At 40.9% G+C, this 102,849-nt stretch overlaps 7 protein-coding genes across 11 annotated transcripts; 2 read left to right on the top strand and 5 right to left on the bottom strand.

Annotated features, from left to right (window-relative positions):
• Positions 1-398: 398 nt before the first annotated feature.
• On the bottom strand, positions 399-24,325 carry LOC115376858 (adenylate cyclase type 4). The gene is made up of 25 exons (XM_030076667.1): positions 22,936-24,325; positions 19,598-19,795; positions 18,565-18,726; positions 17,447-17,596; positions 16,517-16,665; positions 15,695-15,806; positions 14,680-14,807; positions 12,872-13,030; positions 11,886-12,045; positions 11,592-11,768; positions 10,735-10,766; positions 10,043-10,096; positions 9,326-9,389; positions 8,972-9,069; positions 8,351-8,435; positions 6,851-6,988; positions 6,559-6,639; positions 6,206-6,381; positions 5,463-5,547; positions 4,866-5,024; positions 3,770-3,916; positions 3,156-3,263; positions 2,397-2,511; positions 1,910-2,034; positions 399-1,248 (listed from the first exon to the last, which is right to left on the bottom strand). Exons 1-25 carry the CDS (start codon positions 23,950-23,952, stop codon positions 1,114-1,116), a joined length of 4,014 nt encoding a protein of 1,337 aa, XP_029932527.1. The 5' UTR covers positions 23,953-24,325; the 3' UTR covers positions 399-1,113.
• A 1,615-nt stretch (positions 24,326-25,940) lies between these two features.
• LOC115376209 (macrophage mannose receptor 1-like) lies at positions 25,941-37,445 on the top strand. The gene is made up of 5 exons (XM_030075700.1): positions 25,941-25,989; positions 34,298-34,693; positions 35,092-35,451; positions 35,592-35,689; positions 37,293-37,445. The coding sequence occupies exons 1-5, from the start codon at positions 25,941-25,943 to the stop codon at positions 37,443-37,445; spliced, it is 1,056 nt and encodes a 351-aa protein (XP_029931560.1).
• Positions 37,446-39,307: 1,862 nt separating this feature from the next.
• Positions 39,308-53,751, bottom strand: khnyn (KH and NYN domain containing). Of its 5 annotated transcripts, none has more exons than XM_030076199.1 (11): positions 53,540-53,751; positions 53,185-53,305; positions 52,403-52,474; positions 49,601-49,862; positions 48,918-49,052; positions 45,686-47,553; positions 44,813-44,943; positions 44,098-44,194; positions 42,547-42,654; positions 41,844-41,945; positions 39,308-41,182 (listed from the first exon to the last, which is right to left on the bottom strand). In XM_030076199.1, the coding sequence occupies exons 4-11, from the start codon at positions 49,823-49,825 to the stop codon at positions 40,801-40,803; spliced, it is 3,048 nt and encodes a 1,015-aa protein (XP_029932059.1). In that variant the 5' UTR covers positions 49,826-49,862; positions 52,403-52,474; positions 53,185-53,305; positions 53,540-53,751; the 3' UTR covers positions 39,308-40,800. The 5 variants fall into 5 exon arrangements, with proteins under 5 accessions (XP_029932059.1, XP_029932060.1, XP_029932061.1 ...); XM_030076200.1 differs by having other exon boundaries at positions 53,185-53,276; XM_030076201.1 differs by lacking the exon at positions 53,540-53,751 and having other exon boundaries at positions 53,121-53,190.
• A 496-nt stretch (positions 53,752-54,247) lies between these two features.
• Positions 54,248-64,870, top strand: ripk3 (receptor-interacting serine-threonine kinase 3). Its single transcript, XM_030076203.1, has 13 exons — positions 54,248-54,416; positions 56,102-56,265; positions 56,384-56,567; positions 58,075-58,230; positions 58,701-58,849; positions 59,243-59,292; positions 59,978-60,133; positions 60,471-60,553; positions 60,742-60,808; positions 61,443-61,507; positions 63,043-63,100; positions 63,199-63,392; positions 64,320-64,870. Exons 2-13 carry the CDS (start codon positions 56,108-56,110, stop codon positions 64,542-64,544), a joined length of 1,545 nt encoding a protein of 514 aa, XP_029932063.1. The 5' UTR covers positions 54,248-54,416; positions 56,102-56,107; the 3' UTR covers positions 64,545-64,870.
• A 3,551-nt stretch (positions 64,871-68,421) lies between these two features.
• Positions 68,422-73,282, bottom strand: LOC115376596 (cerebellin-1). The gene is made up of 3 exons (XM_030076288.1): positions 73,028-73,282; positions 69,308-69,427; positions 68,422-68,619 (listed from the first exon to the last, which is right to left on the bottom strand). Exons 1-3 carry the CDS (start codon positions 73,280-73,282, stop codon positions 68,422-68,424), a joined length of 573 nt encoding a protein of 190 aa, XP_029932148.1.
• A 3,492-nt stretch (positions 73,283-76,774) lies between these two features.
• Positions 76,775-82,505, bottom strand: LOC115376208 (E3 ubiquitin-protein ligase TRIM39-like). The gene is made up of 8 exons (XM_030075699.1): positions 81,883-82,505; positions 81,319-81,414; positions 80,941-81,174; positions 80,238-80,385; positions 79,493-79,519; positions 79,304-79,368; positions 78,017-78,139; positions 76,775-77,233 (listed from the first exon to the last, which is right to left on the bottom strand). The coding sequence occupies exons 1-8, from the start codon at positions 82,501-82,503 to the stop codon at positions 76,775-76,777; spliced, it is 1,773 nt and encodes a 590-aa protein (XP_029931559.1). The 5' UTR covers positions 82,504-82,505.
• Positions 82,506-86,655: 4,150 nt separating this feature from the next.
• On the bottom strand, positions 86,656-94,820 carry LOC115377072 (E3 ubiquitin-protein ligase TRIM39-like). The gene is made up of 10 exons (XM_030076938.1): positions 94,702-94,820; positions 92,433-92,667; positions 92,129-92,318; positions 91,760-91,855; positions 91,039-91,272; positions 90,683-90,830; positions 89,548-89,574; positions 89,387-89,451; positions 88,643-88,771; positions 86,656-87,843 (listed from the first exon to the last, which is right to left on the bottom strand). Exons 2-10 carry the CDS (start codon positions 92,657-92,659, stop codon positions 87,430-87,432), a joined length of 1,530 nt encoding a protein of 509 aa, XP_029932798.1. The 5' UTR covers positions 92,660-92,667; positions 94,702-94,820; the 3' UTR covers positions 86,656-87,429.
• Between the last annotated feature and the right edge of the window lie 8,029 nt (positions 94,821-102,849).

The raw sequence follows: 102,849 nt of genomic DNA, 5'->3' as shown, positions 1-102,849 counted from the left end.
TAACAATCAGCACAAATGTAACAAATTAACCTCTGCTTGCAGCAGTGGTTTCTTTTTTGTATTATTTTCAGTGGAAATAATAATAATTCAAACAAAATATTAATACTCAGTTCCACTACAAGATTACCAAATGTTTTATGGAAACCATGTTAAAGGAATACTCCAACATTTGGGGAAAAATACCCTTTTTCTGACAGACTGAGACAATATGTGTATTTCAAATACACACAATACATTGTGCAAATAAAACAGCTTCAGAGTTGCTGTAACATTTATTTTTTCACTTTGATGGAGCCAGGTAAACAACTCCCATAGACTTTAAGTCTTTATGCAAAGCTAACAGGAAATGCTAACCACAGGAACTGAACCACTGGACGTACAGAGGTGAAAATGGTTTCCAACATCTTGTCTCAGTCTGGGTAAGTCAGAAAAGGGGTATTTTGCCCAAAATGGTGGACTATTCCTTCATGAGTACCAGCAAACTGACTACCAAAAAATGTATTTTTCAGTGGCAATGTCCTGTCCATTCAGTACAGATGAAGAGGATTCCTCAAGATACAGTACATGGAAAGATGTCAAACACACATAAATACATGACATAACGCAGATACAGTAGGCGACATGGTTTGCCATTAAATGGCCCAAGAGCTGAAAGCTTTTTCAACATGCTTCCAGCTGCCAAAGTCTCAGGCCTTCATTTGACCAGTCAGGATCTGGTTTAGTGTCTCATCCAAAAGACAAAGGCAGCTCCTCGACGGATTCAAGAGCCGAACAGGCATTAACCCGGTTCTATCAGTCTCCTCAATATTGAGTCAGTGCAGATGCAAAAGATGGGAGACCTGGATCAGACAGTGTCTGCAAATGATTCTTAGTGTTTGTTTTTATCTCCGTGGACCAGATGAGTGGGTTTTATCACATCAGGACAACTCATATAAGTTGTCGCCTTTGCTCATTTAAGTTCCACATAACTGGCCATGATTGCCCAAACTGCTGTATTTTGTTTCACACAGAAACAATAGCAATTATTTGCAACTACTACTGAACGCTAGTCTAGGTTTATGGGTAAAAATGCCCGTCATTCAGTGTGGGTGGACACATGTTGGACAAAGGAGGTCAGAACTGGGGAGCTGTGTGGTCTGTGTTGATGAAGTAGGTGGTGAGCTCCCCTTTGCCCTTGACGGTGATCACTCCTCGGACAGTGACGCTGTACCCCAGGCTCTCCACCACCCGGGCCGTTTCCTCCGTCACCTGGGAGCACACGGAGAGAGAGACAGAGAGAGAGAGAGAATTTTTTTTTCTCCATTCATTTATTTATTTATTCACTAGTATTTTCAGTGGAAGAAAAATCATTGGTGTGCATGCACCCCAAAATGAATACTAATGGATTTACTGCCTAAAAGCAGCAGCAAAGGAACAAATAAAAAACGTCTCAGAGCACACGCTTTTTTCAATACTCACAGAGATATGTATATTTTTTTTTATAGAGAATACAACATATTTGTGTGTTCTTTCCAAATCATATTTCCAAGTGATTTCCAGCAACATGCACCAAATTAGTTATGATTCAAGACCTCGACACTTCCACCCATCAGTCAATCCAGCTGTGTGTTGACGTCACACAACATTATATTATGTATTATGCGAATACACCATACCAATATACTATGTTTTTGTTTAGTTGTCCCTTCACACAGATGCTCATATTGCTTGTCTTTCTGAGGAAGCTTGTTTTGTATTTTTAAGTGTAAAATCAATAAACCCAAACTAAACATTCCTCTCCTCTGCTTCAGTCTTGTAAACGGCTTTTACATTAACATTCATCGCTTTAAGCCATCGAACCATTTATTTAGAAATGCTTCAACCCTGGCAGCTCCCATTATATGTTGCACTTCTGCCTCGCTCCTCTCACCTGTATCTTGTCCAGGACTCCCGTGCTGTCCATCCTGCTGGCCACGTTAACCGAGTTACCCCAGATGTCATACTGGGGTTTATGAGCGCCGATCACACCTGCGATCACTGGCCCATGGTTTATTCCTGCAGAGGGGACATATAACAAGTGGTATCAGCCCAAAAGTGCCCTGCGATACCTTATGACACATAACTGAGCATGGGAATGGCCATCATGTGCCCCAATGATAATGTTCTACCCTTTATACACTGTTAAAAAAAAAATAATTAAAAAAAAGGGAGTTCCTCAAATATCATTGCTTTTAACTCAGTTGTTTGGTCAGAGACAGTGATTTAAAAGAAAAAGTGAAAATGTGTCTCATCTCATTTTGTTAAAAAAAAAAAAAAAAAAAAACACAACATATGCATAGACAGCATAGGCTTAAATAGGTATTGTTGTTTTGATAATTTTTCACCATCTTGTCAGTGTTCATCTGGCTCAGACTCACCGATCCTCAGTTTGAAGCTGTTGAAGGAGTGTGTGTTGATCAGTTCCAGTTTGCCCATCAGGGCGATGGCAAACTCCACCATGGAGCGCACGTGACTGTAGGATGTCTCACATTTCTGTAGGGGGAGCCAGAGGCCGCGTTTAGGCTCATTTGTCAAATAATCTGTCCTTCAATCAGCTTTCATCAAGTATGATCTTTAAGCAAAACTGTTTTTAAAGTACTACACACATTAAGTTTTTGGTTTGTTTATTTGTCTGCTTATGTTCCACATCCCCACATTAACATTCATTAAGGTGTGGACCACAATTTGAAGTGATTTTATAGGGACGCTGACATAAAAAGAACAATTACGTGTAACAATTACTAGTGAATAAAATCATAGCAATTTAAGTACAGTAACCATTGTACACTTAATTGTTATGGTACCTCAATATCCCCTAAGGAATCAATTAAGTGCAATTTTATCTTATCTTAAACTTCTCCTCATTTTGCTGAGGAACCCCTGGAAGCCCCTCAAGGACCCGTGGCTGTCCCCAGACCCCACTTTGAAAACGTCGCCTTCATCTAGGCTTATATGACTACATTACAGCTGACTATTCTCCCATGTATTTTACACTCTGTGCTATCGAGACAAAATTAGTAAACAACTTTACTGATGAAGGGTTTGAGCCACTAACCTATAAGATCATTTAATACTTTAATTTATGATGAATTTTTTAGCGTAGATCAGTGGCTGAAACAGGATGAAAGGAGGCAAACCTTTCTCTCCTCGCCTGTGGCCGTGTTGGTCAACCCTGCGGCGGCCATGTAGGTGCTGCCGATGGTCTTTATCTTCTCCACTGAGCAGAACTTGGGCTTGGAGAGGAGCTGCACCACGAGGAGGATGAGAGAGTGAGGTATAGAGAGAAAGAGGGGAAAAAAGAAGAAGAGAGAGTCACTTTGAATCCCTCAATCTTGGCAGACAGGAATCTTAAACTTTCCCAGGATTAATAAAGGCCGAATGTCACATATGAATCATAAGATAATATTCTGCATGAGGGTCTTCTATGAGTCATGCACTGAAAAATGGGAGAAGTAAAAAAAAAGAAAGTAGGGAAAGCTAGAAGTAAAGTTAGCATGTGATTAAGGCAAAAAATCACTGAATGTAATAGAGATTTTTAAGTCTTTATTTTTCTTTGAAAAACAGAAAAGGAGTAACTGCCTCATCTATAATTTCACTTGTTAGCAGTGCAACTGAACTAGATCCAAGATTTTCTTTGGCACTGGCTTTTTTAAATTTTAAACCTTAATACAGGATAAAATCACTTGTCTTGATGAGTAATTAAATCGCAAGTTGTGACTTCTGCTAACTCTTTTTTTTCCTGCCCTCGTACCTCATCGAAGTCCGCTATGATCTCGTTGAGGAAGCGCAGACACTCCAGTCCGTCCCTGTTGGCGCTGCTTTCGCTGTAAAACTCTTTGAACTGAGGAACCGAGGCGAACATGACGCACACACACTCACACGACTGGCTGTAAAGGTCCTGCAAACAAAGAAATTGGAAACATGAAAAATACATACAGTGCATTTTGGCAAACTCCGCCGCCAAAAAGTAATTATTGTTCATCATGTAATAATAGCGTTGTCCACTGTGGCATCTATTTTGTGGCATGATGTCTTAAGATGCCCCATGCATGTAATGTGTTTCATGTTCATGCCAACATTTATTGTGTAGGTGTCAGTTTTTCCAAATGATGGATATATCGTTTTGTAATGAAACTCTTTCATGGGATGTAATGATCCATTGACTGAATTGATGCATCGATTATAAATTATGACGATTCAACTGAGTTCATCTGCTGAAAGGAATAGAGCGAATGAATTGCTTTGACTTCACCCTGAATTGCCATGATTTTAATGATTTTAAAGATGATCTAACATTGTGGTGATGTAACAGAAGAACATGCGTTGCAGCTTTTTCATCAATTAGTAATTCTGTTGTCTGTTTTTTTCCCATTTGAGAAGAAAAGGGATATTCTTATATTACTGCATGTTCATAAATAATCGTAATATTTGGAATAAAAGTACTGAATTGTCTCACTGATGCAAATCCTAGTTGACACACACACACACATCAAATGTAACTGTAACAAAACAACCCAAATTGGACTGAATTGCTGATAAACCAAAGATGCACATGCTGAATTTCTTTTTCTTTTTTTTTTCCAGTGACTTCTGTTACTATGAATATGACAACACCAACTTGAAATGTAGGCTACAACAGCAGCAGCTACGACAGCAGACGTGATTAGATATATAAAAGTAAACATAAGAAGACAACAACAAAAGGTTAACCAAGTCACAAAATTGATGTTTACATGGTTATGGTTTACAGGAAATCCAAAAATATGTAGCATGGATGGTGCTCAGTAGATGGGGGATGACTGTGACCCTGCCCCGCTGTTGTTGTTGTTGTTGCTGTTGTTTGTTACCTGGTTGCGAATGGTTTTGCCCATGAATAAAGAGGCGACGTGGAGCGGCAGGACGTTCTGGAGGAGGAGCTTGTTGACGTTCTCCATGGTCTCCATCTCCTCTCTCTCCGACTGGAAACAACGCTCCAACAGGAAGTCGACGCGGCAACCGAGCTCGTCCTGAGAGAGAGAGAGAGAGGGAAAGAGAGAGAGAGAGAGGGAGAGGGAGAGAGAAAGAGAGAGAGAGAGGGAGAGAGAGATTAAAACAAACATGCTTGTACATATTTGGGTCAAAGGGTAGCTTGTTGTTGTTTCAGACTTTGGGTACAAATGTGTTGAACCTAACCTACCACATCCGCATCTGCATTGGAGGACAAACACACACAAACACACACACACACACACACACACACACACACACACACACACACACACACATGCACAAGCAAGGCTAAGAGAGACATAAGCATATACACACTTCCTGTTTTTCTCCTTCGAAAACCACAGAAACAAACAATTGTGAGCACTCCTACACAAACCGGCATTTAACCCACTTACACACAAACACAAACACACACACACACACACACACACACACACACACACACACACACACACCTGTCTAGCCAGTTTGAGGCATGTGAAATAGAAGATGAACAGCCAAACCCCGGCCATGATCGTAGGTTCCTTCAGGACACCGGGCCTGTAAGAAAATGACAACACACAAACAAACACACACACACACAGACACACACACATTTACTTAGGTGGCTTTGGGGGACATTTCATAGACTAACATTCATTTCCTGGAGACTTTCCCTGACCCCAGCCATAACAACTGTGTACCTAACCTGAACCCTAACCACTAACCCCAAAAAGCAGCTTCTTTCCAAATGGGGACATGACTTTCGACCCAATTAGACAAGCCGTCCCCGATCAGCTGGTCTTATGCCTGGTGTGTGTGTGTCCGCAAAAGGAGAACAAAAGCCGACCCACACACAGTCAGAGCCATACTGTCGTCAGAGTCTCTCTTTCCGCCGTTACGTAATTCCTCAGACAAGAGGATCCTGTATCTTGGAGTCAGTGGGTCCGCTCCCTGTTCAAACCTCCTAAATAAATGATGGTGAGCCGATCCTGCAGACCAGGTTCTCCGTCTGCACTGATCGACACACAAAAGGCAGCGAAATGCAGCCGTGTAATGACCGTAGATAACAGCGAGTGAATGTGGACGGGCGGAAAGTTAGAGAGGGAAAATGCTGAGGTGGGTTTATTACTCAGCGAGTGTGCTCTGTCTGTTCAACTGAACTGATTGGCTAAAAATAAATAAGCGACACATGATATGAGGTGCTTTGTCACTTTACTTGGTGTCGTTGTAGAGCAGATCGATGAGGCAGTCGGACCTCGGGGCGTAAACGTGCAGGAAAAGGGCGAGGTAAACCACCACGGCCAGCGTGAGCAGCAGCACCTTCAGCGATAAACACGTCTTGATGAACACGACCACGCCCAGCATGGCCAGCAGGCAGCAGTACAGGTAGTACTGGAGAGAGAGAGAGAGAGAGAGAGAGAGAGAGAGAAGAAGAGGATATACAAATGTGGGCGAGATGTGTGTTGCACAAAGTTCATTCAAGGTCACATCTCATGAATGGGCTTGATTTCCTGCGATGTATTTATACATAACATGGTGAAATGCCCCTTTAAAAAAAAATGGACTCACGGGCACAGTGTAGAGTTTGAGAGCTTCCAACTCGGTCCTGTTGGTGGCGATAGAGGTACAGTTGTTTCCTGGGATGAAGAACTGAGAGCCACAAAGATATGATGAGAAGAAAGAAAGAAAGAATGACAAAACACAGAATAAATAAATAAATATCAATAAATCGCTGAAAAGATAGGTGGATGAACAGACAAATGGATTGAGGGATTTCCACATTTAACAACGTATGGAACCGAGGCGAGAAAAATATAAATAGCGGGAAAATAACTTGTAAAGGCCAAAATAAACAACGCACGTAGTTGAGGATGGCCATGAGCAGAGTGATGAGCACACAGAGAGTGATCATGAGGATCCGCAGCACCGCCCGGGTGGTGAGACCGCACGACAGGCCCGATATCCACTGCAGGTTCAGCGGCATCTTCGAGCGCCACTTCTGAAACACACACACACACACACACACACTTATTCACCTGTGCAGAGGGTAATCTACACTAAAATGAGTTTGAAGGCAAGCCAGAAGAGAGACGGTGAGACGTGAGCGTTTGATGGGTGAAGACACTTGATTTATTTTGCGTTCGCTGCATGTCAAGACAAGACTTTTACTGTGAAAAGAAAATAATTACAGACACGTTCAGTAGTTTATTTTTTTCCAATAATCTCTTCAGCTCAGCTACAAGTATGTTTGTCAGCGCTTCGTTTGGATTCAAAGAACCTCATTTGAAATTAAAGTGGAGATCCCAAGATTTCCAAAGATCCCACATCTGTCCTGCTGAATTACAGGGAAATGGGTAACATCTACATATTTTCTATTTGCTGCAATGCTGCAGCCATAAAATATCTTGGGTGTGAACATTTCACTCAGTGTAAGTGTGGCATGGTTTGAATGAATGAATGAATGAATGAATGAGGATACAAAATATGTCAATGACCTATCACAGATACTGCATATCGGTGTCATATGTTGACTGATATGTGCCAGTATAAAAACCTTTCTTTGCAGACATGCCCACCTTATGTTAATCCCATGCAGATGTTTGCATTCAGTACAAATTTGTTATTTCGCCTATTATAAAATGGCATATTTGTGCAGACTGGGGCCTAAACAGTCTTGGAGCCAGCTAAATTGGGTTTCAATGGAAAGTTGAGACTCTTGCGAATTCAATGAGCCACATTTGCTTCATGTGTGATGATGTTAGCCCCCATAGCAGCCATTTCATTGTAGTGAGACCATTTTTTCCAAACGCATTCTTTATTTAAATGGTCATCGACTGACTGATATTGAGCAGTAATGATGTATATTTAGCTTTGTAGTCATTATTTATATTCTCAGGGTTCATTTCTAGAATTGGTTGACAATGTATAATAATGGTGAATACTCTTTAAAGTTATTTGCTTAAAAAGCAGCCGACTGAGTGCCTTTGCATACTCATACCGGTGCAAAATCGGTGCATGATCCCCATAGAAAAGGTCTTTTTTCATGCAAGTTTGAAATTCACTATATCAGCTGCCATATCGGTAATTTGTGAATTTTTCCCCTCTAAAAGTTTGTCACTGTTTATTTGTCTTTACCGCTGACCTTTTCTAATTATTCATGTGGCACATCAGAGGCTCCACATGCAAAAACATATTTCTGCATATTTTTTTTCCCGCATTTTGCTTCTAAGTGTGCACTGCTGCTGTTCATTGTGACACACACATAGACACAAAAATACACACATCATGAAAGCGTGAACATCCCTTCCTCCCTCTAATATCTCATGGTATCATCATAAATCCCCTTGAGGGTCTCTTTTACCTCCAAGTATCCTGTGAAGGCAACGGACAGAAACAGCACCAGTGCGGGGAAGGTCGCACCGTAAGACACAGCCATTTCAAAGTTCCTAGGCGGGGAGAAAGGGAAGAATTACACACTTTTTTATTGCCTGTATGAGTGAGTAAGCAAACAAAGTGTGTGAGAGAGTGCGAGTAAGAAACCGGATGAGAGAGCAGGCTTGCAGCGAGTGAGAGTTTTAGTGAGTGAGTGTTTTATTTCACTTGTTTTTTGAGTTTGGGGATTCAAGGCGTCCAAGCAAAACTGGTTCATAAAGGCTGCTATCATTCCTACAACAAAGATCTTATTAATCAACCTGATAACTCATTTTTAGGTCTCAAATCAGGTCAGAGAACAATACAATTAAAAAGGATCTTGATGGATTAGTCTTAAAGTTGAAAGGCGAATAAGACAAAACCTCAATGAAATTACATGCATAAAATATGTCCAAGTTGGACTCACATTGCGGTCTCTGTGAATCGGGACCTGACCTGCACAGTAACAGACTGAGCGGGTGGAAAAGTGAAAAACAGAGAGAGAGAGAGAGAGAGAGAGAGAAAACGGGCGTTTGCATGTGTGTAAAATAATGTCAGGTGGTACTCTCACTTTTCAGAGACGAGCATCTGGACGATGAAAAGAGTCACGAAGATCAGAACGAGGCAGCTCATTGACTGGTGTAGACCTGTCACCTCTGAAATGCGGAACTGACACACACACACACACACACACACACACACAGAGTTATCGTTACATAGATTCCAACATTAAATAACACAAACGTTCATTCCAACTATGGTTAGAGAAAGCACCGTTACATGTGACATTACTGCAGCGTCTGAGCACAACACACACACACACACACATGCACACACACAATATATTCACACACACAAACGTCCTGCTGTGTGTGTGTGTGACCCTGGTTAAATCTTTGGACATCAGACCAGAGGGTGCAGCTACCTGTTTCTCCAGGCTCCAGTCATTGAACAGCAGAGTCAGCCAGTTAAGCCTTTTTCCTCTTCTCCTGATTGTCAGACAACACACACACACACACACACACACACACACACACACACACGAGGGATGGTTAGAGGATATTCAATTTCATGATAAAATCCAATAAATGAAACCTTATATTCCGAAAAGTTACTTAATTGTTTTTCTTATGATGAATACGGCTGGCGGATGTTTCATATCTCACAGATAAACAATTAATTACATTTGGAGAACAATTAATTGCACATTAGTGGATAGTAGCTGCAATTAATGATTAATGACAAATTAATTGGGATTTTATTCACAGGGAGACATTGTGCTGTGGTAACAGTGCAGCTGGTAATATTTAGGGAAGGAACAATGTTTTATGTTTTCATTACTGATGCTGATACCGGTGAGATTTTTTTTGGAACAATCATACTCCTACAACTGCAGGGGCAAAACAGGTCCAGCTTTTCATAAAGGCTTGTCTTAAGATAGTCAAGTATTTTGCTCAGTTTGAGATACCAATATTGCTTTTTAAAACTGACATTAGCCCGCTGATATATCAGGCCATCCCTAATAAATGTATGATTGTAATTGTGCTTCATAAACTTCGACGCTTGTCTTGTACGTCATGAAAAGAAACCGTGAAAATAACGCATTAAAACAAATAGCGGCAGAATTATGATGACGGCTTACCCCGCGGCATCAATTGTGTCCAGTGATCCCCGAACGTCATTATCCACAACCAAACTGGGACAAAACAACGACACGTTAGACACAGCTTCACAGAACGAGTACAAACTTTACCTGTGGGGCTTTAATTCAGGATGAATAAAGTAGGATATTATTACTAAAAGAACCAAGTCGATCCTGTATGGACGAACAGATGCAGCTCGGCCTTAATACTGCAGAGTTTGGGGTTTGATTTCAGCTACCTGAGCACATGCACGTGTGATACTGACATCACACTTAATACCTTAATCAAAAGTGTGAAAGAATCCATCATTGCTGCGCTCCTGCAAGTCATGCAAGTCCTGATTTATTCTACAGGAATGTTGTGGTAGACTAATCAAAACGTTTTTTTTTTTTTTTTTTACAAATTGTCTGACTTTTTGGGGATGCATACATTTGACTGGTGGATCAAAGCTGCAATACAATTTTGAAGGTGTAATACTGCATTCATTTCCATCAGACTCATAAATTACACCAAAACAACAAGGGGGGGATATTGAGATAAACCAACAGAGAGAATTTCTATGAGGCTACAATATGTAATGGCACTGGTTAGAAAAACAATTTTAACACAGGAGAAGGCTCACACCGAAACTCATTTAAAGAAAAAGAGAGAATAGTTTAACGACTGGAGTTGAGAATTGAAAGGGTCTCACCAGTTGGGGCTGCTCTGAGCGGGCAGTTTCTCCTGCAAGCAAACACACATACGTGTACCCATATCGTCAACAAAGCCAAGATCGCTCTTAAATACACACACAACACAGAGATGATGATGAAACTGAAGCATCCCGGAGGTCGGAGACAAACAAAATCCCCAAATTTCATCCCTGAAAAAGTCTGGGTTAAAGTTTGCAGTGTGAATAGAGATTAAAACTGCACTTCATGTTAACCTCGCGCTTTGACTACCAAGTGTGAAGATTAGTTGTGATAGTTGCAAAAATTATGCCGTAGTTGATAATCTAACCATGAAAAAAATATTGTATTACACTAAAATTGTTCATGTGATGCAGCCATTTTGAGTTGGTCTTGCTTTTTTTTTTTTTTTTTTTTTTTTTTAAATAAAGCACTCAAGTGATCGGTAGGGCTGCTGCTAATGATATGCAAATCACCAACTCATGAACTGACGGGATTGGCTGTCGGATTTGCGACGTACCAAATCCAGCTGGCCTGGGTTACATCTGAATCTCAGATTTTAGGGGCGGGCACACACACCTCCACCTTCACTAGAAGAGTGTGAAAACACCTCTTGAGTGATTTTGCACAGATTCAAGTCAGTACAGTCAAGGTCAGAAAATATAATATCAAAAATATAAGAAAAACACATTTATGAGTGGAGGGAGTCTTTGATCTTGGGCTTACTGCAAGGCCTGGGGATAATAAATTCAAATGTGAATCGAGCCCTGAGTTTATTGTAAACCAGGGATTGGACGAGCCTAAAATGCAGGAGTGAAAAGGGCTAAAGAATCAGAGATGGCTTGCAAGGTTTGCTGAGGGACTAATCAATCATACGTACTGCGGACAGCTGTGATTGGTTCACTGCAGCATGGGCAGACATGATTGGCTGCTTGGAGGGCGTGGCCCCCGGGTTGCTCAGGTCAGCAAAGGGGTTGATGGTCTGCCAGGACTGGAGGTACTGCGACATCCGGACCGACGCTCGCTGTCTGCCCGCGCTTGATGCCAGAGTGTTTATCTGAAATTGAGATGATTGAGATTTTTTTTTTTTACTATTACTGACTACTCAGCTTAATTTTTCGTGGTAACTAGTACACAAACACACACACACAAACACAGACACAGACACACGGACCTCTTTGGGCCTCCTGGTGAGGCTGTCTGTCTTGTGCGGATCGATCACCAGGTAGGTTTTCCTGCCTTTCAGGAGGGGATCCCTGCTCCCCCCGTCTCCCTCCTCCACTTGGTACGCTCCATCCAGGTGCTGCAGTGTCTCCTCTGTGATGTGGACTCGCCTGGAAATGATGCAATATTATCAACACAAGGAGTTTACATTTTTAGTATAGCATTTATCAGTAAGAAGAATAAGAATGAACTTTTTATATCACTTTTCGAAACACAGCTACAAACAATGGAACCATAATTTGAAAAGGCTAATAATGTAAAAGGTGAAAATAACATGGATTTGCAATAAACAGACAAGCACGATAATAAAACAGGTAAAAGGAATTCTATGAAAAGGTCTCTAAAATGTGTTTCGAGGCATCCTGCTAAAACAGCAGCACTGTCACCTTGCTATAATTTTTACATAGGTAGCACTAACACCTGAATTAAAATCTACATAAGTAACAGTTACTGAGTTACTTTTGAGAACAGAGAACATTGTGAAATGTGTGATCGATCACATGCAATTCAAGAATGACAAATGTTTAAACCAGATTCTTCTAGTTTCTGGTATTTGAGATTGAAAAAAAAAAATAGATATTTGGTGAGTTTATGTGGCCAAAGCTAACGGAGAGCATCCAAACTTTGTGAAGGATGTGATTTAAAATGCAGGAACTACTTCAACAAAAAATGTACTTAAACAGAAACAAAATTAGTAACAAATAAAGTACAAAGTCCAATAAAAGCTATTCAATTACAGTAACTGGAGTGCATTAATTAGCTATTTCCACTGCTACTGCAAGAAGACACATGTTGATATAATCTACTGCTTTATTTTCAAAAATGCAAACTGAAAGGACACCAATCTCACATCTCCAACACCCCATCATCATCATCATCATCATTATCACCACATTTTTTTCTGCTCCAGTTCATATGCCAGAGATGTATTCTCACCCAGGAAGGCCTCCAGACTCCATGTGATTGGCTAACGTCACGTCATGTGACCACACGTCGTACTGCCACTTCTGCAGGCCGATCACGCCGCAGAGCACGTTGCCCGTGTGAACGCCCACCCGCATGCTGATCTCGACCCCCGTTGCCTCACGCAGTTTACTACAGGGAGACACAGTTTGAGCAGAATTAGCATTATTAGAGTTAAATTTACATCACATATTAACAAATTACAAAGTTGTTGTAATTTGTGCTTTGTAAAAATATTCAGACCACTTGACTTTGGTGTCCCATTGTGTATCCCAAAATGCTCCATCATCTATAATGCCATCCATAAATGAACAATTTATTCCTAGATTTCCAACAGAGTTTCCATTCCACTCAGTGAAGAGACTTACTTTGTTAGCAAGAAAGCTAATAAGTTAATAAATATAAAAGAACAAAATTCAAAGGAAATCATTGTTCACCACCGCTAAACACAATCTAAAAATTACATCTGAGCTACAGATGATAAGAAATGTTGGACAAATTTCTGTGTGCAACATTTTAGCTCAAATGAGGGGTTGCAAAGCAGATTTTTAATCATTTGTTTTCACTTTGATAGAGGAGTTTTCGTGACTAAACTGCTTTTTGAAAAAACAAAATATGGAGAAGGTCAAGAGGTTTGAACACTTTGGAAGGACGTTTTCTGTTTTGTAGTTTTTATCTCAACAGCACACAAATTCTGTCCTATTTGTATATCACTTTAAGAGTTTGTGTCATGGGAACTGTAAAAGTTTCCTTTTTGTTTACAACTGGTTGATGAAAAACTAGAAGACAGATGCTCAATTTGCAGCCTTTGAAGTTACACGTCAGATCAGTGACGCTGCGTCGATTAGCAAATGAGTAAAAAAATACCAGAACATCAGCAAAAAATTGCAAAAAACAGAAAAACTGCACAAAAACATACCAAAGAAACCCCTGAAAATAAGCAAAAATTATTTCAAACATTTACAAGAAAGCTATATGCATAATTATTAGACTTGCATATTTAAACGTCAGGTAAGTGAAGCTGGATCGACCTCAGTTGCAGTTAAATAGTTGTGAAAGTGAAAGTGAAAGGCTTGTGAAATGATTCTGGAATATGTTTGTCGTGTTTAATATTTGTCAGCAAACGTCCCCGAATTCAACGGTGCAGTGCACAGCGCACAGAGCCATAACATTACCGACATTTTCCATGTTACACTTCTTCCACGTTGTGCAGCTGTGTGCGCTCAACCAGCATTACAGGGAAGAGAAGTGAGTGTGCAAAAGCGCGTTAGTCCACTGCACCATGAGGAAGTGATACTGAGTGAAAAGACATGCAAATAAGTGAGCATACAGCCTGTATCCATTTACCTTATTTTACTTTAAAATAACTTATCGCCAAGTTGACAAAAAGAGAACGGCGTAATGCAGATCACAGCAAAAACAAGTGGAGAGGACTTTGGCTTATTATTGGTTGATTTATCATTTATATTTTATTATGTTTAGACATTTAATTCAGCACGTATGCACTTATTGCATTTACTCTTTTATACATGGACCTGTGGAATTTCAATTTAAATGAAAAATCGCATAATATCAGTGATTTTAGATGGTGGTGACGTCATTTCTCACCAGATCTTAGAGAGGAACATTTGGAAAATTTAATGTAGGAAGAAGAAGGAGAAGCAGAAGAAGGAGACAACAGATCCAGTTAGGGAAACCAGAAGAGTCCGGAGCAGAATTAATGTCACTGATTCAAATGTTAACGATCAATATAAGGAAAAATGTGCGTCAGAGAAACTGACTTGATGGCGGTGCACATGTCCAGCCCCATCTGAACACAGTTCCTGGCGTGGGTCGGGATGGGGTCGGGCAGGCCGGACACACAGTAGTAGCAGTCGCCCAGGATTTTGATGCGAAGACACTCGTTCTTCTGCGGGGAGATTTCAAAACAATGACGAGGTGTAAGCTGAGGTTTAAGAGGAGGAGCTGCTTTGAAGGCATAAATAATCCCAGCGGTTGAATTCATCCTGCCTCCGAGTGCCAATCGGAAACACTGCATTTACCGTATTAACAAGTTAAGCACAAGCACATGAACGCCCCCTCAAACCAAGCAAGGACGTGCCAAACCATAAAATATCCCTGCTTTATATTATATCATTGACTTTGAGATAAATAATAATCATTAAAATCATTAAATCATTAAAAAAGACCCCATGTTTTTTAACAGCATCTTTAAAGAGATGCAGCATATTCTTATGGGACATTTTTTTTTTCGATGAGTAAAATGATTTGTCATATGCTTGCTTTTTATTATACAATGGGCCTTAAATAAAAAAAAAAAAATGAGTCACTGGGAGCCAAACATGTGACATCATCAGTTATGGACATCTGTGCCTGTTTAAATTTTCTTTGTTATGACACCCTGATGAAGGCAAACTGCCAAAACATGGTGATATAAATAAAGACGTGTGCAGCCCTTCTAAATATAACTATTTGGATCAATAACTATAATCTGCTGAGGAGATGCCTCCTAATCTAAAAAAACAAGACTTAACACTCTTTTCATGGATGTTTGAAATTAAGATAAAAAAAAAATTAACTAGGTTTGTCCACTGAAATGTTCCTTTTTATCTCTATTAATCATTGGTCAACCTCAAAGGTGAAAGATTATCATCAGCATTATTTTCTTCTCACATCTTAAGGTCAAGTGCATCGCTCTATCACTTAAAGCTATTTTCGTCGCTGTGTTTGAGAGTCTTTGCCAAACTCAACGTGAAAAACAGCTTCATCTGGGGCTGAATGTGACGAGGCGCTCACCTTGGCGATGTCATCGAACCTGCCAAAGAGCTTGTTGAGCACAGCGACCAGCTCCTCCGGTGAGCAGGTGCTTGCCAGCTTGGTGAAGCCCACAATGTCTGCATACAGGATACTACACACACACACACACACACACACACACACACACCAACATGTTCGACAGTATTAGTTCAGCAGCATATTAAGCATTAACACCTAGGATCGATGTGCCAATCAGTGAGGAGTCAGCAGTGTAGATTAAAAATACCACAACTTTTGGTATTCATTGTCATTGCTTCATCATCACCTTTTATGCACATAATCAATATTTATCTGGCATGACAGACACACACACACACACACACATCAATGACGCAGCCAAGGAGTGTGTAGGTGGGTGGGGGGCACGGCCACCCTGATACAATACACATTCATTCCCAGAGTGTCAAATACCAACTTTTAATCACAGCCCTTCGCGTCTTTCGTGCTTTTAGTGTCACGTGGTGAGGTTTAGGTATAAAAAACATCTTGTTAAGGTTAGGATACGGTTCCTGGTCCCAGTCTGGGTCACGTGCAAAGGCGAGACGTATCCTCTTGGAAATCAATCTTGCAGCCCCTGCTTTGGGATCCTGTGGCAAATGTCTCCCTAGCCCGACTTTCTCGCTCTTGATACTGCGTCACCACCCACTGTGTCTCTATACTGGCGCCAAAAGGTGTTTCTGGCTGCTAATGAGCGCCTTTTGCATCAGTATCAGATGCAGAAGGACATGACCAAACATTGGTATCTGATGCCCAAGGGCTGCCCAAGCTTGGAAGACATTACAACACACATCAAAACTTCACCTGACGTCTTTGTGCTGCCGTATGTAGAGGCTGTGGAAGTTGTGGAAGCTGTGTCCTTTCTCCTCTTGGCCCTTGGACAGCCTGTTTACCACTTCCGTTTTCAGCTCCATGGCGATGTACCGTGGCAACACTGACAGGAGGAGGTGCTCCTGTCACCGTGGGAACAGAGAGGACAGGCGTATTGCCGCAGAAAGTTCAAGCACTCGTGCACTGGGTCATCGCACCGCTGACCCACACAATCTGTTTTCACAAAGGTTGTAACGGAAACGGGCGGCCATCAAAAGCCCCCCTCGAAACAAAGCCGTATTTACCCATCGGATCACGTTTCATCTTGTTTACTTACAGTGAACTGTGTCCATTTTGATTTGCCTGGTCTATTGCTGCTGGGTTTCAGACCAGTGAATGATTAATCTGTTGACCTAATAGCTAGTAAAGCATACAGTAACCAAAACCCCAATCTACACACAAAGGGCCCTGAGAATAAAGAGACATTTCACTGATTTGTAAAAACCCAGCAGGGTGAGATAACTGCACTTCTTTTCCGATGCAAATCTCCAATAAACTGTTGACGCAAGTTTAGTGATCCAGCTTGTTAAGCTTTGTTTCTTTGTTTTTTTTCATTTAATTCCTGGAAAACGCCATAATAACATTGAAAACCAGCTAAATTAAGTCATAACATTGCTAAAAAAAAAAATAAGATGGCTTATTTAGAAAGGGATTTTGATTCAAATCGTTTTTTTTTTTTTTTTTATTATTATTATTATTATTATTATTATTATTATTATTGTTATATTTGTTTGAGCTCTCAGCTGAACTGCAATGACCCAGGATGAGCTGAGCAAATAAAGCCTAAGCTCAAATCAGCGTGACCTCTGTCCTCTATTGAAGCTCAGTGTCATCCCGCTATTGAGCCCAAGTGAGTGTTGAAACCTGTTGGTATTTCTTTATCTCCTTTTTGGAGCGTATGTCGCTGAACTCCTCTTTCTTCTGGTTGGATATCCTGAGAGCGTGCTCGGTCATCCACAGGTGGAAAATCCCAACGCAGTTCACACACAAAAACAGCACGGCGTTGGCCACCAGCTGAGGGCGAAGGCGGGGAGAGGGAGGGAGTGTAATGTTTACAAATAAGAAGAAAAGAGAGGAGAGAAGAGGAGAGGAGGAGATTCTTGGTTACTCACACTTAAAAATACGAAAAAACAGACATGGAAAGTTAAATAATGCAAAGAGTATCATCCTTAATCACAGAAAGCTGTAGGCCTGAGCATCTAAATACAGTGTTTCCCCTATTCACACTAGAGAAATTGCAAATTGTATTTATTTTATTGACATGCAAATGAACGGGTTTTTTCCACTGAAGCTCTGAATGGCACAACTATTTTTTTTTTAGTGATCAGTGGTATTTTTCATTAGAAGAACAATACACAAGGGTTACTGTTGGTGTGGTGGGGGTGGTCAGCGGTAACACACAGGTATCTCTTGTGAACACGATTTGTTTAAATGTTTTCTGTATCTCTACACCGCTTCTGTAATACCGGAAACCAGACGGTGGTGCTTATGATAACACCAGATGTGGTAATTTTCCACAAACCGGCGAAGAGTAACGAACATTATTTGCATTTTTTCAGTGGAACATCAAAACCCTGCTGCGCAAAAAAACCCACAAAACACTATTGTGCTGGCCGCCCTAAAGTGCACACCTCATATTTGAATAAGGCCGTTTTTTTTTTTTGACACATGCAAAAGTGTATGTGTGCTCCTCTTTATAAAGCTGCTGCTCTTTTGCAAGACTTTGCCTACGACATTTCCATTCACAATGTTGCTGGTATTTGTGTTGCAGTTGTGTTGTAAAACGATCCAGCACGGCTATATTTATAAATTACAGGAGGGACATTCATAAATGGCAAGAACTTGGACATCTGGAGTGTGAAAGTGTGTGCTCTGCAAAGTTTAATGGCTTTATCAGTGTTGTCTGGTTGCATGTGTGCATACAAGTGCTGACAAAATTTAATGGTGTTTTGCTGGGAGCTAAATCTACACTTTGTCCCTACCTGCACGGCCAGGTCTGGTGTCTCCGGGCTCGTGACGGCCACGTAGACACTGATGATGATGATGTGAGAGACGCTGGTCCCTATCCCCACCATGAGGGCCCAGGCCAGGGAGAGAGGCAGCACCGTGTACACACTAAGAGAGAGGAAGAGGAAGAACGCAACCTGGGACGGGAGGAGAGCGAGGGTGAAAAGGAGACAAGGCACAAAGAAAGTCATTACACTGGTAAAAATATAAATAACACCATAAATCACTATAATAACCATAACTCACTACATGGCAGCAGTTGATGCAAATAACTGATAAAGAAACCAGAAGGAAGTTCCTTCATGCGTATAATGGAAACGACAACAACAACAATAATGATAACAAATTAAACTTTCAAACTTAAAATGCAGCTCAACGTGCCTCACAAAAAATTATAAAAACATTCGTAGGGATGTGCAATGGAAGCTTATAAACAAAAACACAAAAATAAAACTGAAACATAAAATAAACTAAAATTCAGCAACAGGGGAACGATTCATTTAAAAGTGACAATAAAGGGATGAGACAGTAAAGAAGAAAAAAGACAGAAAACAATAATAGCAATAGTGTATAGTTTTCAAAGTGCATAATGGGAGATTTACAATGCAGGTACGACATAGCAGTTTCAAATCAAACACATTTTCAGTGCAGTAAATACAACTTTAACTTAATTCTGAATCCTAAGTGACTTTTTTTTTTTTTGACTCACTCACAGCACGAAAAATAAGACGAGATTTGAATAACAATTATTGACATTATCATGTTGACAAACTGAAAGTCTGGCAAAATCTGTAGAAAACATCCCTAATGGTTTATGAATGCGGACAGCAAATTTGAAAAGATGTGAATGAACAGTATTTGAGTTATCTCGTTCACAACCAGGATCTGAGATGGTAGACGTGGTGGTGATTGAAGTCTGTGATGTATGCATTTCATATTTATGGTCAAATTTGTTTTGAAACCCATGTTGCCTTGGTAAAAACAGACCCTCAGCGCCTCGTTTCTCACCTGCTCCCAGGCAGACACAGGCCCTCCGGTGAAGATGAAGACTATAGCGGTGATGTACAGCGTCACCCAGACGAACAGGGCCAGGGCGCCGCCACAGCGCCTCACCGTGGCGAGCCACGGCAGGCAGACGAGCAGGACAGTGCTCAGGCAGAGCACCACACACACCACCGACAGAGCACCTACATGGACGTCGATGTTCTGCAGGTAACAAGACACAGCAATAGATCAGTGCAGGGACCCCCGTGTGAAGTGATTTTGCTCCACTGGTTTGGTTTGGTTTCTTTATTTACACATATAAAAAAAACTTTGCAAAAGATAGAAAAATAAAATTAGCAGGGAAATGTGAGGGAGAATTGCCTAGAAACCCTCAAGAGGCTTGAAAAGTGACATAATCTATTCTCCATACAGCCACAGCTAGATCTTAAAGCTAAAGCTTAATAGGAGAAAGAAGTGAGCTTTCCCTCTTCTATGCTGGATTTGTACATGTATGTTTGTTTGACATCGCTGCAAATCACTAAGTCTACAAAGAATGCCCAGGTCTTTTGTTTTTAGAGGGTGCTGCTGAAACCTGAGAGCTAATGTTTCTGTTTTAGATCATGGATTATTTCCCCCTGTTTACCAAAATTGTAGCTGTACTAAGAAAGTCCATCAGTGACAACAGAGTATTAACTTTTGGCTTTCAACTGCTTCCCATAAGCAGGAGTATATCTCCCCGGTACAAGATAGTCCCTCGGGCCAGCTGAGACAAAAAAGAGCCATGTGTAAATGTGTACTCTCAGATTAGGAATCTGTGCCCACAGATCTGCCTGTAATTCACAAATCTGTGAGCATGGATTCATAATCTGAGGGCATAGATTATGAATGTGAGACCATGGTTTGTAAACTGTGTGCACTGATTTCTAAGCCAAGAGTTTAGATTCTCCCTTTTTTTCTTCTCTGTATCTCACCGTCCTTCCGTGACTTTCTGTCAGTTTTAGATGTCATTTTAAAGTCTTATCATCTGTTTTTAAAGCACTTCATGAATTGTCTCTGAACATTGCCCCATCAAGCTCACTCAGGTGCTCAGACCAGTCACATAATCTCACCTACACCTACACCTCCAGTGACTCTTTAAAGCACATCTCAAACCCATTTCTTCTTCCTGCCTTTTGTCTGCACTTAAATTATCTTTGACAGCTGTGTTTTGCCTGTTTTTTTCCATGTTATCTTCCCTCTTCTGTACTCTACTGATCTTTGTGAACTCCTTACACCTTGTTTGACTTCCATTATGTTGTCTGTTCTTTATTTATTCTAGAAAAGTTTAGATGGCACTTTAGTCAGATAAATAAAGCTGACTTGGTTGGAGTGAATCATCCACAACGTATCGACACATTCTCTGAGAGAGGCAGGAAGCACAGGACGCTCTCTGACGACTCCTGAGAACTGGATTTCATCTCAAAGAGACTAAATGATCTGACACACCATGGGGGACGACCAGTGTGACGGGACGTACATGCACATACACAAAAAGGGATAATCATTTTCACCCCAGGATGGCAGCTGTCACCCCGGGGTGACTTCAGCTCTGCTTGGGTTGAGTGCTGGTGGCCTTAAGAGGAGCGACTCACAACAGCTGATGTTACCGTGACAACAAATAAACCGGTATTATACTAGTATTAGCTGGCTAAATAAATTAATTAATCGCTACGATGTGCTGGGTTGCTATGGTTACGCTGTTCTCAGTAGCCTAGACGTTAAATTTGAGAAAGTGCAAATTGATTATACTGGAATAAACAACAGGGACTGGATTGAATTTGACTTCAGTGGATGTGGTGGTGGTGGTGGGGTGTTATTATCATTGCATATGGCTAAAAATATCACAGCATTACAAATGATATATCGGCCAAAGCCTAGTATTTTTACCATCAGTAGCATCAACACAAGTTGGGTTTTTATTCTACTGTAGCCTTAACCTGTATGTTTAAATAATTTAAACTCTTCAAAGCCAGATCACATTATCATACCCTTGGGTTTACTGTAAGAGCAAGACCGTTCATACCAGTCCTCTAATTTGATAGCTGACACAGACAAACTCTGATTTCAGTTCCATCGTTCATTTCACCAAACAGAGTCGGGGTCGCTGGGCTCAAACCAGGTGTTTAAAAAATGAGCATTTAAAAAAAAAAAAAAAAAAAAAAAAAAAAAAAAAAATTGTATACTGTTATTGTGCTTTGTTTTCTGCTTGAAGGCTACAGGATGATGTTCAGTGGTGGAAAAAGTGCTACAAGTACTTTGCTGAGGCTTTGCAGTTTCTTTGCTGATATTTTACTGCAGTAGAATTACTGCTGTAAAAGTAAAAGTAAAAAGTTGTTCATTTAAAATGTACTCAGTAAAAGTGACTGAGGTCCTTTTTCAAAACAGTAACTAGGTGATCTTTTCGATGCAGTTATAAATGGATGAGAGAACATATTTCAAACTACATTCTTTTAAAGGGGCATTACGCTAAAAATGAAGTGAGGACCCTGTAGACTCAACTGACAAATGTGGAATAAGCATGTCATTATGATAGTTGAGTCTACATGGTTCTCCTCATCAGGCCAACTCACTGATATTTTTCCCCTTTTTATCCACACTTATTAATTTTTTTTTTTTTTTTTGGCCAGCTGACTCTAAATGGTCCTCGCTTCCATCGACCATGTGCAGTTTTTCGTCGCGCAGCTTTTTTTGTGAAATTTAGAAATGACAAAGCGCAGAACCAACAAAGCAGAGGCAGGTTCCTCTTCTCATCTTTGCTGAGCTTTTATTGTGAAAGGTCCCACATTCTGTCACTGGCCATTTGTTCTCATTGATGGGTCTGATTCAAAATACAGTGAAATACAATAGTCAAGCAAAAATGTACTTAAGTAAAAGTTACTGACATAAAAAAAAAAAAACACTCAAAAAAGTAAAGTACACAAAAACGCTACTCATTTACAGTGATGTGAGCAGACGTAGTTACTTTGATCTTTGCCGATGATGCAGTCAGTGATCTTACTCTGATGTAGCCTAAACACACAGTTTCTATTTACTTACTGATGTTTACACAGGGTTTTTAAATAAATCAGTGTGTGCTGAGCAGTGGTTCTGTGTCGAGAATCTCTGATTTTTACAGGTACTAGTACTCAGTAGTCGAGTTGTGAAAAAAAAATTCAGGGGGATGTTCAATTTTTTTCACTTGATGAAAAGTGAGGATGGCAGTTTTACAGGGGGGATGATTCTGACCGTTTTTATTTCAGGGGGGATGCCATCCACCCTCATCCCCCCTCAACTCGAGTACTGCTAGTACTGACTAACAAAGTTTTGGTGTTGTGAAATCTCACCCTTCCAGTGGTGGGGATGAGGATGATGATGGCCACACAGAAGGCCATGGACAGCAGCAGCCCGGGCAGCATCGCCGGCGTTTCCTCCACACACTGCAGAAACGCCCGGTGAACCGCCCGGTAGCAGCAGCACGCGCCTTCGCTCACGCTCCGCCTGGACCTGGTGCTTCGCCCGTCCTCATCGCCGACCCCCTCGTCCAATGTGAAGCGGCTGCTGTCCCCCATCTGGGTGAGGGGCACGCTGCAGTGGGACGAAACATCTGGGTGTGTGCCTCTCTGGTCGCAGAGGTGGTCTTTTTCTTTCGATTTATCAGCGTCGGCCTCTGTCATGTCTGCTCTGAAATCGGCTCTGCTATTGTCCGAGCTCGGTTTGGCGCTGCTTTGAGACTGCCTGTAAGCATCCATGGTCAAGTCAGAGCTGCTGACAGGAGAGGGGGGGTTGCTCTTTTCAACAAAGCCTTCATCGAGTTTTAAACAGTCATCATCGCAGAGGTCAGAGCTGAAACTGGTGCAGCAGTAGTCGGGGCTGGACTTGGTGCTGCTGTAGTCCGAGTCTTTGGAGTCGCTGCTTTCCGATGAGGTAGCGTTCTCCTGCCGTAGCCTATCAGAGGCTGTGTTGCCCGGAGCGTCATCCATAGCGGGCGGGGTCACACATGTTCCCCTGAGAGGCGACTGGAGCTTGAGAGGCTCCGGGGCGAGCGCTGTTTTAGCCACGCCTACCTCTACGCAAACCACGGGCTGGTCGAGTCCTGATTGTTTTTTTGGCGCGGCGACATCACAGACGTCAACGGTGATGTCACTGCTTTTCGTGGTGTTGTCATTTCCCTGGAAGATGTTGACATCACGGTTTTGTGTGTCCTTTGTGAGGGCGGTGTCAGTCAGATCCTTGAAGTTGCCCCCGGCGCTGCTGCTCTGCCCTTCACCCGGGCCAAACACTGTATCCGGCTTCACCGAGGCTTGCGTCGCCTCACCCTCGGCCTTTTCCTTCTCCAGAACACCTCGAGAGTCGCCCTGCATTTTGTGACTTTAACAGGTTTGGAGGATGTCCCTGTTATTTCTGCCCGTCTTTCTCTGTCAGATTTCCAGTCAGGCGCTCTAGTCGTCTGTCTGTCTCTGCATCAGGTTCTCCAGGGCAGCTCATTACCTGCCTGGCTTTGAATTTTCACTCTCTCTCAAAAACTGAACACACACCTTACTGAATGCTTGTGTTTTTGTTTCTGTGCAAGAGAAAAAAATCTACCTCTACACACAAACAAGATTCAAATTGATTCAAATAAATAAAAATCTACAAAACCTGATGAAGTGAGACCACTGTAGAGAGAGTCCAGCTCCTCAACAACGAAAAAGATATCCAAAATAAAACACAAACAACAAAGATCCTAGAAAAAATAATGCCAGCGCTGACAAAAATGATGATGACGACTCTTTTGATTGTCCCTGTAGTCACACAGATCCGTTATGGGCCCAAGGATTGCTGATAAGAAATCTTAAATCACTGCAAGTTCCCCTTTGACAAGCGTTACTCCATATCGTAAAGGTCTCTGTGAAAACACACAGATAAACAATTAGATAATTCAGAAACCAACGCAATCAACTCAAAACAGAGAGGAAAAATGAAAGAAAAGAAGGAAAACACACACATTCACTGAACACTGACTGTCTCAGCTTGTGTTCCTGGTACAGGCACAACAATAAATCACATGGTTTTAATACCATTTTAATGACAAACTTCTCCCAGCCATTTCCCCATTGCGTAAAAACTTGTTAGTCTGGATGAAGCCTCCTCCCCAGTGAGACACACACACACACACACTCATGCACACACACACACACACACACACACCTATAGCCAGAAAAAGACACACACACACACACACACACACAGTGCATGTCAGCACACACTGTTCAGATGTTCGCTGGAATGACAGGACAGCGACGCACCCAAAAAATTTTGTCCTGCATGTCTCCACTCCCTTAGTGCTTTGCTCCTCTCACTCTCTCTATGGCTCACTTTTCGCTTTTGCTTTTTCCTCTCTCCACTTATGGTCACCTGATTTGCTTAATTTCGAGGATTTAGCCGGTCAACCTTACACCACACTGTAAAAGTCTTCTGCAAAGTACTACAACATTCTGGTTTCTTTTCTACACCCTAAAAAAAAGAAAAAAAAGAAAGGGTTTGTTTTCAACACTGCATTATTAGAGTCAACACACATTTGTGACTCAGCATGTGTAAACGACACCACATTAACCCAACACAGTAAAATATCATCAACAACAGTGACTTGAACTGTACTATTTTACACTACTGTTTTTTTTTTTTTGTATTCTTGTGAAAACTTCTCTTATAATGTTTTTCACAGTTTCCCCTCTTCCCTATTTGTGCTATTGGCAAGAAAGCACATTGAAAATCACTTTATAACAGTCCTATATACATTTTATTTTGATTAGGATTAATATTATAAGGCCTGTTATCCTGTAAGGAAAAATAACACAAATGTCCCACAGAGGAAATGCAGCTGTTTTAAAAATGACCCACTTTAAGAGTACAGACACACAATGCATCATTTATTATTCTCATTATTAGTATTATTCTGTATATTGGCATTACATTCCCGGTTTAATCAACTCCCATAGTTTGAGGCTTAAGTTAGTACACAGAGGTTAAAATATAGTATTGACAAAAAGTAGAAAAATTAGGTTTCTCTTGGCGAAAAAATTGCAAAATGTTCTTGCTAGCCTACTGAAATTTTTACAGTAACCTGCCATACTTTCAGTTTTTTGCTGTTGTTTTTTCAACCTGCTAATTTTGCCCAAAGGACTTAGGATTATACTGTGATATTTTGTATAAAATCCTTCCAAAGTTTCCTAAAGGATAAGTAAAGTCGGTTTAAGTTATTTTTCGCACGGATAACACATTAGCTTTGGGTATTAATATGGAAAATTCAGTGAGTAAGTTAGACAGAGTGATGGAAATCTGTGAGTTTGAACGCCTTCGCCCTGTCGACATGCCCGCCTACCTCGCCGCTCTGTCGGTGCGCTTTGCTCCCACTCCCGGTAATTTCCCTCCGTGTTTATCCCTCTTCCTCCTCCATCCTCCTCTCTGCCGTCAAAAGCACGTCTACTGTTACACTTTTACCAAAGTGACACACTTTAACCAAAATGTAACCACGTCAGAATATGTTTCACTGTTCAAAGCGGCTCGGCTCTACCTTCAAACGGGGAGGGAGGGAGAGGAGCGCGCGCCACAGAGCGAGAGCGAGAGAGAGAGAGATGCAGCAGCTATGCAAATAACCTGAGGTAAATAGAGATAGAGACACGGGCGGATGAAGAGAGAACAGGGCCCCGGGTAAGGCTGTGGAATAGCCCCGACCCCCCCTGACCACCCAGCGCCACCTACAGGGCAGGTACAGGTACTTGTAGCCAACTGCACCATGGCTAAATTCACCTAAACATTAACAAAACTGCACCATGGCTAAATTCACCTAAACATTAACAAAAACAAAGCCGATAACACAAATGACAGCAGCCCCTTAGACGGAGCTCCTCATGTTGTTTTAGCATTATAATAATAGCTTAATAATAATAATAATAATCATAATAATCATAATAATCATAATAATCATAACAACAATGATATTATGACCTTTATTCATGAAGCAGACAATTTAAACGACTCAGAGAGGGTCAGGAGGTCAGCGCTTCCTTTATTTATATATATTTACTAGATATCTCTGTACAGCCACTGGTTATTGTTCAATAACCTCCTAGGGAATTCAGTAAAAGTATATTTGACAGGGTTTTATGATTTTCTGGTAAATGAGAGAAAAGTAAAGGAGTGCTCTTTTCCTATCACCACAAAAGGACAATTTTCGCCAAAAAAAAAAAAAAACAACAACTTTGTTTTCAGTGCTATATTTCAGTATTGTTTTCATTTAAATTACATTCTGACTCTTTGGTGATGTAGAACAGACCAGCAAACTTGATGAAGGAAAGTGGTGTTTTTTTTTTTTGTTTGTTTTTTTGTCACTTTTCCCCTATTCAGAATGGCCCAATTTGGCTCTTTTTCAAATACTAGGGTAGCTGTAAAAAATAGCCCCCAATTTTTTTTGCCCAAAAATAGAAATCCACAACAATCCATTACATGAATGGGAGATCTTGAAGATTTGGTGTGTTTTCTTCCACCTCAGATAGGGGCATCTGGAAAAGTAAAACCTTCTTTGGGGTCTTGCTGCTAGACTGCTAATGGATATCTCCCCACAGAATTGAAGGGCTAAAGTCCTATAGATAAACTGAGGGGATTAAAATGTATCCTGATGGTTTCTTTCATGTGACTTCAAAGCGAGTGTTTAGGCTTTTCCTTCAGTTTTTCAGCAGCACTTTTGAGGCTCTGTTATTGACATGACATGACTAAGCACTTTGATGATGTGGCAAGAAATGAAAAGTTAATGACAGTGACTTCATGCAGAGGCTCTGCATTAGGGACCCCCCGGAGCTCTTGGGCCCCTGGGCCTGAGCCTGGGCCTGGTAGGTCCATTCAATAATTCGCCCATGCATAGACAGGAAGACAGGTCAAAGGTCAGACGCCATGAAATTCCATTGGATAAGCATCCTGAATGCTCTTTCTCTCTCTCTCTTCAATGAGGATTCTGTGTTTAATGGTCACAAGATAAGTCAACACTGATCACAGTGAGCATACAGCAATCAATACAGAAAAGGAAGATTTACTCCACAAGTGTTAGTGACAGTGGTTAATCCCCTGTGTGTGTGAATATGTCCTCTGTCTCTTTCTGAATTTCTGTCTCTATCTCATTTTTTTTTTCAATCTGAAGAGCTGAAGAGCCATCATCAAAATGTCAGCCGTTCAGACGTAGTCGGCTAATAATTCAACGTTTACGATCTCGCAAACATGCAAACAAACAAAGCGATGGCATCATCAGCCAGTCGGGAATAGAACAGGGTCACAACCACTAACCTCAAAATGCGCAGGATACATAACAAATCAAATATATTTGGTTGGCCTTTCCCTTTCACTTTTGTGGGTTCAGTGAATGCAGGATAACCAATGCTGTCAAACCATTTCATTACATAACAAGCAATTTTAGCTTCAGAGCGCATCAGTGAGACATGAAAATTAAATCAATAAATATTAAACTATATCAGCGTTTAATCGATAGAGATCAAAGAATTGAAAATGAAGAATACAGGTCATACTTTCTTAGTTTGTAGCATGTTGAAGCAATCAGACACTTTTGCAATTTCCACAACAGAATAATAGAAAATCAAAATCTAGAGCATATTCGTGTATGTTATTGTATTTTTCTCACTGGGCATTCAGGAGTTTCAATGCACTCGCGATGCATTCACTTCCTTATCACGGTATGCAAAAGTGTTATCAGCCCGATGTCAGAAATAACGAACGTCCAACGCCTCTCACCTTAAACTTCTGATGCAGGCGAGTACGGCCTTGTTCCAATATGTTGATCACTGGAAATACTGTGTAAAAAGACTCCGCTGGGAATTTTTCATTTACTCCTCTATGATTAATCCTCTCTGAAAGTTAACCACTCATGTAGATACACACCAGAAACAAACCACTGAAAGCTCTGTCATCTCTCTCTCTCTCTCTCTCTTTCTCAGGATGTTCCAAAATAGTTATGCAGTCTATTTTCTTTGTTCAAAACCCACCGAACCGGTTTCAATATGCATCTATTCTCAGCAGCTATTCAAGCCTCCTCTGTGAAGTGTAAATGGCAAAAAGCTTCTTTTCATGTCAGTGAAAATATGTGTAAACATGTGTCTATCTCTCTTTCGCTCTCTGATGTTTAATGCAGTTCTAATGCAGTGAGCATGTGTTGTTTACAAATAGTAATGGAAGCAAAGATAATAATAGTAATGATTACAGTATGACACAAAAACAAAGGACTCCTTATCTCAGTTACCTGCTTTAAACTGACCTCATTTTTTACACACACCGTGCTGTTAACTTCCTATAGTGTCAATCAGGGCCAGCTTAAAAGTCTCATTGTCATCAGTATATCACCAACCTGTACACTGTTCAATTAAAATGACATTCATACACAGCAGTTGTTGTTTATGTGATTATACTTTAAAAAAAAAAATGCTGTTTTTTCCTTTTCTTCATTTACAGTCATTTCTGTGTGTGTGTGAGTGAGCCAAGCAAAAGTATCAGAAATTGATTTTTTTGATTCTACATTTACACATTGGCTATTCAGAATTTTACCAAACTTGATAACAAATCCCATCTCTGCAGAGTGGTCTCTCCTTCCTGGGTTGAAACAGACAAACATGCAAGATGGGTAGGAGAAGCAACTCCCTCTAATGTTATATTAGACATCCATTAAATAATCGCTATTGCAAATCTGTTTGTCTATATTTCAAAACCACAGATGGATCTGTTATCTAAAACGGCAACTGGTAGGCAAGCTCCTCTGAGTATTCAGTAACTTTAATTCTGGGTGAGTACATGAAGGTATTCTGCCTGTGATACTAAGTCATGCACTATTTACTAAGAGTTAAATTGGGAGTTAAATTATGACATTTTATTGATCCGTGCACAGTGGCTCCTCCTTCCACATTTGCAGCTCGGTAAAAGCTGCCATGGTGAAGTGCTACCTCTGCAGGACGTTGAGATAAATGACATGCTGTTAAAAACACCATGTAATGCCAATTAGTCTATGTTGTATTGGTGTCTTGTGTAAGTGACAAGGTGTGACAAACTGATATGTTTAGTGAAGTGTGTGCAGGGAACATAATCATGGTTTCCATTGCTACTTTGAACATCCGCATTTATTATGATCAGACGACTGCTTTAACATAAGGACATAAGGAAGTTTATTGTCTCTCAGCAGCAATTAAAAACAAGTCTGCAAGCTCTGGGAAAGAAGCTGTTCCTCAGCCTGGTGGTGCGACATCTTAGAGTGCGGTATCTTTTACCAGATGGTAGGGGAACAAATAGGTGCTGCCCCAGGTGGTTTTTATCAGAGGTGATGGCTCTTGCTTTCCTCTGCATGTGGTCGGAATACACTCCTGATCAAAATCTTAAGACCAGTTGAGAAATTGCAAGAATTTACATTTTGCACTGTTGGATCTTAAGAAGGTTCTAAGTAGAGCTTCAAAATGCAAAAAGAAGAAATGGGAGTGAGACAATAAAAAAAAAAAAAAAAAAAGAGTAAGCAATTTATTGCAAACAACCATTAAACTGAAATAGGCTGTTCATCAGCTGATCAAAAATTTAAGACCACTGCCTTTAAAAGCCCAAATCTTGGCAAAAATGGGGATTCAGTATCATTTTCTGTCAGGTATCCACTAGGGATGAGCCGGATACTCGGCTGAAACGAGTATCCAGTATGGTTGAGTGATACATTCTCTAAATCTGTGAAACTAAAAGATCCTGTACAGAGAGAGGGATACTATAATAGGGCTGACGTGCATAAACCCCTCATTTGAGAGTTCAGAGGTGTAACAACCTTTGGCAGTGGTCTACCAAGATGTGGAAAAAAACATGATGTGGTCAGATGAGTCATCCTGCACTGTATTCTGGACAAGAGGGCCAGTGAAAGTGTGGCGTCCTCATAAGAGAGTGGTGGAACTCTACAGTTTTCCTGACATGGTTTGGCTCCACTTGTCCCCATGGAGGGAAGACTCACTGCAAAGCAATACAAAGTTATTCTGAGGGATCATCTTTATCCTGTGATGAAACATTTCCATCCTGTGGGAGCGGCCTCGTCCAGGATGACAACACCCCCCATCCACAGGGTATGAGGCCTCACTGAATGGTCTGATGAGGATGAAAAATATGTAAATCATTTGCTACAGCCTTCACAGTCACCACATCAGACCAGCTGAACACCTATACAGTGAGTTTCTGGACTGATGTGTTAACACTTTATGTTGCTTTTACCCATCTGTAAACACTGGGAATATTAGGTATTAGGGGGTGTAGTATATTGTCATAGTGGTGGTAGTGGTATTTAAAGGCTTTTAAGACATAATTATGGTAAAGGGCTATATAAATAGACTTAATCGTTTAATATAGTTTTACTTGCACCTTTGGATCTACATTTAAATGTTCACATTGTGGACAATTTAGCTGCTGTCCCTTAGATGAGGAATAAAGTTTTTTGTTTTCACATTCTGTTAGGAACACACTTTCATGTGTCCACAAGGTGACCTTTCCAGTTCAATCAAGTTTTCCTTATAATTTGCATGAGGCAAATTGGGTACAGACAGGCACTGGCACACTGACACAAAGGGATATCAGCTTTTTTTTTTTTTATTTTTTTATCTGTGGGTCAGGATATTGTTTGAACTCCTGTGTGTGTGTGCATGTGTGTGTGTGTGTGTGTGTGTGTCCAGGGCTGATCTCACACTTATGTCTGTACCATGAAGAACCTCTTGTGGTTGCTGTGAGTCAAAAACTCTGTTAAATGCTTGCTCTGGGTACTTCCGCTCTCTCTCCATTCACTGTCTACCTTGCTTGACCCTCCCTCCCTCTCTCTCTCTCTTTCTCTCTCTCTCTGTCTTCCCTTTACTGTATACCTCGCTCTACCATATACAGCTCTCTTGCTATCCCTCTCTGCTCATAATACTGGGTCGCTATGTCTATTTCTTACCTGATTCACTGTCTGGCTCTTTTTTTATTTTATATATATTATGATTATATATATTATATATATCCAGCACATGCAGTCTTTGTTTTTGTTTTTTTGGAAGGTGAATAAGATGCAGGACTGAAGTTCAGGTGCAATTTCAGATTTTTTATTTTCTAAAACAGAGAAAGGAGAGCAACAGTCAGGGGGAGAGAGAGAGAGAGAGAGAGAGAGAGAGAGAGAGAGAGAGAGAGAGAGAGAGAGAGAGAGAGAGAGAGAGAGAGACAATACTGACCTTCAAGTGTGTAACTCAACAAATATTTGATTACCTTCACAGAGATTAATTGTTTTTGCCTATGCATATGTATACAAAGCACTAAAAAGGGGGTCATCATACAAATGAAAGGCAATATGCCTGTAAGTCTGAATCATCAAGTTCCCCCAAATTCAAATTTCATTAAGTGCATTACATTCAAGTGCCTACCTAAGGTTACCGTCACAGAGATTAATTATTTTTGCCTATGCATATGTGTACTAAATACAAAAAGAGAGATCGGGACACAAAGGGAAGGAAATGTGCATTGAGGACAGAAGCACCAACTCAAATTCTGGTGAGTAGCTTTCATTTTTTTTTTAGCAGGATTTTCAGTTGTTGGCAATTGTAATAAATAAATAAATAAATCCTGTAACTGAAAAGTTCTATAAAAAATTATTAACCTCATTATCTCTTCTACCATTAGGCACTAAAAGATTTACTCTTGTCTATGTCAAGGTGATTATCTCCCTTTCACGTTATCATTTTTGAAGATTTCCTGAAAGAAGAATATTTTGTATTCTCATGGAAAACAGTTAATTCCCAGTGCACTTTATGGAAAACCAAGGACTCTAGATCAGATTAAGAAACTTCACTAAAAATCCCAGATGCACGTGCTGTGGTACACTCTCTAAAATTTGATCTTTTCCCACAGCAATTTGAGACCATGCAGACCATGCTTTTCCTCCTGCTGTTCTCAGGTCAGTATCACCGTGTGAATGTGTATCCAATGATGCACATTGTGACTGCATAAAGGCAAACATCTAAAGCTCACTCTCAAACAAAATGTGTGTGTTGTGTGTGTGCACATGGTCTAGCTATCCTAATTTGTACTTTGCCAGCCATCAGCGTGGTGGAGGATCTTGAAAAAGCTGGAAATTCAGTTCCTTGACTGTCTTATAAAACTGTTAAATGGTGCATTTTGTTTTTGCATTTCTTAGATGCTAAGTGTAAAGTATGTATGGTTACATCTATCAGCAAATCTATCAGCTATCACGGTTGAAACTCCCACCAGAAGTTTGAATTCTGGTGTTATTTTTACTCTTTTTAAACACAAAAACAAAAGAGCAATATAAATCAAGGTTTAAGAAATATGAGGTACCTTTTTTTAGTGCTGCTCAGGGAAGCTGCCTGGTTATGCCAATGTATCCTGCTTTTGTGATATAAATGCTTCCTTAAGATGATTTTAACAGAGAATACAAGCTTAATTTCCACAGCTATGCTGATGACACACAGCTGTATATTTCACTGGACCCAAGTAATGATCCTTTGCTATTTAACACGTGATTTGGCTGTAGTAAACGAGTGGATGCAGAATAACTTCATTAATTTAAAGGGTGAGAAAACTGAAATTGTATTAGTTGGTCCACAAGCCAACAGAGAGCTAGGTCAATCCAAACCTGGCAGTTTGACCCCACAGATTAAATCAGAGGTCATGGGGATTATCCAAAACCAGGGGGGCAACCAGTCCAGCATACTTCTTTTAACTAGAACAAGAAAGAGAGATCAGCCAACCAGTATATTTTAGGATTGATTTTAAAGTTCTTTTACTTGTTTATAAGGTTCTTAATGGTTTAAGACCGGCATACATTACTGATTCTCTTTTGTTTAATAATCCCTCATGATCCTCTGCTGCATTTTTTTTCCCAATACAAACTATCACACAAATAAGAAAATTGCCTTTTTTAAAACTATGCACCAAAATTAGCCCTAAATTCTGCCACTTTTGTGGCAGATTCAACCTCCGACTTCCTGTTGACATACATGGCAAAACATGACCAGCTGTTGCAGAATTTGTTTTTAACTTTGATTTTGTTTGTTCCCCAACAAACACTCCTGCATCAACAAGACAAGCAATATTAAAACAGGAAACTTATTATTATAGTACAGCATGTGTGTTTTAAGGTCCACACAAATCTAGCAATCACTACATAAATTTATTGCAGTACAGCCTCAATAAACCAAAGCTTACTCAGGTTAGAAATTACAGTGGATGCTTCATCATCTTCCATCTCTGTTGACTGTGTTGACTGGCGTGTGATCCTGTGAATGATTTGTGTCACAGTGCCCTCTCAGTTAAGACTCGCTTATGGGCTTGCACATAAATTTGCTCCGTATCAAGGGCTCAATCAGAGGGCGCGAACCACGATTAGTCCTTGCCTGGTTTGGTAACATGCACAATCTAGGGTTACCTTTGCCTCAAACAATGATCTTGGTTGAGAACTGATCAAGCCTTCACCAAAGTCAAAGGTCATATACATAAGTTTCATCCCAAAAGACAGGAGATAGGAAAATTAAATGTTACATTGGCTTTTGAAATCTCGTACTTCATCAGATAATAGCATTTGAGAGTACATAATGATTTGATATTAAATATTCAGCAATGAACATCGAGTTAGATGTGGTGCTTATTATTTTGTTTGTGTGCCCTCGCTCACAGGGCTCTGTTCAGGCCTCCAACGTGTGTACCACCATGTTCAGGAGCCAAAGACCTGGAGTGAAGCCCAAAGCTACTGCAGAGAGAAGTACACTGACCTGGCCACCATCAACGACATGGAGGACATGAACAAGCTGATTGATGCTACAGGCAGTGGTTATGAGGGGTCAGTCTGGATTGGCCTCTATGACAACCTGTATTACAGCTGGAGGTGGTCTTTGTCAGATGAGGCTGTCTATAGGGAAGGAGGACAAAACTTCACCAGCTGGAACACAGGACAGCCTAATAACTATGGCAACTTGGAGGCCTGCGGTACTATGGCGAGCTCGAGTGGAGATTGGATGGACAGCAAATGCAAAGACCCAGCTCGCTTTGTCTGTTACCACACGATCACCAAAGGTGAGTCTCCTACATAGAAAAGTAAAAAGTAAATTTTATATATATATATATATATATATATATATATATTAAGAACACTTGAATTCCTGCTCCCTTTATCAATAGAAGGTATTTCATTTTGTTTCATTTAATTGACATTCTTATGTATTTTAATTTTTCTTGCTCAGTTTTTATCTTGTTCAGCCAATTTCTTTTGTCTATGATATGAACACACACACACACACACACACACACACATAAATACATACATACGTATATCTATCTATCTATATCTATATCTATATCTATATCTATATATATAGATATATCTATCTATCTATCTATCTATCTATCTATATATATATATATATATATATATATATATTAAATCTAACCTTTGCATTACTTGCATTTTCAAGGTATGGAAAACAGTACCTCTGGTAGTTACATCTATGTAAATGAGAGAAAAAACTGGACAGATGCTCAGCGCTACTGCAGGCAGCACTACACAGACCTGGCCAGTGCGAGGAGCCAGACTGAGAACGAGAAGATCAGGGAGGTGGCTCCAGGACATACGATTTTTTGGATCGGTCTGTTCAGACGCCCTTGGAGCTCGTGGTCAGGAGGGAGTAACTCCTCATTCAGATTCTGGATACATGGACAACCAGATAATAAGTATTCTGACGAGCTCTGCGCAATGAGTGAGCTTCGCCCTATGTATTCTGGAAGATGGACTGATAAAGATTGTTCAGTCAGAGGTCATTTCATTTGCCATGAATGTGAGTCATTTACTGCTTCACAAAAATAATCAAATGAACATTCACAAGGTAGCATTACTAAACATAGATGAAAAAGCAAAAAGTTGATGGGAAAGTGCATGTCTGATGAAAACCAATATAAAACCTGCTTTGTTTTACAGATCAAATGAAGAAGCACTTTTTCAAAATCAAGTTAACATCAGTGGACTCTGCGGTCGACCTGAATAGCCCTGCGGTGACAGAGGCCATCTTGAAACAGGTTAATGATTGGCACGTTGTTCCTTTTTTGGCGTTTCTGCTTTATTCAGTTTTGTAGAAAAAGACAGGTAAGATAGGGCAAAGAAAAGAGGGAACTTTATCTTGATAGCCTTCATGGTATGAGCTCCACAAGCTGAGCCACCTCCTTTGTGTTATCAAATAAAACTTAATCAAGTGCATTTTGTCACCACAGAAATCCTCTCCCTTGATACCTTTAATTAAGTACCCCACATCACAAAACAAATTTAATTTCACCTTAGATGTGAAGAGTGACACTGCACTTTTAACTACAAATATCACATGACACACAAAGCTCTAACACATAGCTAAAGAATACCAAATTTCTACTAATATTTGTGGAGCCCTGGAAGTGCAACGAGAGGGAAACAAGCATGCCATTTCTGATGCAGGTGTCCTGCCAGGCCAGCTGGTGGCACCAGAGAGAAGGTCATGCAGCTCCCAAAATTGCCAGGTTTCATCCTGTAGGCAACATAAATGTTGTCAACAAATTTCATGGCAATCAGAAAAATATTTTGAGATGTTAGACTGCAATATTAACAATTTGTCCTACTGGTTGAACCAGAACAATTGGACCTTTTGGTGGCGCCACAGGGAAGATCATAGAATATCAGAATCAGAAAGACTTTATTGATCCGTGATTGGAAATTTTCATCAGTTGCAGTTGAGAATCTGAGTAACTGCAAATGACCCAATTTCCCCTTGGGAATCAATAAAGTGTTTCTGATTCTGATTCTAATTCTAATAAGGCCAATATGATGTGATGCCAATATAATGTTTTAATAAATGAAAATGGTAAATTTCATTAAGAAAAAAAAAAAAAAAAAAAAAACTATCACGTGCCAGATGTGTCCATAATGCAAGATATTTCAAACATCAACAATGGTTATTTTTGTTCACAACTTGGAAGTCACAGCGCTGTGGGCAGGTATCACCAGATAGCTGTCAGTGAGTCTAATAGGTAAGAGTTAAGGTTAGCAAGTAGGGAATAGGGTTTAAGTTTAAGAGTAAGAGGTAAAAGTGATGGCTGATAAGGTAAAAAGTTTTTTTTTTTGTTTTTTTTAAATCCTTTAATATGTTTTATAAAGGATACAGTTACCTCATGGTTGTATGGTGGAGTGTACACCAAACATACAAATGTAATGACAGACAGGGCCTCATTTATATGATATGACTAGTTTTAATTTGCCTTCGTGCCACCACAAGGTGACTTTTGTTAGCTGAGCATGGCACCTTCGTGTTGCCTAGTTTGCATGATGCAAAGTGGGGATGCGCAGGCATTCACATATGCTCACCAACAAACACAAAGGGCCGAAAACTCAGTAGAGAGCAGATCTCCCCTTTTCTGAATGAGAATGCATGCTACCCTATGTGCTGACCACAACTCAGGAGCAACTCAACAGCCAAAGTGCATTGCCAAACGCTTTTCAAATTACAAAATTAAATCAATGTATGATTCAAATACAGTGCAGTGCAGTCGCTTGCCAGCCATTTGTGGCTCTTTTCCAGAGGTCATATGGCTTTTAACAGAAACTAGTTTCAAAAAGAGCACAAAAACACATCTTAAGTCTCCTCTTGTTGTCCAGATGGAGAGGAAGATGCAAGACGCTGGGCTGAGTGAAGATCTCCAACTTGAATGGGTAAAGGGGCCCGACAGAAAAGTCTTCCACACAGAGGAAAACGAGACGACTGATTTGGCAGACAGGGAACTTGTTTGTCAAACTAAACTGATTCAGTAGCACAACCACCGTTGCGTGACTGATATATCATTTATTTAGGACAACAACTAAATTACATTTGAATAAAAGTTAATTTGAATAAAGTTAATTTGTACCAGACTGTGCTAACGAATAATAACTCTGAAGTGAGTAAAAGATATTGCTAGAGGCCAAAATAATAATAATAAAAAAAATGTCTCTTAGAAAAATATATTGTTTTTCACATCTCCATATTTATAAATTCTTAACAATCACAAATCCAGAGTTTTGTGTCATATCAACATTTATAGTAACATCTTGCTGTATATGTGAATATATACTGAAAACTACAGACATTTTACTTCAAAACAGTCTTTTAAAAAGTTTGCCTAATATCAGTGGCTAGAATACCAGTGCCTAATGAGAGGAACATAAAATATATATTAAATGTCATCAAAGCGTTTATAGATAGTTATTTAGCGTGCTTATTTCTGCCTCGAGAGTGTAGGTCTGCATTAAACAAATTGTGTTTGTTCTGTTGGACTGGAAGAATAGAGAAACATGGGTGAACTATGTTTCTTCTTGTTTGTGTATCGGTATTTATACTGATGAACATATGACCATATTAAATGCTTTTGACAGATGAGAAGCACTTAATGAAGACTTCTGATTAAATTACTTACTGTATCTATGGTACTTGTAAAAATCTAAATCAATATATCAATTAATTTTAATTTTAGTTGAAATCGTTAAAAGGTCATTTGCCACGCTGTGTGTCACAATGGAGATGGCGGAGAAAACAGATTTGTACAGGAGAGCGATTAGCTGAAAAACTGTCAATTTAATGCATCGAATTATAATTTTAAATTTCACAGAGTCGTTTGTGCATTTTATGAGAATTCAGGCATAAGGATGGGGAAACCTTCAATATTTGTGCAACGCCTATTTTTTAAATTAATTTTTTTTTGTGACCAAATTTGTATTGTTTCTTCTCTTTCCCTATTTGCTTCCATTATGGAGGAGACATCACTTAACAAAATCAAGCAATTGAAATATTGTGTAGGCACTGCATAACACAACTGCATCTGAACTGTCTATATACATATATATGTTTGTTTTTGACTTAATAACTTAATCTAAATGAACTTAATAACTTCTTACAATCTTACTAATTTTGTGTTGCTATGTTTAGAGAGCATGTTTCATCAAATACCAAGATACTGTAAACAACACTAGGATTCTCTCTTTTTTTGGAATAAAAATGTTGAATCCAAACTTCTTGACTGCTTTTTATTTCTTTATAGATGTACTAATGAAATAAAACATTATCATATAAATATTAAATAGTGTTTCAATACAGTTTCAAACCCCGAACTTTAATTTCCTTATTGTGAATTGATCATTTGAATCTTGCCCTGCTCAGTATGTCAGGTGATGAACTGCTGGTTTTCTTGCTGTCCTTTGTATTCAGCTCAGTGTTTTTTTCCACACAGACAATAAAAATACACATCTCCTTAACACCTTCCTTTGCACTTCCATTGATCCTGTTTATATTTAAAGACACAATACAAATAGCCTTTACCTCACTATAATGGATTAACCCTGTCTTTGCTGGGTTAGCAACAGAATTCAAGAACTGAAACCCGACGTGGGAAATTGTTGAATGAACCCAGAGGGAACTGGGAAGGACAGTTTTGATAATGACGCTGGTGTATAGCATCTTGAAATCAAACTTTTTCCTGACTTTTGCGTTTTTTTGTTTTTAAAACTTTTACTGGTTTGCGAACTGTCTGTTCCATGATTTGCAGACAGGCACCATGTAGCGAACCTGTGTGTACATGTGACTGGTAAACAGTGTAGAGAGGGTGCATTTCTGCCTCTTCAGTCAAGGAGGACAAATGGACCACACCGAAAACACAACTCCTTTATTTCCAGATCTGTCTATTTACAATTCTGGCTGATGCCGACAGCATGTTAAGCCCGTACAGCCAGCTGACACTGCAATAAGTGGCCGACCAAAGTGTCACTAGAAGCTTCAAAATGACCACACCAATCAGTGTCCTTTGAGGAAGGTGAGAAGCTGCAGTGCACATCAACATGGGTTTTCCTTAAGCTTTCCTGAAAATCTGTTCAGCTCGCTAAAAACAGGAATCATAACCTAAACAGAAACAGAGAGACAACCTGCTTCAAGGGACAATAATCCAGATTTGGCACAAAATGACCAAAATATGTCTGCGGAGGGTTGACAGGATTGCTGGTCAACTGTTAAAAAGTCAGTGGTCTCTTAGTAGCTGCTAGATTTCTGGTTTTCAAAAGTCCCTTTCAGGCACAAAGTTTGGCATAAAAACGGTAGTCTCAGATCTGTACACAAACAAATGTCCTTGCAACACAATTCAGCTATGACTGTTAAATACATTGCCCAGCATGATGACCTCAGGGTTGCACCTTTGCAGATGATGTGGTCCTGCAGGCTTCATGGAAGTGGGACCTCAAGCAGCTGAGTGTGAGACCGTCCCGGTGAGGTTGAGCAATGTCTAGTCTGAGATTTATTAACCTCGCACAGCTAGCTGATCTCGCGAGTTCATTTTCGTTTGACTCATGAAACCATCTGGCCACGCTCCAACTGAGGCGTTAGATTAGAGGCAACAAGATGGGCGAACCGGTCGCGGTTCTTTGAGGAATTACAGGCGTGGCTTAGGTGATGATGACAGTGAGAAGCTACAGTCTCACATCTCACCTCTCATACTACACCATATGGTTATAATTTGTGGGACTGGACAAGTCAGCTAATGATGGGCAGATGGTTGATCCAATCACCTGCTTCATTTTTTCTAAATGGTTTGAACCCAAAAAGCCCAGACTCAGTTTCATGGAGTGAAAAACAAAACCATCAGCATCTTGTTGTGAAGCCTTGTGGGAAACTGCAGGCACTGCATGTACAGTTTTCACAGCATCTTGCTTGTTTTGTTCAAACTGAGCTGATGAACATTTGCTTGCTGTACTGAGGATAACAGACATAAATAACCTGGAAGGGAGGACAACACCACTTTCCCACTGATCTGTAACATTAAACACTTTGATGAGCTCTGACTATATGACATTGCAATAATTAATCAACTGATTAAAAAAGGAATTTGAAAATACACTGGTATAGAGACCTTAATTACAAACTCTCTATTTGGCCCTTGAACCAATAAGATTGCCCACCTCTGCTGTAGTCTGGCGTTACACATGGTGCATCACATTATGAATGCATAGAAAAATTTAAACACAGGACAGATCAGGTAATGAAGTAAGGCTGTTCCTTTGATGTCTGAATGCAGACCCCGTTTTTATTTGATTCTCTGGGAGCCAAAACAACCTTTCTCTGTTTGTTTCCCACCAAGAAAAGGTCATTCTAGTTCCTCTGCTCCTCCAGCATGAGGTCGGACAGCGCGTTGATGTCCCTCTCCGTGGCGTAGCTCTGCAGCACCAGCGTCACCATGCTCTCCTGACCTGGAAAAACCTGACAGAGCGCCTCCCTGAGCCTGGCGGTTTCCTCCGGGCTCCTCACTGCGTCGAGCTCCATCCCGGCACCTCCACCGCCCCGCTGCCTCTGCTGGTGACCCCCCCTGCCCTGCCCTCTGCCTTTCCCCCGTCGCCCTGCAGGCTCTGGCTCTGGAGCCCCCACCGGTGTTCGGTCGCGGAAGTGCAGCAGCTCCGTTTGGGAACGCGGAGATTTGGAGGGAGGGAAGTTGGAGGCCGTGCCGGCAAAAGAATGGTTTCCTGGGTCAGGAGGCCTGAGTACAAGACAAGAATGACAAAGTATAAAGCTGAGGCAGTAAATCTAAATGAGAAAGCAAAGACAAGACAGTTATTGCTACTTCTTGAGTAGGCTTACTGAAGAATGTGTGAGCTCTTTGATCTTTATTTTAAGTTAAAAGAAAACAAAGTCTTTATTTATGGCAATGACTAGTCAGTGGGTAAAATGCCTCTAAATGGAACAGTTGCTGGGATCAATATAAAACTGAACAAACTAGGAAGCACTTGGAGAGCGTCATTCTTTACTTATGACTGAACAATTTTCCACCTTGCCTGTGGAGGTTCTCAGGTAACTAGGTCATGGTTATCCACAAAGAATTGAATTAAGGACAACTGGACTTGTTTGTAGATTCTCAAAGACGCTTCGCTTCCCAACCAAGAAGCTTCCTAAGTTCTGGCAGCCTGGTGGGGAGTCCCAGGTATTTCATCTGTGTTAAATAGCTGGGTGTTAACCGGGCCGTTGGCTCATTAGTGCACCTCCCTGTCTTAAGTGACGTTTGTGACCGAAATGACCATCACTCACTTCTTCTTCCTCTTCTGATTCTCATTGTTGTTATTCTTTTTGCAGCACATCTTTGCTAATATTATATATAATAAGGCAACAACTGTTGTGTATATGTTTGTTTGTCTTCACAACACCTGTGCTTTGAGCGGAGGAAGTCATCCAGGTGTGGCCCTCCCCTGCCCAGGGGGTCGTCTGGCACCATGAAGTGATCCCCAACAAAAGTGTACTGAAGAAGTCTGGGAAAGCGAGAGCACATTGTGAAGGAATTTATCATTAAAATCATGTATTGCGTTAGCCTTTGTATGACCTCAGAGTTAAACCGGTGGTATGTGCAATGGAGCATACCCTCTACCCACTTATCTCATTTAGAGGTGATCAGTTACTTGTCTGGAATTTAGACCTGTTCATTTAGAATATAGACCTGTTCATTAGCTAGGTTTGTTTCTGGAAAGTTTTTATTGCTTTATTACCTAATTGACTATGTAAGACATGCAAAGTATATGTAAAATCTGAAGACCTTAAAAACCTTCTGTCACCTCTGTCACATTGACAATCTACCTCCAAGCTTTGGTGCGTATGATTCTCCTGCTGTCACAGCATTAAAAGCCTGAAGACCATCTGACTGTTCGTTTTTGCTGTAGACTTCCATGACAACATCATGCCACCGTTATTTACGGAATTGCCCTTTAAGCAGTTTTTATATAAAGGAATGGGTGACCTTAGACTCCTGGGCTCACTTTAATACATTTGCAATGTGATCAGCGCTTCTCTTTCTTTTATCCTTTATCCTGAGACAGTTTGTTGAGCACGTTTGCTGTTTGTCTTGCCTTGCCCTACCTTTTTTTGATGATATCCTTCCACACGAGAGACTCAACCAAGAGGTCTCTCAGGTTGTCGTTTGTTACAATCACTCCACCTGACTGCTGTGCAAGCTGCAGCATAAATCTGTGGAATTACACAAGATGGGATTACCTATGCATATGTTCCAAAGAGCAGTTTTGAACATGAAAGGAAAAGTTAGCCTTGATCCTAAACTAGGATATTCTTTACACATTCTTACAGCTGATATTTATGACACACAATCATGACTGCTGGCGAGAAGTCAAAAGAGGACCATTACTGTCCTTTAAAATAACCATGAAAATACCACTAATTTGCAGCATAATCCGTTCTTAATAGCAGATCTGTTGCCATTTGACTTAGTTACATGTTACAGCTCTGCATTCATTCATAGAAACCAGACGGCATTTCAACGTTTATTCCCAGATGAATCAGCGTCATGAGTCGCGTTGAATCACTGTGGAATTCGGTTTTGATTTTGCAAACCGAGTCAACACTGAAACCACAATGTAGTTTCAGCGTCTCATTTTTCAACACTACTGAGCACAGGTTAACCTTGCTTTTCATTCCGCAGTGTATACCATAGGGCATTCAAAATAATAACAGTGTTAACATTAATGATAATGATTATTCAAAAGAGATTACATTTTGTAGACATTACGCACAACTCGAGTTAAAATTTCAATGTCAGAATATGTAGGGAGAAGGATGTTGCTGAAAGTTGGGTTGTTGTGTAGTGAACCAGTAATGAATCAGGGGAGCTGTGATATGAATGATAGACATTTGTACTTATGATTTGTTTTTGTTTTCTTTATGCTACCTCTGTTCATCTACTACTTTTGCACATTATACATTTGCTACACTTTGAGTTTATTTAATTTTATTTAACTGTGCAGAGGCTGTTTCATTGTTCCTCCCATAAGCCCCCCCTCTGAGGGTCGGGTTTTGTTTTGGGAGTTGGGGGGACAAAAAAAGTGGAAAATGTATATGTGTAACCTCATTTCCCTGTATCCATTATTGTATTTCAATAAAAAGATTAATAATAAAAAAAAATTGAAGTTCACATGATCGAAAAAAGCCAGGTCCATCGTGAGATTCTGAGGGGTGTGTGAACAGTTTTGACTTGTAGTGTTTAGTTATGTTCTAATTATGATGATTGAGTTAACAATATTGACTACCAGTACTTTCTCAATGAGCACACGGTGCAGCCGGTGATAAATGAAGGGATTTGTATGTAGAGCTTTCCACAAAAAGTCCAAAAAATCTGTTGCGTGTGTGTGAAAACAGGGAAACAGCGGTTGTAGTTTTGGGAAATGTGTCTGTCTTTTGGTAGATTAAGGTTTGGGATGTCTAGGATGTTTCTCATCCATTTTCCTGACACTGATTTTCACAGTCAGTGAGGGAGCTGAAAGCAATGACCTCTCTATTACACCCCTGCCTCTCCAGCTTCTGGGGCCTCCACCGCCATCTGCTGTAAGAGCACAGTAACAGCATCCTGGCTTTCATAATATGTTTCTATGCAGCAACAAAGACGGATGAGTTTGTAACCTGTCGTCGTAGGCGTTGATCCTCTTGCCCTCGACTTCTCTGGAGGGGGTGTAGGACAGCAGGCCCAGCTCATGCAGCTCATTCAAATAGTGCTGTTCTGACAGGAGAAATAAACAGCAGTACAGCTGGATGCACAATAGGAAAACACACACACACATCCATCCATCCATCTGATTTTTCTGTCATCGTGAATGGTAAAAACCTAAATGGAGTCACATTTTTTCATTTCTGATCTGGACCATTGCTGTCAGTTATGTCCAGACTTCAGCAAAGAAGGTGTTGCAATGAAACAAAAATGGCATCCTAGGATAAGGTAATTTGACTTTCAATGATTTTTATCTTTTTTTAATGACATTTGTTGGCATTGCAACATGTGGCTGCCCAGCTCATGCATGTCCTCCCAAGACATAAATTACATTGAAATAAATTATAAGTATTATTATAGTTAGCATATAGGGACTGTTTTCATAAATTTCTAACCATAGTAACACTGCCAGGTAGCACAGTGTAACCTGACTCCACAATCCAGATGAGTTAAGTAGGCTAATTATTGTATTTATTACTTCAGAAAGGCTGTGTTTTTACCAAATACTGCCCTTTAGTAATGTTAACCCAGATGGGCATTTTGAATGTGCTGATAGTCTGACACATATGAGCCAACAGCTGGTGAGATCATAAAACGTCCTGGTACAAGAAATGGCTAGTCCTGGGTTACCTTTGATCTTGGGGTCCCTCTTCTGTCTCCACTGTGGCAGCAAGACGCTGATGCGGCGGTGCCCTCGGTTCCAGAAGTGCTGGACAGCCAGAGCGATTCCTCGGCACGAGAAGAAATGGCCCAACCCGTGACTGTGGAAAACAACGGAATGCCATTTGAATGGCGTTTTTTTTTTTATGTTAAAAACCGATTAGTCCATTATTAACTTGCAAAATGATGGACAACAGAAGACAAAACTTTAAAGAATGGCAGCTGATGTTACTCCTTAGTGTCACTTCTAAAGATGCAGATGCTGAATGAGGCGCATGCAACTTACAAGTGAGTCACATCAATGCTAAAAAAAAATAATGATATCTTATTTCTGGGCAATTTCGCATAGATCACCTTTAAAGACCGGGATCGAGATACAGAATAATGAACGTGAATGTAAATAAGAAGCAAATAATTTCTTTAGTATTCTGTATCTATGACTGATATAGTACCATAGTATTTTCCACGCCCTATATCCAGTTCATGCTAATAATGTATTAATTTGGGGGAACTGTAAAAATAAAAGCATCTACCAAACACCATCTAACAGTCGCAATAATACAAAAATAACCAATAAAAGTTCCCTACATAAAAGGATGACATATAAAGAATCCCACTGGGCTCATATGGGAGAAAAACTAAATCCACGTGCAAACTGGTGCTGTTTTTAAATCTGTATACTGATTTACAAACCAATATGTAGACTGATCTGAGGGTACAGTTTACAAATTTTAGGGTAAGTTTGGAAATCTAAGGGTACAGATTCGTACTAAATCCACGAGTAGAGTTCAAAACATTATAAATGCAAAACACATTGTTACTCCCTGTTTCTGTAGTTCCCACCTCATGGCCACGTTGCTCCCATCAATGATGATCATCGTCAGTTCTGGGTCTTCTGGCCCGTCGGTGAGTTTAAGCTTAAAGGGCGTCTGCAGGCCCTCCAGGAAACGCTGTTCCCCTGTCACCACCACCCCTGAGGCATTGGCTGGGAAACTCCATTTTCTTGTCACTGCCGCAGAAGACGAGTCGTCCCCAGACATGTTAGGGCGTCGAGGAGGGTCAAAGCTTACAGCAGGAGGAAAAGGAGCGACGTAAGGAGGTGGTACAACCTGTAATTGGGCCTTGGGCTGTTTTGGGAAGTGGGCAGGTTGGGGATTGGGATCAAGACTTGGGGGATAAGTTGGAAGGGGAGGCCCTCTGACTTCAGGTGGGATGGTTTGGTGGGGAGTTTCTGGCTTGGAGAGCTGGTGTTGGTTTGTCCGTGAGGTGGACTCATTAGTTGAGAGCTGTTGGGCATGGGGCTGCCATGGGAAAAGATCTCGCTCTGGATCAGTGATGGTTATGTTTTCTACCCTTCCTCTATCATCTGCCCAGTTTTCTGCAGATGTGAAAGGCCGGGCCGTCACGTCATTTGCAGCTCTTCTTCCCACTCTCTCCAGCACCACATCGTCTACCTCTCTTGGTCCCTCTCTCACCAGATCAGTCCTCTGGAGTTCAGCCTCTCTGGCGCCCTCTCTCTGCAGCTGCAGGAGGAGCTGGTGAGTGGAGGCAGCATCCGGTAACATGCCATAAACCTCAGCTACCTTCTCCTCCGTGTACCCACAGCTTGCTGCAGCTCTCTTTAACACTCCCAGGACAAAGTCTTCCTCATTTCTTCCCTCCCTCATTTCTTTCGTTTCTGCACCCTCCTCTTCCTCTCGAACTTGTTCGATCTCTTTTCTTGCTTCTGCTCCCATCCCTCCATTGCTGCTCATTGCACTGGCTCCTTTACCCGCACCCCCGACTGCTCTGTCCCGCTCTCTGTGCTCTGTCTCACAGGGTCGGTTCCTCTCGCTCTGATTCTGTGCAGTCCTGGCCTGCTGCCGCTTCTGATCCTGGTCATTGTGGTCCTGTTCCTGCTGAACCAGGTCCAGAATCTGCGAGGCCTCTTTGGGTCCTGTTCGGGCGAGGACTCGTCTCACCACGTTCTCCGTATACCCCATGGCTGTGAAGAACTTCAACAGGAGCCCGAACTCCTTCTTGCTTCCCACAGACAGCAGCAGCTCCCCTTCTTCCTCACTCACGTCCTCTTTCTTTTCATGCTCCATCTTCCACTGATCTGCCTCGTCTGGCTGTCCCTCCTCTCCCACCTCCTGTGGGGAACGCACCTGTCTTTCCTCAACACCCGCTGCCCTCCTCTGGGTACCCACATAGGAGGAGAAAGAAAGTAAATGTGGGTCTCTGCCTGCCGCATGTGCCCCCAAAACTCCGGTCATCGCATCACCCAAATTATCGATATAACTCCCAGGAATTGTGTGTGCTGTGGAGGAGGGATTGTCCCACATAGCTCCTGATTCCCCACTTAATCTAGTGCCTGGACTCCCATGTATCAGTGTTTTGGATATTCTCTGGCTGTGTCCTGCTCCATTTGAAGCAAAGTCTTCCAGACCCTGGCTAGAATCAAGTCCAGATTCCCTCACCAAATCCAGCAGGATTTCCTTCACCGACCCTGGTAACACCAGAAGATCCAGCGTGTGCCTGTCCTCCCATTTCTCCACCAGAGACTTGAAGGCCCGTCGTGACTCCAGGGATTCACCAAAGCCTCTGTCCCCAGTCTCACTGCGCCGGCTCTGGGTGCTTTCATACCTCTCCACCAGGTCTGTGATAAGGGAGTAAGCTTGCACTACAGGCTCCATCAGACCTGAAATAAGCAGGAATCCTGGCGAGCCGACCTGTTTTGTTGAGAGGAAAACAGTGTGACATGCTTGTGATTAAATATAATGCCATAAACTAAAAATGCAATAGTTGAAAACAGTGTTTGAAAATTTCCCCCTCTATTTTAATGTAGTTTTTGAAGAGAATTCCCTTATTGATTTCTCCCTTCCTCATGCAGGCCAGCATAAGATTGATTTTACTCCACCAGATAACTAACCAAACATTTCTGTTGACTCTCGCCTCTGCTTAGTTACTGTTGCTATGTCTGACAAATTTTCAAGGTGAACGCCTCCGCAGATACTACTATCTGCTCAGGCAGTTCAACAACATCTTTCTGACATCTTACATTCTCGTCAAGCGTCAAACCACTGCAACAAAAGCCATGATCCAATACTCTCCGCACATCAATGACTATTTCACAAATGACAGATGTGATAATAATGTTGACTAATAATGTAATTTCTTCGAAGAATAAGAGGAATGCAGTAAGAAGATTCGTTCTTAGCCAATGAGATTATTACATCATCAGTTAAAAATGTTGTAATTCTTGTAACAAGTAATGTAAGTAACAAGTTGTGTTTTCTAGGTACCTTGGCGGGTGTACATGACTGGAGTGAAATCATGTTGACTAAAACAACTCCACCTACGTTGACGCCTAAGTGCTGTGATAAAACAACATTATAACTGCTCAACAAAATGTGTTGACTTAGCCGTGTCTGAAAATCACAGAGTATCTGGACGCACGAGGCCACAGCCTTGATTTAGCTAATATTTGTGTGCCTTCTGCCGTACCGCCTGGTGTCCAAGTGCACGCTGGATTTCCTTAAGGCCTTATAGGGCTCTGCATAACCTAAACATGCAGACCGTGCTTCCTCTAGGCAGTGCACATGACGGAAAGTGTTACACATGAATAAATTAATGCACACGCAGAGCCCGGATCTTATAGAAGCGCTACTCCCACGCGCCTAACAGTTTCTAGTGAACACGAGAAATAATTTCCCAGATAATGTAATAAGACCACATTATTACATTAACCAGAAATTTCATAAGGGGTGCTATCCTTTCAATTGGTGATTTATTTATTGTAGTATTGCCTAATAATGTAATATCCCCTAAGAATCAAGAATAGCACATTTCAAGCAGCAACTGCTTTACATAAGAAATGAAAACAAACAACAAAAAGCAACCATATAGGCCTACAGTATAATAAATAAATGGGTAATGATAAACACTTTCTGAATAAACCAGTCCTGTGAGATTGCTGACATTATCTAAGGAAAAAAATAGTCATAATAATACATATTCTCTTTGACTGAGTTGACCTCCTTTTGTTAGACGTTATCTGTACGATTTCAAGCGAAGCATCCACCCCAGCACTCACCACAATATGTGCTGACGTGTTTTTGATCAGGCAGTCCATGAACAGCCCTCTGGCTCCACAGAAGACACAGTGAAGGGACCCGGGATAGGAAACCTCCTGCTGCCGCTCCTGGTTAACCAGTCCTTTCACAAACGACTGACAGAGAGAAATTTGCGGTTTAATTTTTATTATTATTATTATTGTTCTTCCACTCATTGATAGCTGCAGTAGTACTTGTTGTAGCAATAAAGTAGAAATAAGGGCAGAGTTTGCATTAATGTCCTTGTTTTGGTGGGTGCTGATTTTATGGCTACGAAGAGATCAGAAAACAGGTGCCGTTTTTTATATTTATGACACACTGACAAGGCTGGCCACTTCATCAGAAGTTTGGGCTTTCAACTCTGACGAGAACAGTGAGAAAATGAAACTCGGTGAGTGGGCGAGAGTTACTCACCCAGTCAGCCCTGAGTGATGCAACTAAAGGCTCCTAATCAAAATGACGGAGCGGAGAGACACAGTTTTGTGCGATATGGGACCTTTAAAACACATTATGTAATTTTTAATAATGTTCTTCATGGTGCTGAGGGTTAAAGAACATGCACTGGATTACAACACTTGGGGCAGAATTGTTGGGAAACCTCGCTCGAGGAGATGACTCAGCACAAACTTGTGTCTTGAGAGATAAGGAAATAAAAAGATCTTACTTTGGCAGCTGACACATCTTTGTTCAGTCCTCTCAGTTTCAGCCATATCTGCCCGTTGCTCCCATGGGGCAAATCGTCCGTCTCAATCCCAAAGGACACCCTGAATATCCTCTCCACGGAGCTATGAAGGGACGTCAGAGAGCCTCGCAGCATCCCAGCACACGCAAACTCATCCTCCACCACCAGTTCTCCAACTTCACCTCCATGACTTGTGTCGTTGTCCATCCCTTGTTTTCAGTGTTGCAGCAGAGAGTCACCCATACTGCAAAAAAAAAGAAAAAACAATTCCCAAAGCTTCAGCACATGCTTTTAAAATGCTCACAATGTCAAATGTCATACATAATATGAACGTGTTTGCAGTGATGCATGTGGACAATGCCATGGTTTCCTAGATCAATTAGATTAGGTCACACACATTGGAAAGTAATACAGGGGCTCTTAAAGGAGCTGTTAATATGAAAAGTATCCCATGTGATATAACTCCACACTCCACAAGAAAGGACAAAGTTGACCTCTTGGGTGAGCCAGCCTCATGGCTCTTTGCAGGGAAGTGATATTATGGCCGAGGGGGTAAAACGGGCTAACACTGTCACAGACAAACACCCTGGAGGCAGCGACAGAGTGCAAGATCCAAACTGAACTCCATCTTTGTCATTCCCACTTGTGAGTGTACAACCAGCAGGGCCAGACTTGGTGACTCGAGAGCTGTAAGCAAAAGCAAGCACAGCCTCCCCTGAGTCCTAACACCCTCCTTTTTCAGTCCATCCATCCACTCAGGATCCATTCATTCATTGGAGTGCTGGAGCCAATCCCAGCGCTCATAGGGCGAAGGCAGTGAAACACCCTGGACAGGTCGCCAGTCCATCGCAGGGCCCACTCAGGATCCACTCAGAATAAAAAACACCCCATGTAACCACCTTAATCAGAAGAGACTGGCTTGATCAGGATTCATTTCAGATCAGATTGAAAGGGATGGTGCAAACCTGTGATAATCCGTTCAGTAGGAAAATATAAGCACCCAAAAATGATGTCAATACTTAATCGGATCTTAATCATTTCTCTCTGATTGGAATAAATATATTCTTTCTATGCATGTTTGCCCTTTGTGGAGGTAACATCAGGTGACGTGTTGAGCTTTCCACGAGGGCCAGAAACATAACCAGTCTGTGGCTGATAACAACTTTTTTTTTTTGTATGAAGATTAAATCCTTAAAGAATTGTTGAACGCCTCCATGGCCCGAAACCCTCAAAACCACAAGTTGTTCTAACAAGTGTTTGAAAAGATGAAGGAAGCCGGAATCCGCCAAACCATCGATTGCATGAAAAAACGCTGGAAACATTTAAAGGCTGTCTGTTACACGGGCTAAAAGTCAAATTTGCAAAAGTGGTTCCAACCCAGCCAGTTTTCCCAGCAGGCAGAAACACTTTGTGTATGTTAAAAAAATCTTATTCTAATAAATGAAATGCTTTGAGGCATGTAAACACACATCTTACAGGATCACTTTATTTGGTGCATCTACTGTCTACATACTGGCTTTAACGTATCTTAGTTACTCACCAAAGTAAAGATGAGTTTTGAGTCATGAAAGAATTTTCTCCATTGTGGTCTTCATCGTCAGAGTTTTGTTTAAAAAGCAAAGATCAACTCAGATCATATCATTTCCACTTTCAGAGCCAACATTGCCAATCTGAGCCATGAGCCATATTCTTCTTCTCCTTCTCTTTCTGGTTTTCGTGAGCTGTTTTCCACTCGCCTTTACTTCGCTGTGTAAAGTATATTAAAGCCAGTCATGAAGGTGTAACCACATGGGGTCACGTCAGGTTAAAGAAATATTTGCGTCCCATTCACACCCATTCAAAACCCTCCGAGGCATGAAAAAAGATGGCTACCTAGGATACATACCAAGTCAGTCCGCCTGAACTTTGACCTGTGACTCATGGATGCTCCACAAATGACAGATTACGCCTCTAACACCCACCACATTCAGAAGGATGGAGGCTCTACGAGTCGATTTTCGATGTACTGTGTGGTGTAAGCTGACACACTACTCATACACATTGCATCCCTTTGTGAAAATGCGAATCCCCAGCCAAGAAGCATAAGTTAACTTTCCAGTCTTGGCTCTTTCAAACAACACTCATGTCAGCGTGTGACAACATTTCAATCCCAGTCTGACAGTCAAGCCACTGCACCTACAGCTACCCTCCCCACCACTGCCAAGAACTGTTCCTTTTTAATCATTTACCAAAAACTAAGGCTGGGCAATATATCAATATTACATCAATATTGTGGTATGAGACTAGAAAAACTTAAGGGAACAGTGTACATGAGAGAATGCAAAACTTTTGCCCTCACTTGCCTAACTTTTGTGTTCTCCTGAGAAACATTTAAAGTGATTTTTTTTTTTTTTTTTTTTTTACGTTGTGTGTGGAAATGTCAAAGTAAGTCTGGGTCACTGCACTCAGAGCGGTGGAGCGGGTTGTAAAGTTTTACTTTGTATGTAAAGACATTGAGACTGTGATGTTTGACTCCCCACATACACACACACACACACTCACACACACACCACCTTCCTCAAACACTTTTCAGAAACATACAAAACATTCTCATCAGAGCACTATGTTTCTCAGGATAATGCAAAATATTTTCTAGAGAATGCAAAAGTACTTCTTCATTTTTTTGCTTTACTTCTTATTCATACACATGCCATTTTTTCCTATCCCGTGTCCCTTTGGGTGCTCCGCAGTTTTTCAACAATACAACCTGACAAGTGAAAAACCTGAAAAATGTCTGAATATTACCATTGGGTATGTTTTTCTCAAGTCTCTGTCACGCCACAGACCCTGCTGTATGTGGGCACATCTCTGCAAGCTCTGTAAATGGAAAAAAAAAAAAAAAAGTCTGTGCATAGGTTACTTTTGCAGGCTGTGCTGCCTAATTCACATCTGCACACTACCATCATTATTTTAAGTCTGTTAATAATGCATCCATTTTTTTGTATGCACCCATGTACATTAACTGCACACGTTCCCATAGTCTACACATATCATATATTTAATCTCTTAACAATGTGCATTGTGCATGATCTGCACATTTCTCTCCCATCTATCATGTGCATGGCTTTGCACACTTCTACATCAACTTCAACCTGTGCATATGCCATTGATGGAGGATGCTGTGTGTGTGTGTGTGTGTGTGTGTCCATGTGTTGTGCTCAGTGTGTTTTTATTTTTAATTTTTGCTCTAAAAGTTCCCCTCTGCTACGACTCGGTTTAAACCACAGAGATCAACTGATGTGTAATCTATACCAAGCCGACATGCAAAAGAAAAAAAAAAACAAAAAAACAATGAACATCCTGTGCCAAGTGCCAAAACATTCGTGAATACTATTTTTGGGGGGCATTTTTTCAGTGTTTGAGGTGTAAAGTGAGAGGTTATCTCTTGACAGTATAGTGAGCAGAGTGACAAAAAGCCAGCGCAGGAAGCAGAGTCGCTACGTCGTGTTGCGGAAGTATTCACCTTAATTTATCACTTTTAAAGCCAACACAAAGTACAGAGTGATCGCTCTGTGGCGTGCTCTTACGTCTGATGGCGATCGGTCGGAGCCTTTTTAGGGTTTTCGATCCCAGCAGCGCCTGGTTGGGTTACATGCCCCTGCTTCAGCTCCCCTCACGTCTTCCACAGGCATAGGAAAAACATACAGGCTGTCCAAAGTTCAACACATGCCATAAAAAAATAAAAAAATAAAACACACGCGCCGATCAATCTTTAGGGTGGCTTTAAAAAAATAATAATAATTAAAAATACGACAAACAAGACATCAAAAGGCCGCGTGGCCACTGGAATTTGGAAACCTGTGTTGTAGTCATAACTCCTGGAAAGGAAGACAAAACCGAAACTAAACGAAAACACAGCTTATCTGAGAGAGGGGCGGATACCTCCGGCGCTGGACGGTCAATAGTAGTCGCTGTACAGCCCTGATAAGTGAATTAATAACACTTCACGGCATTTGTTTTATGATATCCAGCGCCGTCACCAAGCATTCCGATGATATTCCTATAGAGGCATATTTTCAATGGTTGAAAATTTCTATGGTGAAAGTAATGATAAAATAAGTAACTTTTTTCCGCTGTGTGCTGGTTTTCTTATACTTCCCCTGACAAATATCTATCAGTAGATGATCTGTAGCCTCTTGCACTGTCAGAGTAAACCTTGTGGGGAATTCCGCTGACGTCAGAGGGGATGTTGCTCCCCCCTCCCACTCCTCCTGCTTTTTTTTTTTTTTTTTTTTTTTTTAATGTCTTTAAAAGCGGACTGTAGGCTATGCGGTGCTGAATCACTGACAGCTGGAGTTTTTTTTCTGAACGCACAGTGACAGTAAATATTTTATGTGATCACCCCAGTTTCCGCTTAAAGAAAAAAAAAAAAAATTGTACACCTACCCAGTCGGTCAGACAGGTGGGGTGCGTCTGATGAGGAGGGCGGTGCAGAAAGGTTAGGTTTCCTGTTGACACCGCGCGCGCGCGCGCGCGCGCGCACACACACACACACACACACACACACACACACACACACACACACACACACACACACACACACACACACACACACACACACACACACCGCTCGAGAAGCAGAAGTGGGACTTGGTGCGTCTGTGGGACTGGCTCAGGAACGGGCCGGTTTCACTTCTGCTTCTCTCCGCTTATGTGGAACAAATCAGCTTTGGCGAAAAAGTCACTGACGACACGTGAGCTGACGGGTTTTTAGAGTCTTTTACCTTGGATGATGCGGAAGATGAGTATGTCTCTGCGGGTGAGTACTTTCCCCATTGAATAGAAAAAAAATTACAATAAGGTTAATTACACCTTGGGGGGTTTTATTTATGTACTACCATCTAATTACAATGGGTTAACTGTAATGAATGAGCTGGAAATTTGAAGTAGGTGGGGGGATTTAATTTAATGTTTGATTGTGTACTCCCTGTTACATTCCTGACAGTGAGAAAATACGTGTATTATTGTTTTTCAACGATTCTTAGATCTTCAGAGCACAATGTGTCCTCTTTATGGCAACTGAAGTGCCAGCGGGATGCAGGAAGCGTGGTCATCTTCTTAGCAGACTTGAACTGTTGACTACAAGGGTATAGATAATCAGTGTATTCCAATCAATCAGTCGACCAGTTAATCGATCAGTCATTCAGTTAGTCTAATAATCTCTTTATCATACTCTGTGTGTGTGTGTGTCTGTGTAGCATACAGTGCAGTATTTCCTGAGCAAAATGTTATAATTTGCTGTGTGTGAGCTGCAAAGTGGTGATTCTGCTCTATCTATCTATCTATCTATCTATCTATCTATCTATCTATCTATCTATCTATCTATCTATCTATCTGTTAGTGTTCATGTACATAGGTTGGTAGTACTAGGAGGCAAGAGAGGGAAAAAAAAGGTGTGAAAATGGCTCTCATGTTGGACTTGAGCATTTTTTGAGGATATGAAAGCATAAACATAAACTCTCCAGGATCTACAGAGGTCTGTTTGTCCGTTTCCAATGAGTGGTACTGGATAAAAAAAAAATCCATATAAAGCAGGAACTTTAATAAATCACTCTGATGGACTTGTCATTGACTATTAATCCACTTTGGTCAAGGAGATTCAGGGGTTATCAAAAAGAAATTTTTAACTCCCAAATAATGGAAACAGTTATGAAAAATTCACACAACATAATGTTAGGAAGGAAGGAGTACTCCAATATTTGGGGCAAAATACCCATAATTCTGACTCACCCAGACTGAGACAAGGTGTTTGATACCATTTTCACCTCTGGGTGTCCATTGGCTCAGTTCCCATGGGCACTATTTTGTGTTAACTTAGCATAAAGACTTGAAGACTATGGGAGTCATTGGCCTGGCTCTGTCAAAGTGAAAAACAAAATCAACTTTACAGTGACCCCAAAGCTGCTAAAATCAGTTGCTTTAAGGTTTATTTTTTTTACTTTGTCAGAGTCAGGCTAATGACTCCCATAGACTTCAAGTCTTTATGCTAAGCTAACACAAAATGGTACCCACAGGAACTGAACCACTGGACGTACAGAGGAGAAAATGGTATCAAACATCTTATCTCAGTCTGGGGAATTAATTAAAAAAGCCCAAAACGTTGGAATATTCCTTTAAGGGCAGGTCAAAATAGAGGAATCATTATCATACAGATGTGATATCGGTCCTTCAGCAGGCTTGTGCAAACACATGGGGGTTATAGTCAAGTTTCTTTGCAGGTACTTTGACAATACAACCAGAGCCGGGGATTCAACCAGCAACCTGTTGACTATAATGTATCATAATAGAAAAGCTATGGGTTCTTAGATGAAATAAAAAAAAGATTACAGTGTTACAAATCTGTATATTTTTAGAGATACTGAGCATCAAAGTGTTTCAGTAAAGAAATAAGCTCTACAGCATGCATTTTTGTTGTGAATAACCTACTGTAATTCCCTCCTCTAGTGAACCATGTCACGGCTCAGTTGCAAATCTCCAGAGCTGATTGTTGACTCCTGCCTGCAGAGTTGGCATGTTATCGGCTCGGGGGGGTTTGGTCAAATCTATAAAGCCCGGCACTGTAAGTGGGGCTGCGACGTGGCGGTAAAACTGCTTCACTATGATGACGGGTAAAGATTTCCAGTTTACTGCAGATAAAAGAAAACGCATGCTTGTATGATTACTCCCAGTGCGTCTAATGGTTGTGTTTGTTTTTCCGTATCCTCGCACACACTCACACGTACGCAGGTCCAGCTCGTCCCTGCTGCATGAGGTGGACATGATGTGTCAGGGGAGCAGCCCGTTCATTCTGCAGGTCCTCGGAGTCTTCCAGGGTCGACTGCCCCCCTCTGTCCTGCCCTCTCCTTCTCTGTCCTCACAGCTTGGTCTGGTCATGGAGTTCATGGAGAGAGGATCGCTGGCCTCCCTGCAGGTAACCTACAGTACCTACAGTGCCGACTTCACTTTTTATCTACCACCCTCCCTCCCTAAGCACCTATCTAACTTTTTCCATATCTACCTCATTTTTTGTCTACCATTTTTTTAAACTAACTACCTACCTACCTTTGTCCCTTCCTGCTTACATACATACTGTTCCTTTCTATAGGGCTGTGATGCTATGTTAACCCCCAAGTCGATACAATCATGATACTTAAATGCCAATTTGATATGTATTGTGATTCTTTAGTACTATGATTTATTGCGAGTTTTTGTTTTTTGAATTATCCTCTAGTTTGTGGATGCAACGTTCCACAAAGCTGCGATTATCCTATAGGCCACAATGGGTTTATACAATGACGTCAAGTTTCAAAAGATGGTCTCACGACAATGAAATGGCTCCTATGGGGGCTAACATCATCACCCATGAATCAAATGTGGCTCACTGAATCCACAAGAGTCTCAACTTTCCAGTGAAACCCAATTGATGCAACTCCAAGACTGTTTAGGCCACAGTCTGCACAGATACACCATTTTACAACAGGCCAAAAGAACACATTTGGATTGCAGGGTTTGTGGCCCAAAATACCAAAATGTATTTAAACTCGATTAACTCGTTCAGTAATAAAAAATGATTTAAAAATTGTAAGAAAAAAGAATCATAATGCTTAAGTGAAGTGTTTTTTTTCATCACACATACCTCTCTGTCCTGTCTTCCTACCTTTTAACTTTATCTGCCTTTGTAGATATCAATCTACCTATCAATCAACCGAACTTTCTCCCTAACCTTTCCACCATCCTGCCTGTCAAATAACAACATATGTGGTTATTTACCTGCCATCTTACCTCTTATTTTCCTACTTTCATACCTACTGCCCTTCTAACCTACATGCTCCACCCGCTTATCTGTTACTGTCCCTCCTACTTACCTACTTATCAACCTACTTTTACGATATGATACGATACAATTTTATTGTCAGCTTACACTGAAATTTGTTTTGCCTCCATGGCATCAGCATTTACAATACAATACAAACAGGTCAAAACCGGTTACAGACAAAACATTGCAGTACATTACAAGACAGAACGATGGACAGGACAGGACACTAGAGCAGAAAGAGCAAAACACCAAACATCTCCTCTGAATCATCGATGTTGGTTTAAAAGCAGGACAGACTGATATACAAAAGAGTTCTTTAGTCTGTTTTTCTTAAATTTAGGGACTCTGAACCGCCTTTTGTACTTTTGCTTTGTATGTTAGTTTGTCACCTGTGATGAGGCTGATATAGTCCTAAGTAGAAAGGTAGGTTGCTGAAGAGGAAGTGGGACAACTGTGATGTTTTTAAATGGCCATTAGGCTGTTAGGAGGGGATGTAAATTTCCAGAAAAAGAGGTGGATGTACTATATACACCTGTGTATACCTTCCATCACACCATTGCCTTCTCCACAAATCATTTGACAGAAACTTCCTTTCAAATGACTTGCAAAATTAAACTTCCAGGAAGCCTTGTGTGGAGCGCCGCCCTGGCCGCTGGCCTTCAGACTGGCTCACCAAGTGGCTCTGGGCATGAATTTCCTCCACAGCCGATCCCCTGCCATCCTCCACCTGGACCTGAAGCCCAGCAACGTGCTGCTGGACTCCAGCCTCAATGCCAAGGTGTGTCCCAAGACTGCTGCTCATTCTGCTGAGGTTTAGACTGTGCTCACTGCAAGAAAGATTTGAATCCATGCTCTTCTTGTGTTTCTGTGGGTTTGCTGCAGGTTAGTTGGGGGATTAGAGAATCATCTAGTATAGACATGAGTATGAGTCTGATTCAAATGTTTCCCAACTTTCTGTCCTAATTTATATAGGCAGTCACCTATATAAATTTTTATATATTATAATTACGTATTTATATATTACAATTATTATATAAATCATTGTATTTTTATACAATGAAGCAAACTGCTCCACTGCCTTCACATGCCAAATATCCCAAATCAAAAGTAATGGTGTATCCATGCACATTAGGGGTTTGTAAAATGTTTGTTTTTGATCATTTTGTTGCGCCATGATTGACTCTTACCCGCCTTTCTCTGCTTCCTTCCTCTTTATTCCCCCTTTCTTCTGCTTTTCTCTATCTCCAGCTCACTGATTTTGGCCTCGCCAGGTATTCCCACAGTGTCACGCGGGCATCCAAGAGGAAAAATGACGATGAAGGGGGAACAATTAGCTACATGCCACCGGAGGCCTTCAACATTTCGTACAGCCCCACCCGGGCTTCGGACATCTATAGGTAAGGGGAGGATAATTATACAGATTTGTGTAAGCCTGTTTGAATGAATGGGATGTCGTGGTTCAAGGCAAGTTCCTGCGCACAGAAGTGTTTTATAAAGAGGTAAATGACTAAACCTCTTGGCGCACATTGTGCTCTCTTACATGAAAAACCACACCCAAACAGTGAACACATTCCTGTGGTTGTCTAAATATTCTGGCACTCATTGTACTGACTTTGATATATCAAAACAAAACCCACCCATCAAGTAAACCAGCCAGATAAAAACAAATGCTGAGAATCTTGTGCAGATGGTATTTGCCTCAGGTATGATACTCGGTTATGTAGAAGATGATTGTTGTGGTATAACTCCTGATTGTTGCTCTCTCTCTCTCTCTTTTTTTTTTTTTTTAGCTATGGCATACTTCTGTGGTCCATTGTCACGGGTAAACAACCATATGCAAGTGAGTGACTATTGGTGCAGAGATTTGCTCATTTTATTTCTTCCTCTTTCTCTTCATGCATCAGGTCTACTCGTCCTTCATGCCTGTTCATGCCAAATAAAACCTCACGTCCTCAGTCCTTTATGTTTTGTCTATTCAACTTGAAATGTTAAAAAAAAGAAACAGTTTTGTTTCATCTGTACCATAGTGTATTTTGTATTTGCTTTTTTGGGGGGGTTCACATTGCCCATTTACAAGCGTGGTTTAAAAGGGCTCGCAAACATCAGGCACATCAAATCACAAATAGCACAAAAAAGTTTTTGTAACCTTTGCTGTGAGGGAAGTGATAATAAATAAAATTATGGTCCTAATAACTTAGGGTAAGCATGATGGATTTGTCTATTGTCTTTGTTGTTGTTTACCTTTAAGAGTACATAAAGAAATAACCAATTATGAGCATGAGTCCAGACTGACTGTCAACATCCATCTTCTTATCCCCACTAACTTTACATTGACTGCCATTTACTGTATATTCTAATAAAACAAGCTTCAGAATTGTACCTTTTCCCAGTCCAAATGTGCTTTGTGTGCATGCACCTTCCATCGACCAAATTTGTGGCCTTGCTCTTAAAGGGACAGTCTGTCTACCTGCAAGACCACCCTGTCACCCTTCTTAATCCTCACTCCTGACTTCATCCCCCTCTAGATGCCATCTCCAGCGTAGTGCGGTTGCGTATCTCTGAGGGAGACAGGCCACCGCTGCACGTGATCGACCGAGGTCAGGCAGCGGGACTGTCGAACCTGATGCAACTCATGGAGAGCTGCTGGGACCCAACAGCCAGCCAAAGGCCCTCGGCCCTCGGTGAGAAAGTTACAGTACTCACCACGGTGGGAGGTAGAAGTCAGATTAGAAATACAGAATTAAACAGAGTGTAGGTGTATATGGACATGGAGATGTAGAGACAGAACAGGCCCGGTTATTTTTTCAGGATAAACGTGGATGAAAAGTAGCACAAATTGAGAGTTATCATGGGAAAAAATACAAAATGCATTTGTTTTTTAATACCCACTAATACATACAGACGTCTTACAATCAGAAATGATGCCAAAAATCAACAGCGCAGGGGTGAGTGAGATTTATTTTTGTGATACACAGCCTTATTGTTGGTATTTTCTCTCTTGGCCTGTGTCGTTTACAGAGTGCATCACTGTGACAGAGGGGCTGTTTGACATACACAAGCATGCCATTAACGGCGCCGTCCATCGGGTGGTGCTACAGCTGGTAATGATGGAGCTGCCTGACACACGCTGAATCAAATCAAAGTGCTGCTTTAAAAAACAAAAATCTGAAAACAGTGGCATGACACAGCAAGTCATTCTTTTTTCCATTCTCTCTGTCTGTCACTGACTGACTGTCGTACGCTCTCCCTCTCTCTGTCTCTCTCTCTCACTTCCTCTTCCTCTTTCCAGGACCAAAAGGAAGAAGAAAGAAGATTGCTAGACAAGGTCGCTAAGGTTCATATCACTCGGCCTTTAGGTTAGTTCATAATTTAAATTATTATCATTCCACCACATTATCCCCACACCACTAATACCACCACCCCATAAAAAACAACATAAAGTTAATGTATAATAGAGTTATGTGTAACTCTTATAACTCTTGATTTAAATGAAATTTGAGAATAAATAAATGTGTAATGTGTAAAATATTGTCCTATTTGATCAGTTTGCCCATTATTACCTGTTATATTTCATACATTTTTTCAACCTCCTTCACAAAACCAGATGTATGACCAGATTATTCAACATTACTCACATTTTAGCTTTGGAGCTGAGGTTCTCATTTTCTTACATTTGAGATGAGATCAGCTGATGGGGCCAGTGATGTGCTGGTGATACATGAGTGATTTTGGTTGCTATTTTCCCATCATCTAAAGGTTGAATTTACCAGCAGACAAATCTCCCCCCAAAAAACCCAAATCTCTGCCCAAAATGCCCAAAGTAGGCACTGTGGTTGCCATATAGTGGAAATCTCATTTTGGAATACTTTATTTCCACATTAAGTTTTTCATTTTTTCATTTTTTCATTTTTTCTTTTTTCTTTTTCTTTTCTTTTCTTTTCTTTTTTTTTTTTTTTTGTTTTTACCTTTTTTTTTTTTTTTTTTTTTTAGGAAGTTCCAGCGTAGAACCAGTGGAAGTGTGTCATAACGTGCTGACAGGACCACCTCCGGTTCAGGTAAGAGTCTTCAAATCCGGTTAAGAGACCGCATGTGCCGATGCCTGCAACCCGCTGAGACTCTAACTCATGGGATGGTACACCCAGTTAAAAACGTCAATGTTCTCATTTAGGATTTCCCTGTCTTCATCGTCCTTGATTTGAGAGTTCGTAAAAGACAGTAACTGCAATACCGAATGAATGAATACATTTATTTTATGATTCATTAACACATATAACACTGCAGTCATTACATGCATAAAATAAGAGTTTCAGGGGGTGCATTTTCTTCACAATACTTCCCAACAGGGCTTGCCAGATTTTAGTTCGCCAGCCAAATGTCCAGTAAAGAGGAAAATATCCCACTCGTTGCAAATGACATAGTGGTATTCTTCATAGAGTCGATCTAAAAATCAGTTTCTATGCTGATGACTTCCAAATCTACATCCCTGTTATTCCAGATGCGCCGTCACACTTCTCTAAACTTCAAAGCTGCCTATCTGTCGTTTTTAATCATCAGCGTCAAGAAGCACACATCTGAGCTGCTAAATTCCACCCCCTCCATCGCCCATAATCAGACAGTTAAAAATCAAGGTGTCGTTTTTGATTGCTCGCTCACTTTTGATTCCTCCCCACTCACTTTTGAAGAACAAATAATTTTTTCCACCTCTGCTTTATCACATCAAGATTAGACTCCTGCAATATGTTTTTCTCTGGCCTACCACATCGCTCCATCAATAAACTCTGATTAGTTCAAAATGCTGCAGCTTAGTCACACAAAGAAATGTAGTGACACGGACTGCACTGGCCCCCCATTTGTGCAAGAACAGATTTTGAAGTTGATACACAGAATTTGATGGATTGGCACCGTCTTACACTGCTGGTCCCTTACAATCCATTGCATAGGATCTGGTTATGTTCTTGTCTCTGGGGTTAACAAGAAATCTGTAGGCGGCACAGCATTTTCTCACTGTGCGCCACAACTGCAGGACCAATCACATCGCTCAACCAGAAAAGCAGGCAGGCTAGAAAGTCTTAAATAACTTTTGAAAATATGTACTTTTAAACTCCTGGTATGTGCACTGCCTATATTGCATATTAATTGATTATGTACCAACTGTATAAGTGAATTATATGTAGGCATGTATATGTTTAGCCATGTCCCTTTTTTCTCTCATGGCCTTAAAAAAGTGTAAATGTGTCGAGACAACTGTGATTATACATTTTAAATAAACCTGGTTTATTTAGTTTCCGGATTTCAGGTGCAACATTGAGTCTGTGGTTCATGATTCTTCGTGTTCTTCGTCTTCGATTCTTACCTTGTGAAAAGTGTTAACACCAGTAATCATGGTGTCTTTATGTGATCTGTTAAATTAAATATTCATGTATTTATCGGTATGTTCGTATACAGTACATCAGCATGTTTTTCAGATGTAATGCTTTGTATAGATTGCTTTAAATCCTTTCATACTGAATTTAGAAGTTGACAAAGCCATGTAACTCACATTGGCGACACTTATCACACAGACAGAGCTTGACTTCCTTTTTTCTTGCAGGAAACAGCTGGTGGTTTGACAGCGAGTCAACGGGACAGTGCCAGTGCCAGTGCTAAAGGTAAAAAGGAAGCCGGGTGCGGATACATTATGGAAAGTACTGAAAAAAGATGATGTTTGATGTTTTGAGATCGATTTGTTATTCTTGTTCCCACCCAGGTCAGGCTTCACCTCGACCAGCAAGAGGAGCTCACGCTGAATCCGACCACCCGACCAGTCTTAAAGCAAAAGGGTCCTCTGTTTTACCCAATCCAGCATCACCTCCATCTCCTTTGCTGTGGAGGTCACAGAAGGACCGAGCACAAAATATTGCCCAATCACGTATCGGGCCAAACCTGCCTGGACCTTACCAGGTATCTGTTTTTTTTTTTTTTTTTTTTTTTTTTTTTTTAATTTACTGTGCATCATTGCATAAGAGTTTTATACCACAATAAGAGATCCAAAAAAAAGAAAAAAAAAATGATGTCACATTCCTGAAGGATAATAATGACAAATTGGTAAAGCTGTTTTCTGTCTTAGAGAAATATAATAACAGACTGCAGGTAAGGGCAGGTAAGTTGCTCTGCATCATATTCAACATTTCTGATCAAAAGTCTCAGCCCACTGATGCTAATCCTGCCTTTATGCTGACCTGAGAGAGATCTAACTAATACGAAAATGTTCACAGTTCATAGATAAGCTCATATAGTTTATTTTAGTTTACACTTACCCGCTATACTGATGTAGATAATTTCTTCAAAAATCAGTCTTCAGTCAGGAAGGACATCACATTCTTATCTCTCTCTCTCTCTCTCTCTCTCTCTCTCTCTGTCCATAATTATTCCGAAATAATTATGGACAGAAACAATGAGACACAGAACATGAACACAGTATAATAATATTTTAACCTTGGCTTTTAATTACTATTATTATTATCATTATCATCATCATCATCATCATCATCATTATTATTATTATTATTATTATTATTATTATCATTATTATCATCAGGGTGATGTGTAAGCCATTTAATGGCAGGAGGGGATTATTTTTCATGGAAAAAACTTCTTAATATGTAATTTTGTTGAACAGAGGTGAGTTTTTAAGGGTTTAATCAATGCCAGGAATGGATCTTTGAAGTGGTAATTTTTCTCTATTTCTCTCTCTCTGTGATGCAGTAGCACATTACTGGCTACTTTTCAAAGAACTGTCTTAATGTATTTATTCTTTTGATCAATTATACATAAGCATCTATCTATCTATCTGTACGTTTATATCATGTTTCTTTTTGTAACCTGCAGCGTCAGTTTTCAAGCCCGGAGACCCTCGCCTGCTCTCCCAGCTCTGCACCAGGAATTTCCATCCACATGAGCCACGTCACTGGACTTCAGAACGGCAACAACAACTACATGTGCATCCACACAGACATCTCCGAGAGAAGACGCCACCCCACGGCGCCATCTACTGTGACTCTTTTACCACAGCAATCAGGAAGACACCAGGCGAAGACAGGCGGCGCTGGCTAAGTTTACATGGAATTATCTCGTGTTAAGTTCTCTAATTCCCTATTGATTGTTCTCCCTGGTTGGTTTTGCCTTCACTCCACAACTGGAAAATCATGTTTTGCAAGAGTAGCGTTGTATAAAGGCTTAGCTGTTTTTTTTTTGGACAACAAGCCCTTATGATTCAGAAGCTGGTAGAATCCATTGTGTTGGCATTTTAAATGCTTTGTTTATATGACTCTTTGCTTACAAAAATAGATGAACGAGCAAAACTTCACTATTGCTATGTCAGCAGTGTAAATATGAGACATGTGTGATCTTTTTTTTTTTTTTTTTTTAACCAACTGTGGTCAACACATATTTATAGTCATGATGCCAGCTCATGAAACAGGAGCCAGAAACTGCTTGAACACCAGCCTGACTATTAATCAGACCTGAACCTGATTCTGAATACTTCTTGTGGTTTGTTTTAGCCTCCTGAAGTGCCAGATGGGTGTATAATGAATGAGGGAAAAAAAAAAGTTATGGCAATCATTGGGAAATATTGGAAAGTCAATGCAGTTATAATATTCCTAGTATCCTGAAACCTCCACCCATCTGGTTTCCCACAGAAAGCAAAACAGAGCATTTATTTGCAAGTTGTGTTTTTATGTGGGCCTGGAGTCCTTACATCTGCACTGAACTGTATGATAAAAACATGTATTTTTCTGCTCTGAAGTTGTGAACCTACTTTGTCTGTATTTTGTGGATTTGATGCTTTTCTAAAAGGATGTTAAATATTTTTTTACTTCCACTCAGGGAGGCATTTTTGTACTCCTCTGCTGTCCCTGTTACTAGACTTATCAGGCATTTGTTGTTTTTTGTTTGTTTTTCAGTAAAGATGTAAATACAAAGCAACATTTAAGTACAATTTTTCAATGGTTATCAGTGTGTTATGCGTAAAATATTTTATTTGGAGTGTCTTCGGTTAATATTCAACGTAGTATCACCGTAAATATCTAATATCGATATAAAGTAAATATCAATATCGAGTTAGGTATCAACACTGACTCAGCTGTGAAAATCAACTGATACAAAGTTGATTTAAATCCCATCAAATGTGCTTTGTTTCCTTTTAACTAGTATTTATCAAGGAAAAGGTCTGTCCGTTTTGGGAAAAGTTTCATTCTCTATCTCTAAAATACAGACTCAGCCAGGGAAAAAAGTGGCGGTGGTGGTATTTTGTCAAATACTGACTAAAGTTACCTATTGCTTTCAGTCATTTTGTAAAAGTCAATTTCACTTTTCTGAGGGAGGGAGTCTAATTTTGGAGCAAACCCTTTCAAATAATTGCAGAGGCTGTTATTTGCATGCTTATCCAAAATATATGTGTATGGGTGTGTGTCTATGTATGTGTGTGTAGCGGGTTAAATAGAGGTGGGGACTATTTACACATCCATAAATACATGCATACTAAATGAAGGCAAAGGTGTTGAGTTATGCCTAACCCATTATAAGGCATGAGGGCATTATTTTTGATGGAAAAAAAATGTCTTAATATGTAATTTTATTAAATAGAAATTTTTTAAGGCTTTAATCAACAAGTGGTAACATTTTCCCCCTTTCTTTCTCTCTCTGATGCAGCAGCACCAAATAAATGTGAGGTGAATATATATTACAGATTATGACCTGAAGTTACTGATCACTTTTTAAAGAACTGAATTAATTTGCTTTCATGTTTTTTCGAATCAATTATTCGACACCTCAGTTTTTCTGCATCAGTCATCTCCTTTTGTAACTAAACTCTTTTCATGCTTTTGTACTCCAGACACGAATCTCTAAAGTGCTAACACAGGCCTCTGCTGTGCACTGGGGCATTGAGACTAATCGGTTGTGACGGTCCAGTGTGATCCCGGCAGGCTCCTGGCACCGGATCCCTTCCGTCATCGCCAATGCTCCATCTGCCACCGGATCCACTGCAGAGAGCCACCAGCGAGTCACGGAGCAGCCACGCATCACGATGTAGTTTTAATTAAAGCCTCAAAACGGCATGCACTAGAGACGTTTTCACAAGACGGCGTGTGAAAGGTAGCGGTCCTGGTGTGTGTGGGTGGTGTCGTGGTTTAGTTGGGTCAAAAACTTAGCATACACCCACCTTTACTCAGAATACACCTCTCAGGGCGCAGCAGGGATGCTCACTATTTACAGAGCAGCCAGCTGTCTGCAATAGCAGGATGGAGTCATTTATAAACTGTATGTGCGTTGTGGTAAAGGTGGTTTGGAGGCCATAATAGTCTCAGTATGATCTGAGGATGGGATATTATAGGCTAAAGTGCTTCATAGAAAGATACAAAGATTAAAAATTAGACTGCATTAATTACAGAGGCCAATTTTGTAGGATTTCCATAGGCTTTGCATTACACACTGCATCAAACCTGTGCATGCATGTGAAGGAAACATTAACTCATAGCTGTAACCTTAAATGCTCAAATGCATTTATACCTGAGGAATAAATGATCAGATATAGAGATTTTAACATATTTTAGGCTGGAACAGATGCATTTTACTCTGTAAGCACCAGTATCCATAGTAATCTTTATTGCCACAAATGTTTATTACTTATGCATTTCATGCATAAATGAAAAATCACAGACATCGGACTGGCCAACACATGGAGTACGCAAGCAGAGAATTACACTTTACAGTCTACTAGTCAAAGGATAGTGTAGGACTGAAAATGGAAATTACATTCAGGATTATTCGGTGCAAAGTAAAACCTACATTCACCCATTCATCTGAAGCATATAAAGCACATACATACTTTCTGGTTTTCTATTGTTTCTCCCTGTTAGACAAGAGGCTTGCTTTATCTTTTGAATTCCTAGAGATGAATAGCGAGAACCATGAAGATTTCCATTTTCTTCATGTTTTCTTCCAAACTTTGCATACCAGTATCACCTTAAAAATGCAATTGCTACACTTGTTCTTCAGTTTTTGAGCTCCTTACCTCCTTATTTGATGGTACAAAGGTACACCAAGAAGAAGTAGAGTACTTTACCCCTAACATCTGGTCATCATCGATGTCCTCCCTCCTATCCCTCACCTCCATCCTTCATCTTTTAGCCCCATTCCACCCTTACCCTTTCTATCTCCCCCTGCTGGACACTATACACCCCCGATGGCTTGCCACTCTCCCTCTCTCTTTCAAATCCATTTCTCAATCTTGCAACAGGGACCCCGAGATCCAGAAAAAGCTGGAATATTTTCATCTTCTCTTCACCCCTCCATTTCCCACACGCCTAACCTCGCACAACCTGTTTCTGTTCACTTCCTGGCACAAAGTCTGGGCTGTTGGGCTCGAACCATTTGCAACAGGCCAGAGCTGCCAACAACAGGCGTTTGCAAAAATATGTAGCAGCTGATCGGATTGACCACTAGCTGACTCGTCCAATCAGACAAACGAACCATATGACGTAGTATGACACCGCTGAAGCTAAGCAAGCAAGCAGCCATGATGGTAAAAAGTCAGCAAGCATATTGTTAAGCATACTGCTAGCTTGTTAGCATGCTGGTACACGATTTGGAAACATTTTTGTCAGGAGAGTCTACACTGCTGTCGTTTTGTTTCGCTTTTCCAGCTCAGTGTGCTGTAGCTTCTTGCTGTTGTCATTCCTGTGTTTCTCAAAGGACGCTGATTGGTCCGGCCATTTGGTTGGTATGGTTGGAGCGTGCCCAGATGGTTTTTGCGAGTCAAAAGTAAATGAGGAAATGATTTATTTTTTCATTTTAGCCACACCTATCTCGTCCTTTCTTCCCTGCCTTACAAAGGGAGCGCCAGAAGCCCAGAGAATCTGAAGATCTTCCCCCCTTTCCCATCAAGTTGCCCCTGCTGCCCTCCCTCCCTTCCATCCATCCCTGCACCCTACAAGGGGAACACCAGAAACCCAGAGAAAGTGGAGTACTTCCACCCTCCCATCAGGTTCCCCCGCTCCAGTTTGAGGTAAGCCTTGTCCCCTCTCTCCATCATGACCAGCCCGGCGTTGGTGGCCGCTTCCCTGGTCACGTCCTGATCGCCCGCAAAGGCCGAGATCACTGGCCAGCCGTTGAGGACCAAACTCACCTGAGAGATTTGTGAGAGTAAGACAAGTTAGCAGGTGACAAGCAGGATGAAATATGCAACAAGGAAGTATGAATACCATGGGAAAGGTAAAGGGTGACAGAGACGGGGAATAGAGCCTTTTGAATGAAACTGTGGACGCATAGCTCCAAACTGCCAACTTATCAGGAAATAAGAAAACCAGCATTCATTACAATTGATTCTCATGCATTTTACAGTTTTGAAAAGTTTTTGCAAATGCAAATGCAGAGATTGTGGAATTTTCTTGTCCTACAAAGGATTGTCCTTTATTGGAATTTAAAACATGAAAATGACCAAAATTTGGAGATACAAGTTTCATACTACGACAAAATGTTTTCTGGTGAGAGTTTTGATCTATTCTTAGTTTTGGCTGATGTGTGTTCAGCTGTTTCTCAGACAGGGAGCTTTTGGGTGCCCTGAGGTTTGGGTCTAAGCAAAAGACCAAAAATCACTGAGATTTCGCTACTCAGGCCTGCTGGCTTTGGAACGGTCTGCCTGCGGAGCTTAGATTGGCAAAATCAACAAATCACTTCAAAGCTGAATAACACCAGGATTTAAATGGTGTTGAGAAGCAGTCCAAGAGGCATAATTTGATCAGTTTTCCAGTCAGCAGCTCCTTTGAAAGATGCCATACAAATAAGGTTTAATCACATTTGACTGTTGCGCTTACTTGTATTGTCTGTCGGTTGTAGACTTTGACCACATGGAAGCTGAAACTGTAGACTCCTTTTCTGGGGGCCACAAAGATACTCCTCGCTGGATCAAAATGACTACCCACGTTCACGAGAATCTGAGGCGAAGAGAGAAGAAGAGAAAGAAAAAGCAATAGAAGTATTACTGCCTTACTGCCTATGGAGGTCATACATCCTCTGAACGCCCTGAGTCCCTAGTTTGTGGTTGTAAAATTTCATGAGGTTGTGATTATCCTAAAGGTCACTATACATCATTTTGTACAGTGACGTCCAGTTTCAAAAAATGGTCTCACTACAACGAAATGGCTACAAACATCACACATGAATCAAATGTGGCTCATTGAATCCACAAGAGTCTCAGCTTTCCAGTCACACCCAACTGATACAACTCCAAGACTGCTTAGGCTCCAGTCTGCACAAATACACCATTTTAGATACATTTGTACTGCATGCAAAAAACTGGATACTCTTTGCTCCAGACTGCATGGGATTAGCATAAAGTGGGCATGTCTGCAAAAGAGAGACTGGTGGGTGCCCACGGAGCCCATTTTCATTCATGTATCTTGAGGTGAGAAAATGAGCGTGCCCAGTTTTTCCCATGACAAAATTTAGCCTAACTTTGCATATTTTAGTGCAGTAGATTGGCAAAGACACTCTCACCATGTTAATTTTTATAAGTTACAGGCATTGCAGGTAACAGTATCAGCTACCAGCTCACCTTTCAGGACTTTTCAGCTTGTGACAGAGTTGATAAAGATGACCAATACAAGTGACACAGCTAAGTCGCAAGCGATGTCTGCATCCTTGTCTGCACCTGCATGCACACTTTATCTTGTGCCTCCTTTTTAATACATATGCTTTAATCTTTCTTGGAAATCATCATAGGGTAATAGGTGAACAGTTTTTACTCATTTTTTATTATTTGGTCTGCTGAGTATGCGATAACAAAGAGATACAACTATTCTGTATCTGTATTCTATTCTTTTTGGGTTTTTTTTTTCGAGTTATACTGCAAAAAAAATCTCCATCTTAACAAGTCAGTTGGTCACATCTTCATCTTCAGTGTTAAAATCTTGTTTTTCTTTAAACAAGTGAAAAAAAATGGGATATGTAGGATGATGTAATCCCACTTGTTTTCAATGCTAATCAAATTGTTGGTGTCATTTTCTTTCATTTTCCTGATCCTAGTGGGCTGATCTGCCTTATTCTGCCTGAACGAAAATCCTGAACCAAGTGACACTGCATTGGAAAAAAGAAAAATGGGATTATCTCACTGGCAGATTTTTTCCCCCCCGTTTGAAGATAAACAAGACTTGTTGTTGAAATGAGATGGCTTGTTATGCCATCTAGTGTTTTTTCACTGCAGTCAATTAAAATTCAAAGGCCCATCCAAGTCAGGAGAAGAGGGAAAACAAAAGCTGCAGTGCCAGGGATTTTACCATTTTGGACCGTGCACCAACAACAAGCCACAAACAAGACATGGGGAGTGTGTCATAATTTTATTGGACTGTTTTTACAGCTTCTGGGATTGCAGCCATGGTGCGACCTGCATGTTCAGTAACAGGTTTGCTCATTTTTATGCACAGCAGCGTAAGAGAGTTTAACGTTCAATCGGTAAAAAGACAAATTAACCTAATGAGTGCAGTGGTTGATAATGTCTACTATGCATGGTAACTGTTTTCGATGCTTGGCTGCCGCTGTACAGAGAGGACAGCTCTTGCCTCTGGGGTGTAAATTGTACACCTTCTGTGTTGTAATATGACCACTGACATTTATGTGGGACAGTCGTTGAGATGTTGGGTCCTGGGATGAGACGAGATGAGGGAGAGGAGACCTGCAAACATCATTTTGTACCTGGCTGTGGAAGAAATGTACCTATTGTGATTTGTTCAGTATTATCTCTAGCTTATAGGCTACTAGGTCCTCAGCAGGGTCCTGTTCGGAGTGATTTATCTTAAGAAAGAAGGCTTCCTCTGACCTTCCACCAAACCGGAGACTGTGCCGTTCGTTGTCAGCCCCCCTCTCCCTTCTCTTATCTAATAATAACAAAAAAATTTGCATGAATAAACTGTTTCGCTTGTTCTAAGTGCGGACATTAGAGTTTGATTCAGTGCTTGCTTAGGAATCAGAGCTCAGTGGTTGGAGTGGCAGCAGGACCTGTGGTGTTTTAGAGATCGTACAGCGGGAAATTTCTCCACCACTGACGCGCCACAGGTGATAAAATCCACAGAACAAAGAAAGGCAGCATCGATTCGTCAGCAGTGCGCGGTTGGAGAGAGAGGGGGAGGGAGAGAGAGAGAGAGAGAGAGAGAGAGAGAGAGAGAGAATATAAGGACAAAGATTTGCTCATTTTTGAACATTTTTGCAGATAGTTTGGAGAAACGACTGCAACCTGTCTGCGCAGACTCTGAAACACATTATGTCAAGATGACGTTCCACCACTACAAATTAGATTACATTGCAATAGCATGGATAGTACATTAGTTAAGTTTAGGAAACTGTATATGCCCATTTGCTCCTTTTAATTCTGCACCATTACTTTTCACTGTGATTTGATTTGTTGGCTATAAGGTTCTCCCTTACATTTCCCTTTAAGTTTTACAAATTTTTTTCCTCCATATTGTATGAAAAATGTTAACCTGATGCACCAGCTGGTTTGTTGCACAGAACCGTCTGAGAGGCCGTCACTGGAAACTGTTTAGAAAAGGGCAAGAGCTTTGAAAAAATACTTAGCGACTGACTGGATGAGCCATCTGTCGATCAACAAAGCATATGATGTTGGAGAGAGACAGCTGGCGAGCAAGTCAGCGAGGCTGCATTGCTCGCCTATGAATTCAAAAAATATTCAGTGAAGAAATACTTTCCAGTTCTGATATGACTGACCCCACTAACCTCCACTAACCTCTTTAAGAGCTGCCACTGTTGTTGCTTCTCGCCGTCATCACACATAAACCAGGCCTGTAGCTGCCAGTGGGACGCTGATTGGTCTGAATCACTGTGGTTTGTCCACAAGCACATCACTCGAAGCATAGAAAGATGGATTCTCATGTGATCTTGCGAATCCAGCTGCCTCACAAGGTGACGACTATATCACAGTGCTGCTCGTTTGCAACATTTCATTGAAGCCCTGTCACGCTTGTATTGAGTGAAATAGTCAAATCCAAGACACCATTGTTTTATGGCTGCATCATTACACCAGACATACCTAGACATCTTGTGCATCACTTAATTGACATTTTCCTGGAATTCAGCAGGACATATTTGGTATCTTTGGAAACCTCCACTGGGGTTTCAAATAAATTTCTGTGGGTTTAAACACAACATCACCAGTAGATGCATTCATGCCTGTTATGAAGGCTCAGGTCAGGGGGCGCTGTTTTGTTTTTTGTAAACCATGGGCCTGTAAAGCATTTTGAGACTCAAACAGTGATTAAGGACTCTAAATAAACTTGAACTTGAATTTAGACCTCAACCCAGTCCTCAAGAACTCCCTTGTCCTGCAAATTTTTGTTCCAGCTCAGTTGATCCAGTTAAGGTCCACACACTTTCAAGTGCACTGTGTTCATGTAGATGTGTTTCAGCCAAACAGCTCTGGATCATGTGTGCATGTAGAGTTGGAACAGAAACTTGCAGGACTGGGCTCTTGAAGCCTGGGGACATGTACACACACACACACAGGCTCTGCTGCTGGAACCCACCTGATCAAAGTAGATGGTCATGGTGCGGTTGCTCATCTCAGAGGGTTCATGGTTGGTGTTACGGATGGCGGAGAATGCCACACGACCGGTGCCCGACCTCACCGACATGCCCAGGGCGTTACCTGACGGCTCGGCAGAGGGGGTGGAGTCACACACCACCAGGCATTTTCCCTCCAACACGATTGGCTCTGTGTCGTTCTGACATCTGACCTCCGAAGGCCCCCACTGGACGAGGAGCAGCAGTCCGAGGAACATGGTGGGGCTGAGACGCTGGTAGGGTGAGGGGGAAGATGACGGACAGGGCATAGCTCCAAATGGGGAAGTGTCTCACTTGTTTGTGGACTCTGTTGGTGTTCTCGCAGCCAACACAATTAATTACAAAGTCTGAATAGAGAAAAATCCTCAGTGACGGCACGGGTACCACAAATTGTTCGTTAGAATTTGCCCTGGATGGAGCGCACTTCACTTCAGCAACAGGGGCATGTTTTCACCTCGGAGGAACGCATCAGCCAAGAGTTTCTTGTATCTCGCAGGGCATGAGATGATGCAGGTAATCCTCAGGTAACTAACGGCTCTGCCAAGATTAGGGAGGAGATGGCGTCTCCTTGGAGGGGGGGAGGCGATTGGTTGGTGCCAAGATGGCTGCTTCCAATAGAACCGGGCAGGAAGTCCTAATATGGACACGGTGGAAGAGCGCGTTATCCAATTCTTCAGACCGGAAGAAATGCGAGAATGGACATCGGCCAGTTTGGCTCTCATGCAGGAACCCAAACTGGTTTCAGAGGAGAGTGTCAAGGTTTCTGACCTGTTTGACTAGAATAGGAAAAAAAAACACAAGACTGAGTCAAGGCAGTTTTCATTATTCAGTAACAGGATGTATTGTCAATACGACAAAAAGACTTTTATGCATAATGCACACAATTTACAGCACCCTGATGCTTTGCCACTGCTACTGTGTATGCAAATTAAATGTGTGCAATAAGATGTGCATGCATTTAACCATAATATATGTAAATCCAGTTTCAAAATATATGTATGCAATAGGTCAGAGTGTTATTTCTTCATGTGACTATTCCTTTCTTTGGGTCTGTTTTTGCCTAAATATTATACATATTAGTGTGGAGAAGATAACAAGAGACTCACAGGTGAAAAACCCAGAAAAACTAAAAGAGCTGTTTTGCAATAAAAATTTAAGTTTACTTATCACAAAACAGATCATTTTTCGAGTTGTGCCATGAACATTTTAACCACTACAAGCACATGCTAAACTTGTAAGGACAAATATAACAACAAAATATTCACGTCACCAGAATAATAAACGTGTGTGATAGAAAAGTGAGAGGAAAAGATATAAAAACCAAAGGAGGACTTTTTTTCCCCAAACAATACAGAAGGCACGAGCAAGACACGGGAGAAGGGAACGTGATTCAGATCTCTCTCTCTCTCTCTCTCTCTCTTTCTCTCTCTCTCTTCTGGCTCTAACTGGGGTCAGATGCTCTGGCTTAGACCGAGCATGACCCTGCCAAATGAAGAGATCCAAAATAGACACACGCTCCTCTCCGCTGCGAAACATGCTGTCCTTGACCTCTCCTAACCCTCTATGAACGCTTGAAAACACAAATCAACAAAAAAAAAATGGTTCACCTTCTGCCCGTTTCCCTGTGTTGTCTAATGAAACAAAAGAAGAACAAGAGGCGAATGGATGAGAACAAAACGGGCAGGATGGTGGCAGACAAAATGAAGGGGAAGGTGATGACGGGGAGGAAGGAGGAGAGGAAGAAAGACAAGAGGGGCGAGGAGAAGTGATGAGGTAATGCTTTGGCCCGGAGGAGGCTGGGGCGAGCGCTGCCAGCTGGACCCAGGAGGGGAGACAGAGGACTATCGCAATCCCACTGCCGAGAAGCCATCTGTGGGTAAACACTCCCACCCGCTCCCCCCTAACCTCTCCAGCTTAATCCATATCTCTGTGCTCACATTCCTTTACACACACACACACACACACACACACACAATGAAGCCACCTGCACTCATACATCAAAGTTCCTCAGCCTTAATTGAGAGGCAATCAGCGATACCAGTGTTCAACAACTGCCAAAAAAAAAAAAAAAAAAAAACACAGCTATGTGACTTTTTCATCACTTGAGGAATGTGTTACAGTTAAAAATGACACGCCAAGACTTCTCTTCATTGTATAGACACTCTTTACCATAAAAAAACTAAGCAAATTCAGTGAGTATTTTTGGAGGAAATCACAAATTTTGTGAGTGCACAGATTTCCAGATTGCATATACAGGCCAGCAGTAGCACCTTAACTTAAAAGCACATGTAATGTTGTGGCTTTAAAAAACAAAACAAAACAAAACAAAATTTAAAAAACACAGCAACCTAGAAACATTTACACAGAAATTATGTTTGATATTAATTAACAGTGAAAAACACTTACCTCTCACAACAGTTAACATCAGAGGAGTTAGCGCATCCCAAGAGCCAGATTCCCTCTTGTCTACTGTTTTATCTCTGTCCCCTCTCTCTCTCCCTCTCTCTCTCTCTCTCTCTCTCCCTCTCTCTCCCTCTCTCTCTCTCACTGTGTCTTTTCCAGGGAACCCCTCTGTTCAAGCAGACGTTTAATCAGATCACGAGCATCGCGGCCCGTCTGTTCTCACGGCTCCTCGACCCCCTACCTGCTCCCCACCTCCTCCCTCCTCCACCTCTTCCCTCACACGGCAGACGGGCAAAACCGATGGGGAAACTGGAAAGGCTTCATCCCAAACTGCTACATGGAATGGGAAAAAAAAACAACAACCAAAAAACAATCATGCTACCTGATGGTCATTGCTTGTTTTATTTACAGTTAAAACAGGTGGTTTACACGCACTAAAATACTCGTGAATGCTTTAGTGTGTTTTGCTTTTGCAGCAGCAATCCCTCCATCAGGGGATGAGTAACTTTTTTTTTTTAGCTGTGACCCACAACACCAAGTTGATGTCTACTTAAAGTAATTTCTGTCATCATATTCACATTGAACTTCGATTGTTCCTTGAGTAATCAGAGATAAAGCCATCTAAACATTTGAAAGAAGAAAAGGTAATAAAAAATGATTTCTAACATAATTTAAAAATACGTATCCAGAGCAGGAGTGTCATAAAATAAGCAGATATGACAAAATCCAAGAGGCTAAATAAGATTCATACCCTCTATTGGCACAATATTTAACTAAACTCCATCAACTGCATGCTTTCCAGATAAAAGTTTACAAGTGGATGTCTTTTTAGCTCTATCTCGGAGATACTTTCAAGCTTTGTAGTGACTGTATTTGGTGCAAATCTACTTTAAAATGAAATGAAATAATAAAACAAAACAATATATAAATGGTAACCAAAGTGAATATCTACTTAAGTCACTTCACAGTTAAAAAAAAAAAATTAAAAAAATTCTACATGACAGTGTCACACAAATTCTGCATCTGCTCGTTGCAACATTTCACAGAAGCTCTAGCACACCTACTTACTGTGAGTGAAGCACAAGATGCTATTTTTCATGCTTGCTCATTTACATCAAAAGGATGAAACCCAGGTGTTGAGTTTCACAGGCATTTCTTCTGGCTCTACGTGCAGCATGATTTTGTAACGATGAACCCAAAAGTGCAACCTGTAGGGTTGAAGAGGTGTTTATATCACATTTGAGTCCCGGAGATTGTATGAATGTAAGAGCAGATGTTTTAGTCCGGGGTTAAGAGTGATGGAGCAATCATAAGCAAGTGTGAGCAAACTGGCTGGCCCGCTGTGGCTGTGGTGGAGGTGAGGACGGGACCTCAGCGAGAACGCCCTCTCCAAGCCCTCCTGTGACCCAACCATTGACAGGACAGATAACCAACGGCGCCATGTTCCTCCCGTTGTTATGGAGACAGGGGTTTAGGTACGGGTAAAGGGCCTCGGTGAACACACAGCCGTTGAAAGTATAAATGTGAGACTCTCTTTCCACATCGTAGAAGGAGACCGTCCCCTCCTCGTAGTCCAGGAACACACCTATTTTCTGGGGGTTCTCCCTGGGGTTGAGGGTGATGGACGGGCCGGTGCAGGCTCTGAGGCTGCCGCCATCCCGCCGGCAGATCGCCCAGTAACCATGGTCGGGCCGCACCGTGATGCTCCCCTTCCTGTTGATGGACTCCTTGGCCACGCCCACGTCCCAGTCTGTTTTATCCCCAACCTAAAAACAAAATGTGGAATACAGAATTAGATTGGGCTTGGGTTATTCTCCAACTTGGTACCTGCAGAACAAGAGCTGCAGTTGGAATTAGATTCACAACCTGCTCATGTACTTATGCAAGTGTTGTCTTATGATAGTGACAATAATAACACATTTTATTTTCACTGCACACTTTAAGATACTCTACTGAAGAAGAGAGAGGAAAATCATATGTAACAAAAGACAGAAGGTGCACTCAGTGCAGCTGATCACATACTTCAAGTGGTAAAAGTCATTATCACGTAAAGGACAATCTTCTTGGTAATGCTGTAATTTGTTTACTCTCTTGTATGGAAATTAAAGCAATATCTCTATCTATTTAAATAGGGACTTTAAATATATGACCTCCCACCTAAAAGAAACAGAAACAAATTCTTCTGTGAGCAAACAAGAGTTGGTGCATCCCTGAGTTCACTGGGGGAAGACTTTCCAAAGGTTGGGAGAAGGACCAACCATGATCCCAACCATGCAACTGTACCTCTGGATATGGAGACATATCTGTATCTACTGTATGCATCTCTAGATATCCATATCTAGCAATTATTTCATAAGGAGACACTGTGTTCAACATGGTCTCTACCATCTGAGCAACATAAAAAGCCTTTGACCTCTGTGATAACAAAATTAGGGTACCTAAACCAACTTCCTTTTGTACAAAAAAAGACTTGATAATCTTGGCTAACAGGTCGTTTCTGATTTAAGTGTAGCCTTCTGGGTTGAGTGAATTCATCCTGATGACCCTACCTGTACGACCCAGTAGCATCTTCCAGCAGTGAAGCCTTGCGTCCCCAAGACACACACACAGGAGTCAAACCTTCGCGGGTCAGCGAGGAGCGGGACCTTCCTCTGCTGGTAGCTGTAGCTCACCTGTGGGTGGTCGCCATCTTAATCATCATCATGAGCGTTATCATCAGCATTATATGATGGCGTATTAGGTCCATTGTAGGGTAGGTAACCACCGAGGAAAAAACTCTCAGATTTATGAGAATAAAACTCAAAAATTCTCAGATTATAAGGTCAAAAATTTATTATTTTTTTTTTTTTCAGTCAAGGAACAGTATCACTTGACTTTGCAAGGTTTTATCAATGTTGGATCATCTTATATTTTTTTTTAAATCCCAAAGGATATCCAAGTTTTTTTCTTGTAAATTCACGACTTTGTGAGTTGGTGTCAGTCTAAAAATGAGAGAAAAAGAAATCTATCTCTCTATCATATTCATACTGAACTTCTATTGTACCATGCACTAATTTGTCTTTCTTTGAATAAAAAGCTCCCAGACTCTGTCTGTTCCCTCCTACAATGGCCCCAGTACGCTACCATAGATTATTCATCCAAAAATGGTTGCACACGGTTCTTTCTACCAGGTTTTATTTACCATTTACAATAAAAAAAAAATGTCCATGGTGTCAACTGAGGACAAATGAATGCTCAAAAGAGGCAGAAACTCTGAATTTTCCACACCACAAAGAAGACAGCATCCATTTTTCCTGGACTGATAATGTTCAAGACTTCTGAGGTCGAAGGTGAAACGCAGAATTAACCAAAGGAAATCTATTATCATAAATACTGAATAAAACTTGATAGAAAGAAGACATTTATAACAGCCTTTGACGTGGAAACGAGTGTGAGTGAGTGATTTTAATACAGCCTGGGTTGAAAAATACTGAACCTATCCTTTAATATTCTCATCACTGCAACCATTACCATCATCACCTGTCTAGTTTCCTAAATTAGTCTCCCTTAACACGGTGCCTCCCACATGTCATTGCGCACAAGATTCACATCTCACCTCCTCCCCGTTCTCACGCCACAGTATAAGTCACACCAACATCACACGACTGTCCTCACCTAACTTTGATTACTCACTTTCAGAATAAAACAAGCTGCAAAAAAATGCTAATCGCCATATGTTACAGAATGTGCTTATGACTCTTGTGACAGTAGCGAAGGAAAGACTCTCGGAGAACCGGTGTTGTGTTGAAGCTGAGGAACGCTGAGCTCTGAGGTCAGGAGGTGGTGATCTGTCATACCTTCTTTCCATCGGGGGACAGGACCAGCCAGGCAGCAGCAGTAGCAGCATCCACAGTCACATCCACTAGAGACACAGAGGGAAACGTAGCGACACAGCACAGTTGAATGAAAAGGTACTGATTTAGGACAATTTAACCAAGTTCACTGAATTATAAAAAAAGGGTGTATGTTCACAAACTCACACGTACCTGCATATTGATTAGTCCTGATCATCTCTACAAAAGGGCAGGAGAAGGGTTTGGTCATGTCAGAGGGTCACGTTTTCCAACATGCATTTGCACAATAATCTAAAATTCCTGATGAAATTCCTATTCTTCCTCTTCTATGGTGTTTTCATTTGTAAAAATGGTCCTTGAGCAAATCGCAGTGGCAATATATTTAGAACAGAGGGATTTTTTATAGCTCATGTTGAATCATTTCACATTTTTCACATCTATGCTGAAGTCCCCCGTCCACTAAAAAGTGTTTTTCTTATGTTAATGCCCCCTAAAATGTTATGCCTTTACTGACTTTTATCTGTGTGAATCTGTGTGTCATAACTCTGCCCTTTTTTTATTTTAATAAGGGCAAGGTTTAGAGCACATTTAAAGCACAAAGGGATGTTTTTTTTTTTTTTTTTTTTTTTTTTTTTAATTCTCAATATGTGATATTGATGAAGAGAGATTATTTTTGGAACTTTTTCGAGGCTTAATAAATGACTGGCAGGGGACTTTAAATATGTTTTCTGCATTCTTACAAGCCAAATGTTTTCAGGATAGGAAGAAGAGTCATGCCACTTAATCATAAAAAATTATGACAGTCAAGATACTATATGTTTGTTGGCACTGTGAACTGTTTTTTTTCTGCATCAATATTTAGTTAATTTAATCTGCACGTCTTGTTAAGCCACTGGACTAACAATAAAACAACAATAACATCATGGAGGTTACCGACCATCCGCAGACAGTTTCTTCTCAAGTTCTCTGCAGACGTCCACCAGCTTTGAGACGGCTCTCCTCACTGTGCCCACGTTGGTGTTGGGGTGGACGCTGACCTGAGACCAGGCCTTGGTGGCTGGGAGGGTGCTGAGAGAGGGGAAGCTCTAAAACGGGGAAAATGATGACACATATTGCTCATGAATATATTTGAGCTGCAGCTTGCCTGGACCTAAACCTGTTTTCTTTTCTTTTTTCTTTTTTTTCTTTTTTTTTTTTAAATGAAATTAAATTACATTATTGGTTTCACTTGCTGTGAAAGTGTGGCCATATATATCACATATAGACTATATATACAGTATATCACTCTCTGGCAGTCATGTTGGAGGTCCTCAGCAGCTGGGGCCAGTGGCTGTGAACAGCTTATTGCATCTTTCCCCATCATGTTGTTAGAAAATGTAATTGTGCACACTAGAAAATACAGTACATGCCAACAGTAGAGGGAGCCACATAAATAACTAAAACAGCTGAGTGGCTGGTTGCCCAGCAAGCAAACACTGCCACTGTTTAAGTTTTTGAGCTTTCATATTTGGCTTAAACAAGACAATTTACTCAATTTACATGCTCAGTCTATTCCTGGGTAATTAAAGTTTAATAGACTGAAATGTTGACACAGCAAAACTGGTATCAGTGATGTTGTATAAAGTCATCTGTTGTCTAACCTGCAGAAGGTGGAGATGGTTTTCAGTCTGTCCCAGTTGCTCCAGCTCAGCGTTCCTCCTCTTAAGGTCATTAATTTCCTCCTCCAGCTCGTTGAGGAGCTCGTCAGCCCTCCGCTCAGCTGCTTTCTGCCTCTCCTTGATCTCCTCAGTGAGCTCAGCCTGGCTTCTCTCAAAGTCGCTTATCAGCTTGGTGAAGATCTGAAAGCTGCCCTCTATCTCTTTCTCAGTGTTTTCCTGGCAATTTGGATGCAAATGGATAAATCAGTGAAACAATATTTAAAGATACACACAAGTTTGCAGGAGTGGACAAACCTGACTATTCATTTATTTGTGAGTGCATCCATGTGCCAGTGAAAAAATACATTTTGCAAAACGTACTTTGCTCAGCTGCACTGAGTGTTTGATCTCCTCCATCTTTCTCAGTCTGGTCTGGATCTTCTGTTGCAGTGCTGTTTCTGTCTTCTTCAGTTGACTCTGTGTAACACAGGCCAAACACAGGAGTTTCACTTGCATACAGCTCTACAGCTTTATTTAATGGCAGAACTACTCAAAAAACAAAACAAAAAAACAAATGAAAGCAATCTCAAATATAGCATACATAAACCAGTACGCACATGTCTAATAAAACAAGATATGTGCTGTTTTTGAACAACACTGAAATGAGAGTTTGGCTCAGTTGGTAGCACTAGAGGAAAAGTCACGCGGTCACCAAAATCAATAAGGCCTCTCCTCTAGGGGCATTATTGTGTACAGAAAAGATTCAAATAAACGGTTTTTAAGTTATTGCATTAACAACCAGGATCTGCAAATGTGGCAGGAGTCAGGGTGAACCCATAATAACACTGACAGTTTTATTATATTATTAGATGTTATACACATTATTATAAGATGTGAGTTCAGTTTAAATCAGGTAGATAAGTGTTAAAAGCCTCTCTTCCCCACCTTAATCCTCCTGCTCTCCCTCTCCATAGGGACGGTCTTGTGATTCTTGTGGTCTGTCTGTGTGCATTTCACACACACTGGAGTCTTGTCTCTCTTGCAGAACATCTCCAGGGGACTGGCATGCTTTCTGCAGAGGTTTTGGGTGGTGAAGGTTGCCGGATCCGTCAGCCTGTGCCTGCTCAAGGCCGTCTCCCTCTGATGAGGTACCAGGTGGGCCTCACAGTAAGACACCTGACAAACCAGGCATGACTTGACAGCCATTAGCTTGTTGCCAGTGCAGATATCACAAACAACTTCATCGGCCCCAGAACGCTGCCCTGAGGAACACCTCTCGGTTTCCAGCAGCAACGCCGTATCTTTGTCCTCCTCCTGACACGTCTTGGCATAAATGGACCTTTTGAAGTACTCTGTGATGTCAGTGAAGACTTGGTTGACCCTGAGTAGGGGGCGATATCTCAAGGTCTCTTTGCACAGCGGGCACTCTGGTTTACCCTTCGTATCCCAATAGAGTTTGATGCAGTCCAGGCAAAAATTGTGACCACATGGGATGGAGACAGGGTTGGTAAAGATGTCTAGACAGATGCAGCACTGGAACTGCTCCTCAGACAGCATGGAGGCCATGTTTTTGACTGGAAAATAACAAGATTTTACCCATACATGTGAAATTGTTGTATTTTACACACTAGACACATGAGTCTTACATTTGAAGAGTTTCCTTTGCCATGAAAGGAGGTATCCAGTCTAACATCTATTCTTAAAAATGATTAATAGCATAAAAAAGTCTTTAATAGGAGAGTAGTCTATTTTATTAAAATAATCACAGTACAGTGACCTTAATTAGCGTCCTAATGCAAAGACTGAATTAGGTAACACCCTAGCTTGCTTGTTGGTTTCGTTTTTTGTGAAAGCCGTCCACCAACTAAAAAGTTAGTAACTGGCAGCCCAAAACATGCATTGTATTACAGCCTGCTGATCCTGTTAGAGCTGTGGTTTCCAAACATGCCATCAAGCAGGAAAGCTTCCCTCCCAACCAGAGCACGAAACTGATTTCAGTCAATAGTACCCCATTCAAACCAGGGGAGCTAATCAGTAAAATCATCAGTTTTGTTTTCAGATGAAATGAAACCTGACAACACTTGGATTGTGATGGCATGTAACTGAAAACCAATGGCCTACTATCTTGTAAAGAAATGTTGCCAAAGGAAAGAAGAGAGAGAGGTGATTTGATAAACAGACCATGAGCATATTGAACGTTATGAGGAAGTAAAGCTAAAAGAAATACATTTTTTTTTAAAAAAGGTGGTGAGAATGTGGCTCTGTCCCCTTGATGACAGTCTTTCACTTTTGGTGCATTTTTTTTGGACTAATTTGATTGTCTAATTCATCTGGCTTTGCAGCTTAGTTAATAATAAAATACTAAATAATGGGTGCATTTTTCTTAATAAAGAAATTGATGACTGTGGGATATTTGACACATTACATACCTCAGTAACCCTTTGATTTACAGGCTTTCAATCATGCAGTAATGACTGAAAATATCCAATTAAATAGATACTAGTCTGACATACAAGAAGAAAAAGTTCTTTTTCCAGTAATTGTATTGTGCTAATTATTAGTTATTACTGAGTTAGAAGTAGTATATTTTATATTATCTATTTTTAACACTCACAGTTATAACAGTTTCTAGACAAGAAGGCATGGATAACACAGATTGCTATCAAGTTAATTTGTAATTTCACAGCGGTGACTGGTGTGGTAATATAGAGTTAAAGATCAGATCTTGCAGCCAGTAAGTATATTACAACTGGATGGTTAGTTGCCACTGATTCCATGAAAAAAATTAGCGTGTGGTTTCAAAATAACAAATGAAGCCATAGCAACATCATCACAAAAAAACAAAAACAAACTTCACCACAATTTATTCCCTGTGTCCGCTGTCTGTGTTTATTACCTTGTAGCAACTAGTCATCACAATTCAGTTTCTGGTAAAAGCATACATTTCTTTTTCACTTGTATATTACTTTGCCAGGATCACTTGTTCTGATATAGCCATTGAAAATGACTGTAACGCTATGACTTGTAATTTGTACTAGGGTACCAGGTGGGCCTCACAGTAAGACACCTGACAAACCAGGCATGACTTGACAGCCATTAGCTTGTTGCCAGTGCAGATATCACAAACAACTTCATTGGCCCCAGAATGCTGCCCTGAGGAACACCTCTCGGTTTCCAGCAGCAACGCCATATCTTTGTCCTCCTGACACGTCTTGGCATAAATGGACCTTTTGAAGTACTCGGTGATGTCAGTGAAGACTTGGTTGACCCTGAGTAGGGAGCGATATCTCAAGGTCTCTTTGCACAGCGGGCACTCTGGTTTACCCTTCATATCCCAATAGAGTTTGATGCAGTCCAGGCAAAAATTGTGACCACATGGGATGGAGACAGGGTTGGTAAAGATGTCTAGACAGATGCAGCACTGGAACTGCTCCTCAGACAGCATGGAGGCCATGTTTTTGACTGGAAAATAACATGATTTTACCCATACATGTGAAATTGTTGTATTTTATACACTAGACACATGAGTCTTACATTTGAAGAGTTTCCTTTGCCATGAAAGGAGGTATCCAGTCTAACATCTATTCTTAAAAATGATTAATAGCATAAAAAAGTCTTTAATAGGAGAGTAGTCTATTTTATTAAAATAATCACAGTACAGTGATCTTAATTAGCAACCTAATGCAAAGACTGAATTAGGTAACACCCTAGCTTGCTTGTTGGTTTCGTTTTTTGTGAAAGCCGTCCACCAACTAAAAAGTCAGTAACCGGCAGCCCAAAGCATGCATTGTATTACAGCCTGCTGATCCTGTTAGAGCTGTGGTTTCCAAACATGCCATCAAGCAGGAAGGCTTCCCTCCCAACCAGAGCATGAAACTGATTTCAGTCAATAGTACCCCATTCAAACCAGGGGAGCTAATCAGTAAAATCATCAGTTTTGTTTTCAGATGAAATGAAACCTGACAACACTTGGATCGTGATGGCATGTAACTGAAAACCACTGGCCTACTATCTTGTAAAGAAATGTTGCCAAAGGAAAGAAGAGAGAGAGGTGATTTGATAAATAGACCATGAGCATGTTGAACGTTTTGAGGAAATAAAGCTAAAAGAAATAAAAAAAAAAAAAAAAAAGGTGGTGAGAATGTGGCTCTGTCCCCTTGATGACAGTCTTTCACTTTTGGTGCATTTTTTTTTGGACTAATTTGATTGTCTAATTCATCTGGCTTTGCAGCTTAGTTAATAATAAAATACTAAATAATAGGTGCATTTTTCTTAATAAATAAATTGATGACTGTGGGATATTTGACACATTACATACCTCAGTAACCCTTTGATTTACAGGCTTTCAATCATGCAGTAATGATTGAAAATATCCAGTTAAATAGATACTAGTCTGACATACAAGAAGAAAAAGTTCTTTTTCCAGTAATTGTATTGTGCTAATTATTAGTTATTACTGAGTTAGAAGTAGTATATTTTATATTATCTATTTTTAACACTCACAGTTATAACAGTTTCTAGACAAGAAGGCATGGATAACACAGATTGCTATCAAGTTAATTTGTAATTTCACAGCGGTGACTGGTGTGGTAATATAGAGTTAAAGATCAGATCTTGCAGCCAGTAAGTCAGTAAGTATATTACAACTGGATGGTTAGTTGCCACTGATTCCATGAAAAAAATTAGCGTGTGGTTTCAAAATAACAAATGAAGCCATAGCAACATCATCACAAAAAAACAAAAACAAACTTCACCACAATTTATTCCCTGTGTCCGCTGTCTGTGCTTATTACCTTGTAGCAACTAGTCATCACAATTCAGTTTCTGGTAAAAGCATACATTTCTTTTTCACTTGTATATTACTTTGCCATGATCACTTGTTCTGATATAGCCATTGAAAATGACTGTAATGCTATGACTTGTAATTTGTACACAGTGGCTGTTAATATTTGACAGCAAAGTTCACAGAATGGCTTGTTGCCTGTTTTGGCTATTTTCTCTTCTTTTTGCATTTTCTTGCTTAAAATATTGTAAACCATCAGACATCTGTGCAAAATTCACACTGATGTTTGGTTCAAGCAACAAGCACTGCAGCCACTTTGCTGTTCTTAAAACAGAAGCTGCAGTGCACCTATTATTGCTGGCTGCAGTGCTCATCTAGCAGCATTAATGTCTTACCTGTGTGGGCTGACAGAGTGATCCTCTGATCATCTTGAGTGTCCACGCCGGAGGTTTTGAGTGGCAACGATATAAATATGCACAAACTTCTTTGTCACTTTCATGGAATCTTTTTTGGCCATGTCTGACCATCGTTTGGCCCCTCCCATATCAGGCTTTGTTTTGATGTGAGCAGGTATTTCTGGTCATCCTGCATCATCCTCTTTAATTCAACAGCATTTACAGTTAGTGAATTTAGGTCATAAAGAATGAACAATGAATAAGAAAATAGGGATTCAGTGTCTTACTTGAAGACACGTAACCATTTCTGGGATGAAACTTGAGACCTTTTGGGTCAATCAGTCAATGCCTAAATGTAAATATAATGCTACTATTTGCTTGCTAATTAAGCCTTTTGCTTGTTTCATGTCATTGGACGTCCTATAAAAATGCCAGAATATACTGGAATCTGGAAATATCACCTTTAAAAACTCATCTGCACTTCTTCTGAGCTACCATGTGAGCCTATGTGGGTTCAACAAAGCAAACACTAGACATTTGTACCTGCATTTCAAGTTCATGTATTTACATTTTTCAAGTTGCTGTACAACACAATCTTCTGTTATCACAGTGAAAGTCATTTATCCACAACAAATTCATGTTTTTGCCACTTCTCAGTCCACAATGACATGACGTGATACAAACAAAGCACCCAAGTGTAACATAAACCGGCAGTGTAACTTAAACCAGCAGTGCCTGATGAGTGGAATTTTTTTTTCTCTCATGAAACAAAATAAAATGCTTTTTCTTCAATAAAAAGGTACAGTTTGTAAGCCATACAGTATGAGCTGGTATTAATCTGTCTTTCATCATTTTTTAAACTGTAGCTAAAGCTAAAAATAAATTATTGAAAACATTCTGCCAAGTAAAATATTTGATTTCTTTGAAACAAGGGCAAAAATTTGAACAAGATACACCGCTCAGACAAGAGGAGACAATGTGCCATAAAATTACAGCATACAACAGCAAGAAATCCAAAAGTAAATCTGCCACATCATTTCTCCTGCTTTATTAAATGTAGTCACAGGTCACTTTCTGCACACCCCCAATTAAATGGATGTGTATCACGTTTTGTGTGTAAACAATAAAATCTGCACATGGTAATTTTTCTTATTGAAGGCTCAGCTTTGGAAGAATATGATATACAATAGGTTTGACTGCTGTTGACAGAATATACTTATTTAAAGTAGTATTGGACAAAAAAATAATAATCTGTTAAATGACATGATTTAATGAAATAGGTTGTTCATGGATTGTATCTCTTTCCCTTTGCCCTTAAAGAGGTGCATCCACAATATTCTGTTCAAGCCTTGGCAAGTCTTCTACAGCGCCTCCTTCAACGGGACAGATAACCAGCGGGGAGATGTTCTTCCCGTTGTCACGGAGACAGGGGTTAAAGTATGGGTAGAGGGCCTCGGTGAACGCACAGCTGCTGTAAGTATAGATGTGACACTTTGCCTCTACGTCGTAGAAGGAGACTGTCCCCTCCTCGTAGTCCAGGAACACGCCTACTTTCTGGGGGTTGTCCCTGAGGTTGAGGGTGACGGACGGGCCGGCGCAGGCGCTGAGGCTGCCGCCTTTCCGCCGGCAGATCGCCCAGTAACCTTTGTCGGGCCGCACTGTGATTCTCCCCTTCCTGTTGATGGACTCCTTGGCCACACCCAGGTCCCACTCTGTTTTATCCCCAACCTGCAACAAAATGTGGAATACAGAATTAGACAGGCAGTCATCCAACTTGGTACTAGTTTCTGGTTCTTGAGGTTCACATTGCTCAATTAGTAAGTGTAATATTTTACCTTGTTTCCTAAGTTATGTCTTTCTTGTGTCAGTCATTAAAGGCAGAATGAGTAGGATTTGTCAGTTTGTAAACACAGCATTCAAAGTTCGTCCTTCCTCCCTGGCTAAGCCAACCACCAGGATTGAATTTTCTTTTCCTGGGATGGTGCCGGAATGAAACCAAAATTTGTTTATTCTGCCATGCCCTGATTAGATTCACCTATGTTTCAATAGTTTATGCATGTGGTTGTGTCAAGGGTGCTGGCCTTGATTTCTAGAGAATTATTCCCCCAGTGTATTTTTGACCTCTGCTTCGTTGCCTGGACCTCGCTTTAGTCATCTCTTTGCCAGACTCTGTTTGCCTGATCACCTCCCTGTCAACCTGTGTTACAAACCCCTGCATGTAAAGACTTTTTTTTTTTGACCTTTTATTGATCCGGCCTTTGAGGCGTGCAGTTGAGTCCTTGCCTGCCATCAATCCATTCGTTACACCAGGGAAATATGGTTTGCAGAACCCACATGGACTCACAAGTAGCTGATCAATCGGACGGTTTGGGTAACCTGATCGTTCCTCCCTTTGCTGTAGCCACTGGTTATTCAGTTTCAACTTGTCTTGAGTTTTTCATGTTCAAAGCAATGTAAACCTGCTGATCAGCTCTTGATTACCTGCCAGTTTCTGATTAAAGTGTGTTTGGTGACTCGGCGCTCTTACCTCTACCACCCAGTAACGTCTTCCAGTGGTGAAGCCTTGTTTCCCCAAAACAGCCACACAGGGGTCAAACCTCTTTGGTTCATTAGGGAGCGGGATGAGGACCGGGTTCTTCTGGCAGTTGAGCTTCACCTGTGGATTATCATCACTGTTCATTTGTCATTGCAGTTGATGCTGGCTGAGAACATAGTGTCTGTCTTTAACCATGTCTTGTTATCTGAGGCTTTGTTCAGACTGCAGGTGAAGCGGATTGGTTTCTCAAATCAGATCTTGAAGATAGATTTTCTGCACTGTTATTCACAAATCAATCACATCTGGAGGTGGTTTGAATCTGATTTTTGGCTCTCCAGACCTCCTAAAATGAATCTGGATATGCCAAAAAAACAGATTTGGGCTGATAGTCTGAACAGCTTCACATTTTGGGTCCTACAGTCTGTCTTAAATCGACAACTATCAAGCAACTGAACGCTTCTTGATGAATCCTGCTGGCCTAGTGGTTGTGCAAAAGGTCTCAACGCCCACCTTACCGTATTTATCTATGTATGTCACTCTACCTTTAAGTGTATGTCTGTTGTTATGTGATGATATTTTATTACAGTTTATATAGGCTATGCTTCTTGTCTATGAAACATCATAAGTTATTGTTATATCCTTTATCTGAAGTTGGCAATTTCACATTTCCTCTCGCTGTGGTGGCGCACCACGGCTGAATAAATACAGAGGAAACACTGCAGTGATCTGTCATACCTGCTTTCCATCACGGGACAGGACCAGCCAGGCTGCAGCAGTTTCAGGATCCAGAGTTACATCCACTGGAGACGGAGAAGGTAAATGTTTAGTGGCACTGATAAATTGAATCACGATGACTAAATTTACCAATGGGCACATGTTCACACACTCACACTTACCTGCATACTGATTATTCTTGTTCAGTTCTGCAACAGAGCAGAAGAAAGATTTTTGACACTTTTCCAGCATGAATTTGCTCAGAAATAATATTCTTATTCCTTCTCTACAGTGTTCTTTTTTTTTTTATCATGGTAAATAATGGATTTTTTTTTTTTTTTTTAGATATGTGCTTAATGTTAAACATTTTCTCTCCTCTTGTCTGACAGTTATTTCAAAACCACAATAGATATGAGTCATGTAATTTAACTGTGACATGTGCATGCTTTAAATTAATTAACAGAAATAGCACAAGATGCTCAGCCCTGATTTTTTTTTCTTTTTTACAGGTTGCTTATGATCTCAGCTCAGCATGCTGTGTTATTTTCAAGCCAACAGTCCTTAAAAGCCGATCAGAGCAATGCTCTTTGTTGTCCTATTAGGGAATTTTGGCCATGTTTTTTTTTTTTTACACTTTCATCCTCATGGGACATCTGAAAGCTGTAAGGTTTGTCCTGAATGTCACCACAAAGAACCAAAGTGTCTTGAGCTGCACCTTCTGAAGCATTTTTCTCTGTGACCTCTGGAAAATTTGACCATCTACATGAGAATTTTCTTTGCACCTTTTTATTGGAAAATGACAAAAAGTAAAACCAACAACTGGCTGTTCACTGTGAAAAGTTCCACAATCTGTCATTGATCATTTGTTCAATGGATCTGATTTAAACTGAACTACAATACTCAAGCAAAAATGTACTGAAGTAAAAGTCAAATTACTGACTTTAAAAAATACTCAAAAGTACAAGTACCCAAAAAAGTTACTCAGTAACAAAACACAACATTTTTTTATTAGATACTCCCGCCTCTGATCAGAACATGTGTACATTTTTGTTGATATGAAAGCAGCATGCGCTTTTTGGGAGAATGTACTTTTTTAAATAAGAGCAAGCCCTGGATGAGAGCTAAAGATTGCAGTACTTTGCACCTCTGCGGTAGGCTCTTGGCTTTGCAATTATGCCATAGTCTCTGATTGGCTGCTTGAAAACAACATGGCATGCTCAGCAGAGCTCATAAGGAATCTGACAAAACCGAGCTGCGCCTCTGGCAAAATTAATCCTGCAAAGACAATACAAGAATAGTTCGAGAGAAGATGCTGACCTTCTGTGGACAATTTCTTGTCCAATTCTTGGCAGAAATCCACCAGCTGTGAGACGGCTCTCCTCACTGTTCCCATACAAATGTTTCCATAGAAACTGACCTCCGACCACTTCTTGGTGGACAGTGGTGAAATGAGAGGAGGGAAGCTCTAAAACAGGGAAGATGGTGACAGAAAGTGCTCATGAATGCATCTGAGATGAAAAAGAACTGTAGGACAGGTAGACAATATTTCAATTCCCAGGTAGTGTTTCGCTAACTGTGGGAGAACTTGTCTTGAGGAAAGGCTGATAAACTGAAATGTGGACATGATAAATTTACATCGGTGACTCTGTGTACAAGACTCTCTTGTCTCTTACCTGGAGGAGATGATGATTGTTCTCTGTTTCCTCGAGAAGCTGCAGTGCGGCTTGCCTCCTCTGAAGTTCACTGATTTCCTTCTCCAACTCTTTGACGAGCTCATTGGCCCTCCTCTCCGCTGCTTTTTGCTGCTCATTGATCTCCTCATTGAGCTCAGCCTCCCTTCTCTGAATGGTGCTGATCAACGCGCTGAAGACCTGACTGCTGACCTGCTTCTCCCTCTCAGCAGCTTTCTGAGAAATTGAAAAAAATAACAAATATATTGAAATGTTTAAAAACAAGAGTGTTATTTCTCATTTTCATGGAACAATTACCACTGCTGCAATATTTTTCGCCCACTGGTGATGCTAAAGGGAAGGTCATGAAATCACCAATGTTGGCAAATATAATCTAAGATGAGTAGAAGGCAACACCCTGCCACTTGCTTCATCTTTTGTGTGCCGATGATTCATTTCCAAACAAAGAGGTCAATTCCCGAACACATTTTTTCACCTCTGCATTGTTTCATTTTCATGTCAGTCGACAAGAACCTAGGTTCGTTGTAAATGCTGTACTCTAGCTAATACGAATGTTGCAACCAAATTTCCTAGAAGTAGGCTGGACCTAAAGTTTGATCAACTAACCGCCATGGTGACATACAAGCCCTTGCTTACCAGTGGGGGAAAAAAGTTGAACATGAGTCTAATCATATTAATTACAAAATGAAAAAAAAATCCTTACTTTGCTCAGCTCCAGAGACTGTTTGATCTCCTCTTTCTTTTTCAATCTGGCCTGGATCAACATCTGAAGCTCTGTTTCTGTCGACTTCAGCTGAGTCTGTGGAAACAGGTGAAGTGTTTTTGTCCATGCAACACACAGGGAGGTAACAGAACTCCATAGCAGCCTTCCTCAAAGCAATGGGAATTTTGAGTAATTTAATTTACTAGAAGAAAAACAACAATACTCAAGAACTCATTTTTAAAAATGGACCTAATAGAAAAGAACTAATACATGCATGAAATTTAGGCTTTCCATCATTCATAGAACCAGTAAAAGTTGTGCTTTCTGTTCTTTCCTTTGTATGGCAAGTAAAAATTGCCTGTTATTCACCTTGATCTTCCTGCTCTCCATCTCCACATGGACGATGCTGTGGCCCTTGTGGTCCGTCTGTGCACATTTCACACACACTGGAATCTGGTCTCTGTTGCAGAACATGTCCAGGGGACTATTGTGCTTCCCGCAGAGGTTTTGGTGGGGAAAGGTGGCATCCACGATCTGCTCTATGTTGGAATTCTGGGACCTTTGAAATCAGTTTAGTTTAGTTCACTTTAATGTGGATCAGAAGAACTAGTGCTGTTACAAAATATACAGAAATGTACGGAAATATTCCTATAAATAAATAAAGGAATCAGACCTTTTAAATTGCTCAGTGATGTCTCTCAGGACCCGGTTGATCCTGAGTGGGGGGTGGTGCCTGAAGGTCTCTTTGCACAGTGGACACTCGGACTTACTCCTTGCATCCCAGTAGTGTTTGATGCAATTGAGGCAGAAACTGTGTCCACACGGGATGGAGACAGGTTCAGTGAAGCTTTCCAGACAGATGCAGCACCGGAACTGCTCCTCAAACAACATGGCGGCCATGTCTCCGACTGGAAGTTACAATACACAATTTTGGTCAAAAACATGGCGCAAACCACACCCTGCGCCATGGGGTTGTCAAGGCAACCCATCTACAGAACCAGCTTTAGACTAATCAAGCATTAGGGTTATCTGGACAGTTAACCAGTGACCACTGCAGCATTTAGTGGGTACTGTTCAAAAGTCAAGGTTTACCCCCGGTACACCCCCAAAGCTGCAAACACTCTCAAAAGTCCATCTACAGGATTCAAAAGCACCAGACAACACCTGATCACGGTTGTGTGACTGATCAAACATGGGTCGGGTCTGACCCAGAGGAACTTTCAGCTGTCCTACACTGCCCTATTCCATCTACTGTTGTGTTAAGACAGAGCATTCATGCGCCTGGCAGTCTATTACAGGTGCTTTGTAGATGCATTTGCATAAGTGACACACCCCCTGAACACTTTGGTAACAGGCATCCAGCTGACAAAAAGTCAGGGACTAAGGAAACTGAATGGTCTCCCGAATGTAAAGCAGTGTTTAAAAAGTTAAAAACAGCCTTAAAACAACCACATATGCAGACTTTTCACCCTCTAAACCGATGACAGCAACCAGGAGCTATTTTAGCCCTGGTACAAAGTGGTTGTAACTATGAAATAGTCCATGCCAGAACGAGCCCGCATGAGCAGGACCGGACAAAAAGGACCCTGGTCGATGACATGGACAAGGAGCAAGGGCCAAACGATTGGACTGAGTTTTGTGGCCACAAAGGGAGATCTTGTTGAAAGATGGTAGTCAGTGCAAGACTTCACAGATCCAGAAGGAAGTACTCCTGGTAAAAAAATAGTGCATGACAGCACAGGTAACTCAGAAAGCACAAAGCAAAGTCTGGTTAAAGAAAAAAAAAAAATCAAAAACTTTAGCTGTAAAGCAAAGTGCTACCTGCGACAGAAGCTGTTAAGTGCCAACTGGCAGTGGACTACCTTTAATAACTCTCATAACTTAGCCAACCACAAATATGCAACTCACAGTTGGTGAGCTACAGTGGCAAAGTCATGTGTTCCTGTGATCGATTACTTTTCCTGTTCAGCAACATTACAGTTACCGATATAATTGCTTATGACTGCTCAACTTGGCCAGGTCTCCCTTGAAAAAGAGATTCTTAAAATGAAAGCCTCAGCAGAAAACCTCAGAGGAGGAGGTAAGACCAGCTAAAGCATTAACAGGGAAGAGAAGTTACATCTGTACGTGTTATTATATACACTAAGGCATTTTCATGACAGTTAGTTTAATTCAAGCAGTCTGACTGGGCCAAGACCTTTCTCGCTTTCTTCATCATCTTCTTCTTTTAATATATATATTCTTCATTTTAACTGCTCGGGTTGCTTGTTTACAAGAATGTACGCTCTCTACGCTGACCTCATTTCTTGCTAAAGCCATGTGTCCATATATCAAAAGCTGAAAACATAACAATCCACACCAAATTTACTTCCAGATAAAGCAAGCAAAAACTAAGTAAAATCAGTTTGTGCAGTCTGAGGTTAGAAAACTCTTGAGGATTGAAGATTTGCGAGTAAAAGAATTTTGTTGCACGAGGGAAAGAGAGACAAACATATCGGTGCCTCATAAATATCTTAGGAATATTTTCAAACTTGTGAGAATTTGAAGTTGTAAAAAACGAAAATTAGGATTATATAACTGCAACTCTGCATACTCGAATCTGGCTTTGGAATTGGGTTGCATATTATTCCCACGTCTATAGTCTTTGTACATGGGGTAAGTAATGTTAAAAAAAAAAAAAATAGAAGAATGCTAGGATTCGGCTCTGTATCAGTTAAAAAGGCTGTCATTTTTTGTGCTTTTTTCCTTGAACATTTTGAAATACACAGATATTATCTGGCCTCTTTAGTTAAAAATGCATTTTCCTTATCTTAAAATGTTAATGACTGATGTCAATCAGTCAATATGTCAATATGTCAAAAAAAAAAGCACGCTTAAAACAGAAATGTCTGATATCACAATGTGTGCTCTCTTATTTGCAAGGTTCTATCAAAGGAACTTACCTATGCTGAGTGACCGACTGAGGCTCCTCAATAGATGTGCAGCTGACAGCTCTGCACGCACAAAACAAAACTTACTACAGCGTCTTTGACCACGTCCCACTTGTTCTCTTTCAGCAGGTATTTCTGGTCCTCCAACTTAAACTGCGGCAGATTTCCTCATTACTGATGGTGTTTTCATCAACACCTTGCGCAAGTGCCGGACATGACACAGCAGGAGCAACACAAAGGAACATTGTAAACACAATTTGTATGGCATTGTGGCATGGGAATATGGATATTTTACTGACTTAATGAAATAGATGATGCACATTTGCACCATGTTTCCCTCCCCACAAGCGTGTGTGTGTGTGTGTTATTTAATGTTATGCCCACAAAAATACTGAGTGATTTGCAAAGAATAATTAAATTAAGAGCTGAGGCGCTGAAGAAGGAATGAGTTAGGTGATACTGACATAAGGTACAATTGAATGAAAAAGCTGAGATACTGAGAAAAGAATAGATGATAACAGCTTCTGAAGGTGCAGTAGGAACCTACTAACCCATACCTGTGGGGGGGGGATTATGACTGATAACATCCATTCAGTGGTGTGATAACAGTCGAATCAGGTGGATGGTGTTAATAAATCAGGATGAAAAGGTATGAAGTTGCCCAGCAGTCTCACACACAGCTTGGTGTGACTAATCCCCAGCAGAGCGCCATGCAGCCTCACTACAAGAACAAACCGTCATCCATACAAAGACACATTAGGCTGAGGTTGGACCGGCTTCCTCATGGCCAAATTATGTTTCTGTATCCAAATGCCACTGGTGTCTGTAGTGGCAACACAGCCCAACAAAGGCCGCCATCATTGCTCAGCGCACTTTTCCAAAAATGCAACTGCACACGGGACGACACAAGACTGCAAGGATTATGAGCATTGTGGGCTGCTCGGCCGCTTTGGCGACATGGAGTTCATGGTGAGAAATGCTCCAAACCACAAGAATCCACAGTCATGTGTTCAGAAGCTGCGGTTTCAGAGAATGTTGACACAATTAAATGTGTTCAAATAGAAGTAATGGAAACTTGACAACTCCCATGAGCACTGGGTTGATGTTTGCACGAACTTACTATCCTCATTTACAACTGCAGCAGGGCTACAGCAACATTAATCCGACCTGTATCCCACCAAGAGCAGATTAAAGGAACAGTGCTTCCTGTTGCATTTATTTTAACATAAGCAGAAACACTGGGCCTCATTCACCAGTATCTTCCTAAGTTTTTTTTTTCTTTATTTTTTCTCAAATATATCTTAAGAAAGGCATTAAGAAAAGTATCAGCTGGAGGGATGACGCGTTCTTGAACCGTGGAATTGTTTGCACCTGTGTTCTCATGTTGATGAATCCCACTGCCTTCGTAATTTGAAAGCGCATGCCAGTTGACCCTAATGAAGATATGTAAAGGTCCCGCCAGGGCATGAGACTGCAGCACCGTGCGTACACAGACAAATCACACACACACACACACAAAAAACCCTGATCAAACTAAGATTAGTCAGAAATGTCCCAATAACAGTTTCGATATCTCTGAACTGGATGTTCTGCTGATGCAGGAAATAAACATCATGTGTCCTGTCAAAGGTATTTTTCATTATGCAAGAACAAGATAGCAAATCAAGTACAGGTACACATAAACAGATCGCTCTGGTGTGCAATGCCACAACAATGGAAGGTGTGACAGGTGACGCTGCCACGGAGCTGAATTCCTCACAGCTGCAGAACAAAGAGCTCCTATTTGGCCTTAATAGTGGCCACGAAATCACAGAAAATAAAATGCATGGCGGTGCTGTTACTGTGAAGATCGTTTGAGCTCAAATCTGTGTTCGTGTTGTGTTTGTTTTAACATAATGCATGGCAAAATATTTAAAATATTTTTTTTTAATATCATAAATGACTTAAAAACTGTTTTAATTTAAATCACATAATATTATACAACTATAGAATCGAAGAAAACATAATTATTTTGCCAATTATTTTGAATGAGGCCCATTCTGTTATAAGGATAGCCGAGAGAAGCAACGTGGGATGTGATCATATTGTTCATTTACATTCAGGATTTAAAGGGTACTGTAATTTTAACCAAACATTTTTTTTCCCATGTTGCATAGCACAGTCTATATTCTCTCACATCTATGTCCTGTATCTGCTGCTGGTTGCAGCTTCACTGAAGCCTCGCGTCACACCCATATTGAGATATTCAAACAAGATGGCATTGATTCATGGCTGCAGCGTCACATCAAACAGAAAATATCTATATGCCTTGTGCATCATTTTCTACACATGTCCCTGGAATTGAGCAGCACATATTTGGGATCTTTGTAAACCTCGGGATCTCTCCACTAGAATTTAAAATCAAATCCTGTGGGTTTGAACAAATCTCAGCCGTGCGACATGCGCTCGTGATGATGAAAGCACCCATAGGACCCGCAGCGTTGATGAGATTCATGATATGGTCCCCGCCCAACTCCAGCATTCCCCTGATGTCTTCACCTGTAAACGTCATTCTGGAAACAAACAAAAAACAAAAAAATCTCCTTACTAGCTGGCATAACTCTATCAAACAGCTCTTTTCAAGAAGCTATGGCCTCTTTGCTCGTTCACAACATTACGCTGACGCACAGACATGAGTTCCTCGGGTATAAAGTTTTGACACAGAGCAGCCTGTAGTTTGTGTCAAAGCAGATGATTTAAACACCTCTGAAACACTTGTGGGGGATGAGAGCGCTGCCAACTGTGTAACCACATTAGGTGTTGGACCATCAGGCTAAACACACCCACTTGGCAGACTGCTCCTAGAATAACACCCACACCTTCAACAGGCAGCTCGCAGATGGGCGGCATGCCATTCTCCACACCTTGCATTAAACCTGAAACAAGGTCCAGGCTGCAGACAAGACAGAGGAGACAAAACAGGGTGTTAGGTGTCATTATGCGGATCAAACAAAGCTGCCAGGTCAGAGTCAGGTCGGAAAGGCAATACTGATACCCCGCTTTCTCGCAAAATCTTGAATGAGACTTTATCACCAGTCTCCAACAGAGAAACACAACCCTCAGCTTCCCAAAACCCGATACCACAAAATTACAAAACTGTCAACAGATGCTACCTGTTGCTAGCAAATTATCTTGTAGCCAGTTGGCACAGACAACACAGACAAGTTGGCACAGAAAATGAATAAGTGCAAGTTAACAGCAGAAATTTTTTCAATGATTTGAAACAGAGCACAATCTCGGCCATGGACACTATTTGCAAAGCTCAAAATCTGGAAGTAATGGCAGCTATTTATTGACCAATATATCACTGGGTATATTCTTGATTGTGATGGATTTCCAAGAAAAAAAAAAAATAAATCTCAGAATGTCTGTGATTAAAGATGTAAATTTATGAGAAAAAGAATTGAGATAGTCTCAGAGATTAAAGTGGTAAAATTATGAGAAAAAACTCACAAATTTATGAGGCAGATTATAAAGTCACAAATTTGCGAGAACAATTCTCTGACATAAAAGTTGTAAATTTATAAAATAAATAAATAAATAAATAATTGTGTGTTTTCAGCAGCGTCTGCGGAGTGTGGCCTCAAAGTCAAGCCATGGTTCCTCGGCCAAAAAAAAAGGTACATTTTTACAATTTATTCTCATAAATTTGTGATTTTATAATCTCAGAATTTTTTTTTTTTTGGACAATGGTCCTAATACGCTGTCATATATATGCCTATGAATGTTTTTTTTTTTTTTTTTTTTAATTGATGTTAAACAAACATATTTGTGGAAATATTACATTAGTACAGGCAGCATGACAACCAATATGCCTGCAGCTGAGAGGGGAGGTGATTATTCAGCAGATTTTTATTTAAATGTAGGAAAAATCAGCATCAATGAGAAGACAAATTGTGCTCTATAAATTTTTTGTGTCACTGGAGATGAAAATGCAGAATTTCCTCACACTTCACTTCTTTTTTTTTTTTTTTTTTTTTTTTTTTTTAATGGAGGAATATGACATGCAGTAATTTTCCAATCCCAGAAATATAGCAGGGATCATTTTACACGACGGGCAAATCCTCATAGTGTCCAAATGGGTCACTTGTCATATGAATCTTCAGCCTGTCTCCTCCTTTTTCTCCCTGCCAACTCATCTTGTCTACGTGATTTACGCTCAGATGTAAAGGCAAGACTTTTTGAACCAGGAAAACTTCACTGATTTCTTAATTTCTCAGACTAATTTTTTGAATTTCCTAGGAAAAAAAATAAAGGCGTGTAAAGGCAATTAAAGGCACTGCTTTCCAACAACAGATTTCCCAACAAAGTTTATATTGTAAACCAGGATTTAATACGTGTTTTTTTTTTTTTTTTTTTTTTTTGTCTCATCCTAGTTCATTATGCAATCATTCATTTTGATGGAAAAAAAAAATGTAGTCATAATAATAATAATACTGAGAAAAAAAAATCAGTTGTGTCTGTAGCTTTAATACCTTGGTTAGTAATAAAAATGACTTTTATGTTTTCATTTCTGACAGTAATTGGGAGCAGGTGAATATGAAATTTAGTTAGCACTGTGAGTACAGGTCTGTTTTAACAAGTAGAATATTTTCAGTTTCCATGAATTATCTTTTCGCAAAGAGATTTTATAATTACAATCCTCTTGGGAATATGAGATGCAAATGTGGACTATATCTTGGCATCACTGATGTGTACAGAGCCCTGCCATGTCCAAGGCCTTACTATGTGAGTTAAGCACAAACATGAACTTTTTGTTTGTGCAAATCATTTTAATTTCTTCACCATGGGCCTCAGGTCAGAATGTGTGGAATTAAAATCAGGAAACTTCAGTCTTCTGAACGTTTATGAACGCTTAAGTCTTGGTTTTGCTGATTTCCTAATGCTTTATTGCCACCCAGTGGAATTTTAATGGCATTGCAGGACATGTGTGCAGATTCATGACTTCAAACATGTGGGACTGTTTCTTGGATGTTTGTGACCAGCATGCATTATCATCAGAATGTCATAGTTTAATATAAACTCTTAAGAGTCTCAAAAACTGGTGCTGCATTTGTGGAGGAATGATAGGGATGTGTTTCAATACACACACACACACACACACACACACACACACACACACACACACACACACACACACACACACACACATATACTTAGGTCACTTTGGGGGACATAGACCTACATTCATTCCCTGGAGACTTACTTTAGTCTTATCCACTAACCTTACCTAATTCACTGACCCAAAAATCTGCTTTTTTCCAAATGGGGACATGACTTTTGTCCCAGTCATAAATCCAGTGTGTGTCCCCACAAGCAGTCGAAAAGAGGCCACTCTCAGGGACATTACATCCACTTACATTAATTTCCTGGAGACTTACCCTAACCCCAACCATAACCACTATGTACCTAACCCTTATCTTAACTGCAGACTCCAAAAATCATTCCCCCCCCTCCAATTGTGGACATGGCTTTTGTCCCCAATTGGACAAGCCATCCCCAGTTAACTGGTTTTCAGCCTGAAATATGTTCCTGAAAGTATAGCAAAGTCAGACATCGATCTTATATGAAGCAATTTAATCAATCCATCTCCCGTTCCCTTGCTCTGCCACCTTCAAACCTCCATCCATTCATTACAACATTAATTTGAAGGCAGTTCTTTACTGTATATATATATATATATATATATATATATATATATATGTAAATAATTATATTTACTTACTGCATATTACATATACAAGGATACAAGGATACAAGGATACAAGGAAGTTTATTTGTCATTATACAACAGGTTGAATAATGAAATTAAAGTGTGGTTCCCTCTTGATTGATTAATTGATTGTATAGAAAATAAAATTATTAAACATGGAGGAGTGCAGATGGTGCATTTAGTAGTCTCACAGCCTGAGGGAAGAAGCTGCTCTGTAGTCTGGTTGTACGGCAGCGAATACTTCTGTATCTTTTGCCTGATGGCAGCAGGGTGAACAGGCTGTGGCTGGGGTGGGTGTTGTCTTTTAGGATCCTTTTGGCTCTGCGCAGGCACCTCACCTCCCCAATATCACTGATGCTTGGTAGATGGGTGCCAATGATGTTTTGGGCAGTTTTAGTCACTCGTTGCAGATTCTTCCTGTCCTGGGCCGTGCACAACCCATGCCAGTTTGTGATGTTTCCAGTCAGGATGCTTTCAATCGCTCCTTTGTAGAAGCTGACAAGAACTTGGTGTGGGAATTTTGCTTTCATAAGTTTCCTTAAGAAATACAGCCGTTTCTGGGCTTTTTTAACCAGGGCAGAGATATGTGAAGTCCATGTTAGGTTCTCTGTTATGTTGATTCCCAGGAACTTTAAACTGCTCACTTGCTCCACCTCAGCTCCATTGATGTAGACAGGGTTGTGTGTCTTTGCCTCTTTTTTTCGAAAATCAACTATCAGCTCTTTGGTTTTGCTGACGTTGAGCAGAAGGTTGTTGTCTGTGGACCATTTTGCAAGATGGTTGATTTCCTCCCGATATGAGAACTCATCATTGTTGGAAATCCGGCCGATGATGGTGGTGTCATCTGTGAACTTCACAATAGAGTTCTCTCCATGTCGGGGGTTGCAGTCGTGGGTGTACAGCGTGAACAGGAGGGGGCTGAGCACACAGCCCTGGGGCGCTCCGGTGTTGAGCACTAGAGTGGAGGAGGAGAGACTGCCAATCTGAACTGACTGGGGTCTGTTTGTGAGGAAGTCCAGTATCCAGTTGCAGAGAGTGGTACTGATGCCCAGAGTGTTCAGTTTTCCAATCAGCTTCATGGGGGAGATTGTGTTGAAAGCTGAGCTGAAGTCAACAAACAGCATTCTGATGTAGGTGCTGCTTTTCTCCAGGTGAGTGAAGACTGAATGGAGAGCAGTGGATATGGCATCCTCTGTGGATCTGTTGGTTCTGAATGCAAACTGCTGAGGGTCCAGACTGGCAGGGATGTTGTTCTTTATGTGCTGGAGAACCAGTTTCTCAAAGCACTTCATCAGGATGGGGGTGAGTGCCACAGGGCGGTAGTCATTTAGATTAGACACTGCAGACTTTTTAGGCACAGGGATGATGGTGGCTGTCTTGAAGCAGGTGGGAACACTCTCCTGTGACAGCGATATGTTGAAAATGTCGGTAATGACATCTACTAGCTGGTTGGCACATGTTTTTAGTACACGGCCAGGGATGTTGTCAGGCCCAGCAGCTTTACTCATATTCACTTTCAGCAGGACTTTCCTCACATCCACTGTGGATACTGACAGTGGCCGGTCCTCTGGAGGCGGAGTAGACTTTACAGCTGATTCCTTGTTGAGGAGGTCAAAGCGAGCATAGAATGTGTTTAGCTCGTCTGGTAACGTGGCCTCACACATGATGGGAGCGCTCCTGCTTTTGTAGCCTGTCACATTTTTGACCGCCTGCCACAAGTCTTTGCTGTTGTTGGTGTTGAGGTCTCTCTCCAGTCTCTGCTGATGCCTTCGCTTTGCCTCCTTGATGCCATATCACATCATTGTAATTGTAATCATTGTAGCTTTTTGTGTACTTGCACTTTTTGGAGTATTTTTTTTTTTTATATAAGTCAGGCTGCAATTAATAATGAATTAATAATCATGGTGTAATGATCAGAAAAACAAATTTAGAAAACAGAAAACATAATGGTGGGACAACATATTGCTGGCTGTGTTCCAGCTTCCCCTCTGATCTCCAAGTGGCCTCCGCATGACGTGTGTTGTTACACATCACCAAGGGCTGGGGGGGAAATGAAACAACCAATGATACGCAGGGTGTAAAACATGATAGTGGAGGGGAAATTGTGTTTCAACAGTACGTGCTGTGCTGAAATTGTGTCAGGCTTTTAAATGTGTCTTCTGACCGGCTACTGAAGAGACTCGGGTCCAGTCGGCTTTTTATGGGCTTGTAAAAATGTTCCATCACACACATCTCACCTGATCTCTTCACAGAGCCATAAGAAACACTCTTAAGAGGCAGGCAGGTCAGCACTCCTACTACTGCTGCTTTCACAGATTAACAACCTAACAGCATTTTGGGTGTTTTTTTTTTTTTGTTTTTTTTTTTTGGAATTCACAAAGCAATGTTATCAAAAATGTTATCACTGA

The sequence above is a fragment of the Myripristis murdjan genome, chromosome 18 (assembly GCF_902150065.1).
Source record: "Myripristis murdjan chromosome 18, fMyrMur1.1, whole genome shotgun sequence".
Classification (NCBI taxonomy): Eukaryota; Metazoa; Chordata; class Actinopteri; order Holocentriformes; family Holocentridae; genus Myripristis; species Myripristis murdjan.
The sequence above is the reverse complement of the archived record's forward strand: the minus strand, read 5'-3'. Positions and strand labels throughout refer to the sequence as shown.

Coding starts and splice junctions, on each gene's coding strand:
- LOC115377072 (XM_030076938.1), bottom strand. CDS start 92,659: ATGGCCGCCATGTTGTTTGAGGAGCAGTTCCGGTGCTGCATCTGTCTG. Junction 89,575..90,682: donor CAAGAAATTGTCCACAGAAG/GTCAGCATCTTC, acceptor GCTCTGTTGCAG/AACTGAACAAGAATAATCAG. Junction 87,844..88,642: donor GACGTTACTGGGTGGTAGAG/GTAAGAGCGCCG, acceptor ATTTTGTTGCAG/GTTGGGGATAAAACAGAGTG.
- LOC115376208 (XM_030075699.1), bottom strand. CDS start 82,503: ATGGCCTCCATGCTGTCTGAGGAGCAGTTCCAGTGCTGCATCTGTCTA. Junction 81,175..81,318: donor ACTCAGTGCAGCTGAGCAAA/GTACGTTTTGCA, acceptor CCAAATTGCCAG/GAAAACACTGAGAAAGAGAT. Junction 79,520..80,237: donor GAAGAAACTGTCTGCGGATG/GTCGGTAACCTC, acceptor GCCCTTTTGTAG/AGATGATCAGGACTAATCAA.
- ripk3 (XM_030076203.1), top strand. CDS start 56,108: ATGTCACGGCTCAGTTGCAAATCTCCAGAGCTGATTGTTGACTCCTGC. Junction 59,293..59,977: donor GGGTAAACAACCATATGCAA/GTGAGTGACTAT, acceptor ATCCCCCTCTAG/ATGCCATCTCCAGCGTAGTG. Junction 61,508..63,042: donor CAGGACCACCTCCGGTTCAG/GTAAGAGTCTTC, acceptor TTTTTCTTGCAG/GAAACAGCTGGTGGTTTGAC.
- LOC115376596 (XM_030076288.1), bottom strand. CDS start 73,282: ATGTTCCTCGGACTGCTGCTCCTCGTCCAGTGGGGGCCTTCGGAGGTC. Junction 69,428..73,027: donor TGACCATCTACTTTGATCAG/GTGGGTTCCAGC, acceptor TCTTCGCCTCAG/ATTCTCGTGAACGTGGGTAG. Junction 68,620..69,307: donor ACAACCGACAGACAATACAA/GTAAGCGCAACA, acceptor CAAATCTCTCAG/GTGAGTTTGGTCCTCAACGG.
- LOC115376858 (XM_030076667.1), bottom strand. CDS start 23,952: ATGCAGGGCGACTCTCGAGGTGTTCTGGAGAAGGAAAAGGCCGAGGGT. Junction 12,046..12,871: donor GAGTCTGGAGGCCTTCCTGG/GTGAGAATACAT, acceptor CATCATTTCCAG/GCGAGTCCACATCACAGAGG. Junction 2,512..3,155: donor CCACAGGCGAGGAGAGAAAG/GTTTGCCTCCTT, acceptor CTCCCCCTACAG/AAATGTGAGACATCCTACAG.
- khnyn (XM_030076199.1), bottom strand. CDS start 49,825: ATGGACAACGACACAAGTCATGGAGGTGAAGTTGGAGAACTGGTGGTG. Junction 49,053..49,600: donor AAGATGTGTCAGCTGCCAAA/GTAAGATCTTTT, acceptor TCTCTCTGTCAG/TCGTTTGTGAAAGGACTGGT. Junction 42,655..44,097: donor ATCAACGCCTACGACGACAG/GTTACAAACTCA, acceptor GTAATTCCACAG/ATTTATGCTGCAGCTTGCAC.
- LOC115376209 (XM_030075700.1), top strand. CDS start 25,941: ATGCCCGCCTACCTCGCCGCTCTGTCGGTGCGCTTTGCTCCCACTCCC. Junction 25,990..34,297: donor GCGCTTTGCTCCCACTCCCG/GTAATTTCCCTC, acceptor CCTCGCTCACAG/GGCTCTGTTCAGGCCTCCAA. Junction 35,452..35,591: donor TCATTTCATTTGCCATGAAT/GTGAGTCATTTA, acceptor TTTGTTTTACAG/ATCAAATGAAGAAGCACTTT.